Source organism: Engystomops pustulosus, chromosome 7 (genome assembly GCF_040894005.1).
Source record: "Engystomops pustulosus chromosome 7, aEngPut4.maternal, whole genome shotgun sequence".
In the NCBI taxonomy this organism is placed as follows: Eukaryota; Metazoa; Chordata; class Amphibia; order Anura; family Leptodactylidae; genus Engystomops; species Engystomops pustulosus.
Window position 1 is genome coordinate 45,543,234 of NC_092417.1, and position 144,179 is coordinate 45,687,412.

General features: G+C 41.5%; 1 protein-coding gene across 1 annotated transcript; it reads left to right on the top strand.

Moving 5' to 3' along the window:
• Window positions 1-18,307: 18,307 nt before the first annotated feature.
• TMEM260 (transmembrane protein 260) lies at window positions 18,308-68,762 on the top strand. Its single transcript, XM_072115748.1, has 17 exons — window positions 18,308-18,425; window positions 20,842-21,063; window positions 28,222-28,253; window positions 30,026-30,177; window positions 46,685-46,862; window positions 48,322-48,435; window positions 50,277-50,456; window positions 51,166-51,206; window positions 51,727-51,813; window positions 52,708-52,819; window positions 54,183-54,355; window positions 55,807-55,978; window positions 56,445-56,593; window positions 58,375-58,551; window positions 65,452-65,505; window positions 67,445-67,535; window positions 67,843-68,762. Exons 2-17 carry the CDS (start codon window positions 20,904-20,906, stop codon window positions 68,101-68,103), a joined length of 2,133 nt encoding a protein of 710 aa, XP_071971849.1. The 5' UTR covers window positions 18,308-18,425; window positions 20,842-20,903; the 3' UTR covers window positions 68,104-68,762.
• Window positions 68,763-144,179: the final 75,417 nt, after the last annotated feature.

Genomic DNA, 144,179 nt, shown 5'->3' on the forward strand with positions numbered 1-144,179 from the left:
ATCCATTTATCAAGCTCTGATAACAAAAAAAAAGATCCGATTTGGAGAATGCACCACATGTTCTAGAGAAAAAATCTTGGAATGTATTGAATTGTCTCCACAACAAAAACAAAATCCCACATTACCCTTGAAGGCCGTGTTCACACAACATTTGAAACCCAATTTAAACACAAGGAGAAGGTGTTACTCCCTATAACATAAGCGTTCACACCTAAACACACACATAAACATAGTTGCTTCCTGTCTTGCCGGTGCACTTAGTGGTAGCCATAAAGTCTACAAAAGGTACCAAAGACTTTTCAGAAGCTTTCAGTTCTGTAGTTTAAGAACCTTTAGAGGACTTACAAAGGTCCTGGTAGGGCTCTTGTACATATATGTGTAGAGAGCTGGCACACATGTATCAGGATTTCGGGGCTTGAGTTCCTTCTCGTTATTATCTTTCTAGGGGAGTGCAAAAATTGGGAGAGTCTTTTGGTTGACCATGGGCTCCTATAAGCCTTGGGCCCTGGGCTGTCGCCTATTTTATGATCTACTACTGCTGGGACAATGGGGCACATTTACTATAGGTCCGTTGGATGCATTTCCGTCGGGTTTCGCAAAATTTTCCGTTTTGCACCGAATTGCCCCGGGTTTTTGGCGCACACAATCAGATTTTGGCACATCGGCGCCAGCTTGCATGCGACACAAATCGGGGGCGTGGAAGTCGGACAAACCGCGGAATTAACTTTCAAAATTGTGTCACAAGATCAGCACTTACATGCACCAGGAATAAGAAGGTGAACTCCAGCGGACCTCAGCGGGGAAGCGACACATGCAGGAAATTGGACGCACAATCTTAGTGAATCGCAGGAGCTCCGTATCCTCGTCGGACATTCCCGATCGGCGGCGTCAACAGGACGGGTAAGTAAATGTGCCGCAATGTGTCCATATAATCTATTGGAGCATATGGTCATTATAGTGGGAACTTCCTATATTTATGACCACAATCATGCCACAATGGAGATTTAGAGTGGCTTCTGTAGGGTAAATATCTGGCCAGAAGTGACTGCCTCCCACAATCACAGTTTGCAGATCAGACCTGCAATGATCAAGTGATTACTATGAAGAAAAATGGCTGCTTTCCACAGATCATCTTATTTCCTGCCATGATCGGTACCTAAGTAATTGCTGCCTTATTTTCCTTTTACGCAGCCTTAAAGGGCTTTATAGTCAACTTTTAGTATTACAATTTACATTTCCTTCTTTAAACCAATTTCAAATATTCATTTTATGATCCTAAATTCCCTTTCATCGTATAATTAACCATGTATTCCCTCTTCCGTCTGCGGCAGGCTATGCTTCACTTAACGTTTAAATGATTCTGACATTATATTGTTCCATTTTTTTTTCCATTTCTTTTTGATCACTATTACATTTTACATAACAATCAATTTGACTATATAGAATATGTAAAGCCTGTCCCTTTTTAAGTCAAAGTACCTAAATGTATTTAAATGAATTAGTTACGTAAATGCGGTTGAAAAAATAAAAACCCTTCGTAAATTAGCTCTTTTTTGTATTATCCTTATCAATAAAGAAGCAAAAGTAAAGTTTAACTAAAGCTTAGAGCTAATTGAACAGTATTTTCTCAGTCGGAATCGGTTCTGGTACATTGTTTTTATTTATTTACTATAACTGTGTTCATTCAGGTTTGTAATGACACTGCTACGGGTGAACAGAGTTTGCTTTAAGTATTACTACCCCAATAAAGTCTCACAGGAGTAAATATGCGAAAAAGCATATTAAAAAGAGCACTTGACTAATGGCTGGGATTAGAAAACTCACTTTCTTTATGTTGTCAACCATATTTCTCATGAATTTACAGAAGTTAATTTGCCTTTTTTTAAGCAACCACTTAAAATGCATGCGCTCATTATAGCGTTTTCATCCTAAAAATAAATTCAAGTTGATTAAAAATTCATATTACAGAACAATGATCCCTGCAGAAAAAGGGAAATCTGTGTCTAAAAGTTTTAAAATAAAAAATAGAAATGACAATTATTATTGCTTCTTTACTTTGTAGTTTTAGTTCCTAGTTGCGCAGCTACTGGACTAACAGGCCTTCACTTGTTATAGACCTCAGAAGATTCCGTTGGAAAAGTGGAGGTACTTGGCTGAGGCATGGGGAAGAGAATGAAGGGGGGGGGGGGGACAAATAGTTAAAACAGGGAAGATTAACAGAATGTTAACATAATAGGGCTTATTTACTAAGGGTTGCGGATCAAACTTTTGTTGGACTGTTCACTGTTTTCGGGATTTGCACGGCTGTGAAAGGTATTTAACCCCTTAAGGACGGAGGGTTTTCCGGCTCATTTCTCGCTCTCCAACTTCAAAAATCCATAACTTTTTCATTTTTCCGTGTACAGACCTGTGTGAGGGCTTATTTTGTGCGTAACAAATTTTACTTTCCCGTAATGTTATTTATTTTAACATGCCGTGTACTGCGAAGCTGAAAAAAAATTCCAAATGTGGAAAAATTGAAAAAAAACCGCACGTGCGTCACGTTCTTGTGGGCTCAGTTTTTACGACTTTCACTCTTCGCTCCAAATAACATGCCTACTTTATTCTTTGGTTTGGTGCGATCGCGGTGATACCAAATTTATATAGGTTTTATTGTGTTTTAATACATTTTCAAAAATTAAACGAATGTGTACAAAAAAGAAAAAAAATTTTTTGCCATCTTCTGACGCTAATAACTTTTTCATACTTTGGCGCACGGAAATGTGTGAGGGGTCATTTTTTGCGAAATGAGGCGACGTTTTCATTGCTACCATTTTGAGGTCTATGCGACATTTTGATCATTTTTTATTTCATTTTTTATGTTATGTAAAAAGGTGTAAAAGTCGCATTTCGGACATTTGGGCGCCATTTCCCGCCTCGGAGGTCACCGCCGGCCGTAACCGTTTTTATATTTTGATAGATCGGGCATTTTGGGACGCGGCGATACCTAATATGTCTGTGATTTTTACTGTTTGTTATGTTTTATATCCGTTCTAGGGAAAGGGGGGTGATTTGAACTTTTAATATTTTATTAATTTTTTTTATTTTTTAAACTTTTTTTTTTCTTTTTTTTCACTATTTTTTAGACCATCTAGGGTACAATAACCCTAGATGATCAGATCGCTCCTACCATATACTGCAATACTACAGTATTGCAATATATGGCGTTTTTGCAGGTCTTACATTACAATGAGCCACTGGCTCATTGTAACGAACCTGCATAAACCATGTAGCCTCGTGTCAAGAGAAGACCCGAGGCTACCATGGTAACCGATCGCCGCCCCCCGATGACGTTCGGGGGCGTGGCGATCGAAAAAAAGATGGCGGCGCCCGCGCGCCGCCGTCTTTTAAACGCCGCCCGCGACTTTGCGGGCGGCGTTTAGAGGGTTAATAGCCGCGATCGGTGCAAGCACCGACCGCGGTTATTAGCGGTGGGGGTTTTGTGCAAAATGCAAAAACCCCCACCTCTGTATGAAGAGGACTCAGCCCGTGAGCCCTCTTCATACTTCCCTTATACCTCTGCGCCGTAGAGCTACGGCGCAGAGCGTTAAGGGGTTAACAGGGGTTTGCGCTGGGATTGTGTCGCACCAAATTGGATTTTGGTGGAGCTGCGCTGGCTTCCATGCGGCACAAATCGAGGGGGGCGTGCCGACGGACGATCCGAATAATTTGGGCTGAGCGTAGGATTTACCTTTCAAATTGTGTTGCAAGCCCAAGCACTTACATGCACCAGGAAGAAGAAGGTGAACTCTGTGGGACCTGAGTGGGAAAGCGACATGATATTGGGTGCATGATCTTAGTGAATCGCGGCAGAGTGCATTATTGTCCGGCAATGCACTTATAATGAATAAATGTGCCCCAATATTCTTACTCATAAGCATTTTATATGTAATTATAAAACACTTAGAATTATTTAATTTTACTATAAATAACATTCTTCGCGGGATATATATAAAAGAATGTTATAGAGCAGATGGAGCTGAACAGATGGCATATAGAGTCCTATCTGTAGGAAGCATAGAGCAGAGGAATTTGCGCAGATTGTACACAGTGGAGCACATTTACAAAGGGCTTTTTTTGCACTTTTGTCGGACCCTGCACGTTCTTCTAGGCTAAAAAAAGGGCTTGCACATGTTTTTAAGTGTCTGCGCTGTGATTGTGTCCAGGGCCGGATTATAAGGGGGGCTCCCGGGGCGCAGGACCCGGGGGCCCCACCGTTTTGCCCTTAAAGAGGCCCCCACCAAATGTGTGAGATCCAGGCAGTCGCATAGTTGTCCGAATTGCCCATAGTGCAGGTCCGGCGGCGGCTTCTCTAACAGCCGGTTCAGAGACTTTAGCCTATAGCACAAACTCTCGGGCTTTGACAAGATGTCGGCACCCTGCTGCTGGCGCCAGAGTGACATTATACATTGCGCCCCAAGAAGCAGTGCGCCACCATCTTGCCGTAGCCTGAGGGCAGTATCCTGACACCGCAAGGGAAGAGGTTGGTGCGCATCGAGGGAACGGGGTAAGGTGAGTACAATTTTATTATTTTACCTAGGGCTGTATATAGTTATCATAGGGGGTGGCTGTATATAGTTATAGGGGCCTGTATATAGTTATGGGGGGTGGCTATATATAGTTATAATAGGAGGGCAGTTTCTAGTTCTATGGGGCTGTATACTGCGGCTGTATATAGTGATTGCTGGGGTGGCTGTATATAGTGATTGGGGAAGGCTGTGTATGGTTATTGCTGGGGGCTTGTTTGCTGTTCCCTGTCTGGACTACATTCAATGGGGTAGAACAAGAGGGATAAAGTGCTCGTGAAACTGTATTTTATAATTAAATAAATAGTCTTTATTGAATTAGAACATATGATAAAACGTATAAGCATAAAAGGATGGCTACAGGAGAGACACAAGATTTGAACAGACCAGGTAACACAGTACACAGGAGATCAGTAATTCGTTGTAAAGGGCAATATGATAACATCAATGAAAGTATGCAACAACGATGTATAAACCCATCCAACTCACAATTGTTCCAGCCGAGCGGCACATATAAAATAACTTTGTAGTGTATATTAGGCATACGTAATGTACATTTGTGAGAAGGATAACCTGTGAACCATAGTTACCTGGCGTTTGAACCCCCAACGCGCATTTCAACCCGCCGGTCCTTCTTGAGAATTACAACAAATTACTGATCTCCTGTGTACTGTGTTACCTGGTCTGTTCAAATCTTGTGTCTCTCCTGTAGCCATCCTTTTATGCCTATACGTTTTATCAGATGATGTAATTCAATAAATTCATCCAGCCCTGATTGTGTCACACATGTCATACAAATTAAAGGGCATGCCATTGGTTTTTCAACTGATGTGGACCGAGCGCCGTATTAAACCTTCAAATTGTGTCGCACACCCTATGTTAAAGGTGTAACACAAAAAAAGATGGTAAACTCGGAAAAGTGCGGGGAAGCGCAGTTGGTAGAGGCTCCTATCTCTAATGCAGAGTGTTTGGGGTTTGAATCCCAGACTGGGCAAAAAACTATTTAATTAAATAAAGAGCTTGTGTCTGGGGAAGCCCTGGAGACCATATATGGACAGATGCTGATCTGAACCTGATGATGTGGTCCCTGCTCTCCCCTAACCCGACACATCTCTCAAAAGGATTCCCTGCCCAATGTCTGTTCTGGGGAACCCTAGGAGATGTGACCATATATGGATAGAGATCTGAACCTGATGACATGGTTCCTGCTCTCCGCTAACCCGACACATCTCTCAAAGATTCCCTGCCCGATGTCTGTAGAAGCCATTCTGTACTATTAGTTCAGGCTTTGAAAGTATTTACTTTGCGGGACCAGGAGGGAAAATCCGTGACAATTTACCAGTTGCCCGTGACGCAGGGCAGAGAAAAACGTGACTGTCCCGGCAAAACTGGGACGTTGGGAGCTATGCATAGAGGGGCTCATTTACTAAGGGTCGCGCTGCTCACTTTTATTGGACTGTACACCTTTTTCGGGGATTACACGGCTCGGACAGGTATTTAACAGAGATGTAACATGCAATTCATTTCAGCTTGGCTGGCCTCCATGCAACACAAATTGGGGGAGTGCCGTCAGATACGACTGATTTGGACTGAGGGTGGGATTTAACTTTTAAATTGTTGCAAGACAATGCACTTACATGCACCATGAAAAAGATAGTGAACTCTGTCGGACAGGAGCGGGGAAGCGACACATGCAGGATATCGGGCGCATGATCTTAGTGGATCGCCGCACACTGCATTAGATGCTGAGCAGATTGTACATAGTGTCCTATCTGCAGACAGCATGTTATAGAGCAGAACATGCTGAGCAGATTTTATATAGTGTCCTATCTGCAAACAGCATGTTGTAGCGCAGGAGGAGCTGAGCACATTGTACATGCTGTCCAACCCGCAGAAGGTATGATATAGAGCAAGAGGAGCTGAGCAGATTATACATAGTGTCCTACCTACAGACAGCATTTTATAAAGCAGGGGGAGGTGAGCAGTGGTTCCCTCTCTGCAGGAACATTGAGGGGCACTCATCAGGGCTTGTAAGTCAGTTTTTTGTCATAGAACAGAAGTTTCTGAGCATGTTATGCATATTGTCCTATCTGCAGGCACCAGAATAAAAGACATATAAAATAAAAGCTCTTCATCATTTGACTATTGTTTTTCCATGGTACATGGATCTTGCCCATTCTCCTGTGGTCCTATTGGGATACATATAGATTTCTGTGGAGTACTTTCTACAAAGGTCAGTCCCCGGGGGCTCCTAAGGATCTAATACAGACAACGCTTCCTAAAAAGCTTATAAGATTATTCATCTTTTACAATGGGAAAGTTCTCCCGTTCGACTTAAACCACCACATACTCCAAATTGTAAATCTTCCCCTCTACAAATTAGAGGTGGCCAAAATATACTGTCACCACCATGATCACAACTGTTTTACTAAATGCCTACATTCCCTATGAAGCAACAATAGTCAAGCATCTTATCTTTTGACCCCTTCTATGGTATCATAGGGACCTGGGTTCAAGTCCCAGGGTCAACCTCTGCAAAGAGTTTGTATGTTCTCTCCATGTTTGCGTGGGTTTCCTCCCACACTCCAAAACCTACTGGTAGGTTGATTAGATTGTGAGCCCCATTAGGGACAGGGACTGATTTGGTAAACTCTGTGCAGCGCTGCGTAATCTGTGTGCGGTATGTAAATAAAGGAATTATCATTATTATTATTAGTGATACAATACAGCCAGATTAAATGCAAATGTTGTCTGGCGCATTCCAGACATTCAGATCTCTAGCCATAGAGTCATTCTTACCCCTTCAACTGCTGCGCCTGCCAGGAATATGGGATCCTCTTTGGCCATTCGGTCAAATGAAGATACCTTTTGTGGTCCAAGGAGGCACTTTCAGCCAGATGCGGCACAGGAATCGAGAGCCAGAGTAGGGTAAGTACACACTGGGGTTTTTTGCCTGGAAAATTTCTGGAAAAACTTCTTTGAGGTAACTGGAATAAGATAAGAAGTGCTTTGTTCTTAATCATAAAATCCACAATATATCATAAATTGTATAAGTCAAGGACCTACATGAGTGGAAGTTGATCTTGTTTCATATGAAGGGCACATAAGACTTCATTTGTGTAGAAGGCATTAGGGCAAGTTACTGCCTCGCTTCTGGCTATAAAAACTACATGCACACTAGCTAAACATGCACCAGAACCTGTCTCAATGTTTTCTGATTTTGGTCTGGGAAGCCATCTCCCTCTTTATGCCACTAGAGTATGCTACAGTGTCACCAATCTACCCCTCTGCCTTGGTATAATTAACTTCTGGGGAAGGATCCTAATCCCAGACTCAAAAAGATCAAAGAATTTTAGGCTCTAAATATTTAAGGAAAATGCATTTAATCTAGTTCTAGACACAAGCCATTGTGTTCCAAATATAATAGTGCATGTTTCAATTAACCTGGTGCAGCTCTCCATAGCAAGAGTACAATATAAGTGATAAGGAAGTCAAAAGTTACCCAATAGCCTGTTTAATGTAATTACAACTTATTGCCTCGTTCATTCTCCTATGCATACTGATAGGACAAAACACTTCACATTCACTGCAGGTTAATGGAAAGTTCCCCAGATGTCATAGAAATACTGTAATGTGACAAATGGCAGCTATCATAATTAGTTTTGTGCTGCGCTCAGACAATGCTTCCAGGTTGAAAGACTCTCGGTTCTCTAAAGGGTTGTCTCGGGACAGAAATTGGTGCATATTGGTAGAAGAGGGCATAAAGAGGACTGACTTCTGTGACCTTTACAGATTGGAAAAAAAACTGCAGTGATCCTAGGAAAATAAAGGGACGCTTCCTCTCCATTGGTTCAGCTAGGTGTTTAGAAGAGGCTGAATAGTTGACTCCAGCCACTTTGACATTGGTCGAAAACTGCATAGAAGTATATCTGAGCAATGTGCCACCACTGTCTATCGGATGGAAAGCTATTTATATGTTGAAATCTTTTCTGTTGTCATATTATCAAATAGTTGCTTTAACCACATGTCATCAATATAAGATCAGAGGTTGATTCAAGACGAGGGATGAGTGAACCCATTGCAGTTCGTCGAAGACCTCCAAATTCTGTTCTGTTCCAAAGCCCCAGTAGTAACACCTGCAACTGGTGCTGCAAAGCTGCCGGTAGCATTTAAATGGCCCGTGCGGTACAGGTGTTGCCATTTTGCCAAGGATCATCGTTCCCTGTTAACATCACAAGGAATGACAACTCTCGGATAAATGCCACTGGTAGCTTTGCTGGCAGCATTGAGTTAACACCTGTGATCAGTTCCAGCACCGATTCCGGGTGCCAAATGGCAGGGGTGAGCCAAGCCTGAACTTCTGACTTAAAGGGCATCTACCACCATCTTAGTCTGAGGGGCTCCAGGCACCATAGGTGCATACAGTCTTTTAGCCTGGTGGTAGATGTCCTTTAAGTCCAGGTTTGGGATGGACCTGAACATTTCAGGATCGGGTCTGCCCATCACGGCTCAAGACCACTACCGGAAAGCTGATTTCAGCAGCCTCCAGATGCCGGAATAAAAATAGAAAACAAGGGCTAAATTCCAGCTCTGTCTTTGGAGTACGAGGGAGTCTACCAGTTTTCAGCATACAAAGCTGCAGACAGTGTTAGGTAGCAGCTCTGGAGAGCTGTGTAAGCATACCATTGTGTGTGTTATTAGTAGCAGCAGGACTGTAAAATATGCATTTATATTCCAGGATTGTAGCTGCACTTGGTGGACTGTAGCACTGTCCTCTATGAGATCTCCTCACTTTACAAACACAGCCCCCCCTCTGCTCTGAGTAGCAGGCTTCTGATTAGATATTATGGACGAGGGGAGGGGGTAGTGAGCAGTTTAAATGTAGGGATTTAAAAAACAGCAGCGTAAGGAGCATAACCAAGTTCTTCAAATCCAGTAGCAATCATAGGAAGATGAAAGCTGAGCTCTGATTGCTTGCCATGAGCAACTAGAACAATTTTGTTCTCAGACACTTCTGATAAATACCTGAAGAAGACACCCGCCTAATGATACACCTGCCACAATGGGGGTCATTTACTAAGGGCCGATTCGCGTTTTTCCGATGTGTTACCCGAATATTTCCGATTTGCGCCGATTTCCCCTGAATTGGCCCGGGATTTTGGCGCACGCGATCGGATTGTGGCGCATCAGCGCTGGCAATATAATTACGTTATAATTCGGGCCTGGCACACATTTTTACAAGGGCCCTGCAGCTTCAAGTTACACCACTGAGGTAAAATAAATAAAACCTAAAAACATGTATAAAATAAAATGTAAGGAAGCAAAACAGTCCATAATCACAGCTAAAACAAAACAAAGGGATTATTTTGCATTCCTCCTATACGTACCTGGCCTTAACACATACAGTCATAGAAATATCAAATGTGAAACCAGAGAATGACTGTGCAGTAATTAACATGCACCGTCTAATTAGGAAACATATGAGCGTAAACATCAGGCCATTAAGGCACAATTAGCCTACAGCTCTGTTGTTTTTCCCCTGGTCTACATTTTTCTGAATCCTGGGCATTAATGAGAGGGTTCCAGATCCTGCAATTGAGGATTTTTATTTCAACACGATTTTTTCCATTCTTAAGTACTTTCTGGTACCCGAGGCTGTTTTAGTCGATACAAAAGGCCTGTTGTAAACTGCCCATGTAGACTGATGAAGGAGCACAAAGATAGATGAGAAGTAGCAGGGGACCTGGGCACTATGAATAACTCCCCCATCTAGTTTATCTTACCCCCTTGTAGGTCATCCAACTTTACAGGCAAGGATACAACACTGAAAGCTTTACCCCTGGAGGCTGATGACCTCTTGATCTGAACACCTTCTTCCAGCTGTTAGGTTCTATTCACACTGCAGCGGTCTCCTCACTACAAGACAAAACCAGGAATGGAACAACCAGAGAGAAACAATAAAGGAAAGGTTAGCATCTATACTGGGGTTTTTTGGGGCATTTAGAGGTGAGAAATTCATTGATAATTCGGTATATATACCCTCTAGTCCTATAAAACACAAGTTTTTTTAATATAAACAGATCCCATCTTGCTTCCTTATTTTTTTAACAAAACTAACTAAGGCAGATAGGAAGATAAAGAAACCATCAAAAGTCCATTGATATCAGCACAGCAACAAAACAGCACAGCAATATATTTTCTTTTTATGATACACATACTGACCAACTCCAAAGAGGCCTAATCTAGCTACTTGCACACTGCATCTACAACACTTATGGAGTTTACTCTTGAGACCATTGTCTATTACAACTGGGAAAACCTATTAACTCAAGTATAAGACTAGAGTGGGAAATGCATTGGTCACAGCCTCAACCCAGTATAAAGCTGACCAGCCCCCCCCCCCCAGTATATAGTTGGCCATCCCTCTGCCCCCTTGTATATAGCCACCAGCCCATGCCCCCCAGTATATAGCTATTCAGCCTCTTTCTGCCTAATATATAGCCAGCTCATGCCCACCAGTATATAGCTAGCTCATGCCCCCAGTATATAGCCAGCCCGCCCATGCCCCCAGTATACAGCCTGTCCATGCCCCCTAGTATATATCCTGCCAGCCCCTTCCCCCTTATATATAGCCTTCCAGTCCCTGCCCCCTTATATATAGCCAACCCCTGCCCCCTATTATATAGCCAGTCAGCCCTTGCCCCCAGTATTTAGCCAGCCAGCCCACACCCCCAGTATATAGACAGCCAGCACTTGCCCCCAGTAGATAGCCAGTCTATGCCCCTAGTATACAGCCAGCCAGCCCATGCAATCTAGTATATAGCCAGCCATTCCATGCCTCCCAGTTCATAGCCAGCCTATGCCCCCTAGTATATAGCCAGCCAACCCATGTCCCCTAGTATATAGACAGCCCATGCCCTCTAGTATATGGCCAGCCAGCCCATGCCTCCCAGTATACAGCCATCCAGCCCATGCCCCCTAGTATACAGCCAGCCCATGCAATCTAGTATATAGCCAGCCATTCCATGCCTCCCAGTTCATAGCCAGCCCATGGCCCCTAGTATATAGCCAGCCAACCCATGTCCCCTAGTATATAGACAGCCCATGCCCTCTAGTATATGGCCAGCCAGCCCATGCCTCCCAGTATACAGCCATCCAGCCCATGCCCCCTAGTATATAGCCAGCTAGCCCATGTTCCCTAGTATATCATTGCTTGTCTCTTTTATGTCTTTTTATCCCCCTTTTATTTTTGTTCATTTATCCCTGATATTATTGTTGTCATAGTTTGTACTTCACTCTCTGTACCCTCTCTGCTGCTGTAACGCTGTGAATTTCCCCACTGTGGGACTAATAAAGGATTATCTTATCTTATCTTATCTTATATAGACAGCCCCCACCCCTAGTATATAGCCAGCAGCCCCTGCCCCCAGTATATAGCCAACCTGCTCATGCCCCCAGTATATAGTCAGCCGGCCCATGCCCCCCAGTATATAGCCAGCCCATGCCCCACAGTATATAGTAATCGGCGCAGAAACTATGACGCCAGCAAGCGGCTGACGTCATATTGTGTGCATCAGCAGAACGCAGGGAGCCAGAGCATCAGAAGAAAGAAGAGGATGAAAGGTGAGTACAGAGTTTATACAGGATCCAAGATGTGCCCAGAGCTATACACTGCCTCCTGGCTTGTGTGCCTGCCCTAGTAACTATTTGTGCCATTGCTCCTTATTTTAACAACCACTACAGCTTTGAACTATAGACTACCATGAATTTATAGACAATCATCTTGCCTATTTCATACATAAATTTGACTGGCAACTATTTAGAATATACTTATTTATGCAGACTCTTCTCATGTAAGGCTATTGCTACTGTTTTTCTCCTAGAAATCCTTTTTTTGTTTTCGTAATGCTTGAATCCTTTTGACTTTGCTATAATGTTCACCACTCGGCTTTAGGATGGATGGACAGGCTTCACTCTGTATTTTTGCAGCATTTACATAATGCATTTTGTGAATTTTCTTGGCTAGACGATCACTTTTGAGAAGTTGGATAATGTTGTTTTTCTTTTTCTCTTCATGGCTGCTCCTCATTTCGAACTAGTGACCTTCCACTTGGGAATCAACGTAAAAACATGGCGAGGTACTAGGGAATGTGAGAAGAGGTTTAAAATTGTGGCGTACAAGAAGAAAAAGGACCAAAACAACATAGGGGCACATTTACTAGTTTTGCCCTGAATTGGTTTTTGGCGCACACGATCGGATTGTGGCGCATCGGCCCCGGCTTGCATGGGACACTTGCAGACCTCAGCGGGGGAAGCGATACATGCAGGAAATTGGACGCACGATCTTAGTCCTCGTCGGACATTCCGGATCGGTGGCGTCAACGGGACGGGTAAGTAAATGTGCCTCATAAAGTCCGTATGACAATGAGGCTGTGAGTTTTCCATTCATTTCTATTGGTAAAGGTGATAAAGTGGCAGCAATGCTGTACCACCATCACTCAGGATTTCGATTGAATAGGTCAGAGCTGTTTAGTCAGTTGTTTTATTGTGATGGTTGATCGGTGAGGTAAATATATTAAGTAACTATATAATCTTTTATTACCATTGTGTATTGGTGATTAGAATTTTAGTGAACAAGGTGAGAAATTGTCTAAATCATTAACAGCCAGCAGCGACACAAATGTCTAAATGAACAGGTCGAAAGCTGCTAATTAGGCAGAAAAATTGATTTTGAACTAGGAAGTGAGGTCCTGTTCCTCCGGGATCTCCAGTCAGTTCTGTGCAGCTGGAAAAAACATTCCTCAGGGAAGTAATATTCCAGTAATAAGCAAGGACAGGAAAACAGCAGCAAACCACACCTGAGACAAAGGGACAGGTATGATGGATCCATTTGTAGCCTCACGGTGACTAATTCAGTAAAAAAAAAAAAAACTTGTGATGCGTCGTGTTCATATCTTTTGTTTTCAGGCTATTATATAAGAACAAGTTTAGAGAAATAACCTGTAGTACTAATGCAAAGATTTTAATGGGTCCTTGCAGTACTAGTACATGATTTGGGGTCTAGAAGAACTTTGGTGAGAAGAATATATTCCTGGATTCTGTGTATTATAATATATTAACTTTCTATTTAGAAAAAACATTAAATCAGAAACAATAAAAAAAATAAATTTTAATGGCGAAAACTACAGAGCTTCTAGTCATAAAGTGCCTATAGTGCGGCCTCTTTGAGATGTGTACACAGACTACCTTAAAAGGGGTTTCCCATGTAAGAAAATTCTCAAATTTCAATCCCCTGCTACAAGGCAAGAACATACTCTCCATAGTGTGGTGTGATTAATAAAATATGAGCTGCCTTTTCTAAGATACCAGAGCCTGTGTCTTGATTTTGCTCTCATCCTGATATATCAGCACCGGTGCCTTTTCTGATTTGGAATTCACTCTACAACTCTTATAAAGGGGTTTGGAGACCCTCACCTAAAAAATCTCTAACACTACCAACATAAATAGCTTAAAGCTTTTCTATTTCAAATAATTTACTAAATGTTCGTATTAATTCATACAGCAACTGTAATAGCCACGATGTTGACTACATAGATTGTACATTATGTCACATGAAATATGTGGGTGCAACAAGATAGTTAAGAAAACTACAGCATTTAGGAGATAGGGGTATGATATCAAAAGAAAATATGAACAACAAGAGTGATATCACATGTAGCTAAACATTTTAATGATGGACACAATAGCAACCCAAAAGGCCTCACAGCAAGAGGGACCTGGCGTAGAATTACAGATTCAGCAGCACAGTCCCAGTTTTTTGGCGCTATCCTTCCGTCCCAGGCGGTTAGGAGAATGTCCTCTGGTGTCCCAAATTGTCCAGTCTCCTGATCATGAGGCCACAATATGAGGAGGATGGAAGACAGGAGGCCACAATATGAACGGCAATGAGGACAGAAGGCCACAATATAAGGATGGAGGACAGGATGCCACAACATGAGGAGGATGGAGGACAGGGGCCACAATATGAGGGAGGATCGAGAACAGGAGGCCACAAAATTAGGTAGGGGGGAGGACAGGAGGCCACAATATAAGGATGGAGGACAGGAGACCACAACATGAGGAGGATGGAGGACAGGAGACCACAACATGAGAAGGATGGAGACCACCACACGAGGAGGATGGAGGACAGGAGGCCACCACAAGAGGAGGATGGAGGACAGGAGGCCGCCACATGAGGAGGGTGGAGGACAGGAGGCCGCCACATGAGGAGGGTGGAGGACAGGAGGCCGCCACATGAGGAGGGTGGAGGACAGGAGGCCGCCACATGAGGAGGGTGGAGGACAGGAGGCCGCCACATGAGGAGGGTGGAGGACAGGAGGCCGCCACATGAGGAGGGTGGAGGACAGGAGGCCGCCACATGAGGAGGGTGGAGGACAGGAGGCCGCCACATGAGGAGGGTGGAGGACAGGAGGCCGCCACATGAGGAGGGTGGAGGACAGGAGGCCGCCACATGAGGAGGGTGGAGGACAGGAGGCCGCCACATGAGGAGGATGGGGGACAGGAGGCCACCACATGAGGAGTATGGAGGACAGGAGGCCACCACATGAGGAGGATGGAGGACAGGAGGCCGCCACATGAGGAGGGTGGAGGACAGGAGGCCGCCACATGAGGAGGGTGGAGGACAGGAGGCCGCCACATGAGGAGGGTGGAGGACAGGAGGCCGCCACATGAGGAGGGTGGAGGACAGGAGGCCGCCACATGAGGAGGGTGGAGGACAGGAGGCCGCCACATGAGGAGGGTGGAGGACAGGAGGCCGCCACATGAGGAGGATGGGGGACAGGAGGCCGCCACATGAGGAGGATGGAGGATAGGAGGCCACCACATGAGGAGGATGGAGGACAGGAGGCCACCACATGAAGAGGATGGAGGACAGGAGACCACAACATGAAGAGGATGGAGGACAGGAGGCCACAACATGAAGAGGATGGAGGACAGGAGGCCACAACATGAAGGGGATGGAGGACAGGAGGCCACAACATGAAGAGGATAGAAGGTCACAATATGAGGGGGTGGAGGACAGGGGCCACAATATCAGAAGAATGGAGGACAGGGGCCACAATATGAGAGGGATGGAGCACAGGAGGTCACAATATCAGGGAGGATAGAGGACAGGAGGCCACAATATGAGGACGATGGAGAACAGGAGCCCACAAAACGAGGGAGGATGGAGGCCACAACTTGAGGAGGATAGAGGACAGGAGGCCACAATATGAGGGTGATGGAGCACAGGGGCTACACTAAGAGGGGAATGGAGGACAGGAGGTCACAATATGAGGGAGGATGGAGGACAGGAGGCCACAATTTGAGGAGGGTAGAGGACAGGAGGCCAAAATATGAGGGGGATGGAGGACAGGGGTCACAATATGAGAGGGATGGAGGACAGAAGGCCACTATATGAGAGGGGCAGAGGACAGGGGCCACAATATGAGAAAGATGGAGGACAGGGGAAAGGGCATCAATATTATATTATGCTTGCAGTGGGAAGTGCGCAGAGTTTAGGGAAAAAGGGCAGGGACTCTTTGCCCCTTTTTCTCTAGTCCAAAAATTGGGAGGTATGGAATTAATCCAGGTGCACGAGGCCGGAGCCTCTTCATATATCTTTGCAGGCTGAGGGGAAGCATTATGCGCCAACCCCTATGGGTGAAGACACACATGGCGTTTTTGGGCCGTTTTTGGGCCGTTTTTACTTCACCCATAGGGTGAAGACACACATGGCGTTTTTGGACCGTTTTTACTAAGTGCGTTTTCAGATCGTTAAAAACGCATGTGTTAAAAAACGCATCCGTTTTTTAAAAACGCATGCGTTTTCCAAAAACGCATGCGTTTTTTAGCGCATGCGTTTTTAACGATCTGAAAACGCACTTAGTAAAAACGGTCCAAAAACGCCATGTGTGTCTTCACCCTATGGGTGAAGGGTTGAATACTAATTACACATAAAGTGCTGGGATATTGTGACTGTTATCAAGATGGGCAGTATGCAGCATATGGTGAATGACATGCGTGGGATTTTATGCCACCTCTGCGCACTGCAGTATCAGGACTATAAATAATTAATGTTACTTCCTTTAATAAGCCAAATAACACCAAATTAGATGCCATTTTCCAAGTCAATAGCCTTCAACAACAGCACCCCCCCCCCCCCCTGCCATTATTTATATATACCCACATGTCAGGCTTAATTTTATACTTTGGTATACAGAGCTTTGGGAGGTGTTGTTTTTTTGCGACTTTTGAGGGATTTTCCTCCTCATTCATTACAATATGCTGATAGCACATTGTAATGAAAGGGTTAACACGAAGCAGCCTTGGGTATTCGGAAGACCCGAGGCTGCCATGGCAACGGATCGCCGCTCCCCATGACGTCAGGGGGAGCAACGAAATTTGACAATTTTGATGCCGCCGTAGGTGATCGGCGGGAAAACACCCGCAATCAGTGCTGGCAATATGCAGCAAAGACTCGGGAGCCCTCTCCATGCACGTAGTATTACGTCACATGTCGGTAAGGGGTTAAAGCATATGGTTCAGTAGCTAACAAATGTTGACATCAATTTAATTAGTCAAAACTTTCTTTAGCTGTTGCATTATGCTTTGAGCCGTATGCTTTAAACGCCACAGGTAAATGCGTTTGTTTTGCCTTTTTTTATTGTGTTTTTGCATCCTTGAAAAATGCTTCATATGTGCATATAGGCTTTTTCAATTGGTTTTTAGGTTAAAGTGTCTTAACTTGGAGTTTTCTTCCCTGCGTTTTTTGAGGTGTGTTTTAATGACATTTTTCAAAGTGGTTGCGTTTATGAAAACGCATGTGATTACATGCACAAACAGCAGAGAAAACTCACTGCACTTTTACAAATTCTGAGGCCGCGGTTACACGTACCGCTAGGCGTCCGTTCATAACGCGATGCTAGCGCACAGGGGGAGGTCCGCGGCCCAAACGCACATGCGTTTCCAGAGAAACGCATGCAATCGGCTTAACAATCGTATGCGTTTCCCTGGAAACGCATGTGCGTTCGGGTCGAGGACCTCCCCCTGTGCGCTAGCGTCGCGTTATGACGGACGCCTAGCGGTACGTGTAACCGCGGCCTGAAACACAGCTGCATGCACTTAACACACATCAAGCATTGCATTTTTAAGGCCGGCGCCACACATGTGCGTTCAGGCCGATGACCGCCCCCAGTGCGCTAGCGTCGCATTATGAACCTAGCGGTACATGTGACCGCGGCCTCTATGTGCACTATGATAATCTTTCCCTGGTCACGTGATGTCATACAGCCGTGCACCTGTGTGACCATGGATTTGTATCCATGAAAATTGTATAACTTCATTACACAAACAATAACATTTATCTTTACTTTTACGCAATTGTAGCACGTGATCCTGCTACCAAAATCAATTGTATATTGGTGCATGACAAAGAAACTATTATAAATGTATAAACCATCAAGCTGATATAATTTGTGGTATAGTATTCCCTGGACAGAAGTGGGACCCCAAAACCTTTAGAGGCACACAATTCTCTGTATAAAGGCACACATTAGTTTGTATGTTGATATATTAAGGGATATACTTAGGATTACATGTGAAAAAGAATATATTTCTTTTAAAAAAGTCACTTTCTTTTCAATACATTACAAAATATACAGCAACAGATGAATAGACACAAGTCTTGCAGCTTCTCCTCTGGCTGAATTTGATCCTTCTAGGACACCGTGGGAGGCGGAAGCAGCTGTCAGACACATGGAGAGGGGAGACGCTGCTCCCAGACAACAGGTCACATGACCGGCCCCGAGCCAGGCAGCTGCGGTAAGTGACCATTGCCGCACGTAACATGTATATAATGTGTATGGAGCCGCAGACTGCACTATAGGGGGCTGTACTGTACACTATATTCCTGCCTGTATATCACTGCTCTGCAGTCAGGGACTCATTACAGGATATGCTGGTGTAGAACTACAATTCCCAGCAAGCCTTGTCATCCACTGCCTATGAGACAGTGCTGGGAGTTGTAGTTGCTGATGCTGCTGTAGTGACTGCTTCATTATGGCAGCCATAGAAGTCAAGGTGCAGTCATGACCTCCGCTTCATTCATTCTCCATATAGTAACCCGTCATATACTGTACATTGCTACTGGCTGGTAATGGGGTGTGTGATCTCCATTATACTGGGGTGTTATAGTGACAGATCTGACCCCAGGTATGGAGAGACATCGCATCTAATCCACCTAGTAGGGTGCACTGATTGCACTATTATAGGAGCGGTGTACGACGCTTGCTGGGTTACGGATGTTGCCTCTCTCCATATTTTAGATACTTGGGTGATCTGAGCCACACATTATTCTGCCATCTCCTTTCCATCCCCTCCTCCTCTTCCATCATCTCAGCCAGGTGTGTCCCGACATGCATCTTCAAAAACACATCCGTTATTGTGATTTCGTATGATATTCACATCAGTGTGGTTTCACTTTCACCAAAAAAATTATGGTTTCCAAAAATTAGATGGCGAAACATTTATCAAACTTTTTTTTTCTTATTTTTTTTTAGCTTAATTGTGCTAAAATATATTGACTTTTATACCAGTTTTGCAAAGATCCCCGTGTCGAGTGTTACACTGCTGCATCTGATTTATCACAAGAATCCACTATGTTGCGAATTGCATTGAAAACTCACAATTTTTTGCTCCAATAACCTCAAATCCAGAGCAGGCGTAGGCAAGTGGTTGCTTAAAGAAAACCTGCCATTTAAATTAACCCATCCAAAATAAATACTTAATTGAAACTATGATTAAGAAGCATTGTCCTTATTTGTAAATGGTTCCTTTCCATTTCTGCAATGTTACAAAAATCAGTTTGTAAAGTTGTATGAAGCTCACCTGAGGTGAGTCCAATCACACTTATAGTAAATTTTACTTGCATTGCCCTGCCTCCTTGTTCCTGACTAACAGGTTTCACTGCTAGGACATGCTGCTGTGTGGAACATTTAGAGAGCTCTGTTACATAATTGGGCACTTTATGTCATGTGACCAGGGTGTTTTCATCTAAGGTCCTATTACATTTGCAATGTCTACCCCATGTATGTGTCTACCTCCATGGAGGATGGGGAGCAGTAGAAATCCATGGAAGCTGCTGTGATCTCATGTGATCAGATACATACACGGGGTAAGTGTTGTAGATGCAACTGGGTAAACGGATCTCAGATTACATCACCCTGGTCACATGACCATAAGTGTTGACTGCTGAGAAAAACATGGGTCATGGGGAGGAGTAGATAGGGGGGCGGCCAGGCAGGACACGCCCCCTCTGATGCCAGGGAATATAAGATAAAGTTAATTTTATGGGGATGTAAGAGAAACAATATTTAGCTAAAAGAAGGGTGTCAGTTAATTAATAGGGCTCCATAGGCACCTGTCACTAGCTGTATTTGTGAAAATGTGGTGACCGCTTCTCTTTTAACATTTAAGACTTTTTTGCAACTTTTCTGACAAAAGTCTCAAAAAACCAACAGACTTGCCTGCTTCATTTATCAACCAATAAGATAAATCGGGCAAACCCAAGCCTTACAATAAAATCCCCAAAACTAGACACACCTTTCTGAACTTAAAGGGTATCTACCACCAGGATAAAGGAATGTAAGCAAATGAGCCTGAGGGGCTTCAGGCTTCCTAGGTGTTATTGGAGCCTGGAGCCCCTCAGGCTCATCTGCATACAGTCCTTCAAGAGGAGCTGTCACCAATAAAAAATTAAGCAGCTCCTAGTGCTACAACAGATGTAGCAGTGTTACACTGCTAGCGTTATCGTAAACCTCCTATAACGCTGGCAGACACTACCGCGCTGTACAATAGAAACTCCGGACCACGCTCAAAGCGTTATCTCCTATAAAGCTAACAGACACTGCCACCCTGTACAATAGGAACGCTGGACCGCGCTCAAAGCGTTCTGGCATATTCATGAGGTAGAGGTCCGAGGCGCTGCCTCTTCTCAGGACCCACTCCATAGGCCGGTGGTGACTGCCAGGCGTCATGCGGCAGTCACCATCTTCCTGCATCAGTGACCACAATGCACCACTATGGACTGTGATGGAGAATAAGCCTCCCCTGCTTATTGTAGATCTGTAGGGTGAATATTAGGAGAACAATAAGGTTACAAATGGCTTTCTTGTACTACTAGCCGTCTAGTAATCCTATGCCATATAATAACACAGATCTTATTGTCATCCTCTTCTAGTGACATAAGTGGTATCGCCAGTTTCTGCCAATAACCGAGAAGTCTATAGATCACTTCTTACAATGGGGAAGACAAAGTCTGTGAAACCTTCAAGCAAAACCCATAGTGACCCTGGAAAACCAGAAGAACAGCACCTTGCCTCCTGGAGCCTCGTGGTGTTCACTTGTGTGTTTGCTGTATATGTAAAGACATTACATCCATCTGTACCAGGAGGAGATTCAGGTACAGTCAGCACGACGTGGGGGATGGGAGGGGGAGGCACGGAAAAATCTTTTCTTTTACTTAGAAGCGCTACAATTGCAAACAGCTTTGCATACTTTGCATACATTGTTGTTTTTATGTATATTTATTTAACAGGTTTGTAAAAAGCACAGGTTTTGTTGTAAGCAAATATTAGTATCAGATAATGATTAAAATATATAATAGATATATATACTGTCCAATCAGTTCTTCATCAAGAAAAATTGTTAAAACTATTAAACATGTAACCTGAATTGTAACGTTAAAAAAAGAAAAAAAAAAACATACACCTATATTTGATAAAAGTAGACACCTAAAACATTGAAGAGATGGCGCCTACTGATTTTCCTGTGATGTACATTTTGTGAAAAGCATAAAAATAGCCTTTGTGGCAAAAAATTTGAATTTGAGGGACGTCTACCAACAGGATGAAGGATGTAGGATGTAAATCAAGCACGCGTACATGCTGGTAGGATCGGCTCTTCTTTAACCCTTTCACGACCTGTGACATAATAGCACGTCACGGGTCGGCTGTGGGAGCATGGATGGGGATCACGGGCTGATCCCTCATCATAGCCGATAAGTCTTTGCTACATGTCGCAGCAAAGACTTACCTGTAACACCCGTGATTGGTGTTAGTACTGTACTGTATTATGGCAGTATATGGTAGTATCGGACAACCAAGGGTTAAAGTACCCTAGGGAATTTGAAAAATAGTAAAAGTAAAAAATAAAAAAAAGTTTAAAAAAATTATAATTTAAAAAAACCTAAAAATTCACCCCCCCTTTCTCTAGAACTGGTAAAATATAAATAAACAGTAAAAATCATAAACACATTAGGTATCGCCGCGTCCGAAAATGCCCGATATATCAAAATATAATAACGGTTTTTCACTGCTTTTAACCCTGTAACAGAAAATATCACCCAATTTGAAAATGGCACTTTTTTGCCATTTTGAAAAATATTAAAAAATCAATAAAAAGTGATCAGAAGGTCGTACAGTCCTAAAATACTAGCATTGATGTATGAAAACATTATAAAACCTATACAAATTTGTTATCCCGGTGATCGCAACGACCAAAAGAATAAAGTACAATAGACATGTCATTTGTGGCGTATAGTGAAATCCGTAAAATCCAAGCCTACAAGAAAAAGCCGCATATGCATTTTTTCACCAATTTCACTGCAATTGGAATTTTTTTCCTGTTTCCCAGTACATGGCAGGGAAGAATAAATACCATCACTATGAAGTGCAATTTGTAACACAGAAAACAAGTTGGCACCCGGCTTTATGGGTAAAAAAAAAAAGTTCTCGATTTTTGATTGTGGGGAGTGAAAAATAGAAATGAAAAAACAAAAAAGGGCCAGGTACTTAAAGGGTTAAGCTTCTTTTGCCCTTGTTATTAGGGGGGAAAAAAGACTGTCAAATTATGCTAATCAGCTTGAAGGGCTCCAGGCTCCATAAACACCTATAGAGCCTGGAGCCCCTCAGGATTTTGCATAATGAAAAAAAAAACAGGGCATAAGAATCTAAAACAAGAGCAGATCCTGCCAGAGGGGGCACACACCAGTATGTCAGTGTGCTCGGTTTACAATCCTTCATCTTGGTGGTAGATGTCCCTCAAAGAAATCTACGATCAAAATCAAGCATGATACACCAGGGGCACTTACTTATAGTTTCCGACATTGTGACTGTGGTAATCGTCTTATATTTGTTATGTGTGGCTTTTCTTTCTAAAACAAGCTTTTAACATTACACTAATGATCCAGAAGAGCCCTTGAGGGTGTTACCAGAGCTTCTCTGTGTTGTAGCTTTACAGGCTGTAACACTGTTACCTGCTTTCCCCCTGCCTCTTCCTGCTGTAATCTCACACCATGTGGTGGGGGGGGGGGTGCTCCCGCACAGTTTAGCCAGAGCACTTCTCATTAGCAAAATTTTAAAAGTTGATTTTTGTAGAAAGGGGGCCACGGATAACAGTCACGGTGCCTGGATCTATTCGTAAGTGCCACTGGTTTATCATGCTTGATGGTAGATTTCCTTTAAGGTACACAACAACCCTATTCCATATGTTGGGATGAGTGCTGTGCACTCGACGTCGTACAGCTGATGTGCTGGCTGGCACAGCTCAGTCCTATACATCTGGATGGAACTAAGCATCAGCATGGCCACAGGACTAGTAGATATGAAATCAGGGGCATAACTACAGCGATAGCAGCTAGCCGCTATGGGGCCCACAGTGTCAGGGGACCCCAGCATCTGTCCTGACATGGAGGATGTGCACTACTATATACATGTTAGGCTACATGCACACTGCTGTGAGCCCGCCGCACCGTAGCACGGCGGGCACACGGCAGCGCGGGGAGAGGAGGAGGAGGTGAGCACAGCCCCTCTCCATAGCGACATATGGCCGCGGCGCCGTAATACGGGAAAAGATAGGACAAAACGTCCTATCTTTTCCCGGGCTACGGAGTGGTACGGTGCCGCACGTGTGCTGCACCGTACCACTCCCGTAAGGCGCAGTGAGCCCATAGAAGTGTATGGGGGACGTATATCGGCCTCATATACGTCGGCCGTATATACGTCCCCCATACATGTGTGTGAATGCAGCCTTATACTGTACATTGTACAGCATACTACTGTAGGTACGGTGCCTTGCAAAAGTATTTTGCCCCCTTGAACTTTTCTACCTTTTGCCACATTTCAGGCTTCAAACATACAGATATAAAATTGTAAGTTTTTTGGTGAAGAAGTGGGACACAATTGTGAAGTGCGCTTGGGGTATCAGGTCTCTATCATTTTTGCCCATTCTTCCTTGGTGAACAGCAGTGTATGCAGTGTATGACTGATTGTTGTTTTATGGACGGACTCTCCTTCCTCAGCTGTAGATCTCTGCAGGTAATCCGGAGGGATCATGGGCCTCTTGGCTGCATCTCTGTCTTCTCGTTGTTTGAGATGAAAGTTTAGTCGGGTCTTGGTAGATTTGCAGTGGTCTAATACTCCTTGCATTTCAATATGACGCTTGCACAGCGCTCCCTGGGATGTTTAAAGTTTGAGAAATCTTTTTGTACCCAAATCCGGCTTTAAACTTCTCCACAAAGGTATCACGGACCTGCCTGGTGTGTTCCTGGGTCTTCATGATGCAGAACCCTGGGACTATCGCAGAGCAGGTGGATTAATACAGAGATTACACACAGGTGGATTATAGTTATTATCTTCAGTCGTTCAGGACAACAGGTGGGGGAGGTTCAATTAGTTCAGAACAATGTTTCATCCATCTTGTTTTATATACTCGTGACATCTTGTAGTCCGGCAGCACATCTGGAGATATTGTTTCTGGTGCTCCGTCTACAAAGAAATGTCTTAAAAACACAATGGTAGTTGTCTACCCATACGAACAAAGACCTTTGCCCAACATATTCCCTGATTGGTGGATGTGCTGGGAATCTGACCTCACCGATTTCAGATTGATCACCTATCCTGTAAACTGCCAATGTCATAAAATTGTGACATCACAAGGCTTATACTTCAAACAGCCGATCAGTAGGAGTGGACAATGTTGGACCCCCACCGATGTGATGTTTATCACCCATCTTAAAGGGGTTGGCCACTAATACAAAAGTAAATGGTTAAGTACAAGACCATATTGTACTTTCCCTAGTAAACTCTCCCTTCTGTTCATGTGACACCTAGGTCACCTGATGACCCACTGGCAGCAGGACTCAGGAATTCTGCTCCCCCCCCCCCATGAACACCAGTCCTATGTCAGTAGTGGGATGGGATGTCCTTGGTGCATGGCCCGGAAATACCCTTTGGGGCGTCACCAGAGCCCCTCCATCTTCAAAAGCTGTTGTCGCCCCCAGCACTTCCCCCTCTTCCTGCTGTATTCTCATGGCAGCAGCTCACAGTGGAAGAAGGGAAGTGCTGAGGGAGCAGGGAGGAGGGTCAGACTGTGTAACAATTTCTGACTCTTTAGCATACTTTAAAAGTTGATTTTAGAAGAAAGGAGGCCATGGAAAACTAATAAGAAGATTATCACAGTCCCGGTGCCTGGATCTATCAGTAAGTGTCCCTGGTTTATCATGATGGATTTTGATGGTAGATTTCCACCACTGTCCTATATCTTTCCATATGATTACTTATCTTCCTGTTGCGCAGTTTCTAAGGTTATATAATGTAAGGTGGTCAAGATCTGAATCTGAATCTCGCCTTCTACTTGAGTACATAACCCCACGTGCGTTCACAAAGCGTTGAACAATTGATTTGTGTCCTCGGTATCTGCCTTTTTGTGTTTAGATATTTCTAATGTATTTCTATAAGAACGAAATGTTCCTTTTCATAGACTGTAATAATGTTTAAATACAAAACAAAACAAAAAAATCCCTAAAATGATTTGATGTTTTATTCTGACTTATTCAGACTGATCTGGATTTTTTGTTGTTATGACGGGGTGGGGCGGTGGGGTTCGCTGGAAATCATTGTGGCTATAACAACAGCTTTCTTCTATTGAAAAAATATTACTGTATGTCAATATTCGCGGCGTACAAAAGAGCAGGCCACTTTTGTGTGTTTTCAGCGGTAATGATTAACATTACGTTTATTTAAATAATGCATAATTACCGTGAAGTAGAAAGACGTTACCTGGAAAGAGCCTTAGAGAAAATTGTCGCCGGTGGGGTATTGTTTACGTACATTAAGTCTAGAGTTTCTCCATCCACTTCCCAGGCTCACGGATAATTACTGCCTACAGCACTATACAGTCAACTTCACATCCTTTTCATTTACTGGTACTGGAACTGATTGCTAGCTCTTTGGGGCTACTGCCCACCCTGAACTCCCCCCACGCCCCCTTTTACCAAATTGTAATCAAATAAAAATAGGTTTTTGGCTGAAATGTGCTGAGAAGGGTCCCCCTTTCTTCTGGGGCTCTCGGACTCGTAGCAATCTAATTAAATAGCAATGTCTGTTATAATTGCCATTACATTATTCCGGGCTCTTTTCTGCTCCGCATATTGTTTACCGGCCCCCTACCCACTCCTACTACCTGCTGCTATTAATGTTTTATAAAGAGCAGGTGCTGGCAATAAGAAAATGACTTATTAGCAAGGAGACTAAGAGACTGCGTTGCGCGGTTTTATTCTCGTACATGAAATACAATATTCTCAGCGTTGAATTGGGAGTGGAATATTTGCATCGGCTAATTAACGAGAATCTTTTATTAGGTTCTGCTGAGTTATTCTGTTGCATTGTTTCTGATGTGTCTCTGTTTCAGGGAAAGTTTGGTGATAATTTGTGGGTATAGCAGAAGAACTAGGTGTGAAAATGAGACTTGGGAAAGAGAGGACCCTGTTGGTGGTAGGTAGAAACTGAACTTTTGGTCACGGGGTTATGGGAGACGGGGGCAAAAGGAAAAAAAAAAACAAGGGCGCAGACCCTAGTGTAGTATGATATAGGACACAAAAGTTGTGAAAGTCAAGATAGGTTTTGCTCTCACCTTGGGATGTATATGGAGGGTGGTCTTCCTAATACGATCCAGCCTACACTCCCAGTGTTCAGATAGCTTAGAGGGTCCCAGACATTGACTTATAAGAATCTCATTTACAGCCAGATCAGCTTTAAAGAACTTTTACAGAAGCTGAAACATATTGTTTGAATAAAGCAGTCCTTTGAGTGTCCTATACCCCAGCCTTGTGCGTCGGCATGATGAATGTCTCACCCCTCCAGCACCACTGGATACATCAAGAGGCTCCAGCCTCTAGATTTTACACCATGTACTATCGACCAATCAATGTAGCACGAAGGAAAATTTCTGAAAACTGGAGAAACTGAAAAGTAAAGCCAGGGCATGGCAACCAATCAGGTTTCAGATCTTGTTTCTCTCTCTATTGGTCACTCGTCAACCTTGTTGTTTGCATCCATCTAAATAAGGGTTTTCCTGATTGGTGAGGCAGGTCACATGCATGAACTCTGCAGGGGCTCCAAAACCTCTGCATAACCTCCACTCAAAATAACCAAAAATGCAGTACATAGTTCCCACATAGGTCACCCAGGTCCGCAAAAAGTAGTTTGATTGGTTTACACATTTTATATAATTAAAAGTTGCACTTTTTTCAGAATTTCAGTTGTGATCCCAAGGTTTTTTCTTGCGTTGCTTTTCTCAGTGTTGGAGAAGGGATGAAGCGGCCAGATATCTCATTCAATGGCCCCGTCTTCACACTTGACCATGAGACTTAGCTGATGTATTGAGGTAGACGTATAGCCGGTACTCCATGTCACAGAGAGGTGGGAGGAGGCTAGAATCAGGACAAATACAGAAGGAGCGATGCTTGGAAAGCAAGACTATAAAAATAAAAACTTGTACCACAACACCTAGGTATTATATACAGGCAGTCCCTGGGTTACATACAGGATAGGTTCTGTAGGTTTGTTCTCAAGTTGAGTTTGTATGCAAGTCGGAACTATATATGTTATAATTGTAACCCCAGATTGTCATAAGAACCAGGATTAGTTATAAAGCTTCATTACAGACACCTGTGACACTGTAACAGCTGTTTATTGGAGCCTAGGGCTAAAGTACAGTAAATTACCAATATCTAGGGGTCGGGTGTTCTTAAGTAGGGGACCACCTGTAATCAGAATTTCATCAAATGTGTTAAAATTCTCCCATAAACCGTAGCGTCTGGCGCTATCACTTCATATAATAATAATCTTTATCTATATAGCGCCATCAAATTCCGCAGCGCTTTACAAATCATACGTCAGATGATTCTCAGAATTCCTTATTCCCATCTTATTTTGAGTCATTCTAGATATCGTGGCAGTTCTTTGCCAAATTATCCACATTTACGGACAATCAGACGCCACATTAAAGGAATTCTAAATAGAATCAAAACGTTTGGTTGTTACCCTTCTATCGCTAGAGCAACGCAACACGCATTATGTTTATGAAATACACTTCTGTGTAAGTAAATCGAAAGTGGGAGGAATTTGTGAGAAAATTTCATGCTGCTAAATCTCCCTAGATTTATTTTTATCAAGTCAAATTAATGCAAAATCCCAGCGCAAGCCTTTGAATTTGGGAAACTTTGGAGGAGGGTCATTCCCTAATGGTAATTATTGGTTTTACATTTATTTTTTCACAGGGGAGCTGATCACAGCCGCCTATGAGCTCGGAGTAAGTATTAATTTTATTGTTTAATCAATGCTCTCATTAACAGTTTTAGGAATTAGGGAAGTTTAATTAAGCATGGAGTAAAGTAGATTAATTTATTTTCAAACCACAGTTTTACTAACTTATAAGTACAGTATGCGACAATTTACTTTAAGTTTTAAATCCAATTAAACAAAATTATAAAGCAAAGGCTTTTACTGTATATACAGTGGCATGGCTTATTATCAACCCAAAATTTGGATAAGCTGGGGAGAATGAAATAAATCGGGTTAACAGTTTTAATAAGTTTTATTATTTAATAAACTTAATTATGGTGTCATGATCCCTTTAGGTAAGACCGAAAGTCTGTTAGACTGGCACTAATCTGGAGGCCGTGTGGTCCGCTCATGTAGGAATCAATATAGATTTTGTAAAGGGACGACCCCTGGTCAAAAACGTTTCCGATTAAAATTGTGAAACATTGTATGTGGAAGTCTTTCTGTTGCAATTTATTAAAGAACTAGACCTAAATATTAATCATAAAATTAACAAAGGAATATAGATGACCTCCCCGTTTGCTGCACAGAGCTTGCCAAATCAGTCCCTGTCCCCAATGGGGCTCACAATCTAATCAACCTACCAGTATGTTTTGGAGTGTGGGAGGAAACCGGAGTAAACCCACGCAAACACGGAGAGAACATACAAACTCTTTGCAGATGTTGACCCTGGGACTTGAACCAGGGCTGCAAGGCTTTAATGCTAACCACTGAGCCACTGTGCTGCCCCACTAACACTAATAGTCTTGCAGAAATCCGGCAGGGGGTTAAAGGGATATTCCAGCCCAAAAGTAATAATGGTCTCTCCGTAGAATTGGCCATTACTATGATGCCAGTGGGGGGTGCAACAAACAATATCTTCATTGCTCAGCTGATACTCTGAACCAGCACTATCAATCAACTGTGTAACTGCAGTAAACTTACATAGCCACTACACAATGGACACAGTTGTCCGCTTCTCAGTCTATCCACTAGTGTAGAGGTCTTGCGGACTCGAGGTCTTGGCTGGTGGCTGTATGAGGGGAGGCAGGGTTTAACAAAAAGTTTGCCTTTCTATCCAGTTGACTTACAGGAAAACAAGGGTTAGGAGAATATGGCTGAGCTCCTAGTATTCATCTGCCAAGATAATTTCCCCAAAAAGTAGCCATGTTGTCCCTTTAGAAATAATATCTGTGTTTGGATACGACCACCCCCGTAACCCCGGCAGCAGTTGCCATAAATGTACTATTGAATCCGGCATGAGCACATGGATTCAGCGTTCTTTACCAAAGGACGACTGTGGGACATGCAATAATTCCTGGATATTTCATAAGCAAAAACTATTTATTTGGTTGTGCAATCCCTCCAGCAGAGGTGGTCGTATCCAAGGACAACAATCTTGTCTCAAAGGAACAGCATGGCTACATTTATGGGAAATTATTTTTATACAGGTACGTTTTTTAAATTATATCCAATTGAAGAAATGTCTGTATATGGTAGATTAATTAAATTAAATGTTAATGCCCAGATGATAATACCCCTTTAATTTAATGTTGTGAAGCTTTTGCCATTTCAAATGCTAGAATTGTGTATAGTTTTATTATGTTGCTCCATAAGAACAAGGCTTGCCATCATGTGGGTTGGTGCCTAGTAGGCATGAGCTTCACTTCACACAATTGGTGCACATATAAGACCTTCACAAACCACATGGGTACAAGTATGAGAGATTCTCATTGGTGTTTCTTCCTTTATGTTTTACAGGTTGCTCATCCTCCTGGATATCCCTTGTTTACGTTACTGGCCAAGCTGGTGATGGTCCTGCTGCCTGTAGGCTCCATTGCCTATCGAGTAAACCTTCTATGTAGCTTTTTTGGAGCAGCCTCTTCCTCGCTACTGTTTAGTACAACTGTCAGGTACCTGCTCTTTTTTTGTATTTTTAGCTTTCCATGTAAAAGGTGTACTATGCCAAATATATAATATTCAGAACATTAAGAAAGCTAGAGTGGTATCATAAGGACCACCTAGGACCTTAAAAGGAGTAGACTGTGTTGCATGCCAGTAATTTTTTATATTCCCTCTTCATCTCACCCGCACCTTTCTGTTTCTCTCCCATTTTTCTCTGTTGCCCCCTTTGATCATTCTGCTCTTAAATCTAGTTGCCCCCTACTTATATATCAATGCTCTCCCCCCCCCCCCCTCCCATCTCTGTAAATGAAAACCAGCGATCAGGCAATTTCCATTTTGCCACTATGTGTATTCTAGTTGCCAGGGCTATGAATTTGATGGGCTTTGTTTTCGACCTTCGCTGGCTTGTCTCCCAATAGGAGAACCACTGGGGTCAGTGGTGTTGTGGTACCTAATAGGTACCGGATACTGTAAAGTTGTTCCCTAGAGAGGTATAGGTCAATGCCACCATATATGGGACATATTGTCCGGGACGCTACAGCCCCAAAAACAGGTATTGGGCAGATGGGGATACATGTTAGCAAGACGGGTAGGCATATAGCAGGCCCTATGTAACAATCTCTGTCGGTGAAACCTGTTGGCTACCTTTTGCCAGGGTGGTGCAACAGTGTCTCCATCTCGACAAAGAGCAATGGCAGCCTATGACGGTCTACCACTGTTCCATAAAGCCTGACTTGATGTCCGGGGGAGAAGCATTAAAGATAGAATATAAGAGGGAGATCGTCCCCCTACCAAAAGGATTATTTATACAAACATTTTCAAAGGCTGCACGAGAGTCCAAAGATGCACCTCGAGGTACAGAGTGTACTAAATGTAACAATTCACTGACCCTAAAGACTTCACAGGGAGGAACCTCGTATTTTGCACTGATTGTATTGCTAGATAATAGAGCTAATATCAATTTTGATAAAAAATCGGAATCATGTTCCTCTGAATGGGCACTCTAATCAAATTAATTTGGTTAATCGCCCAGTCCAATTTCATGAATTTATGAAATAGTTTTATTTTTAAATAGATAATACCAGTCTTGTGTGATGGTCACATATGGCCTTGCAACTAAGCTCAAGGGGTTTATGACCCATGTACAAAAGCAATCTGGTTTTTGAGCTCATATAGCCACTTGGATAAAAGATAGAATGGTGGAATGAAAGGCTTTGATCTATGTGAACATAAATGCCAAAAAAAAATAACGTGTAAAAATCGTAATGTAATAATGCGATGTACATCATGGATGACAAACTGTGTCGGAATCTCTTAGTTTTTATTGAATGAACTGCCAAGATTTGTGCACATTTCTCGTTGTGTGTGTGAACAAACAGAGAACTTTGAAGGCGGCAGATACGTTAGTTTATCGCCACATTAGCCAATCTTACTAATTGGGTTTATAGCTTTGATGGCGCTTTTAGTTTAGTGCCAAGACAGCCTTGCGAGCCGCCACAACTGCCAGTTTTGCTGTCTCTGTGATGTGCACGGTTACTGACCCATGAAAAGTAGATCTTTCTGAACTTTTGTTTTAAACTTCGTCTGAACTTGACCACCCACTACAATAAGTATGTCTTCAGTTGACAGATTCCTACATGGTGCCAAAGCCTCGGGGTACTTTAGGGCACGGAGTAAATGAGAGATATTCTAATACAATTCTTAGAATAAAATTCTGCGTCTTCTTCAGAATTATCATCACACAGTTTTTTTTCTGATATTACACTAGGCCACGAAGGATGCAACGTAATGTGGTGTGACCTCCCTTATCTCTATATGGAAATGTTTATCTTGACAAACTGGTAAAAAAAAAAAAAACTGCTGCCAAAAAGATAAATAAAAATAAATAAATTACTGTCCAGGTCAGTAACGGTGGTGCAACAGCACCCTAGGAAGTCCCGTTTGTTGTGTTTGTGTCTACTTAACTAACTAACTAATCACTGGTCTCATTGTGTAATTTTCATTCATGTTATCTTTGAGGCCAGTGATTGGCTCTGCAGTCACGCGCACAATAAAGTTGACATCAATTTTGGGGGTCTATGGACTGGAGCACGGATGATGTAATTGGAGGACATGTGGAGTGGTGCCCTTGTATTTCTTTTTCTTCCTTTTACCACAAGTTTCCACTTGTGTTACAAGTTTATAACCTCATCAAGGTCAAACTTGGTCCGCAAATCAAGTGGATGGAGTAGGGGGAGGAGCTAAGTAGCTGCACCGCAGATCTGGGCAGGAATAGGTCCTACACTGTACTGTCAAGTAGCAGTAATATGGAAACGGCACGGTCTAAAGTTGGGTGCATATTCCATTTGGAAAAGCCTTCCTGAATTGTCTATTATCGTACATCATGCTATCTGGCTTCTTGTAAGTCAGACATTGATGAAGAGGGAGCTGCGCTAAGGTAGCACTATGGAGATAGGTTTTCTTATGTCATCAAAGTCATTAATATTCTATTGTGTGTGTTGTATTATCCATTTCTCTATATATGATGGCAGGTTATTGTAATTTCACTAAATGGCTTTATGTATCTTCTCTTATAATTGCCCTTCATTTATATTCCTCTCCATATATCTCAACATCCGTCTACATGAAAAAAAAAATATTAAAAAAAGGTATTTTATAAGCAAAATACAAGCCATAGAGAGCAAAATATAGTTTTGGTGGCGTTTGCTAAAACTACATAAGAAAATGTCAGCAACCCAGCTCTATAAATAAGGAAACCCTACTATGTGCACTTGCTGAGTTTTTTTTTTTTTATTATTATTTCTAATGCATACAGTAGACCTAAGGGGTATTTTAGGTACATACTTACATAGAGCAAATCCTAGTAAACAGATGCTATGAACAAATCTTATTGGAAGTGAATATCAAACCTGCTGATGTCAGCAGATGAAGGCACAAAAGTATTGGCTGGAAAAAAACCCCCAGAGAAATTGACAATGTGGGGCCATTATGTTAGGGATCATAACGTGCATTAGCCGAAATGTGGTTTTTATCTGTTTTAGGCATCTCCACTTTAAATAATCCCTGCACTAACCCCCCTTCCTTTACTATCACTGTACTTTGGTGGGTTCTCCATGACCACTCTCTAGTACATTAAATATACGGATTATCTTTCTAATGCAACAGTTCAGTCCTTGAGGTGGCCAAGAGAGACTCCGGTCTAAGGCTAAAACCACTTTGATAGAAATGTTACACTTAAATGTTTGTGGAAGCCCCCCCCCAAAAAAAAAAACTAGCGCCGGTAATGCTTACAGCGGTGAGCTGACGTCACGGACGGGATGAAATTCGCCATTGCATAGGACGTGATTTGAAATGTTTTTCCAGTGCAGTTTTTTTTTTTTTTTAATGGAAGTCTGTAGTAAAGGGGACGGCCACTACTTTGAGCACTATGTGTACTGGACCTATACAGATGATTGGGTCTGGAGGGTTGTTGGCCCCTCATTAGTCAGATATTTATGGGCAGATATCTTTTTTTGTGTAAAAACCTAATTCTACATGGTCTAAATACTAGTAAATCTCACTATTGTTTTTTGGTGTTTTTTTTATTAAAGGGTTATTCCCATTTCAGCAAATTAATGTTATTGTTTTTTATGATAAAAAATAATGCAGTTTTCCAATATACTTTCTGTCTCAATTCCTCATGGTTTTCTAGATCTCTGCTTGCTGTCACTCTGTAGAAAGCTTCTATGTTTCTTCCAGAGGACAGAAATCTGCCCATGGTCACACAGGTGCACGGCTCGTTATATCACAGAGAGTAATCAGAGCTGTGTGATATAACGAGCCGTGCACCTGTGTGATCATGGGCAGATTACTGTCCACTGGAAGTAAATATAGAAGCTTTCTACAGCAAGCAGAGATCTAGAAAACAGTGAGGAATTGATACAAAAGTTGTATAACTTTTCATTATTCAAACAATATCAATTACTCGTTTAAATGGCAATACCCCTTTAAGATGTACCTGCTTAGGAAGACTAGGTAGGCAAGACCCCTTTAACATGCAAATATTTACAGAAGAAAAAAAATGATTTCCTAAAATCATATTTAAATATTGTCATTTACTAAGTGGATATAATGTAAACGTCTTTGTAAATAAAGTCTTACACATGTTTGTAATGTTGCTATGTGATGGTATATATTATTATTTTATACGGGTCTCTGCTCAGACAGAAGAAGGAAAAGCTGCGTCATATTATCAGACTAAAATAATCCCAAATTGTATAGGACAATTGTCTTCCTCTGGATTTGGCCCTAGTGTATTCATGTTTGGGATTGTGAGGTCCCATTGGGACAAGGACTGATAAGACTTATTGGAATCTGTACAGCGCTGCAGAATATGCCGGTGCTATATACCATATGTAACGGGGAGTTAGTAGACTGTTCCAGGTAAGAGAAATTATCAGGCAAAAGAAATGCCCTTTGCAGAGTCAGTTTCAGTAACTTGCATGATGGGTTTGGTAACGCTGTAAATTGTTCTTTTTTTGGACATATCCCCCCCCCCCCTTCCTCCCACCAGCACCTTGTAAAAAGAAAACAATTTGAATCACATGATCCTGGGATTTTGTTAACCTTTCTCCGCTTTGATGTGGACATTTTTCAGACTTCCTAACCCTAGGCTGACCCGTATTTGAGAGGATTATGGTGCAAGATACAAACAATTTTTCTAATTCCTTTCTGCTGCCTCAAAGTAGGGCATAGATTATACGGGAATGCCTGCCACATCAGTGTGCTCTGTGCACTTTGTGTTGATTTTTTATTTTTTTATTTTTATTTTTTTTAATTTTTACATAACCGAAGGAACTGAAATGACTAGAGCTCTCGCTGTGATATATTGCACAGCCTGGACAGGAAGAATTTAAGTTTTACAATATACATCATGTACATGAGTAGTGACAATAAATAAGATTAAAATGCTTTATTTTTTTCTTTATTATTGTATATCAAATTTTTGTGAAATACTTTTCTGGATTTTTTTTAAATTATTTAATCAAAAAATATTATCATTAATTTGATTCAATGTATTTTTTATATTATTAACCTATGTTTATATTTCCAGCCCGAATAATTCTGCAGACTCCCAATTTTTTTTTATTGTATTCGATTTTTTTTCCCATTTTTTTTTTTTTTTTCCTGTAGCTTTTCATGTCCTCTGAAGCAATGCATGTAACCTGATCAGATAACCGGTGTTGTTAGAGACACATTCTTTGTCCGACCTGACTACAATTGATATCGCTTATGCCTCCTGCAGATTTAAATATGAAAAAAAAAAAAGAAATAGTTTAAGTATGCAGAATACAAATAATTGATGAAGTACATGTCCTTGGGGAACATCACAGTTCAAGTGGCAAATTTGTCTTGTCAAACAAAGAGAGCCCTTGGTAAAGAGCGGAGCCATCTCTATGGTAATAGTGCTAACAGCGCCCTATTGATTGAGTGGAAGAAGACATTATACAATGTCACTTGTCTTGTTACAATTTAATTTGTCTTGTGACCTGAACTCAACCTTCCGCAACCTTTCTACTGTGAACATCAATGTACCAGCAGGGCACGTTCACTGTAGATGGTACAGTCAAGGACTTAAAACAAAACTATGCCCAAAAATACTACATATAAAAAAGCAAAAAATAATTTATATGTATTATATTACATCAGAGTATAACTGTACCTTTTGATCTTTGGTCAGTTTTACATCTCTTGTGTGCTCATAAAATCCTGCATGATTCACACTGGAGAGACTGACAAATAATTTATTTTCTGTGTGTGTGTGTGGGGGGGGGGTGATATTTTTGTAATTTTTCTGATGCTCTAAAACAGTGCAATAGTATTGTAAATTGTCGTATATCATAATATATTTATTACCTAAGAAGAATGTGTATGACATCCCCTGTAGCTGCCCTGGAATTGATTTGTTTACTTTTTGGGTGGGTCATGCATTCTAAGTTTTCATTATGATGTCAAATATATACATTATGATATCAAATATAATTCATATTGTAGGATACAAGGCAGAAATGCATCCTTTTTGGGGATTCACACTATATATATCAAATTTATTGTGTTTATGATGTAATTTGGAAAAGAACGACTAAACCTTATATAAACATATACAGCCAGTCCTCGGGTTACATACAAGATAGGGTCTGTAGGTTTGTTCTTAAGTTGAATTTGGATGTAAGTCGGAACTGTATATTTTATAATTGTAACCCCAGCCAAAAATTTTTTTGGTCCCTGTGACATTTGGATTTTAAAAATGTTGGATTGTCACCAGAACCAGGATTAACAATAACACTTAATTGCAGACACTTTTGATAACTGTTTATTGTAGCCAGGGGATAAAGTACAGTAAATTAGCAACATCCGGAGTTCCGTTTTGTCACTAGGGGTTCGGTGTTATTAAGTAGGGGACAGCCTGTAATTCAGATTGTAGGATACAAGGCAGAAATGCATCCTTTTTTGGGATTCACACTATTTATATCAAATTTATTGTGCTTTAGATGTAATTTGCAAAAGAACAACTAAACCTTATGTAAACATATACATATATATATATATATATATATATATATATATATATATATATATATATTACATATACACAGTATATATAGTGTGTGTTTAAATAAAAAGACAAATTATATTACAAACTATATTCATGACTCAAGTTCAAGATTGTAAATATTAGTATTATACATCCTTACAAGTTGGTGTTTAACGGGCTTCTGTGTTTAAAAATATATACATGCACACTCAGGCATGCATATACACATGCACACTCAGGCATGCATATACACATGCACACTCAGGCATGCATATACACATGCACACTCAGGCATGCATATACACATGCACACTCAGGCATGCATATACACATGCACACTCAGGCATGCATATACACATGCACACTCAGGCATGCATATACACATGCACACTCAGGCATGCATATACACATGCACACTCAGGCATGCATATACACATGCACACTCAGGCATGCATATACACATGCACACTCAGGCATGCATATACACATGCACACTCAGGCATGCATATACACATGCACACTCAGGCATGCATATACACATGCACACTCAGGCATGCATATACACATGCACACACGCGTATATATATTACTGTACTTAACAAGTGTTTTAAGACACATTTTTAATGTAGAAATTTGAATTATTAACAGTGGAAATAATATTTCGTTTCTGAAGTCACAGTATTATTGCAAATGATAATTTTACTCTTTCCTTACACTTTTTTTTTGTTTAGTAATACTGACAACGCAGGTAGATTTTTAAATTTATTAAATGACTACAAATAATATTTCAATTCTAGACAATCTGTCTATTAAAATGAAATATTATGCCATTGACCGAGAAAACTCTTAATACAATAAGACTCTTCTATACGTTATTTTTCAAAAATCTAATTTTTTCTTCCCTGTAACTAATTAATCTTTTTTTTTTATTCCCCTCCTATATTAAAGCTACATCCAAACTGTTTTTGGTAAGGTTAATTTCCATAATATTCTAAAGTAAGACTCCTGATAGCACTTCAGTTTGATGAATTTTGGGGGGAAAGAAAGCCACATGGTACACAAACTCCTTAGAAATATGGAGAGTCTTCTGACAGCTAGTCAGCGTTAAAATTAGTTCAAGAAAATGTTAATAACGCGCCGCCTGGCCTAATCCCTTTGATATCACCAGGTATCCTCCTGCTCACGGGTTAATTGCTTTAAAAAGCAAAGGCAATATTCTGAACGGTGGGCCGCTTCACCTTTTCACAGCTGTTACCATTGAGTGACAACTAAATCCCATGTGTAAGATGAGGAAGAGCTCAATCTCCAGTTGGGAGAAAATTTATGTAAACCGCAATCCCTTCAGAATGTGCGGAAGTCATAGACTTTCTTGATTTACTCTGCTTTTTCCGAAAAGCTCTATTGTTCCCTTCCCTAAGTCCCATCAACCCTTTGTAGCGGAATATCACAGTGGCTGCAGATAGCTAAAATATATAAATGCTATCATGGCTGCGATTAATGGCAGTGCTTATGAGTCAAGTCTGATAACGGCGCAGCTCTCCACTCAATTTCAGATACTGCTAATGGAATCTGTCTTCTCCAATTGTAATATGAGAAGGCCTAATTTGCTATGGAGCTTGGAGCTGTCATCAGTAGGGGATTGTGGGGTCAGCTGGGAGCTGCCAGGTTTTTGCCCCGCAGCTTGTATCTTTCTCTTTGAATAGCACAGCCCCCTGCCTGCCAGTTAGCTGATAGGCCGCCATGGGGTTTATGCCACTTCATACAATAGGACAGGGCTGCACAGGCTGACTTTATAATTGTGAAGTGATCTCATATTTCCACAGCCACTGTGCTGCATAATTTCTAATAAGTGGTTTTAAGAAATGTCAGATTATGAAAAGTTTCCTCAATTACAAAAACTTATAAAACATTTAAATTGCTAAATCTGTTCCCTGCAGAGTTTTTTGCTGCTGGAGCTGCACATTATTTATCGTGGTAATGGAGATAAATGCATACATTTGTGAAAAGGGTTTCTTTTTTTTTTTTTTTTCTTTTTTTTTTCTTCCCCCCTAATTACTAATATACAAATAAAATGAGACCTCGAGGCTAGCACGGAATTTGCTACGCCGGTACCGTTCTAGTAAATCCGGTATAGGAGGGTAGGAAATTTTTTTTTATTGCAGTTTTCAATTTGGTAACGCTTAAGTGAACATTTCAATTAAATCATTCAGACGAATAACAATAAGATAGTAGGGAGTATTCTACAGATACTGTGTCCACAAGGCATGTACAGTACCTGCTTGTCAGCGGAGGATTGCTATTGTGTAAGCTAGAAAATCCAAGTAACACCTCGTGTCTGGACTGCAAAGAGTCTGCAGGGTTGGACTAGTCCAGGAGAGGACCAGATTGATCTGTGGGATGGGGTTCTGACACAGTTACGGACAAAGGGGCCAGTAGAATACAAGCCCATTTGGAGGAGTCTTCAGTGCCAGTTGCTTGGCCAAAAGGGACTTTCTTTTAAATTGACTTTCTGAGTTAAGGATATTGGTAAATATTTATAGAATAGGTTCTCAATAAAAATTTCATGACATTTTTTATAAAAATGTATTATATGTTTAATGTTTGTATTAGATGCTACTTTATTATCCTCCCTTATTTTTTTAGTATGTGTTGTGAACTGTATTATATGTTCTTGTATCAAAAACAAATGTTAAAGAGAACCTGTCATCCGCAATTGACCTCATAAACCACTTCCAGAATATTGTCAAGCAGCTAGTTATTGTTTCTTTATTTCCCAAAGAGGTGGCATCCTCCAGAAAATAAACTTTGAAGTGAGATGTAAATAAGTTGTGTATAAGTCAAGAAGGAGGAGAGATTAACACTGAAGTCAAGTTGGGGATCTTTTAAAGACTCCTCCTCTTTGATTGAAAAACATGCATTGGACTTCAGCAGATCTGGTTAGTGATGTCCCTTGATGCAGGACAGTGAATGGGGGCTTTCTGAGTAAGAGAGAGCTTGACTTCAGTGTTAAAATCTCTGCCTCCGTGACTCTATACATTTCATTTAAATCTCACTTCAAAGTAGATTTTCTGGATGATGCCACCATGCTGGGTCATGAGAGAAACATGATCTGGAAGGTGTTCGGCTGCTTGACAACATACTGGTAGTGGTTTATTAGGTCAATTTCTGTTTAAAAAAAAATAGGTTCTCAATACTGGGCCTGTAAGGGTGTAACCCCTGACAACCCCACCATAAACCTGTTTTTGATATCTGATTCCCTATCCATATATTTATTGATGGCCTATCCATATGATAGGCCATAAAAATGATCATGGTTCCCCACATATACCAGCCTCTTCCGGTACCAGAAGCGAAATGAAGAATGACGTTGGAAGAACAGTTTCATTCTCTGCTTGTCTACTACAGTACGTTTCTAATTCATGTCTGTGGTAGTTAAGCTGCTGTAACTCAGATTAGCCACCACAAAGAGAGGGAAGCTGTTCTTCTGGCTCGGGGTTGCTTCTTGCACTGCCGGCAGCTGGAATTAGCTAACGTAAGGGGACTGTGTGTTGGATCCCATCAACCTTATGATAAGGACCTATACTAGGGTAGATCCTTAATATACATAATTCATAAGTGGGATAAATGACAGAAATATTACATATGGTGAGATATTTTGTCCTACACACTTAAATAATTGCTTAGAAAGTTGGTCAATTGCTGAAGTATTAGTTTGTAGGCGGCACCTTGGGCCTCATTAAAGTGGGGATAAAGATATCCAACTTCAACTTGCAGTACTGTAATGTGGAATGTGTTCCATAAGTCTAATATTTTATAAGTCTTTTTTACCACCCCCCCCCCCTTTAAGTTCAGGTACATACCACACGACCCGGACATATTGGTGACCGTGCAGCTAATCGAGCAAAGTGACACCCCTAGCTACTAGCCATGGCTGTAATTGGTCAGGGCGCCACCACGTGGGAAGCACCCCAACCCTGGGGCAGTACTTAAAGTTCAGATCCAAGTAAAAGATAAAGGGTTGCACTTACCAAAGTGATGTGCAGAAAGCTTTATTAAGAAGATGCTGTACAGGAACAGTGCAGGGCCTGAAGACGGGCCATTTTGCTCTTACTAGTGCAATCCCAAGCCGTTAAAGTTCAGATCCAGTCATCTCTAATGGCCTGAATGAACCCTGGTAAACGGCCTTACAGCTTGAGTTAAATTTTAGGGGCTCACAAGGTTTGCACTGAGTTTTGGACTGTGAATTGTTCTATAACACTATGAATTTACACTATGAAGCCGCTCATGAAAGAAAGGTCTTGTCCTGCTATGGAGATGCCGGTCCAGATTTGATTTATTACATAGTACATTAAGGAAAAGGCAGGACTCCCTGCTTGGCTGTCTGTTTTGAATTGGGGTTCATTCTTCTACCATTATGCACCTACCCGAATCTGGGCTTATTACACAGTAACACAAGGGTACAAATTCTTTGGGAGCATTGTCCAGTACACAGATGGGTGTTGAGTAGCAAAGCTGATGGTTTAGAACATTATCGTGGCTTTGTCTTGTGATTTGGTATTGATGTTGAAGGTTATTGATCCATTGTCCTCTTACTAAAAAAAAAAGTATTATTGTTTTTAATTTCCTGTTATCTACAACATTGTTTGTCCCTTGTAAGAACACATGGGGTTTTCTATGAGCCTTAAAACACATTAGCCATTCCTCACACACGTGTATGGAAGGGCTTTTTATTTTACATTAAATGGCTTAGATTATCAAGGACAAACCTACTTGAAATCTCTCTATGACTGATAACCTTATTGTATACTCTAGCTAATAGCCACGGCTTTGTTTCCCAGTCCTGTGCGTCGCACATGGGTCGCCATAGAAAGTGCAGGTTGGCAAGGGACCAAGTCTGAGACCTATAAGTACTAATAGCTGTGCCCTCAAGAGGAGTCATAGTGCCACATTAAGCATCGAGTGGAGCACTATAGGAGAAATTAACCTCACTCACTCCACGCCTTTCAGACAGGCACAATAGAAGTGGTAAAGGGAATAACATCAGGAGATCCATAACTATTATTGCCGTGGAGGGCTGGGCACTTTGTATTTAATAAATCCCTGCTAAAATGTGATATACAAATGCATGCATTAACATTTTTTTTCCCATTTTCGACTCTAAATGCCAACATTGTATTCCGACTTTCATTAATTTGTGAAATTTTTGGTTTTACGCAATTAGAGGTATTATGTTAGAGTTGATTGAACTTTGTTAAAAGAATTGTATTATTGTAAGAACTCGGCGGATATAGATAAGCAGTATATTCATTTGTGTTATCTGCTGTAGATTCCAACTCAATGATTTCAAATCATATTGGGGATTGTGTTGAACCCGTGAAATTCCAAGGATCCCTTCTGTAAGGGGTTATTTACAGGCAGTCCCCGGGTTACGTACAAGATAGGTTCCGTAGGTTTGTTCTTGACTTGAATTTGTAAGTAAGTCGGAACTGTATACTTTATAATTGTAACCCCAGTCAAATTATTTTTGGTCTCTGTGACAATTGGATTTTAAAAATGTTGGGTTGTCATTAGAACCAGGATTAACAATAAAGCTTCATTACAGACACCTGTGATAACTGTTATAGCTGATTATTGTAGCCTAAGAAAAAAGTACAGTAACTTACCAAAATCCAGAGGTCCATTTGTAACTACGGGTCATCTGTAAGTCAGGTTTTCTTAAAGGGGTATTCCCATCTGGGGATTTACATTTAATTAAATCCATTTGCCATATGTAAACATTTCTTCAATTGGATGTTAATTAAAAAAAATGTTCCTGTGTGAAGATAATTTCTCATAAATGTAGTCATGTTGTCCCTTAGAAACCAGATAGCTTCCTCGGATACGACCACGTCACACTTTGGAAGCGGTGGCCAGACATGCGCTATAGAGTCCTGCCGGACCACCAGGATTCAGCAATCATTACCACAGGACGGCTTTGCGACATGCAGTAACTCCCGGACATTTTATATACAATAACCTTTTGTTTCTTTGTGCACTCACTCCATCAGAGGTGGCCGTATCCGAGGAAGCCATCTCGTTTCTAAGGGGCAACATGACTACATTTATGAGAAATTATCTTCACACAGGAACATTTTTTTAATAACAACTAATTGAAGAAATGTTTATATATGGTAAATTAATGAAACTGAATGTGAGTGCCCAGACGAGAATACCCCTGTAAGTAGGGGAACGCCTATATTTGATAATTCTGACAAATGCTTTCTTCTAGCTTGGGTCTGTAGATTTATACCAGTCTGCCCTCATTACAATAAAATTTGCAATAATGTTCCATTTCTGTCACAAAGGAGACCCCTGAACAGTTGGCAGGGTACACCATGAAGGGGACACTAGCAGTACTAATTGGATAGTTATAGTATGTAGCTATACTCCACCCAGTTGCCAATTTATAGCTAAGATTTTTTGAGGACTTGGTAAATTTTCTCCCAGAAATGTTAAATTATGGGAAATGCAGGTATTTGTCGGAAAGAATCAACCTGGGGGTCTGTTTTATTAAGTATATTGTAAGCTGAAGTTTTTGGAAGCAGTATTGCGATAAAACCACAGAATTGGTCCAGCTCTATGCTGATATTTTTCATGAGGTAGTTGAACTATGAAGACTTGTCTTAAGAGCAAACTCAAAATATAATGGATGCGTTACAGATAGGAGGAAAACCTGGTTCCTGCCGAGCTGAGTTGTATGGCTATTGTCCACAGTGTTGACACTGTTAGGAGAGGAAGCCTTGATAGACATCTGTCATAAAGCAGAGCAGATGGCTTCATTTATTGAATAGTTGGTCTACTTTTCTGTTCTTGTTGGCCTCTTTTACTATTGGTACAGCAGTACTGTTCATTATCAACAAAGGTATCAATGAAGTTAAAGGAAAAAATACAGCAATAACAGCTATGTGCTGCACACCTCTCGTGGAGCTACAGGCAGTCAAGGGTTGATCCAGTAAACCCAAATTGTAAAACATAGAAAATAAGTTCTGCTGAGCAACGCCCTAGAAGAAGCCGTATAGGGCGAAACCCAGGGTCGGGCGAGAACGTGTAGCTTGGGTCCAGATTGGAGTTTTATATGAGCATTTTTATAGCTCTTTTGTGAGTATGTTTTTAATCTAAATAAATCCTGAGTGTAAACTGTACTATGCTATCTGCGGGTGAATTTCTTCCAGCGATCTACCGCAACATATGTTGCATACGGAGGAGGTCACAGGAAAAACGCAGGAGTGTTGGTCTGAATAGCGGTATATTCTTATCGGAGGATTCAGGAATTGTGCTGGAGGAGAGTGAACTGCTCTATTTTGTGAGTGACATTTGGAAGAAGGACACACGGAAACAAGAGAATCGGGAGCTCCAGTCAGAACAATATGAACATATGAACAATACACTGTTCACTCTGGCGAGTCACTGCTATATAAAGACAAGCAGAACCTCTTTACCAAGTTGATCACAGATTTATAAAATCTGTTGAAGGTTCGCTCCTGAGACGTGTAGATGTAGATGTGTACTGCATCTTATCCTTGTTTCTGCATTTTATATGTATTGTGCCATTTTGGATGAATAAACCTGGACAACGGAACATGTGAGTGCCAATCAACTTCTTCGCATCCTTTTCCTTATCCATGAGATTGGAAGACCTTTCCCTGGATTGAGCACCTGGCGGTGAGCGGACCTGGCTTTCATTTGTTTTTCCATTGTTTGAATTAATTCAATGTAGCAGCACAGTGACGAGGCTCCACTATTTTCCTTCTTGATCCACTGTTCCATGCAACACTGTCCCCCTAGGAGGAACCGGAAGTAGTACTGCAGTGCTACAAAATTTCTCAAGGCTTACACAGGTGGTTATGCATTCAGCTTAATTACCCCAGGTGAGAGCACATAGAAAATTTATTTGAACCAACGGGTGTTTGCCCTCTTGTGTCTTCTTTGTCCTTTTTTCCCCCCTCTCCTTAGTCTACCATGCCATGAAGAACAAGAAATATCAAAACCATATTCTTATGCTTTATGCGAGAGTCAAACAAGTTTTACAAGAGTTCCTCAAAAACTGGACATGAGCTCACCACACTTTGGGGGGAGATTTATCAAGTTGTTTGTGTCAGAAATCTGGAGTAAAAAACTGCCTGAGATGCCTCCTCGCCCCACATTTGTTAAGTGTTTTACACCATTTTTGGGCACTTTTCTGACTTTTATAAAAAGTGGTGTGACCTGTGGAAAGGGGCGTGGTCTTGCTACAAAAAGTCAGTGGGGTGCATTTACTTAAAACGGTAATGCTGCACGATGTGCAGTTTCCCTGTGTATAGTGCAGAGGTTACCAGATTCAGGATTTCCGGCGCTTGTTCTTCATGAATCTGCCGCTCCAACTTTTTATTGGTGCACCTTTAACATGGGGCATGCAACACATTATTGTTGGATTGTGCAAAAGTGGCGCACTGTCCAACTGTGCACCAGAACGCCATTTCGATGTCTTGTGAAGAATAGTGCAGCCGTGCCACAAAAGGGCCATGTGGCACGGACACTTCTTAAATACCTGTGCAAACAATTTGCACTGAAAAGTCCAACTTAGTAAACTTAGTAAATGTGCCCCAGTGTGCCAAAAAATGAGTAAATGTCACACATTGAACTATATGAACTAATAAATACGGAAATACTGATAAATCTGGGGCAGAATAAGACTGGTCTAGTCATACACTGAACTGGTGTTATGTGCGACCTGTTGGTAAATTTCCCCTGTTGTCTGGGCAGAGAAACAGGCGGAGCCACAGTAAACCCTTTGGATTTGCCAACTTTCACCATACAATGAAAGCTCACCATGTATTAGGCACACACTCTACTGGGTGTAGGTGTTTTGAAGACTGGTTTTTATGGTTGATTTCTGAGATTCTCTATACATTCCTGCTCTTACTAAACAGGAGTCTGTATTTGACCATTGAGAATCTCTCCCTGACCAGGTCCACATTGCAGTTGACTATCTTTAAGATGTTCTGGTTGTCATGTCATCATCAGCAAGTCCTTCGGCCACGGGAGCAACAGTGATCTTGCTTCCTACCCAAAAGATTGTAGCAGGGGAAGATGTAACACAAGGCGCAGTAAGAGAAAATAAATGTCCCTCTGTTGGGTCCCACTTGGGAAGAAGAAGGGCAAAGAGTTGGTCTAGACAAGCTCATAAGATTTTGTGTCTACATTCTAAAACCCAATAAGACGTCATATGAGATGCATAACTTCCCATTGTGCGAGTGAGCTGTAAGGTTACGACTAGTAAGTGGTATCCTGAGAGAAAAGAGCCTTTTTACACTCAAAAGAAAGTGGATTTCACACCATAGTTTTTTTTCTTCTATATAAATAGGTTTCTTTTATAGTCAGTTGGTTATAAAAGTACTACCACTCCAGTGAGGAACCTGGCAGTGGTAGTTCAACAAGGACTTGAAACCCACAGGCAGCATACCCCCATTGTGTAACATACTATCAGGAAACAGGGGACAGCTGTAGGACAAAGGCAGCCATTCAGTGATCTCCCTTTCTTCCATGTGACATTGAATCTGCCTGTTCCCGTACACTAGGATCCATTGTTCTCCTCCTATTTATTTTAACATTACAGGCTTGTTACTCGCTGCGGCCGCTGTTTTCATTCAATCTGGCAATGGTCTTGAAAGCTTAGAACTTTCTATTCTAGCTTAAGGCGCATGCCATGTGTACCAGGACATGAAACAGTTGCTCTCACTTACCGTTGTTGTGTATTTTTTTCTTTTTCTAATTAATATTGTCATGAATTGGTTTGTGGGAATATTACATAGCGAACTTGATAGCTCTCGGTAGCGAGAGCCGGTTGTAGCTATAATATAAAATGCATAACAAACAGTTCTATTTTGTAGCAAAAGGAGATTTCCTGTTATCTGTGTTTGCAGGCTTTCTGGCTCGTATTCGGCAGGAATCCTTGCTGCAGGGTTATATTCATTTTCACGTCTAACATGGCAGTGGTCCATTGCAGCAGAGGTTTTCAGCCTGAACAATCTGTTTGTGGTGATGCTGATGGGTCTTACAGTGGAGTTTCACAAGGCGAAAACTGACAGCAAGAGATCAAAGGTAATTTTGTCTGGTTGGGTACATGCAGTTGGGGCAATGCCAAGTGAAATGGGGCATTTTCTGTCTCAATAACATATTTGTTCATTTATTTATAGGATCTTAATTGAATTTGATCATTTAGTTGCAATGTATAAAGAGTATTTTCCCTTTGAATTAAACAAGCCACTGTACTAGAAAGTCTTGGAAAGCTATGTGACATCCTCAGTAGTAGCAGTGGTGGTTACAGTGCTCTCCTTTAACTCCTACAAAGGTTTAAGGTCTGAAGCAGGTGAGGAAGCCCCCCCCCCCCTAATGTCCCCGCCTATTAGATGACTGCAGTAGATAGCAATGATGCATACGATGAATAATTAGAGGGATAGTAGGAAATACAAGGTCAGCAGACCAAGTACCAAGTCAAACCAAGAGAGTACAACAAAGACAAAATCGTTGAGTAGTCATAGGTGCAAACCAAGGTCACTTCCATTGGGCAACGCGATACAGAATCAGTAGGCAAGGAATAGTCAATAAAGAAAGCAGAAGCTTGCCAACTCAAATCCAGGTCAGGCAGATGAAACGCACACGTAGGTAGACCAAATCTGTGGCAGAGAAATCCAGCGACACAGAAGCTTTATAGCTGGCTATTGAGATGATTGAGAGGCAGCTGAGCAAACCCACTGAAGATTTTAACCCTCTTATTCCTCTCAGACCATCTTTACAAACACTTGTCAAATGGATTTGCCTTTAAACCCTGTCAGATGCAGCCAAAGCCTCTGACAAGCTCCTACACTTTTTATTGCTATCATACTACTAGCAGTTGGATGTGAGCTGGGAAGGAGAAATGTTGTTCACTTCTTGCCATGGATTCTGCAATAAAATAGTGCAAAACCCATAGTGGTTAACCAAAATTGGATCAATCCCATTGAATTTCACTTCTAATGCGTGGCAGGTTTTTCCTCAAAATGTGATGCAAGAACATAAACGAAGGGTTTACCTACACAAATCTAAAAGTAACATCCATAACAGTTCCATCCTATGTGGACCTCCCTTCTGGGGAATAGGAATCTTATTAGGCTGCCCATTGTTTGTTAAAATATACTGAACTCAATTTTTGGTGAACATGGAACACCAAACAACCTGTTATATGGAGAGAAAAAATGGTCAAGGCAATAATCTTCCAGTTTTTTTTATTAATAGTCGATAGTTTCAAAGAGTTGTAGACTTGTGCTTTTTATTAAACATCCACCTTTATTGGCCCCATGAGATCTTCACCATGGATTTCCTGCTATGTGATCCCACCAGAATAATCCCCCTCCTCCTCACATTCATACATTCTCAAGACCTCTGACAGTCTGGATGGGGTTAATAAGGTGTAGTGCAGTATTCATAGTCCTGCTTACCTTTTATTAAGGTGACTTTTTAGAAAGAAATAATACTTTTTAATGTTTTGTATACTAATTTATCATCTCAATTTTTTTTATAGATTTCTCTCTATGGTGCATTTTGTTGTGGACTTAGTTTGTGTAATCAGCACACCATTGTACTATATGTAGTATGCATTGTCATATGGGTTTTAGGACATCAGATCATGTACAAGGTTGGTATGCATTTATTTATGTACACACTGGAACGGGTGCAGAGGAGAGCAACCAAGATTATTAGGGGAATGATTAGCCTTATATACAATGAACCCCAAGTTTCTTCATTTGCCCCCCCCCCCCCCCCCATTCCCCTAATATTAGTTGCTCTCTTCTAGACCTGTTACAGCTCTACTATGTCCTTTTTATACACTGGTACTCAAAATTGTACACAATATTCCATGTGTGGTCTGACCAGGGATTTGTATAAGGACACAACTATGTCCTTATCATAAGAATCTATTCCTCTCTTAATACATCCTATAATTGTATTTGTGTTATTAGCAGTTGCCTGTTTCTGGTCATTAAAATTAAGTTTAACATCGACCAATACCCCCAAGTCCTTTTCTTATGAAACTACCAAGTAATCACTAGAACATAATTGTACTTTTTCCATGGCCTGAGTACATTCATTTACAATTTACATCCACATTAAACTTCATTAACCATTTCTCCGACCAATCGTCCAGTTTCCACAAATCCCTCTGTAATGTTATACTATCCTCCTCTGTATTAATTACTTTACAGAACTTGGTATCATCTGTAAATATTGAAACTTATCTGTGTAAACCCTCTATAACAGTGATGGCGAACCTTTTAGATACAGAGTGCCCAAACTACAACCAAAACCCACTTTCATGTTGCAAAGTGCTAACACGACTATTTAAGCAGTAACTTATTCACCTCTGCTGTATCACAAATTTCAATCATATTGGCGTCCTGAGGACACCAATACAATAGAAAGCAGGAGACATCTGGATTGTAGCTTCCCCCTAGGGTCCCCTGAAGAGGAAGAATCAGGGGACCCAAAGCAGGAGCTCCAATGACAATCCATCTCTGCCCACACCTTCTTGCTCCTCCTGTAGTCCTGGCAGCGCTGAGCGCTGAGCTCGGCACGTCCTGGGCTATCTTGGACTGCAGGAGGAAGCCTTGAGTCCTATCTGGTAAATTCTGTGCTGGGTGCCCAAAGAAAGGGCTCCGAGTGCCACCTCTGGCACCCGTGCCATAGGTTCGCCACCGCTGCTCTATAAGGTTATTAATGAAATAACAGCAGTATAAAGAAGTTCTGTTTATATAATGCATAAAACATTAGTGGTATAATACATTTGATAGGAGTCGTATCATACACAGCATGGTTTTGACTTACGATAACTGATTTAAATAACTGTAGTAATAAGTGAGATGTGAATTGAACTTGAACCATTAGTTTTTCTGTATGTGTCCTAAAGGAACATTTGTCAGTGTTTCTCTTTTGAATTGTTTGTTCTCTATTTCAATACCATTTTTTATGGAACCCAAGTTCTTGTTGAAAGAATGTCTTCACATGAGGTAGTCTGTGGGATTATTTCATGTGTAAATGATCTTGCTGTTATTACCGTAGCTCTTCATATGCCTGTTGATGGACACCCTTTTCTAAATTGTGTCCTAAGTTTGTTGATGAGTGTAGGATATTCTGGAAAATACACTTATAAGCCTCCTTCTTAGACTTTCCGAGTGGGTTATCTCAGCCTTGCAGGTCCTACCTATGGATATCAGGACAGTGATTCCAGCACAGGCAATGCAGGTTATGATACTCAGGAGTCCGGGCTAATAATATTGGCTTCACTTACATTCTCACTCTGCCATGCAAAAGAGATCAGTTCGAAGCAATTTCTAAATAATCCCTGAAGTCAGGAGATTTGACAGCATTCCCAGAGACTTGTTACAAATTGGGAAATCGTCTATGTGTAAAATAGTATTTGATGTTTTCCAGCCTCTTGTAAAAGTTGGTTGGCTGTAACACTCCATGTTTTCTGTGCAGGAATTGTCCTTGAGTTATTTGCTGAAGTTAGGGCTCTACTTCGCCACGGGGCTCTTACCTTATTCTTACCTAATTGTTTCCTCGTACTTCAATCAAGCCCGATGGACCTGGGGAGACCAAACGACTGTTCAAGGGCTCCTGACTCATTTACTTCGAGAGGAGTATGGGACATTCAGTCTGGTAAAACGCTCCCTCTTGTTTCCCCTCCTTTTGAAGTTCAGTAGAACTTTAGACGCAATATTTTCAGAAATTCCTTTCATTCTCTTTTTCAAGTGGTTAATCTGTTATTTAGCAGAATACAGTGGCTGGAATTAAATCCCGACCTCTGATTAATGTTGGTTAAAGGTCAGTTCCAGAAGTGCCTCTCTTTATTCCTATTTTCATATATTACTCTAATGGCCAAAAAAAAAAAAAAAGTAATGAAGATGATTTAGAATAATGTTATTGGGGGACATTTATTAGAAGTGTCTGAGGTAAAACTGTTCTGGTTGTCCATGGAAACCAATCAGAGCTCAGCTTTAATTTTATAAACATCTGTGGGAAATTGAAAAACAAGCCCTGATTGGTTGCCATGGGCAGAGTTCGGCACTCAGACTCTTTTCATAAATCTCTACCATTGGATGGAATTTCAGCAGATTGACAGAACTTTTGAGAGACTTCCAGTGGTATGTGTTGTATAAAAACTTCTCACTTGCATTCTCACTTTTAAAAGTTGATAAAAAAGCTAAAATAACCATAAACTGACAATGAGTACTTCCCGCTACTTAAACTACTACAGGGTTTTGTGGGTTGTTTTTCATTCTGATTATCGATTCCTACTTATTCTTGTCCCAAATTATTGAATAATCTTAATACATTTATATAGATTTTTTTTTTCTTGTACCACTAGGCAAAATCGGAAGCAGGATCCAGTATGGGAGAAATTCTGATGTAAGAACTTGACTTTATATAATTGTATATTCTATGGGTATTGTGAACAATACAAATGTCTCAGAATACTAGCAAGTATTGTACAGCAGCAGTTGTCTGTGCCTCTGACCTGACATTCTTCTAATCTGGCGGCCAAAAATATGTGTATGGGCCGGGTGATGTAAACACAGCTTCTTCTCCTATAGTAAAGTGAATTGGAGCCAGCTCAGCAAATGGACTTGGTGTCAGGTGGGGCCATTTATGGATATTCCTAGAGTACCCCTTTAAAGTACATGCGCTGCTCATGGTACAATATTGTGGATGATGGAAGTTATTATGAATGAGCAAACAGGAGAAGTTCAACTTCCAACTCACAAAACAGAAGTTTTACGGAAAAACTCAGGGTCAATAGAAAAATGCCAATGCCTAGCTAGAGTGGTTCGAAGCGCGTTATTTTGATGTATCGTATGATTGGTTTTAACTTATTTTTCCATTTCTATAACTTGAATTTATTTACATCTGATTTTATTTTATCTTGTAGGTTCCAGATAAACCTCATGTATATAGAAATCACGCCAGTGGCTCTGGGTCTAGCTCTTTTATGCTTGTACTTATGTTATACCAACAGGTACATATTCACAATTTGCTTTTACAGCTTGAAGGGGTTATCCGGGTTTTAAAAATAACTGAGGCCCGGGCTGGGGAGGGCTAGTTAAACATAACAAACATCTACTTACCTCGTCCAGCGCCGCCGATGTCCCGCTCCGTGGCCGGTCTTCTCTGGGCGCCGGTTTCATTACAAGGGTGCACAGGGAGCTTCTGGCCGGCTGGAAGCTCCTATCCGATACCATCTCTCAGCGCTTACAACGCTGAGAGATAGGGACGGATAGGAGGAGCCGGCCACATGTTTATTATGTTTATTATATTTATTATGTTTATTATGTTTAAATAGCCCTCCCCAGCCCAGCCAAAAGAAATTTTTAAAACCCGGATAATCCCTTTTAATACTGTATGTATTTACCTATGTAAGTTTTTAATGGTATTAGAAGTCTATTTTACAGGGAACCTGTCAGTAGGTTGAGGGCACATGCAGCTAGGGTTTAGGGTCGCAAACCTTTTCACCTTTCCTGCGTCCCTGGTGTCTTTTGATCAAATGGATCTGCTCCAGTGAGCTGCTGCTGCTGGCTGAAAAACCCTCAAAAACCCCCAAAATGGCTGTAGACCAACCTTTTAGAGACACTGAGTGCCCACTTATTTTTCACAAAGTGCCAACACAGCAATATAAGCAGTAACTTGTTTCTCCCTGCTCTGTTACAGCTCTCAGTCGTATCTGTGTCCTGTGGACACAAATACAGTAAAAAGGAGAAGAAAATGTAGCTTCTATCCATGTCCCCCGAAACAGGAAAAATCTCTGAAATATTTGAAATTGTAGTGGGTTGTCCTGCATAGTCTACAATGTGTTCGTTCTCTTCAAAACTGATGCTGTTTTGTAATGCATTTTGTTTTTTATTTTCTATTTCAGAGATTCCAACCTTTCCATAGTTTTGCTGTTTACCACAATGCTTCTTGGCTATTCGTTATTTTTCTCCTGGAGAGCAAATTTAGACATTACCAAGCCTTTATTCTTGGGCGTGGTAAGTACTCATCTTAGTGGCTTTAGTTTGACATTTGATATGTAAAATGTGATCTATAAATGGGGTTTCCAAGCTACAGATATAAAGGACCTATCCTAAGAGTAGATCTTTAATTTCCTATTTGTTGGGGTCCATCTTTTGGCATCGGTCAGCTGTTATCTGTAGCTAATAAAGAGTAAATGGAACAGGAGCAGACATCCATGCTCTCTGTGTAGTGGTTGAACCTAGTCACTGCAGCTTAGCTGATCTTCAGCAGCCAGGGTGGCAATATACAGAGAACGGATGGATCTGCTCCCTAGTTCAATTTCTTTTATAAACAGCTCATTTGTGGGAGTGCTGGGTGTTGGTCCCACACTAATTTGGTTTTGAGGACCTATTCTGTGCCTAAGCCTAGTAAACCTTTCAAATTATGAGATAAATATTTATTTAGACACACTTCTGCCCCTTTAACCATTGCTCTGATGCCAGGACAGGCTTGACATGGTCATGACACACAAGGGGGCTTATTTACTAAGGCTCCACGGATCACACTTTCATCTGATTTTTTCGAAATTTTCGGGATATGTGCCGCTGTGACAGGTATTTAACTGGGGATTTTGTCGCACATGATAAGATTATGGCGCAGCTGTGCTGGCTTTCATGGGACAGAAATCGGGCAACGGTCGATCCGACTGATTCGGACTGAGGAAGGGATTTAACATTCAAATTGTCTCGCAAAACAATGCCCTTAAATACACTGGGAAGAAGAAGGTGAACTCTGTCGGACCTGAGCGGGGAAGCGACACCTGCAGGATATCGGGTGCACGAACTTAGTGAATCGCGGCACAGTGCATTCCGGTCAGACAATGCACTTTCTTGGAACGTGACAGGACGGGTAAGTAAATGTGCCCCAATATGTTCTATCCAACCCTGGATGGATTCATTTTCATAAGAGATGTCAAGATTTCATTGGTTGATCAACCACTCAGCTACTGGGTGGAGCAGCGGCCTACTTTAGCCAGTGATTGGCTGAGCTGCTTCGTTCAATGTTTTCTGTGGTTTTGGGAGACATCCAAGAAGTCCAGTAGGTGGGAACCTGGGAGCATTGGGAACAGAGCGGGGAGCGGAGCGGTAAGTTAGGGATTTTTTTTATTTTAACTAGATTTTATTAGGTCAGAAGATCAAGTTTGGAAAACGACATCCATTTCTGTTGCCAATTAAAAAGTTGTAAATTTATTATTTCCACTTTATTATTTGTTCATTTTTGTGCAAAAAGGTGGAGTTACGCTCTGAGTTGTAGAAAAGTTGAAGAAATGCTTCTACTAGGGAACTGTTTACTGCATGTAAATCCTTTGCCACGCTGAACTGTCATTTTATCCCATAGGTGGAGCGGTTTTGGATGCAGAGTAATATTGTGGTATGTACTCTGGGGGGACATGGCCTGTCTCTAGCGATGCACAGTATCAGATCAAAAATGGCAAACAAAGACTTCACAATCTACATTGAATGGATTTTCACGGTGGCGCTTGTTGCACACCAGATTCATGCTAACTACAGGTAGATCTATTTTTGAAATTCCAAAACAAAAAATTCCAATAGTCCACTTTCAGCAAATAATTGATATTTTGTGTGTGCAATGAAAATCAATACGAGTTTCCAATATACTTTCTGTATCAATTCCTCAGTGTTCTAGATCTCTACTTGCTGTCATTCTATAGGAAGCTCCATTGTTTTCTTCCAGTGGATAGAAACTTGTCCCTGGTCATGTGATGTCATACAGGTGCACGACTTGTTATACCACAGAGAGTAATCAGAGCTATGTGATTATATAACAAGCTGTGCACCTGTCTGACGTCACATGACCAGAGACCAGTTTTTATCCAAGGCAATAAATAATGAAGCCTTATGGTGAAGGGCGGCAAGCAGAGATTTTTAACGCTTCAAGGACCACGTCATCTTTGTGTTTCCATTTTTCACTCCAGTCTTATTTTTCAATGTGCAGAGCTGTACCTAACAAATTGCACTTCCTAGTTGCTTCATTTTATTTTCCATGCAGTTACTGGGAAGTTGAAAACAAAATCCAAATGTGAGGAAATTGTAGAAAAACTGCATTTTGGCCAATTTCTTGTGGACACAGTTTTCACTGCTTGCTCCAAATTACATCTCTAATTTATTCCTTGGGTCACTATAATCACGGGGATAATAAATTTATATAGGTTTTATAATATTTAATAGATTTTTTTTTTTTTTAAATATAAACCTATTGTACAAAAAAAAAAAATTCTTCATTTTGCCCTATCCTTACACCAACTTTTTCATAGTTTGGTGTACGGAGCTGTGTAAGATTTTTACAGGACATGATGACATTTTCATTGCTAATATGTGTTTGCAAAATGGCACTTTGGAAATTTGGGTGCTATTTCCCCACTGGCACACTGTTATAGATCCTGCTGAATGAGAGGTCTTGGAGACTCCAGGCTGTCATGGGAATGGATCGTTGCTCGCTGATGACATCACCGGGAGAGAGCGACGACCAGAAATAGCGGCACCTCTGGCATCTACCTGCAGCAGGCGGCACCGATCACAGGTGCGGTGGGCGTTTGTAGCCAACACCCACTATTTTTGAAAAGGGCTCAGCCCATGAGCCCTCTTCATACATCCAAAACAGCATTATGATGTACATGGACATGCAAAAGGTTAAAACTGTGAGGAATTGATACAGAAAGTATATTGGAAAATTGTAGAATTTATCATTACACAAACAATATCAATAATTTTATAGAACATGGACAACCCCTTTAAGATGGCATCTACGAGACTTGGTTCAGACTGGGTCAATAGATTTGTACTTCAGGAGTTTATACAGAACCACTCAGAAGGAATTCAGGTCAGTGGTACATGATCCTGGTGTCTTCTTCTGCTCCAGTTTTATTGACACACAGATTCAGACTAAAACAATTCATCTCCATCTGTTGTTAGATGTTACCTCTTTCACTTTCTATTTGTAGTGTTTGTGATCAAAGCAGCAACTATGCAGTAGACAAGTTTGCAAAAAATATTTTGTCCTCGATGCCCCAGAATGCTATCATTTTATTGAGAGGTGATCTGCCGGGAAATTCATTGCGTTATCTACATTATTGTGAGGGACTCCGTCCTGATCTTTCCTTAGTGGATCAAGAGGTGAGTTGAGGATCCAATATGGGCAATGGTAATGGACTTGCTATCAAATCATGACCTCAGTTTATTAGAAGCTTTGGACTATATAAAACTTTGTAAGACTTCTTTTGTTTTAATGGCGTTGTCTGATCTTATTGGTGACTTGCTATCAACATTTAGCTTGGTGATTGGCTGCAGAGGTCACATGTATGAATAGTTCGAAAAGAATGGGACAACCAGAAAAAAACATTAAAGAATATGACATCGGCGATTACATCCTGTGATATCATCAAAGAATTTCCTTCCTAAATGGATAGCCATGGTTGTTCAGTCTTTTGCTTTTTGGAGATAACATTGGAGAACATGGGACCATTTCTTCTACGATCCGTTATTGTTACATTTGGATTACACACATTACACACATGTGTTATGCCATTCAGTTTGTGGTAGTTATTACTTACTTGTACTTGTTATGACTTGTCTTGTGCAGATGATGACATATGAGTGGTATCTACCAAAGACTGCAAAACACTTGTCCGGAGTCCATTTTCCTGGCACTAAGTGGAATCCTGTGGCAACAAAACTTCCAGATGGAACGGTCACCTTTAACCTTCAGCATTTTCTCAAAGTAAATGAAAAGTAAGGGTTAAGTGTCCTGTGAGGGGGGGGGGGGGGGTATTTATGATAAATCTATTATAAGCATTTATTTTCTTGTGTTCTGCTCGTCTACACATCTTGTGTCGGGGATTTCTATGCGAGGTATAAATCTTTACAAATAATATCTACCACTTATAATCTCATCGCTGATTAAGAAGAATAGGGGAAGAGGACAATTACAGGCGGTCCCCTACTTAAGGACACCCGGCTTACAGACAACCTCCAGTTACAAATGGACCTCTGGATGTTGGTAATTTACTGTACTTTAGCCTTAGGCTACAATAAACAGCTATAACAGTTATCACAGGTGTCTGTAATGAAGCTTTATTATTAATCCTGGTTCTTATGTCAACCCAACATTTTAAAAAATTAATTGTCACAGACACCAAAAAGAATTTGGCTGGGGTTACAATGATAAAATATACAATTTTGACTTACATACAAATTCAACTTACGAACACACCTACAGAACCTATCTTGTACGTAACCCGGGGACTGCCTGTAGTCTGTATCATTTGTAATCTTTGAACCTTCCGCAATATCATCTAATATATAAAGCTGAGTGTATGTGTGTGTGTCCGCTAAAGCAGTCAGCACCGTCGTGTATACAGTCACATCCGCTCTCTGTGACTCAGGGACTGTCATAAACTCGGTTTTGAGGCAAAATTTTCATCCCGCACTCCCGCAACGTATACAGGAGCCATTGTCTGCTGCTGCTGCTGCTGCTGTGGCAGTTGGAAGCTGAGCCGTGATTGGTTGCTGTTCTGCCACAGGTTATTAATATGAGCTCTGAGCTGTGATTGGTTACTATAGGCAATGAGAGGCAGACAGGCTGTGACTGACTGACAGGGACTGACTGACAGTGGCAGATAAAATATTTTTAAGGGCGGCACGGTGGCTGAGTGTGTAGCACTTCTGCCTTGCAGCACTGGGGTCCTGGGTTCGAATCCCACCCAGGTCAACATCTGCAAAGAGTTTGTATGTTCTCTCCGTGTTTGCGTGGGTTTCCTCCGGGTACTCCGGTTTCCTCCCACACTTCAAAACGTACTGTTAGGTTGTTTAGATTGTGAGCCCCATGGGGACAGGGACCAATTTGATATGCTTGTGCAGCGCTGCGTAATCTGTGTGCGCTATATAAATAAAGAATTATTATTATTATTATTATTATTATTTCTATTAAGCTAAGAGCAGTTATTTACTATCCCAGGCAACGCTAGGAGCTAGGAGCAGTGTTCAGTTTTCCTACAGCACTCCCACTGGTCAGATGAATTATTGCATTTTTCCTGTTAAATCCAGTGGGGTTCTCCATGCAGCAAAGACATTCCAGGTCCTCCATAATAACAGACACTCTTTCCAGCTATGGATATAAGAGGAAGATCCTTCATTAGGGCCTCCATTGTAAATCTGGTCAATTATAATGTACAAAATAGTGCAGCTCGTCCCATTATTGGCAATGGTGTTCATTATATGAAGAATATGGCACTCTGTATATTAGGCAAGAAAGTTTCGATATTATTTTCTTATGTAGCTTTGAGGTGAGCAAGGTCATAGATGGCTATTAGCTGCTCATCCCTGGCCTCCGAAATTCCATGCAAACATATTAAAATAATTTGGATAATTTTAGGAATTGTCACTTTGTACCATGGAAAACGGTGAGCTATTAAAATATACATTTATCAGCTAAAAAAGCTATTCTGTAGCCCTGAAAAATTGTTCTTTTATTACATATAATCTTGCGTTTCTGTGTTGTTTCCCTTTTTCAGTAAGGAAACATTTGTGTGCATTGGACTGAATGAAGGCGATCCAACCTGGAAGAAAACCCACTCGCTGTGGCCATGGGGATGCTGCGAGAAGCTGGTCTCAAAAAATGCAATATTCAATGCTGAAGAATGGATAACACTGACCAGCAATCTTTATAACTGGACAGAGCCATATGGAAAGTATGTGCAGTACAGTGTATTGCCTATTTATCAGTTTACAGACCGTAAACCGGTGTTGTTAGGTTTTTACCCTTTTTCATCTTATAATAGTGCCCTATTCAGGTTATATGATGATTTAGCAAGATTATGCTGTAAAAAGTTAGGATGCAAACCTAAATATATTTTGATTGGTGGGAATACTTATATACTCATGTATAAGCTGAGTTTTTCAGCATAAAAAATTATAAACCAGTGTATAAAAAAATGAACTTAAATACTCACCTTCCGATGCCCTGCATGGCTCCTCTTCACTCGCTCTGCTTGCGGCGCACACTGTGACTTCAGCAGCGGCAACACCGCTGTGTCATAGGTTGTGCCACGGGCGGAGCACATGGACGTGTCTCTGCCCACTCTGTTACGAGTAAAGAGGAGAAGGAAGAGGATCTGCAGGGAGCATCAGAAGGTGAGTGTGTAAGTTCATTTTTTTTATACACTGCAGGGGATTTCATTACTAGGGGGGCTGCATTGGGCATTGCATTACTGGGGGGCTGCTGCAGAGCATTTCATTACTTGGGGGGGGGGGCTGCATGGGGCATCTCATTACAAGGGGGTCTGCAGCACACATTTCATTACTAGGGGGTTGCTGCAGGGCCTTTCATTACTGGAGGAGGCTGCATGGGGTATTTCATTACTGAGGGAGGCTGCATGGGGTATTTCATTACTGAGGGAGGCTGCATGTGGTATTTCATTACTGGAGGAGGCTGCATGTTGTATTTCATTACTGGAGGAGGCTGCATGTGGTATTTCATTACTGGAGGAGGCTGCATGGGGTATTTCCCCATCACCACGACGGCACCAACCAGAGAGAGGGATCCGCCCCCAGGGACAGGAAACCTGAGCATAAAAAACACGCCCTTCCTATCCTGCCTCAGTGGTTTCCTGTCCCTGGCGGGAACCTGAGTGTGTAGAGAACTATTACCTAGTACCTGTCAGACAACAGGTACTAGGGTTTTGAACCCAGCCAGTGAGCTGGAGATCGTCCAGATCTGGAGTGATCCAAAGCCTAGCCCCAGAAACAGCATGATGTGGGGACTAGAGTGCGCCTGTTCGGGGTTCCTGCTGCACGCTGCTGACCCCAGAGTGGGAGCCCAGCCGTGTCCGACATCTTTAGAAGCAGGATTCGGAGTTTACATGGTGTGACAACTCTCCAGACACACCTCACATGGTGAATGGCGCTAACAGGATGGGACTTCTGGCGTCCCGTACAGAACACGCCTCCAGTTGGATTGGTTTGTGTCTGTTGGATTATCCATTTGAGGGGCTAACGGAACCTGACAAGGAGCTCACCGTATCCCCACAGACCCGGCAGAACCTCTGTACCTATATGAGAGTTCTGGGTGGTAAGTCTACTTTTCTTCTATTACACTCATGATATGTAGTGTGTAATATGAATTCTGGTTAACCTATGGAAAGGCTACCAGCCATTCTAAACTAAACGTGCTTGCTTTTGTGAGGGGGCTGCATCTATGCAGCTTTAAAATCTGCAAGTCCCAGAATGGGAAGATGGTCTGTAATCCTGGTTAGTAGCTCAGGTCACAGCTTTTGATTAATTACTCTTGCAGGCTGAGTTAATTATCTAACGACTTGCAGGTTAGCCTCTCCTCCTAGGTGGAGAGTTGTGCAGGACTGAGACCCCTCACAGAGCACATGGTTATTTTTCAGTTATCTTGGAAGGTCTGATGAACCACATGCTGCTTTTATAAAGCATGGCCTGGACTAAAAGTGAGTTCCCATCAACATTGATCATTTGGAAACTCAAGATTACAAGATGTAGTAAAACATTTATTATATGGGCTATGCCTGCAAAACTTGTTAGGTTTTAAACAACTCAGAGTTGGCATATTGCAGTTTGTTAACAGATGTGCAGTTTCCTAACCTAATTCAAACTGCTCTCTCCAACCTTGTACATCTACATACAATAGGATATAAAAGGTTTATTCATATAACACATTGTGGTTGCGGGACCATTAACACATTAACATTTGACTATGTATTCGCTGAGAAAGTGGACTTTGAGTGTCCGTACACTGAAAGATGGGAATCCATCACTAAAGGCAGGCTCATGGAGCCTGACTAGGAGTCACCCCCCCCCCCCAACAACCTCAGACCAGGGAGGCCAAGATAGGGAAATGGTAATATGATTAATACCATAATCTTTGCTATCAGCAATTGTATCACATGAGGTATAGAGTATATTGTTAATTATGCCTCAATCCTTGCTGGAAATAGTTTCACAGATGCAGGGTAATGTGAATTATGATATATCCCTTGCTGTGAATAGTTCCACAGATACAGAGTAATGTGAATGATGCTATGTTCCTTGCTGTTAAGTGGTTCCACAAATACCCAAGGTAATGTGAATAATTGCATAATCCTTGCTGTGAATAGTTTCCACAGATACACAAAATAATGTGAATGATCCAGGCTGTGAGCGGTGGTTCCACAAATACCCAAGGTAATGTGAACTATTACATAATCCAGGCTATGGATAGTTTCCACAGATACACAAAGTAAGGTGAATGATCCAGGCTGTGAGCGGTGGTTCCACAAATACCCAAGGCAATGTGAATAATTACATAATCCTTGCGGTGAATAGTTCCACAGATACAGAGTAATGTGAATGATGCTATACTCCTTGCTGAGAGCAGTGGTTCCACAAATACCCAAGGCAATGTGAATAATTACATAATCCTTGCTGTGAATAGTTTCCACAGATACACAAAGTAATGTGAATGATCCAGGCTGTGAGCGGTGGTTCCACAAATACCCAAGGTAATGTGAACTATTACATAATCCAGGCTGTGAACAGTTTTCCACAGATACACAAGGTAATGTGAATGATAACATAAAACTGTCTGTGGGGGGTGGCTCCACAAGTACCCACAAGATAATGGGAAGTATGCCAAAAAACCTTGATAGAAGAAGTAGTTTCACAGGTTAGCGAGTAATGTGAACGATGCCAGAGTCCTTGCTGGAAGCAGCTGGTCCCCAGGTAAGCAGGTAATGTGAATGGTTCCGGAATCCTTGCTCCGAGCGGTTGCTCTACAGGGGAGCAAGAGATGATGAATTGGGGTAGGATATGCTCCTTGCATTGTGTTTTGCTGGTACAGCAGACTCCCAATATCCATGTGTACCCAGACTTGGGGAGTTTTTCCCAAGGGGATATGATTCCCCTGATGGTTGTCTGCTTATTAGTATAAGCCCAACAGTCTGCTTCCTTTCAAGGTCACAAAAATAGAGCAAGTCAGTGTCTCTTTTCATGTCCTGCAGATTTAAGTATATTTTGCAGATTCTAAACTAGTGGAGCCTGACAGGCTGTCAGCGCATCCTCTCAGACCTGGAAAAACATTCGAAAGTCCAGTAGCACCAAAACAATAACAAAAAGCTTTGTTGGTGAAAACCTCAGTACTGGTCTTGACACACCAGGCAGATATACTAGACTGCATTCCAAACTCAAAAAAAAAAAAAAAAAAAAAGAAAAAAAAAAATTTTTTTGAAATGGATGGGTGCTTTATTTACCCAAGTGTAACAATGTGATAAATCCAACATTCCACATATATGAACAACTTCAATTAAGCATGTGATCATACCAGGTGCATTTTACAACCAAATTGTACAAATCCGCCATTAATAACTTGTAGTGAACAACATTCATCTGTTTCAAATATATTCATGTGAAATAACAATCATTTACTTTTATGACTTAGAACTCCAAGGGAGATAAAAAATATTGTTACTATGATATTACTATGTGTGCAGGTGCACAAGTCCTTATGATGTCAGGGAGCCATTCACCTGTCACAAGGGTGGCAAACCTATGGCATAGGTGCCAGAGGCAGCCTTTTCTGTGGGCACCCAGACCATCACCACAGAATAAAGTTCACATGACAGATCTCAGAGTCAGCCTGCAGAATCTTCTTACAATGATAGATGAATTTGCCCTCTTCCTTTCAACCGGGTTGGTGTCCTTGGGAGGCTGAAGGAATGAAATTTGTCAATTAACAAAGAGAAATACATTACTGCTTGGGTTGCTGCGCTGGAGTTTTGCAATAGATAAGTCGCTTTTGGTTGAGGTTTGGGCACTGAGGCTATAAAGGGTTCGCCATCACTGACCTATCATATACCCACATAATACTAAACCACCTCTTTCCTTCAGCCCAAGCCGCGTCAATTTTTGCCACACGCGCAGATCCTGAATAGTCATCTGGAACAATGGAAGCGATGGCCCTGATGTTTCCATTCATGTCCAGTCATTCCTCTGTGTTGCATATAGGGAGGTTATCTTCCATTGGGGCAAAGCTGTCCCTTCTTATAGCAAGGTTTAAAATGGATATAGTATAAACCAGTTTTTATCTACTGTTTACCAGGTCTTAGTTTAGTTTTTAAGACCTCTACAACTTGTTTTTCTGCAAGTAAGGTACAGGCTGTAATTTTCACTAGACAGTCTAGGGGTCAGTCCTCTGGAATCTAAACAAGCTGCTGTCAGGATTCTAAAAGAGGTTCTTATAGTTATTATATGTACTGTCTTCTTAAGGTGTAGGAACCTAGGTAGAAGGTACAGTTTTTCAGAGAATCTGGAGTCGGTCGAAAAGTCATTCTCAAAGTTCTGAAGATTATAACAATCGGGGAACAAACAAGGAGTAAATTGTCAGAGGATCATACAGTGTAAAGGAATATGCTCTGTAACACATTCCTTAGGAACATCCTAAATAAATAGAGGACTGGCAGAGCTTTTGTCCGTCATGCAAATCTCAGATTGATTTGGAACATTCTAATATTCTCTAGTATCATTTTTTTCTCTTAAAAAAAAAAAAAAAAAAAACCCTTCAGTTTTTTCTGGTTAGTAAGTTGACATGAAATCCAGAGGCAATTGGGTCATAAAGTCTCCACATTAGGTCCCACAGTAGGATGTCCCTACTCGCAAAGGTTGACCTAATCTGGTGGCTTCGGTAGTATTTTCGATCTGACCTCCACTATCTATTATTGGTCATACAGAATATTTCTTATGTCCCTTGGCACCAATTCAAAATCTGAAGGGGAAGAAGGTTTTCATAACCTAGAGGCCAGGGGTTCGGGTTATAATATATCCTAAGAGTATGTGTATTGCGTAAAGGCAAATAATCAGTTTACTCGGTGGTCTAGACCTCTATAAAGAGTAGAATTTGACCTATGTAGTCTCAAAAAATTATCAGTGCCCTTTCTACCCGAGCACTTGCCACATCTTGGGTATAATTTAGACATGCATCCTGGGACCGGATCTGTCAGGCAGCATGCGGGTTTACCCCCCACACTTTCTTTAAACACTATCGGTTAAATGTGGTGGGTACTCTTGAACTCTTTACCAGAGAAAATCGCTCTCCTCTGTTATCCCTCCCTAAATATTTCTCTCTGAAAATCTCTCTGGTTGGTGCCGTCGTGGTGATGGGGAAAACAGTAGTTACTTACCGGTAATGATGTTTCCTCGAACCACGACGGCACCAGGTATATTCCCACCCGGGTGTTTTTTCCTACCTTTTTTATTTGTGGTAGTCCATGGGTAGAGTTAATATAATTAAATATAAATAATAATAATTTTGGGCATCAGAATTATGCTTACATGGAAATGTTTTTTCTGATGTACTAATAAGGTTCTTCCAAGTCTCTGTAACCACTGAGGCAGGATAGGAAGGGCGTGTTTTTTATGCTCAGGTTTCCTGTCCCTGGGGGCGGATCCCTCTCTCTGGTTGGTGCCGTCGTGGTTCGAGGAAACATCATTACCGGTAAGTAACTACTGTTTTCATTACTGAGGGAGGCTGCATGGGGTATTTCATTACTGGAGGAGGCTGCATGTGGTATTTCATTACTGGAGGAGGCTGCATGGGGTATTTCATTACTGGAGGAGGCTGCATGTGGTATTTCATTACTGGAGGAGGCTGCATGGGGTATTTCATTACTGGAGGAGGCTGCATGGGGTATTTCATTACTGGAGGAGGCTGCATGGGGTATTTCATTACTGGTGGAGGCTGCATGGGGTATTTCTTTACTGGAGGAGGCTGCATGGGGTATTTCTTTACTGGAGGAGGCTGCATGGGGTATTTCTTACTGGAGGAGGCTGCATGGGGTATTTCATTACTGAGGGAGGCTGCATGGGGTATTTCATTACTGAGGGAGGCTGCATGGGGTATTTCATTACTGAGGGAGGCTGAATGGGGTATTTCATTACTGAGGGAGGCTGCATGGGGTATTTCATTACTGAGGGAGGCTGCATGGGGTATTTCATTACTGAGGGAGGCTGCATGGGGCATTTCATTACTGAGGGAGGCTGCATGGGGTATTTCATTACTGAGGGAGGCTGCATGGGGTATTTCATTACTGAGGGAGGCTGCATGGGGTATTTCATTACTGAGGGAGGCTGCATGGGGTATTTCATTACTGAGGGAGGCTGCATGGGGTATTTCATTACTGAGGGAGGCTGCATGGGGCATTTCATTACTGAGGGAGGCTGCATGGGGTATTTCATTACTGAGGGAGGCTGCATGGGGCATTTCATTACTGAGGGAGGCTGCATGGGGTATTTCATTACTGAGGGAGGCTGCATGGGGTATTTCATTACTGAGGGAGGCTGTTGGGCATTTTAATACTGAGGTGAGGCTGCATGGGGAATTTCATTACTGGGGGAGGCTGGAATTTTGGTTGGTGCTCCAGTCTATCTAAACTAAGAAATGGAGCTAAAAACCTTGATTAAAACATTAATACCAATATTTGTTGGTTACGAACTGGAAGGTATTATCACTTCTGTATCAGACTACACTGGTTATGTTTGTATTCTGTGTATATGATCATAAAATAAATAATATATATTTCAAATTCTATTTCTAATAGGTTTGACCTTTCCTCATGGGAAGCAATAGCAAATGAAGAAATGTGGGAATCAAGGTATGTTTTATCAGGTTTTTATAGTCATACTGTGGTAGACAACAATATTTTGTAATGTCTATCAGGCACTTTCTCTGTGGTTGGCAGCTTTACTTCAATTTTTTTGTATTTGTTGAGGGCAGGATATTTGGTAATTTACCAATATCCAGCTATTAAAGTTATGCACTGCTTTCTTAAAATGTAAAGTAAATCCCTGGAAGAGGTCACACAAGACTCATGCAGATAAATTTGCATTATACCTTTTTCTCCTTTGTCAATCCCTTCAATGCTGCAGGGTTGGCCTCAATGGAAGGTCATGTGACTGGGACCCAGTATTACTGTACAGACCACTGTTGCTGCGGTCATATAACCAGCCATCCCTACAACCTAGCGGGGCACTTTTTGTACAATCAGCACTTCAAAGCCTTCAATAGCACTTCAGCACTTCAATAGCCTAGTAACTGCCCTGTCTGGTGTCTTTGCCAGGATACTGTGACAGGGGGCCAATACAATCAGTCCTTTCTCACATGGCTGTAATGCCCTGGTGTCCAGTGACATCATTGATGATGTCACTGGGATTCTCGGAGCAGGGAGCTTAAAGGGATATCCCAATTTCCGCAAATTAATGTAGTTGTTTGTATTATAAAAAGTTATGCAATTTTCCAATTTACTTTCTATATCAATTCCTCACTTTTTTAAATCTCTGCTTGCTGTCCTTCTATAGAAAGCTTCTGCCAGTTAACAGAAATCTGACCATGGCCACATAAGTGCAGGGCTTGTTATATCACACAGCTCTGATTGCTCTATGTGATATAACGAGCCGTGCACCTGTCTGATCAGGGTCCTATTTCTGTCCACTAGAAGTAAACATAGAAGCTTTGTATAGAAGAACAGCAAGCAGAGATCTAGAAAACCAAGAGGAATTGATACAGAAAATAATTTGGAAAATTGTATAAATGTTTATCAAAAACCATTAATATTAATTTGCTGAAATGAGAACACCCCTTTAATAGACATACAGAGGCCGTGCCATGTGCATCTTCTATGCATTTCTGTATATAAAAGAGGGACCAGTTATATGATGTGATCGCTGCTAACTGAACTGATCCCCCAGTTAAAAATGTAAAAAATTTTAAAATTATAATACAGGCGGTCCCTTACTTAAGGACACCCGACTTACAGACAACCGTTAGTTAAAGACAGACCCATGTACCCACTGTGACTTCTGGTGAAGCTCTCTGGTGCTCTACTATAGTCCCAGACTGCAATGATCAGCTCTAAGGTGTCTGTAATGAAGCTTTATTGATAATCCTTGGTCCAATTACAGCTAAACATTTTGAAACTCCAATTGTCACTGGGGCTAAAAGGAATTTTGTCTGGATCTACCATTATAAAATATACAGTTTCGACTTGCATACAAATTTAAGAACCAACCTATGGAACCTATCTTGTATGTAACCCGGGGACTGCCTGTAAATTCAAAATTAAATAAGGGCCTGCGGTCTGTGGCAACAACCATCTAATACCATTTCAAACTCCTACGAGTATCTGTACTACTGATGATATTAGGCTCCTTTTTGGCCAAGATCAATCTACCTTCCAGGAACTTATGATAATCATGAATATTAAGGTCCTGGAAAGTAGATTGAGATCAATAGACATCTCTGGCTATTTTGTAGGAAGGAATGGCTGCTGTTGAGATACAAGACATTTCTAAACCATGGGCTTCACTTTACATATCAGCAAAGCGGTGCAGAACATTTAATAGATGTATATTGGTAAATAACCAAATATCCTACACACACACACACACACACACACACACACACACACACACACACACACACACACACACACACACACACACACTCTTACTGTGCTGTTTCAATGGGTCAACTCTTGTGACATCTAGATTATATATAAATTCCTACAAGTAAGACTTTTTACCATTCTATTTCAGAGTGAGGACAGCTTTCTTTATATTCGACCTTGCTGAGTCTCCACAGTTGTCTCCGTCTGTCAAAAATCAGCTATACCTCTATTCTTACCAGGTATTGTGTTAGCATCTTGATGAATTGTTCTGTTGCTGTTTTAAAGCATTACACATTTCCCATCCAATGACCTCCAGAGTGAGGGACACTGTTTATATCTACTCTGGATATTAGAGTATAATCCCAAAAAGGCTACACCCCAAACTACCCCCATCATTTCTTTTTCCTGGAAAACCACTTTAATATAGAAATTCCATGTGTTGGTGTAGGCATAGTGTTGGGGTAGCATTGCTATTGCCTTCTTTGTAACCCTCTGATAGTAAAACTGAAATCTAATCCATCCACTGTGATTTGTCTTATTTTACAGCTATATAAAAATGCAATTGGCAAACATGAAAATCACCCCATAAACTGGCACAAAAACTACGCCATTGCATGTGAACGTATGTTGCGCCAATTTAAAGCAGACGTTGATCCGGAAGTGCTTCTTAAAGACGCAATCAAACACTTCTCTGCTTATGCCCACAAGGCTACGGATGACGGGCAGATAGAGGCCATATGGCAAGCGGTTGACTACTTCAAAGGCGAACTCCAGCGACTCAAGAAACTAAAGGGCAATGTCAGATGAAATATGTAATGTCTTCTTTATATGTTATAGCTTTTTCCTAAACAATAAGGGGAACTTTTACCTTAAAGGGGTTCTTCAGTGACAACAAGTTAGCCCCTATCCACAGGGTAGGGGCTAACTTGATGATTGGTGGGTGACTCAGTGATGGGACCTCCATGGATCATGAGAACTGGGGTCCATTGTACCCGAGATGAAGACACCGGCGGCTATTGCTGAGTACGACGTTAGCACCATAGAGATAAATAGAGCAGCCGACGCATGCACAACTAGCCGCTCAGATCATCTCAGGGTACAACAGGGACACAATGGACCCACGTTCTCATGATCCCATCATGGAAATCCTCACTAGTCAGAAAGTTAGCCTGCATCCTGTGGATAGGGGCTAACTTTCGGTCACTGGAGAACCCCTTTAAGCACACAGATGGCAGATATATTTTGGGGTTTACTTCTTGTAATTAGGCTTTGACCTATTGAGTCGCTGAGAATGATGGTATGGACCAGCCTGAGCTGATGAACAGTTATTGTGCTGTACGTCTCTGCTTTTACTCCGTACTTCTCCCCTCCAGTGTCTTTTCAGCATTGATCATTTTTATTAAGGGATTGTAAAAATAGGTTTAAAAAAAAAATACCTGTATTTTGAGTACTTATGCAGATAAGCCTGAGCGGCGCTGGTTATGGGGTGGGGGGGCTATTTATTTAGTTTTTTTTCTCATTTTATACATCATTTTGGATTTTTCTAAGTTTAGTTTTCAACTACAAGTGAAGAGTGCTAAAAAAATGATCATATTTCACAGAATCCCGACCATGGGCATTGATGAGTTCAGGAAGTTGCATTATTGCTCCATTCATTTTGCAGATGAGCTTTAAGCCAGGGAAATGACCGATCCACAGGAGAAATCACATTTACAAATCGTAAAATTGTAACCACACATTGAGCAACATTTTAAGATACTGTTCACTTTTCTTTTTATAATGGGAGCCATAATGTTCTTCCTACCAGAAACAAGCGACGTCTGATGGAGCCCAATGACTTCTGTAAGAGGGTCCATCACTTCCTGCCAAGATCTCTTTTGTCTTTTTGAAAAACAGCTCTGCATGCAGCCCTTAATTCCAGAATGTCTACATCTACAATGTCGACTAACATACACATAGAAATTCACGTCGATATTAAAATATTAATATTTACAGTTTTTGTAAAAAAATGTATCGGACTTAAAACAGTTGACCCCGTCTATACTCTTATCTAAGCACCCACAATGCACAGCTGTCTGGTAAGGAAGGCCATATATTCAATACGGTCTTAAAACTTCATGTAACTCAAGAACTGATAAAAATATTCAGAATATTTTATGTCGATTCGGTCAATATGACAAGGAAAATGGTCCCGCCCAGTGTCAATGTATTTATAGATATTCAGGAGGAATATTAGAGAATCAGTACAACATTGTTACATAGTAAGCACAATACAGAATAGTTTTTTTTACAAGGAGTGTAAGTATTTCTTAAAGCTGACATTTTTACAAGTAATGGTAAGTTGCCTTTAAAGGGGACCTGTCAGCAGAAATTGACCTAATAAACCACTACAAGGATGTTGTGGAGCAGGATAGCCACCTTCCAGATCATGTTTCTTTCATGGTCCAGTGTGGTGGCATCATCCAGAAAACCAGCAATGAAGTGAGATGTAAACTGGTAGTATAAAGTCACAGAGGTGGAAAGTTTAACACTGAAGTCAAGCTCCAGCCACCTCAGATAATCCCGTCACCGTGATTGACAGCCCTGCGTCCAGTAACAAGCTCTACTGAAATATGGTGCCTCATGTCCATCATAATGGTGGGGTGTTCTGAGATGCCTACAGCTTGCCACCGCACTGGATCACGAAAGAAACATGATCTGCAAGGTTTTTACTGTTAGTGGTTTATTGGGTCAGTTTCCACTGACAGGTTCCCTTTAAGCAAATCTAACATTCTCTTAATTCTAATTTTGACGCATTTGATGAATCCTCATAATTGTTCTAAATAATGTTATGATCATTAAGTATACCCTAAAGCATTTGTCAGGTTAAAGGAAATCTGCCATTTGTTTTCATGCATTGTGAACCAAACATGCTTTGAGAATGCTGTAGCTGCACTGATGCTGAAACATATCTTGTTTAATTACTGAGTTAAGTGGTTTTGCTGAAAAACTATTATAACAGTTAGGACCCTGGAAAAGCTGGGTGCTGCTGGCTGTCTACATAAACTCATTACACACGGAGCTTCCTGAACTGTCCAGGCAGGACTATTCAACCTGAACTGAATGACTTCTACACAGCAGATGGGGGCGGTGCAGCGATTGATTACTTCTGCCTGTCAGGCACAACACAGTAATTGTATCATTCTCTGAACAGTGCAGACTTAATGTAAGAGGAGAAGCGCTCAGACGGGCACAGGAGTGCCAGAGCCTCATTATCATAATTTTATAATAGTTTTTTCAGCAAAACCACTCACCTCAGAGATTAAACAAGATATATTTCTGCATCAGTGTAGCTACAGCATTCTCAAGGTGTGCTTGGCACATAATGGATTAAATCAAATGGCAGATTTCCTTTCAGCTTCTCTCAGGTGCTGGTAGCCCCAGCAGTTAGCCGTATTTTGGGGCTGAACGTGCAACAAGTGTTCTATTGCTCTGCAGTGCCGCCACAGGGGAAATGAAGTATTACACAGATCCTTTAAATACAGGTCCTCCAAAGATGTTTTTTTGTCTTTTCTGGTTATCTGTAACAACACCTTTATTATAGATATATTGGCATTAACCATTGCTTTCACAAATGTGTTGAAGTTCTGTATGGGGAACCTCATCTGTTTTATTAAAAAAATTATCAATCGATTTTATCAATTTTCTAAACCAAAAACTGTTCTTTATAAGTATAAAAATCACAGTTTTCCCTTCAACCTGAAAAGGATGATTGAAGACCAAATAATTTTCAGAACAATAATCACATGATATGATACTTTTTAATTTTTTATAAATGTATGAACTTATTACACTGGGAGATTGGCCAAGTTGAGAGAATTGCTCAAACACTGCACCAGCGATGATACTTTAACTCACACACTTTAGTAGAGATGAGTGGACCCAAACTTTGGGTTCAGGTGCGCCCTGCGCAACCCGGACATATTGGCGGATTGGCTGCTGAATAGCCATGGGAACACTTCTGGCCAATCAAAGCCACGGCTAGTTGCTAGGGGCGTTAACATGCCGGTTTGGCTGTTCAGCAGCTAATCCAGTAATATGTCTGGGTCACGTGGGGCGCCACTGAACCCGAACGGGAAGTTCTGGACCGCTTATCTCTAGCTGTTAGTTATCATGAAGCTCTGAGCACTGTTCTTGTAAATCATAGTTTATTCCAATTTTTTGGTGGGGGTTGTCCTATCACCAAAATCTGTATGTAAATATGTATGTTAAGTGTGGGCTAAAGAAAGAAAAAAAAGTCTCTCCTCCTACCCCATTCCCTTTTTCAGAAGCGGTTTTAATTTCCATTGAGATAGACTTCAGCTTTTCAGTGGAAATGTTATTTGTTGATTATTGTTATTATTATTATATTTAAACAATGTTATAATTTGCACTTTTTCATATATGTTCTTTCGTTTTGTAAGGATCAGGGAAACCACAAGTAAAACATTTTTTCCTGTAAGAAAATGGTGCTACAAAAACAATGTACATACAGGAATTTTTTTTTTATATGTTTTTCAAAAAATATATATTAAAAATGTTTGGTTTATTGTCTGTTGACAAGATCATTCTTCTTAATTGAACGGTGTCTTGGTCTGCTGATCAAAGTCATGTTATCATTGCCTTTGCCTTGTATAAAAAAATCCAAATTTTTTTTGTTTGCTCATTATGGCTGTAGAAAATTTGTTGCCAAGTAAACTGTATCTTATATATATTTTTTTTTTTTCTTAATCACTTTCATATTTCTACTTGCGTCTACTTGTCCTCCTGTTGATAGTCCTAATAATTAGCAAGCTCCTGCTGCCTCCGTGTAAGAGTAGACTTCTGAGGCTCCTTTATACATGAATGTCGGTTTCAGGCATCTTTTATATGTATTGCTAAAGAGACCGTACAAGAGAAAATGCAAATAATTGTTCTTTATTTTATTATGACAGTTAATTAATAGCAACCTGTTTTAATGAATAAAGTCACTCCGAGTCCTTCAGCATTTCCTAAGTAGAAGGCAGAATCTGTAGGGATTCTTATTCTCCCAATTGTATAGCTTGTAGACTCCAAGCACTGTATAGACCCCTGTATAGAAATGCTCGCTAATGAAGAGGGAGGGCTAGAAGCTTGTCTGCATTCATAGATCACTAGTGAGTCATTCGGCAAGAAAGGCCCCCTTACTAGGCATAGTCACAGTTCCGTGGCATTGTACTAGAAAAAAAGCCCGATCAAAGGTCTCCTGTGGAGCTTGCATGGTTCCCTTTCATACTACGACCATAATTAAAACCACTAATTCTCTTTTAAAATGCTGCAGGATGCCATGTAGGCATCTGTCTGGAGTGTCCTTTGTGATGTCATAAGCTGTTAAGGACCAGTGCCGAGGGCTTTTGAGCGAAATGCCAGTCATGAAGGTGATTCAAGACAAGGGTGCGTCTAAAGGCTTGACAAGGCTTTGACTGCACAATTCGATCTGAATTTGCCCCTTGTCAGCTGCCAGTAAATAAATCTCAAAGGGGAGAAAGCTGAAGTTTCATTACCTGATCCACAGTCTTTTGTGAGTTTTGGCATCACACAGGGGAAGCTCTTGCTTTGCCTTTCTCTAAATTTGAAGATGACCAATGGAGCCTGCAGAGTCTGGACAGGGTTCAGAGCCGAACCTTTTGATGAGTGTCAATAGTTGTAACAGTTCAGCTGTTCCGAAGACAAATAAATGGAGGAGCTCATTAATTCCCCTTTTGGCTTTTGCCCTTTTATCACAGAATTATTAGGCTCCTGATCATCCTGAAGGGGAAAAAAAATGGATAGAAGTTGTTCAGCGCTAATTGGCAAAGAGCTGCATTGAAAGGCTGTGGACATGAAAGTAACTTCCCCGCAGGGGAGGAAGAAGAAAATATGGTTCCTCTTAAAACAAAAGATAGGATGGTCAGATGCGGTGTCCGTATTTTTTTATTTTATTTTAGTAACCATTTATGAACAGGACGTGCATTAAATATATATCCCCCTCCGGCACACTAAATGATATAGGGGGGGGGGGGGAATCTTAGTTGGAAAACGGAGGTTCCCGCTGACAGGTTGTTGTGTATTTTATCACGGCAGCTGAGAACCAGCTGCTACCTTAGCACAGAGACCATTGTAAATTTAATTATTTCCTGCCCTTTTATTTAGGGGCTGTTTAAAGGTAATCACGTGATCCAAAGACTTAGTATAAATACTACGCAATGGCATAAACAGACAGCGCCACAAGGGGGGTCAATGATTTTCATCTTGAGCTAGAAGGGAGACGTACGCATTAGCTTTACCTGCATCTCTTTACCCAAAATGTCACATTAAATATTGCAAAATGATGAGTAGCTGGTGCAGACAGAGAGAGCGCAGAGGGACCCTGTGCAAGAACAGTATCATAGATATTTACTAGACCAGTCAACCTAACAGATTGTAAGGAACTTATTGACAGTGAACCCCCATATGCTATGTTCACTCCTAATGTATATAGAAGCAGCCACTATGGAAGTTATTACTGGAGTTATATAACATAGACTACTTATCTATGCAGCACAATGATAAAGGGTACGTATTTCTACATTATTAGAAAATCTTGTAAGCATCTCTATGGTAGCGGGAATGGGCAGCCATGTTGTTTACTATCATTTTTTATTTCATTAACACAATCCCGTCAGCTGGTGCGGGGCTCATTAGAGCTGGCGGTAAAGTGATCGCCAGTTGTGTAAAGGTTAACCAACTCCACATGGGGTTGTTTCCCCCTTGTAATTGGTGTAATTGCCCCAGTTACAGTAGAAAACTTGATAAAAAATCTGAATAGGGGCGACCAGGACGGACACTTATGCACTATTGGAAGGAATATGGACACCATAGATTACCTCACTGAGATCTCCCACTCTTGAGAAAGCTCCAACATTATCCCCATAACAGTCCTTTTAAGGTGAAGGGGGACCTTCCCCACCTTTTAATTACAACTGATCTCTATAATTACTAGAGCAATATCAATGTTATGCATGGAACCCCTCTCCCTTGTTTTTTCATCTTTCTTTCCCCTTTGTTCTACTGTTTACTATGACACTGTATTTACCTATGTATCCAACAAAACTGACTTATAATATTCCCCCGAGGAGTCTCTGTTCAGCCTGTTCGATTATAAGGCACTTTCTTGTTTCACATTGAATAAAACTTTGTTGAAACTTAAAAAAAAAACAAAAACAGACAAATGTCATCCAGGGGTCTCTTATGACCTCATGGGTCACATATAAAGTACAAAATATGATGTATAAATAAGTATATAAAGATACAATTTTATTGGAAAATAAATACAGGCAGTCCCCTACTTAAGAACACCCAACTTACAGACGACCCCTAGTTACAAACGGACCTCTGGATTTTGGTAATTTATTGTACTTTAGCGCTAGGCTACAATAATCAGCTATAACAGTTATCACAGGTGTCTGTAATGAAGCTTTACTGTTAATCCTGGTTCTTATGACAATCCAACATTTTTAAAATCCAATTCAAAAAAATTTTGGCTGGGGTTACAATTGTAAAATATACAGTTCCAACTTAAATACACACTCAACTTAAGAACAAATCTGCAGAACCTATCTTGTACGTAACCCGGGGCCTGTATGTAAAATACTTTGTCATATTATGTATCAAAACGACCATCACAAAATAGGGAATTCTATTATGAATGGGCATTTTGATCTTCTAAAAAAAAAAGTACTATACATCACGAAAAAGGCTTTTTTTCCTCAAAACCTTTTTAGGGCTCATCATTAAGGGGCTAAGGATTTTAGAGTAATACAACAAATAACAAGCGTACTTCTATGGTAGGGGAGGGACGTAACTAGACAAGTATCACAAACTGTTCATAGCGATCAACAATTATGCCAGCTGAGGGGACAGCACAGGAGGAGATGTAAGAGAAGGATGAGATTTGAAGGGGGGATCCCATAAACTCTCCTCTTCCCCAATTGATGTGGGGGGGGGCATTTAGCTGACATGTAAAGGACAGAACATGAGCTACGTTTACTAGGACCATTGCAGGACCTGCAGTGGGAGTGCCAATGATATCCAGTCAAGGGTGCGGCATCTAAAAGCTGCAGAACTTCTGGGCCACATCAACTGATGGCTCCTGTGTACGACATATGAGCTCTAAGATGTCAAGACCAGGTTTTACCCATATAGCAGCCATGGTCTATTTAGTGTTTAGAAATAGGGAGACCAATCGCTGAGCAGTAGATGGGATATTGCCCCTTTATCTGTCCAATTATGCCTCCCAGAGATTATGCCCTGGAACAGAGTGAATGAAATTATAGGTTGTTAGCCATTGATGTCTCTAGGGCAGTGATGGCGAACCTTTTAGAGACAGAGCACCCAAACTACAAGCAAAACCCACTTATATGTCGCAAAGTGGCAACATGACAATTTAAGCAGTAACTGATTGATCCCTGCTGTATCACTGGTTTCAATCGTATTGGCATCCTGAGGACACCAATACAATAGAAAGAAGATGGAGAAATTTGGATTGTAACCTCCTAAAGAAGAATCAGGGGAACCAGAGCAGGAGCTCCAACGATAATCCACATTTTTTTTGCTCCTCCTGTAGTCCTGGCAGCCAAGGATGTTGCTTTAAAGGGGTTGTCCACTTTCAGCAAATATTTGATTTGTGTAAGGAAAAGTTATAAGATTTTCCAATATACTTTGTGTATCAGTTCCTCTGGGTTTTCTAGATCTCTGCTTGCTGTCCTGCTATAAAAGCTTCTATTTTTACTTCCATTGGACAGAAATCTGTCCATGTGATGTGCTGGAGGTGCAGATGCACGAGCCATTAGTATCACACAACTCCTATTACTCTCTGTGATAGTAACGGCTTGTGCACCTCCATCACATCACTTGGACAGATTTCTATCCACTGAAGGTAAACAAAGAAGCTTCCTATAGATTAACAGCAAGCAGAGATCTAGAGAACTGTGAGGAACTGATACAAAAAGTATATTGGAAAATTGTATAACTTTTCCTTACACAAACCATATCAAATATTTGCTGAAAGTGGACAGCCTGATATGCCTATGGACCTTCACTTTCATGCCAATCTTTTTCCTATTTTTCTCCGAACATTGTCATGAGAGTGAATGCGAAGAATTTGAATTCCTAACAATCTGAGTAAAAGGGCATTCTATATCTAAGTACTGTACTAGCGAATAGTCAAAAGACTCAGGTCTACCTCGGTTAGGCTTGTGTCACAAAACCATAAACAAGCTGCATCTGTGTGTCTAAAATGTTTCCTAAAAATGGTGCAGGCTAACACAGGCGAAAAGTGCTTTGTTCTCAAATTTCTTGACTCCTCTTAAAGGAAATCAACCATTGGAATTCTACAAATAAGCCATAAGGGTTCTGGGGGTGATACCCCATCTTTTTCTGCTCCTTTACACTTCCCCCCGCCCTCTGACCGGTTGCAATCTGTAATCACACAGTAGGAGGGGGAATGTGCTCCTGCACAGTGTAACAACCAGTGATGCTACAGCACGGAGGTGATCAGGTAATGCCCACCAGAGCCATTCTTGCTCATTAGCATAATTGTCAAAGTTGATTATAGAAGGAAGGAGGAATGGATAACAATTATAGGAAGATTACCACAGTCATGGTGTCAGGATCTATAAGTAAGTGTCCCTGGTTTATCATGATGGATTTTGATGGTAGATTTTCTTTCATCCCTTCTGGATAAATTAGTTTCTCTCTGGTTAGATTTTTGAGGAAGGAAGAGGGGGGAGTGAGCTACAGCAGCTTAGGTCTCATCCCTGCAGATCTGGGTAAACTGATGCTGGATTTCTGACTGAAGTCCCAGTTAGTGTCTGCTCATCACTAATAGCCAGCAACAGTGCTATTCCCCATGTACACCGCGGAAGAACGTGTGAGGGACGGATACTGGGCGACCAGATACCAGACCCATGGAAGCCTGTGATACCCGGCCACGGTAGGGTGGCCACACACGTGTGTCATCTACTGTAACGTCCATGGCATGCTCTATCTTTTCCTGTAGGTACTCAGGACACTGTGCCTCACTATGGAGAGGGGAGGGGTGAACAGCGCTCACCCCTCCTCTCTCCAGTGCAAGGCTGGATGCTCACCGGACTATCGAAAACCCAAACTCTTGTAGCAACACTAACTATTATTTCCTGGGGCTGTTATTCAGTCAGGTCAAGTAAGATATTAGTTTCAATAAAACACTTAAAGTGTGGCAATAACAATATAACAGCCATTTATCAATACAGAACAATTTGACATAATTTCTTATAATCCAGAAAATAATCCAGCAGAAAAATTAGAAAATAAATGATGGTAAAATGTCATCCTTTATGGTCTGAATAATTATCCAATGCAAAGGTTTTGACCACCAAGAAGTGAGCCATAGATAAGGTATTAAGTTGGTCTTACCACCAACATATTGAAGGACTTGTCAGCGCTTAAATAATCTTTTCTCAAAGCCAATGAACTAATCAGACCCATTAGCCCATAGGGACTAATTACCAAAAATTGCCTTCCTACTAAACCTAAGCACAGAGGCAGAAAAATACATGAGCTGGAAGGTGTTCATTTCTACTGGTGTCTTAAAGCGACACTGGTGCAATTGATCTGTGGTCCGAAATTTATTTTTTTTTCGGCGCTTGAGTGGGCCCCTCCAGCACCTGGGTAAGCCGGGTGCTGGTTCCGGGCCTTGTTGCAGTAGCCAGGAAACTGGCAGGGAGGAGGGGATTCATGTGCCTTCTCTACCTGAAAACTGGCAGAGAAAGCATAATGAACCTTCCCCAATGGATCCATGGTCTGTTGTATGCGCTTTGCTTGTCATGGGTATTTGAAGTCTGCTCACACGACAATGACCAGGAAAAGGACCTGCACTGAGTTTCATGACTCGGACAATTGGCTCACATGAGGCCTTGTATATCAGCTGTGGGGAATTGCTCTGGTAGATGCTTTGTAGCAGTGCAGGAAGCAGGGACACATGACAATGTTAAAGTCCAAAAATCAAGTGTTTATACACACTTCCTTGTCAAAACACAAATTCAACCTTGGCTTAGGCACATACAAAATACAAAATAAACCCTGCCTGGCTGGGCACTGCCTAATACAATAGCAGGACCTAACTATACATGTACCTGGCTGCCAGGCACACGCTCTTGGCCAGCAGAATATCAGGAGGCACTAAGTTACCTTTGCTGTGTGAACACGGTCCAGCCTTCAGATCTCCAGGTAGTGCCTATGGCCTGCAGTCTAAATCAGGCTCTAACAAGGTCTGTGCCCTGCACCTGTGGGCTATACAGAAACCCAGGACCGAAGCGCGGATGGAGTAGGAGTCCCACTAACAGCCTACCCCTACTCCATAATAAGCAGGCCCAGTACGGACATTACAAAGGTGTCTATGCTAGCTAGGCCAACATAGACCAAATAGACTTCTCCTGCCTTAAAGGGGTATTCCAGGAATCAGCATAATTCATATACAAGTAGGCACTCAAAATATAAGCTAATGTGTAATTAGTTGTTATTTAAAATTTTGCTCCCCTTAGCAGAAAATGCTGATGACATAGACTGTAATGAAGAATTAAAATGCTACTGGCCCTCTAATCAGTCCGTTAATTTCCTCCGCGCGGTCCGTTGCAAGACAGAAGATGGCTGCTGGTCACATGTCCACATCACATGTCCTGTACCTGCCTTGGCAGGGTCATGTGATCACCACTATGTTTGGCTGTAGTCGGTTGGTTTCAGTGCATTCAGTATGGCCAGTGTTTTGGTGATGGCAGTTACACATCATTACTATGGTAACGGAGCAAGAAAGTCTGTTACATCTTCACTGGGAGCAGAGCATAAGAGGGAGGAGGAGTTACTGAGAACTAAAGGATCATGGAACATGTAGTTTCCAGTGGCGGCCATCTTAGTGATAACTCCACCTACTTTAGAAAGGTTATAAATTTTGTAAATCATAAAATCAAATTATTTAAGCTCCGTTTTGTTACTAATGACATTGAGTATTGTTGTATTTATTTATTTATTTATTTATATCATCATGGGTTTTTGTGTCAGACGTTCATATTCCCGGAATACCCCTTTAACACTTGGGTTACTGCAGACAAATCCAGGGCTTTTACCAAGTAGTTTTTATCTGCCTGTAGGACAGATAGCGGTTCTCCCTCACAACACCTCTCACTTTCTCACACAGCACATGGAAATGAATTTTGTCCTTGTGCTGTGCTAGCCATCGACACAAGGGTTAAGGGTAAAGAAGAAGAACCATAGACAAATACGAAAGGGTTCAGAGACGCCTGAATATTTAGGCCTTGAATTGTTGAGGATACTATTGGGATCAGGTAAGACTGGTCGGGCTGTCTGATGTCTATGCACACCAAGGGTGCTGCCCCATCTTGCTAGGTTTTACGAGACAGGGGAGCATAACTATTTACATTGTTGATGGGGACAGTGGGTCATCTTTTTTTTTTCCATGGATTTATTTTTCTAGAATTGTTTAATGAGTCGGTAGAATAGAAATTGAGGAGCCCTTGTGGAAATGATGATCTCACGATGAGCTCTAAACCTCAATGTTCCTTAACTAACCCCACTTGTAGCAAAATGTGTAACCTGATGTTTACATTGAAAATCTTAATAAAGAGCAAGATCTCCCCTGATATTTCTGCGAACAATAATCACGTTAAGTACATCTTAATGAAATCCCCAGAGGCCGTGTACCTTGCAGAAAGTGCCTGCTGCTCCTGCCAACACCTGTGACCCTCGTGAGGCCTGAGCCTTTTCACAAGTGAGTAATTTCCCTCATTGTATCCGGCCTCCGAGTCTGACACGTTTCATTACCAGTTGTCTGAATTAAAAACATGATAAAAATGTTTGTGTTTTTTCTTTCTTGTCTTAAAATTTTTGCTGTCCAGTATAGATCGGAATATTCTCTTCCTATTGAGCGTTGTTCATACCACGGAGGAATTCATTAGCATCTGTGCAGTAAAACACATTTAAAGTGGTATTATGCTAAGTAATTACTCCTACAGGATGAAAAATTAAAAATTCTTGCACAGCATGGAATTATTCTTGGCAAGCGCCGAGTTTGGTAGCAGATTTTCAATAGGACCACTTAACAAGTATGCATGGCAAGGAAACCATTACCAAAGGCAAATCCTCAGAGCAATATATACTTTTTGGCTGAATGAAATATTAAACCTGCTACAACAATTTTCATGCTTCGCATTCCTAAAGCAGATGTAGTTCACCCATGCCAGCATTTCCTTGGAAATAATCTGCCTTGCTTTGTGTGCTCTACCCAGCAGAGGGCATTGCAGATAGTTTGGTGCAGCGTGCTGGGGCCTTAGGAGACGCTGATAAGGTTGATTTGTAAAAATATGTAGCCGCATGCATGAGCTGTGATGTGATTTTGGAAATGTGGCCCTGAATTTGGGTTCAAGATTTGCACTTTTTTTTTTATCTAACAAAGCACAGGAGAGTTCAAACATTTGGACACGTTCCCTGCTTAGAAATGCAGTCTTGTGTCTGTGTAATTGGTAGGAGCATAATGACTTTTATTAATGATTTTCTTACATTTATGATATATATGCAGATTCTTTTTTTTTAGATTGATATGTAATATAAAAATATAGTGACATAAAGGAATTTTATTGTTTTTTATTTTTGGAATTTTTTTTCTAGTATTCTTAGGACTATTTTTCTAGTTTATAGATTTTGAATTTCTATGAGCATTGTTATATTTCTTTTTAGGATTTTTAATGTACAGTCCAATTCACCATGGACTCTGTAAATAAAATGGCAACGGATGACTCGTTTGTAAATCAGCATTATTATTATAGACCATTATGGACCATTGTACAAACTCTTACGCACCTTGGGGGTCATTTATTTTATTTTTTTCTGTTGGTGTTTATGCTATGTAATGGCTGTTTGGCGCCTATCTTGGAATGTTGTGCCTCAATTCGCTGTGTAACTATTGTGTGTTGTTGCAGCCTTTTTGTCATTACATTTCGCCTTTTAACAGATGTTTGCGCCTTATTTAACATTGGATTGCACCTATATGGGTGCAAATAATTGCACAATAACACGGCAGTCCTGACCATGCTTAGGAAAGGCAATGGTATGAGCTGCACAAAAAAATGCACCTTTATTAAAATTTTTGCCTAATAAGGCTAAAAAAAACCTACATTTGACAAAGAGCCAAAACGACAAAGGCAAACGAGGTGCAAAAAATAGACTCACAAAAGGCGCAAAAATAGCTCAGAGAAGGGGGAAATAATATAAATTACCCCCCTTGTGCCCCCCCTTCGCAGTCATAGGGCCCTCACTCCTATTGTTACATCTGACTATGTTATGTTATTACCTTGTACTTGTTTACTTATTTTTACTTGTATACTATATTATCTTATTTTACTTGTTTTTACTTTTTATTCTTTTAACTTGTATGCTACCAGTATGTTATTTTATTTTCCTTTTTTCCTTTTTGTTACTTGTATGCTATGTTATTATCTTAGTTTACTTGTTTATTTCTTTTTACTTGTATACTACGTTATTATATTATTTTACTCGTTTACTTTTTGTTACTTGTATACTACGGTATGTTATTATCTTATTTAACTTGTATAATTGCCCCCCTGATTTGCGGAATATGATGGGACTTTATAAATAAAGATTTATTATTATTACTCCTCTATTATAACATAAGAAGAAAAGAGGGGATACGTACAAGGGACTGAAAATGTATAACAAGGTATTTTATTGAAAAATTCTGACACATATATACAGGACAAAAATCATGGAATTAAAAACACTTAAAAAGAGACACTTTATGGTGTATCTAACTACCAAGGGGCTATTAGCCCTATGGTCCCTCCCACGTCAAGGCTGGTATATGGAAATGAATGAAAAAACTATACAAAATGACACCAGGCATGAACAACAAACAAAAATACAGAGTATGGTGGGGTCAAGTGACCCAAAATAGCCCGAGTATGCCCAATGCTGTAAGTGTAACACAGAGCTGCCTGTGTAGCGGAACAATGCCGCTGAGTGGTGCGGTAGAAGGGGAATACCTATCCGTGGGAACGGATGAGTTCCAATGCTGCAGGCAGGCCTGGTCAGACGGGGAGGGATGCGGAGCAGACCCCACGCGTATCGTCACCCGACTGGTGACTTCCTCAGGGGTAAGTGTTGTATGGGTAGTCTAGGTCCTGTTATATACCCAGTGTGCAAAGCCCAGCCTCCTCATCATAAGAAATTAAGGAATATGATAGGTTTAAAGAGCACTCACCAGTGGAGTCAAAGTGGGCTGAAGGCGGGAGTCGGCGTGTACCGCAGTGCACCACGCATGCGCAAAAGTGAACCGATCATGTGGGTGGTCACATGAACAGAAAGAATCACGTGAACGGAAGAAGTCACGTGATCGGAATCGGCCACCAAGATGTATTTAAAGAATACCACATATAATTACAGTGATCGTGAATAACTTACAAAAAATAAAAAATAAAAAGTAAGAAACATGATGCCAGATAAGTATCTTGATATATTGGATGGAATATAAATAAAACTCAATTGGTTGTATACCGGCGCGTCCCCAGATATTAAACAAAAAGGACTCTGGGTGCAAAATACGTTAGTATTTATACAATCCCAGGAACGTGGATCCACGTAGCTAAAGAATCAGACCTTTAAAAAGAAAAATGTGACGTCTGTGAACATAGTGATAGTCAAAGAAACTAAGAGAAGATATACCAAAGTACCTGGATAGTACTTATTTGGTGTATATTCAAAACTATACACATAGATTAGTAAAAAGAGAATGGGTTGAACCCAAATTCATGCTGTCATAACAAGTAAACTTTAAGGAGACCAAGTTCATTGCAAATAATGACAGGCTCACTAGGCAGTGCGGCGTGGCTGCCAATCCGGCGATTATACTATTGTTGAGAAATGTAAAGTAAGACAAATATTGACAGCATGCCGAGTGTTATTTAAAAAAGCCAAAACTCGAGTGATTGTGAATTGTGAAAATGCCATGGGGGTGCACTGTCCAGGATACTCTATGCCGACTCCCTATGGCCTGCAACAGAGACTATACACCGGGTAAGTGCAGAAATGGGCTAAATAATGTAATGAAAGATGGATAGACGTATGGGAATCACACTGGGAAAGTAAATGAGTGGGCCAATAAGTTAAGGCCCTTGCAGACGCACGATGGTCACATGCAAACACATCCAGGTCGCAATCGACAGGAGTGCCCAAAACAGGGGACTGGTGGTGCTTAGAATACGGCAACGATTATATCCAGAGCCTCCTCTAGTCAAGCACTAGATTGGAGGAAAAAAAAAAAATATATATATATATAGGAGATGCTACTACAACAAAGTATCCAAGTCACTACTAAATTGACACAAAAATACAAAAGCAGATATACAAATCAAATATGGAAATCACAAATGTCACCCATGACCTCCCAATTTGGATGGCTTGAAAGGTTTAGTCCATGCATCGAACCGATGTGGAGAGAGGAACCAAAATGGGTTCGTGGGATACGTGGACAACAGGGCTTGTAGCCTTATCTCAGTAGTGCCCGCTCACAGTGTTGTTTTCATTTACTCCTCTATTATAGTTATTGTTGTAATGGGAAATAATATCAGGCTTTTTTTCAGTATTACAAAAAAAAAATCACAACTCACATTCCAGTGATGTAGATGTCAGAGTTGTAAAAGTTGCTGTTTAACCCAGAACCCGGTACCTGAAGGGGTCCCAGGATCTTTCTATGATATTGGAAAATTTCAGTATTAAATAGGGGGCCTCATATATACATATAAAAACATTATAGTCATTTATGGAATTCCTACGACTCAAGTGTCAGATATTGTATAGAATTGTAAGGTCCCTTTTACTCATACAGTAGTAATTTTGTACACATTGGGACCTATTTATACTATGTCACCGGAGACTCCTGTATTCTGTCAGGTCACCAGCTATATATGTCCCTGCTCTCTCTGCTTTTCTAAGAATGAACACATCTATAATTCCTATGTGGTAATGCCGACTGTGACCCCATTTCACCCTGTATGGTTAGGAGTGCCCCACTGCAGTGCGCAATGTTAATTTCCAAAAATGACCACAGCCCCCGTCCCTGCCTCAGCTGTGGTGCAGTTCTCAGGCGTCCCCTCCACACCTGCTCCGCTCTTGTTGATTAGGCTGGAGACAAGTGTGTAATTTTATCCCCGCTGTATATTGATATATTGTATATAGCTATTGATTACTAACACTCGCAAGAGAAGAATTTTCCGTTCTCTTCCCTCATCCAATAAGGAACATTTCACAGCAAAAATTAGCATTGTCTCTTCTTCGCTTTACCTGTTTGGATGGAAGAAATAGCTTTTTTTCCCCTCTGCTTTTCAATTTACTGAACAGGATGATGTTTTTGTTTCTTTTTTTAATCCATTTGCATGGCCACTTTAATCCTCCTGCCTCTGGTTTTATAATGTAGGTCAAGGGCGTCGTTGTATATGCTCACAATATGATGCGTTCTGGAATACAACACAAAGAGACGTGATGTATGTTATCATGTATATATTACATTATTAATATTCACAATATATTTAATGTGTTTACTCAGAAAAACCTCTGCTTATGTACAGCAGCAGGAAAATATCAAAACAGATTCACCATTCGGTAGACCGGGAAAATATTCAAAGTTTTCCAGGAAGGGATAAGGAAAACCTCACCCTTTTAGCTACCTTGTATGGCAGCCTCCTAGACATCAAGCATGACCTCCAGGAAGCCTTATGACATGATGTTGGATTAAAACCAAACCAGTAAATCTATTCCAGAAGGAACAGACTCCCAACTGTAGACAGCGCTGTTTCGACCTGGTTGGGTCTCTTCAATGAGAACTCTTACTTCCCAACCCTAGTCAAAGCCTCTCACACAGCCAAACCAGTTCCCTACTCTGTACTGAGGAGACCCAACCAGGTTGAAACAGTGCTGTCTACAGTTGGGAATCTGTTCCTTCTGGAACAGATATACTGGTTTGGTTTTAATCCCGCATTATGTCAGAAGGCCTCTTGAATGTCATGCTTGATGTCAAGGGAGCTGCCTTACAAGTTAGCTACTGCAGCACGGGTGCAGGGCCGATTCCCCGGCTCCGGGGAATTGGCCCTTCACCCGCGCTGCAGTATCTACTCACTTGATAAAGGAGTCATATTAGACTCCGAAACGCGCTGTGTTCCAGCGATATTGAATAAAAATACCCTTTTATCGCTTTACGTGTATATGTGACCAATCCGTGTGCGCCGATTTGTGACAAGTACCTACCCCGCTCTACCAATTACACCTCTAGACCGGTTTGGCAACCATGTCTCGACGACCCTTGTCCACAGGCAGCACCAGGGGACACTGACAGCCGGCCTTCTACACCTACATTAGAGTTGTGCCTAAAATAGCATAACCAAATCAGGTGAGCCTCTTTCAATTTGTCCTAACCATCACCATAGGTTACGACTTTACTACTCTATGAGCGCTTTTTGGTCTTTCCTTGTCTGCCTTTCTATATTACAAGGTAGCTAAAAGAGGTGTGGTTTTCCTTATCCCATCCTAGAAAATGTTCCCAGAATCCCCTAGTGGAGCATCCATGGCTATAAATCTCCACACGCCTACAAGCGGCCTTAATTAGCAGTCTCCATAAGGAGAATTTTTACTTCCCAACCCCATTCAGTAGACCAAAATTCTTCATAGGTCGATGCAGTTCTTCCTTCTGTGTATCACAATACAATGCTGACTTCTGGCCTCTCTGCATCACTTTTAGTTGTATTATGGCTAAGCTTTGCCAAAGTGCAAGATTCTGACATTCTTCATGTACTGTGTCAGATGGGGGAGCTTGTTGTCTTACTACCGGTAGTCTGTTTTTTTTCTGAAAATTTGACAAAGTGGGACAACCTCAGACAATTCTAAATTATTGGTAACTATATAGCCAATGGGAACACTTTTTATATGTTATTATTTGTGCATCTCACACACACGTATCACTCAAGTAGAGCCTTGCTCAGGTCAACAAAACTTTTATTTTCCCAATGTTTTTCTTGTTGACTGCAGGGTTTTTTCTTCAAAGCATTAAACAAACATTAGTTTTCTAGACATAAGTCCTGCCAGTGCCTAAAAAAGATGTACACACTGGTCACACTGTTATTCGTGTATCTCTCCCATCTGAACCTCTCATTGTGACCCTGAATTTGGCAGGGGGCTTGCCATTTCCTTGCCAACTATAAATTCCAGCCAATTGGCAGTCCTCGCTAACATATCTGACTGCTTCTCCTAATAAACCTGCTGCATCAGCAACACAAACTGCTCCCGAGATGACTTCTTGAAAGGAAATTAAAGCCAATCTATATTCTTCAAAAAGCCCCTAAAACTTGCTGGGACTTGTAGTTGTACACTAAGTGTTGAGCTCAACCATTCTAAGGCATCACATGGAGCCTGTATACACGACAATGAATCATCTCCTACGGCATACGTTCGATGTGTGTGTTAGATTTCTTGCTGGTATGTTGCCCAAGTTAATTGGAAATTTGGTAAATCTGCTAAAACATTTAGAGGTTTCAATTTTTTTCCTGTTCTGCAAGTAACACAAGTGCAGGTTTATCGTGCGTCTTTCAACAAGTTTAATTTAATTTGTAGATTAGTATTGGAAGTTGCATTTCCACTCTGTTGCATACTGGCCATTATGGATACAAAGCGACCATTGTCTGAAGCTCTCAGGCTCAGTTGCTGGGGTTTAAATCTCTAGCACCTGACATTGCGGCAGTAAAGTCCATAGATTTGGGCTTTTGTTAGGTGTTTTAGATAATGTTTATTGAGATTTATCTATCATCTATGTATCTGTCTAACCATTGTCATATCAGAAGTTAATAATGTGGAAGGTTTAGGAAGACCCACTGTATAACCATGGTGTCACCAGTTACTTCACTCCACTGAAAACAAGGGAACTACATCAAATGTAAAGGAACAATTCTGGGGAGTAACCAGTCTGTGCAGAAATTCTCAGGCAATACAAGAAAAGTTTATGCGTTTTGGCTGGAACGCCATCCTTAGTCATCCATTGTGTTACATTATGTGTTCCGTCCGAAACGAATCAACTTTTCTTGTATTGCCTGTGTACACATCCTGCTTTTAAACTAATGGGATAAAGGTTTTTGAAGATTTTAATCAGTCAGGCTGGCGGATAAGCTTTTGGACCAACCTGGAATGGACCAGTGTTTACTACCCTCCCTCCGTATGTGGACCTTATATGCAACTCCTTCCATGATGTTTCCAAGAACATGGCGAGCTTTATCCCTGTTTTTCTCTATTTTTGGATACTAGTTTTCAGTCTGTTTTGTTCCAGACATTGATGGTTCCAATGGATTCTGCTATACTATTTTAAAAATGCTACTGAATGATTTCAGTAGTTTATATAAGTTTAGTTCACATTACCTGGTTCCCTGCCATCTTTATGTGTGAGTCCCGTGGAGGGGGCAGCTGCAGCTTGTGTGTGCCTGTACCAGTCTCCTCTTCTCCACACTCATGCAGCTCCTTCTCCCTCCCCACTTACTGTCATGTGCATTGAACAGGAGGGGATAGTAGGGAAGAATGAATGAGGAGACATGGACTCCCCCAGGACTCACTACACACTGCTGGCAAGGATGCAGGTAATGCAAATTAAATGTATATAAACTAGTGAAATGATTCAGAATGATGTAAAAGGCATTTTTGAAATCAGCATCGCATAGGCTATTATAACCTGTCACCAGCTAAAAATTACATTCCCGGTCACAGGTCCCCTTTACCTGGGGTGCAAGTTGAGTAATAATAATATTCTACTGTCCTGACTGTATTTAACTTTGATCCATTTACTTTAAATTGTAGACCCTCTTCACCCTTCGTCCTCCTTACAGCCCACTTACCAGTGATATCTCTGTTTCTTTCATCTTGTCCTCGTGTTGAGTATTAAACCATAAAGTTTGAATAGAAGTATAGACACAATAGCCTGGGAAAAGTTGGGTTAGTACCAAGAACCATCGCCTTGGACGAAGAAAGGTTTGAGGGTGATTATAAACCTTTCTTAGATGTTCTGACCATTTGACCCAAAGTTGAGTTAAAAACTATTGAAGTCACTACATTTATTACAGAGATCTGGGAAACTGGCCCTGTCCTTTATCTAATATATTTGTATACATGTCTTCTAAATTTCTGCTGCATGTGATCATATCCTTTATCTTCATGCATGTTAAGAGCATCTGCCCTTTGAGCGTAATACTAGTTGTATGGAAACCAGTGGGATTATTAGGTATCTGCTGTGTACACAATTCCATAACATATAAGTGCAGGTTAACCAAATTCTTTCAACTTATATTACTATGGTGCATGGATATGGACTATGAATGTTGATATCACCACTTCATATCAGGGAACACCTAGAGCTGCCATTACATGAGAACTGGTTGAATATGAAAGGATGAAAGAGCCATAAAAAAGAAGAGGTTACTAGGGATTGGCGGTCTGAATTGTTGGATATGTGCACCTTAAAAAGCAAAGCTTAGCATTGCTTGGACTTTGTGGATGCCAGTACATCCAGTAGATGCAGATGGAGGCCACACAGTGGATGGAGGACAGAGGTAAGTGCCTGCACCCATTGTTTGCCAGCATAAAATCAAGGAAGACTTTTAATTAAAGCTTAAAACCACAGAAAAAGTAATATTTGGATCGTAATGATGGTTCTTTCTGAAGCTGGTCATCTACTGAAGATCTTCCAGTGCTAATACACAATGCCTGGCCACTTCTATGGTCTGATCTCTCATGTTCACCTTCTTGACTTAATCTTATACGCCAGGGGTCTCAAGCTCAGGTTTGGTAAATCAAAATCATTTCATGTTGATAGCATTCCTTTTCAAACTGATTAGCAGTGCCATCTTTAATCTTATGCCACCTGTAAATGACCCCCTTAGTGGCCCACTTCTCTCTATTACCCCTTAATAGTTACTCACCACTTTACATACCCTCCTTACAGTTTCCCCTCTTATTGGTACCCTGAGTTTTACCCCCTCTTTATAATGTTCCTTTTCATTTATGTCATTTCTTAATGATCGCCTTAATAGTGATCCAGTACTCTTAAAGGCCAATCAGGTAGGGTATGAAATGTGCTTTCTAGAATTTCTTCTTTTATGCGAAATCTCTCCCATTTACCTATAAAAGACCTTCTCCAAAGTCATGTGAAAATGAGCCTGAGATGAGTCAAATTTAGTGGTAACAGGGGAATGGTCACTTAAAGGGAACCTACCACCACGATTCTACCTATAAAGGTAGAACGGGTGGTAGGTGGATGAATGGGACGTGAGGATAGCCCTTTTTTGGGCTAATCCTCACGTCCCGGCTATACTTTGGTAAACTTTAATAAGTCTGTATGTAAATTTTTTTAAGCGGCTACTGGGGCGTGGAGTAGCCGGACACGAGGCTAGAAGTCGTGGCTATTCCACGCCCCAGTAGCCTTGTCCCTCCGCCTACCATGTAATCTTTGGCGCGCAGCTCCTCGTAGCTGCGTGCCCTCGTCTGAGTACCCGGCGTTCTGCACATGCGCAGTAGCGCCAGCCTCGGAGCTATGGCCGCGTAACCATAGGCAGCTACGATTACATGGTAGGCGGAGGAACTAGGCTACTGGGGCATGGAGTAGCCGCGACTTCTAGCCTCGTGTCCGACTACTCCACACCCCAGTAGCCGCTTAAAAAAATTTACATACAGACTTATTAAAGTTTACCAAAGTATAGTCAGGACGTGAGGATTAGCCCAAAAAAGGGCTATCCTCACGTCCCATTCATCCACCTACCACCCGTTCTACCTTTATAGGTAGAATCGTGGTGGTAGGTCCCCTTTAAGATGCCCCTATCTCCTGTTGTATAGTACCTAAAATATGTTATGATAGGAATCTCATCTTTCAGGCTTGTGGCTATGTTGGCTACAGAACCAGAGATACAGGAAGCTAAAGATCCAGATCCTGAGTATTTCTATAACTGCCTATATTTATATTTCTGTAGCTGATGGGATCTGAAAATGAGACTTTTATCTTTAATATGACACCAAAAGCATGTTTCTATGTATCATAAAAATATAAATTGGGGGGTCTTAAGTGACATTAGTCCTGCGGTCTCTAAAGTTGACTCATCTCAGGAAAAATATGATTCTTCTTTGTTCACTTTCACATGACTTTGGAGGAAATTTTTTTTTATAGGAAAACAGGTGAGATTTTGCATAAAAGAGGGAATTCTAGAAAGACATTTCATACCCAACCTGAGGGGGCTAGCAGTTTAATGCGGTAAAATCTGGTAATTGAGGCCCTTTAAAAGACGGCCTTAATAGTGCCATCTTTTTTGGTTTCAGTGGCACCGTTCAGTTGTGCCCCCTTTATGTGTCCACGATGACGCATTTCAGAAAGACATAAACATTTAAACGTATACATTTTTTCAATTCAGCGATCCCCTGAATTATCACAGCTGTGTGCTCTTCTCTGAGTCACCCTGAGTAATGGACACAGCGCTGACTTCGCACATACACATGAGGTGGCCTCATGAACAAGAGGTGGCCGTGATTTGGCGTCAAAATTTGTGGTCAGATCAGGGCCCCCCATTGAGGTCTATGGCAACCGGTTACAGTGCTTTGAGTGCAAAGTGTCTCACCGCAGCATGAACTGGTGGCCGCTTGGCTTTCTGCAGAGGTGGGAGAACTCACCCCTCTTCCTTCCTCTACTCCTCTAATTCCGGCTTGGGTAAGCACACGTTTGCGTGCAAGAGGCCTAACACTTTTCCCACTGTAGAAATTGAGGCACAGGACACAGATGACAGCTTTATGGACCACATGTGACCAGGGGTCGGAGTCCGAGACCCCTATTCTCAGACATTGTAACCAATCAGTACCATATCATTTCGATCTTGTCTGCTATGAGAGGCCAAATTACTGAGTAATTGCAGCAGAGGGCAACATGTGCATGAAGCACAATGTAGAATATTGGCTTATATTTCTTATTTAATGAAAATTGACTGGGGGAACAATCTGTGTAATCTACAACTGTAACTGGAAAATTAATTGATGACCTCTTAGTGGTATGAGCAATTAACACATAATTACAAGGAAGCATGACCTCAAACAGATAGAATCAATATGCAGCGCTGAACTGATTTTCTGTCGAATGTCCTTGTGGCCTGAAATGAGCTATTTCTCTGAAGCTCCACGGCTCTGGCAGCGCTGCTGGATGGTTCCCCGCCGAGACGCACGTTTAATTTATATTTATGTTATTCATTACCTTTTTATCACAATAATGTGATCTTTTCAAGTTTGTCTTTTTCAAGCCTCGGCATAAATCATTTACTCTTAGTGTAAATAAATAAATAACCTGTAATAAGAGTAAGCAATACCTCCGCGGCGACACACGGGAAACTTAGCCCTATTGTGAAACACATCATCCCTTAACCCTTACACTACACGGCAGTGAGATCCTAAATGGATCAACCTTTGAGGGAACTTGAAAACAGATTCTCTAGTTGATACCTCCCTGCATCTAGACTCTTATCTTCAGGGATTATTATCATGTATCACATAAAATCTGTGATTTACACGCACTTGAGTTTCAGGTGTGTATCGGTAATGAGCCAACACTACCACCCAGTAGTGGATTATAATGCAGGCAGTTGTTTGAGCTGTAGCCTGGGGCCCAAGCCTTCTAGGGGGCCCATGGCCACCCCAACCAACCACCAAAATGTATATTTAGAAGGACCTTTACCACTGAAATCTTGTACATCTGAGCCACATGTACACAAAGTCCTCCAAGGGTCCGGATACCACGAATTGAAAGCAGGCAGAAGGGGCACAACCTCTATTCCACACAAAGCTTGATTCTAGTACCATATGTAGGAAGTGAATTACAGACTAGTAACGTGTTTGCATGGGTTTCCTCCACATCCTCCGGTTTCCTCCCACACTCCAAAACATACTGGTAGAATGATTAGATTGTGAGCCCGTTTGGGGACAGGGACCGATTTGGGAAGTTCTGTGCAATCTGTGTGCACTATATAAATGAAGAATTATTATTATTAGAGGCTTTAATATTCATACAGCCCAGGGCCCATGGCAGTCTTCATCTGCCCCTGTCACCATCACTAAGTGGAGTCAAGATAAAATTCATCAATCTTTTACGGAAGATCAACTTGAAAATGATGTATATATGGTGATAATGTTGGGTCTTCTGCACATGACACAGCTGTATAGCATCTTGTTCTGAATAACACAATATTAAAGCTATAAAATATATTCCCTAAGTACAGACTAATATTGTTTTTGGACACATTTTATCCAATAGGAATCTACAAATTCGGCTGAGCTTAACTCTAAATCTTGACAAAAACCAATGGGGGAGATTCATTATGGCTTCTCTGTCAGTTTTCTGGGGGAACACCACATGAATATCCCTGTCCCTACCAGTTTTCTGGCTTCTGTGACCTGCACACCACTTTGGGCGTGTCATGGTGTCTAGATTGGGAGGGGTGGAGGGCAGGCACCGGCGGAGGCTATAGCAAAAAACTATAGCCAGTTCCGATCTGGTGTACAAGTCAGAATTGGCGAAGTTTGCACCCGTATGAACTAGGAGGCCGTAGCCTCTTAGTGGATACGAGCACATGAATACCAGCGGGGGGTATTTTAAGACTGACGTTCAAAAAGCTGGAACTTTTTGTTGGAACTGTGTCCAAAGGTTCACTCCACCAATAAACTTTCAAAGTAGTGAAGGTTAAAAGTAGGAGTATGTTAACACCAACAACGCAGATGTTCTTTAGGATTTCAGCGCAGTCCTGTATCCTGATAGGTGTCTAGATGAAATAAAAGGTGTATATAGTGCAGCTAATCCCAAAACTTGTTCAGGGTAAATATTTTTTTTTTAAATCTACTCACAAATGCAATAAAATGTCAGGCCTGCAATAAAATCAGCAAGTCCATCCACTAAAGTGATTTTCATTTGTGTAGATTATATACATATATGGACATGTCTAAACCCTATCAATAAAGGTTATATTTTACAATGATAGTTAGAGATGCAAAATCTTCTCTCTACTGCAGTTTATGTTGCTGATTCTTCTTTCTTATCATCTCTTTTTTTCATATATTCTGGCTGTATCTATAGTCGTTTCTTTCCTGGAAGACAATCTCCATGAACTGTCCCTTGCCGAGCACTGGAATCTGTGACGGGCGGGATGATTCTGGAGGATAACAGGGTGTAGTGACAGTAGGACAGAGAGCCTTGGCACTAGTCTACGACAGTCTGCAGCAAGTAGGATGTCTGGGACTGGACTAGAAGCTTTTGTGCCAGCTAGGGTAAATAGAAAATCCATCCAAGATATGGAACAAACTATTTAGGGTGGTATGGTTGGTCATATGAGTCCCTAAATGTTCACAATTATTAAAGATAAATTCATTTAAAAATTGGACCAAAAAAATCTCTAATTCAGTTCAACATAAAATGTTTAGTCTAAAACCGCATGTAAGGGTCTATTACGTGAATTATATGGTCACAATTGATGAAGAAGAGAGCATATATTAATTTTAAAATACCCTACTCAGGAATTCTGGGTAATTATAAGGCCACATGCACATGAACTTGTGCCAAAATCGGGCCGTGTTTGCATTCCGTTTTCAGCCAGGTGGAGAAGGTGGTGAGGGGTGATATGGGCAGTAAAAGGACCAGCCTTATCTATTACAGTGCTTGATCATGGTGCATTGAGACATGGTGTGCTCACCACACCAACACAAGGTGTAATAGAAGTTATTGGTTGCCGTGATCTGGCGCCAATTTGTGCGGCTGCAAAAATGTTTGTGTGCATGTAGCCTAAGAGACTCTGATATCAAGTACCCTCATCTATTAGCCAGAGTGAATATAAATTACATGAAGGCATCTACTACTTTGGAGGACTCCATACATTACATGAATTGGTGATCAGTTTCAATGCTGTGTAATATTTGATCTCTCCTATGGGGAGCTATGGGATATTTGAGCATATGCCCAAGGTTCAACCACAGATTGCAATTAATTTATCCCTCATTTTATCATTAAATGGCCATTCCAACAATCGTTTTTCCCAAACCCATTCAACAAGTTTAAGGAACTATTATCCTTCGAAAACTAGAACTAGAATGTGAAATGGATCTTTGTAGGATAATATAGAATTCAAATTGATTGACACATGACGTCCTTGCGGAACCATTTTTAATATTTATTACAAATCTGGTCCAATAGACGTTGTTTTTTTGGTACATGAAATAGATCCCATGTTGACCAAGGTGTTCAGTTCCATCCAATTACTTTTATTCCTTTTTAGATGAGAGAATAAGACATAAGCAAAAGACAGATGGCAAAAAGTAAATCTGGTTTTTGGCAAAACACACATGAAATTATGTCATGAGGGAGGGCCTGATTGGCATCGGGATCTGAAAAAAATTAGGAATGATCTGTGTTTTAGATGAAAGTTCTATAATTTTTCTTGTACCTTTTCAAAAACACTTTCTTATCTTGAATACTAGAAGAAAATGTTATGCTGTGGCGCTTTCCTTTCCGTATGAACACTTGACCAAAAACCATAATGGCACTCCAAGGGTAAAATAGCCAAATCATAGAAATTGAAGGGGTATTACTACCTTATAATGTTATAGGGTATGACTGATGTGGGGCAAACATGTAAGACCTCTATTGATTATAGGGACCTTGATAGCGGACTACACAATGGTGCTCCCAGCTGTGAAGGGGACAGTAAGGTAGCTCAATTAAAGTGTATTGTAGTTGTACTTTTGATGTCAAAGACATTATGTAGCCCTAGACCTATGATTTTTTTTTTAAACCCAGACAAAAATGATGATTGTTACCATCAGCAGAACAGTAGGAGCTATATAATGTATATTAAAGGACATCTACCACCAGGATGAAGGATTGTAAACCAAGCACACTGACATACTGGTGTGGCCCCCTGTGGCAGAATCCACTTTTCTTCGAGCCTCTTATGTCCTTGTTTTTAAAAATTATGCAAATAGACCTAAGGAACCTGGAGCCTCTCAGGCTCATTTGCATAATTTTAAAATCCTTGTTTACAATCCATCATCCTGGTGGTAGATGTCCTTTAACTTCAACCTCTCTTCTAGTGGTTCCATATATTTGATTCCCTTCCTCCTCCTGGTTTCTTCTTTCGTTCCAGTCCTTAATATTGCATTTATACTCCACCAGGTTTTCTTGGTGATCAAAAATAAGAAAACCTATTGTAAGTTGTATGAAAATACTGCTCTAGTGTAGAGGGGTTGTTAACTTTCAGCAAATTATTATATACATATATTGGTGTAATGAAAAGTTATACAATTTTCCAATATACTTTCTGTATCAATTCCTCACAGTTTTTTAGCTCTCTGCCTACTGTCATTCTATAGGAAGCTTCATTGTGTACTTCCTGTGGATAACAACTAGTCCCTGGTCATGTGATGTCATGTGACGCACAGCTTGTTATATTACAGAGAGTAATCATAGCTGTGACATAACGAGCCGTGCACCTGTGTGACATCACATGACCAGGACTGTTTTTTATCCACAGGAAGTAAACAATGGAGCTTCCTGTTGAAGTACGGCAAGCAGAGATCTAAAAAACTGTGAGGAATTGATATAGAAATGATATTGGAAAATAGTTTAACTTTCAATTTAATTAACAATATCAATTCAAAATAAGTTTGTGTGCGGCTCACCTTCTCAAAAGTCATGGATTTCTGGATACTCTGGGAATACAATCTTCAGGTGGATCCAGCACGTCCGGAGTGCAGTCGCGTTACCTGCTAGGACTGCAGGTGTGGTACAAAAGCTTGATCAAAGAGGAAAAACCACTGCACTTGCTTGAAAAACTTTGATCTTTATTTAATTCAGAATTAAAAACATGGTAGATCAGAAAACATACCGCCTACGCGTTTTGATCTGTTTAAGCTCTTAGTCATGGATTGAAAGGAAACAGCTACCAATCACAATGATGTTTTCTGATCTACCATGTTTTTAATTCTGAATTAAATAAAGACCAAAGTTTTTCAAGGGTTTTCCTCTTTGATCAAACAATATCAATATTATTTGCGCAACCCCTTACAATATAGTTATGTTACAAGCTAGTGTTATCATTAGACACGTACCCCTTATGCGACAAGCAACACAGGGAGCTTAAATTATGGTTGTGAACAAAAGAAACAGCAAAAAAAAAAAAAACATTTGGAAAAACATTTCTCCGCTGTTGTTTTTGAACAAGGATGTTAAATGTTGAGTTATATTTTTGGACTTCACACGACCTGACTCCGTCTTTTTTGGGTAACTTTAAATAGGAGAAAATAAAATGTCAGGCAACATGGATCCATTTTTATTTAACTGATACTTATCACAAAGCAATTTGGGGCCTTTTTTAAATGTAAAGCTAATCCTTAAGCTGATATGTCAGTGTCAAAAGTGATGGGATTTCAAGACTCTCATTATGGCAATGTATTGTTACTTCCAAAAGCCTCCATGTTAATATGTAGAACCGGCACTGAAGTAGACACATTTATTGTAAGGGATACATCCTTGGCCTCCGGATCAAACTCTTCCTTGCTCGCTGGTTAATTTATTTTTTTTCAGTTTGGGAATGTCACATTCAACATGCTTGATTATGCTTTTGTTGTTTCATCCGCACCCGCTCCAAGAATAATCTTATAGCGCATGTCCTATAGTGTTGATTTCTCATTACTTTTTGATCTTCATTACGTCTTCTCCGTTTTGGGCTCATAAAAAAAAAAATACTTGGCGAATCACTAGCTGTTATCTTATCCTAACTAATGCATTTGACCGCAATTAAAATGCCCAGCGGGAGCCAACAAAAAATCCTTTTGTGGATTTTCCTTTTCAGTAGAAGGGTCGTAACCTGGAATGTGTTATACGTGCTTTTTCATTTTTTGTCTGTTTGGTTATTACTATCGCTGTCTTGTTTGGTCATTTCTATGTGAGCGCCCTAAAAAATCTCTTCAAGGAACGGTAAGAAATTGTAAGAAATTGGGTTATGGCTATTTTAAAGTGTGAATCTCCTCTTTGTAAACCTGGTTCACATGGTCAGGATGACCTGGCTGAATGGAGGCGCAGTCTGTAGACAATAGTCCATAGGCTTTAAGGGGGTGGCCACTTTACCTCATGTTTTTTGTAATTTGTGTGTAAGTGTGGGGGGTAGGATATTGAATAATTTACCAATATACATCAATTAATAGTTCTCCTCTGCTTTCTTGATATGTAAAGTGAAGCCTCCTGTCTTTTACCTCATGAGCCAAACATTCCCGTCCATAAAATGGCGGCAGATGGAGGGTCATGTGATCTCTATCTGTCCATGAGTCCTGCCTGGAACATGATTTTATATTTATGAATAATATCCTAAGACATCTATACTACATCTCTTCTCTTCTCCATCAGGGCTCTTTTTTCCCACCATAGACTTTTCAGCCCCCTCCACCAATAATTATGGATTAGGGTCCTATTATGGATGAAGTCCTATCATCTGATCAAAGGGAATGTGTCATACGTGTGATAATGGATTAGGTTAAACATATTTTAAAGACTTTTTTTTTCATTTTTTTCCCAATAATAGTATGAGCCTTCCTTTCTGTAAAATTTTCTGTTTACTTTACAACAGACATCTCATTGATCAGTTATGAGTTCCACCAATCACAAAAGGCCACTTATCTCCTCCTCCCTACACAGTGATACCTTCAGATGTCACACAGCATCTTTTCAAAGACAACCTATCGATGTTAATGAACCTGCCCAGCCCATTGCTGTCTATGTTCTATGTGGCTGCTGTAAACCATCTCTAAATATTGTAAACAGTAGCTCAGGCAAGATGGCTGCCCTCATAATCGCCTAGAGAGGAGAAGCAAAAAAGTTTTTGGAGCTATGTGTGGGTGCGCTAATAACCAAGATGGAGAAGAAGAATATACAGATCTAGACTGAGAGTAAAAGTATAAAAAAAAATACTTTTACTCTCAATCTAGATCTGTATATACTTTTGCTCTCAGTCTAGATCTGTATATTCTTCTTCTCCATCTTGGTTATTAGCGCACCCACACATAGCTCCAAAAACCTTTTTGCGTCTCCTCTCTACACACTTGGATATCGGTCATTGGAGCAAGTCGGAGCTGCTGGAGTAACCAACATAGGAGTTCCGCAAAAGGGTGGATATCACCCCCATCTGGTTTTCTTACTGCACCCGTACAAGTGGCTATTAGGTGAGCACCTATCAATACTTACCTGACGGAAAAACTACCTTGACGTTATCACGCGAGACGCCATCCTCTTTTGTTGTCTTTTTGCTCTCCACTTTCATCTCATAATCGTCTACACATAATAGAATAAAAATCAAAAAATAATAACAGGTATAATCTGATTTTAATTACTGTATATACTCGAGTATAAGCCGACCCGAGTATAAGCCGAAACCCCTAATTTCAACACCAAAAACTGGGAAAACCTATTGACTCGAGTATAAGCCGAGGGTGGAAAATGCATTGGTTACAGCCTCCCAGTATATAGTCTGCCAGCCCCTGTAGCATACAGCCTGCCCAGCCCCTGTAGCACACAGCCTGCCCAGCCCCTGTAGCACACAGCCTGCCCAGCCCCTGTAGCACACAGCCTGCCCAGCCCCTGTAGTAGGAAAAAAAATAACACTGTACTCATTTTTCCAACGTCCCCCATAGGTCCTCTTCTGTCTCAGACAGAAGAGAACCTACAGGTGATGTCAGAAAGGTGAGTTTTGACTTTATTTTTAGTTGACTCGAGTATAAGCCGAATTAGGGTTTTTGAGCACAAATTTTGTGTTGAAAAACTAGGCTTATACTCGAGTATATAAGGTATTTAAGTCCAGCTGGAATCCTGTAACATAAATGCATGTTTCACAGTCCTGCTGCTACTAAAGCAAAGCATATACAAAGGTATGGTTACACGGGTCTCCAATACAATAACTTACATATTTTCTGCAGCTTTGTTTGGTCCAAACTGCCAGTAGACTCCCTGTAATAAAATAAACGGAGTAGATGGACTGCTATAGGAGGTGTTGGGCTCCATACGTCCTAGTTGATCACAGTGTAGAAACCATTTACAGTGTTTATTACAGATGCTTCCTTCCGACAATAACTTAAGAAGCAATGCAGCAGATGATGTTTGGTTGTCCAAACTAGACACCACATCCAGGGCTGGTTTTAGACAAAGTGGGTCCCTGGGCAAAACTAAAAATGAGGTCACAAAATAAAACTATTTATGAAGAGTCACAGTCTGTCAGAGGCTCCTTTAGTCCTGCACAATGATAACACTTTGTAGTTACACACAGTAGTAGGTAAGTATCTGTAATATGGGACTGTAGGAGAATGTTATAGGAGATAGACAGATGAGAGGGAGATGGATGATAGAAGATACATATGAAAGATTAAATAGATTTATGGATAGATGATAGAATTATAGATTAGGAAATATATGAGAGATAAATAGAGTAGTAGAGAGATAGAAATTCGATTGATGGATAGATAATAGATAGGAGATAGAAAATATATTTATAAATAGATAGGCAATAAGTTAGATAGATAAATGGTTAGATAGACAGCAGATAGATGATAGATATATAGACAGGAGATAGATGATAGATATATAGACAGGAGATAGATGATAGATATATAGACAGGAGATAGATGATAGATATATAGACAGGAGATAGATGATAGATATATAGACAGGAGATAGATGATAGATATATAGACAGCAGATAGATGATAGATATATATAGACAGGAGATAGATGATAGATATATAGACAGGAGATAGATGATAGATATATAGACAGGAGATAGATGATAGATATATAGACAGGAGATAGATGATAGATATATAGACAGGAGATAGATGATAGATATATAGACAGGAGATAGATGATAGATATATAGACAGGAGATAGATGATAGATATATAGACAGGAGATAGATGATAGATATATAGACAGCAGATAGATGATAGATATATAGACAGGAGATAGATGATAGATATATAGACAGGAGATAGATGATAAGCATCTTCACCCAGGCATTTAACCAAGGGGTATTAAAGGAGCAATATATCCTCTGCCCACAAAAGTCCACATGCAGGAGGCCCCTTTGAGACGGGGGCCCTGGGCAAATGCCCAGTTTGCCTCCCCTAACGCCGGCCCTGGCCACATATTAAGACCCAGATTCAACATCTACTTCAGATTGTGGACAATTCAGTGTTCATCTCATGTCCCAAAGTTTTGAAAATGACAGTTTTTGTCCTTGTCATTCCCAAATCTCGGGCTTATAAGCCTTCCTTAAACATTGCAGATCTCCATCTTTACCATACACGGCATCAGATGCCTCGATTATTAGCTGGGATTCCAAATAAACATTTGTAAAAATTCATTTCAAAAGATGTTAACACCAGCAAAACCCATGTGGCCCAGAGGGATTATACAAATTTCCATGTCAAATATTTGAAGCAAAGCACTTATAGGGAAACTGTGTTTTTTAATGTTTTGATGCCTTTGATTTCCATAAACTAGATTACTTTCTGAAATGACTTTCACACAGAGAAGTGTTCTTATTGCATTCCAGTCAGTGAGCGAGTTGGAGTGTGATGTGAATGAAATAAGTCTGGCGTATGCATTGTCTTTTGTTGCATATATTCATTTATTTTAGGTTTTTTTTCCCCCTAAGAAAGGCCATGTCAAGTTTACATTCGGAAATATCTCATACGCCGGGTTCCCGAGCCTTACAATATGGCTGAATGGCAGTTTTGTTTGTAACCTAATGAGAAAGCGTTCTCTGCCTTTGTACGTGTTTAATAATGCTTTTATCTCTCAGCTCTTAAGAAGAGATTTTGTTGGCATGCAGCTGTTTTTCAATATGAATGATTTCTTACACAGAGACGTTTTCTATATGTACTGCCAAAATTACACAAAAAAAACATTTGATCCAAGAAAACATTGTCCTAATTACTTCCAGCATCTTAAATTCAAGCACGCCCAATTTGTTCTTAATACCACTTGAATTTCTTTTAGACCTGATTTAACTCCTAATTGAATACACAGTTCTTCCATTTGTTTCGCAAGCAACTTCCGTGTTTTCCGATATAACCTAGGAGGCTGTGATAACACCTGGCCCCATGTGAAAGCAAACAAGCGTCTCAAAGGTGTTGTACAGGCAGTACCTTAGAGGGTTGTGCTGCCTTGGGATTACTTACAATTACTGGCATGAACAAGCTCAAGTACAGCTTAGTACAGCGAATTGCTATGCCTCCGAATTTCATGTGATGCTACATGCACACAAACGTTGTTTTCATCCCTGTGCACCCCTTATTTCATTCTACATGGACACCTTTATTTCAATGTGGCTATACACATGACTCTGTTTTTCGCAGATCTGTGTGGAAGCTGCAGAAAACTCAGAGCCGGTCCCATTTCAGCTTATGTTTGCAGTTCAGGCCTTACCATAGAAGTCTATGGGAACACCAAAAATATGTTGCAGCCATAATGCAGTTTTGACGCGACCGGCCACATCAATTAAGGAATTGGGACGACGATTCATAATGAAATTATCAGTGACAGTTAACATGAAACTGTTACTTAGTTTCAAAAAACTAAGTTAAAAAATGTATAAAGTTCAGTACAACATCACCCAAACATACGGCTAATGTCAGTAAATATTAAAGGGGTTTTACATGAATAGGAAAAATCCCCAGGTGGTAGGGCTAAGAAGAAAAATAACACATACCGTATATACTGGAGCATAAGCCGGCCGGAGTATAAGCCGAGACCCTTAATTTTAACACAAAAAAATGGAAAAACCTATTCACTCGAGTATAAGCCAAGGGTGGGAAATGCATTGGTCACAGCCTCCCCAGTATATAGCCAGCAAGCCCCCTGTAGTATGTAGCCAGCCAGCCAGCCAAGCCCCAGTAGTATACAGCCAGCCAAGCCCCTGTAGTATACATCCTGCCAGCTCCCAGTAGTATACAGCCAGCCAGCCCCCAGTAATATACAGCCTGCCAGCCCCCTGTAGTATACAGCCAGCCCCCATGTGGTACACAGCCAGTTCCCTGTAGTATACAGCCAGCCAGTCCACAGTAGTATACAGCCAGCCCCCTGTAGTATACAGCCAGCTAGCCCCCAGTAGTATATAGCCAGCCACCCCCCGGTAGTATACAGCCAGCCAGCCCCCAGCAGTATACAGCCAGCCAGCCCCCAGTAGTATACACCCTGACAGCCCCCTGTAATATATAGCCTGCCGGCCCTTTGTTGCATATAGCCTGCCAGCCCTCTATAGTATATAAGCTGCCAGCCTCCTGTAGTATGCAGCCAGCCCCCAATAGTTGTTTTACCTGCCAGCCTTTAAAAAACATAAACTCAGTACTCACCATTCCGATGGGCCAGGCAGCTCTGCTTCCATCTTCATGTTCACGGCAGGTCCGCGACGGAGATGTCACTGTCCTGGCGCTGGCCTGAAGAAAGAAGAGGCGCTGCCCCAGGAGCTGTTGTGGACCTTCCGCGAACATGAAGATGGAAGCGGAGCTGCCTGGACCATCAGAATGGTGAGCACGGAGTTGATTTTTTTTTATACACCTGAGTATAAGCCGAGTGGGGAATTTTCAGCACAAAAATTATGCTGAAAAACGCAGCTTATACTCGAATATATACTTACCCAGCTCCTGATTCTCACAACACCAATGTGCCCCGAGAACCGTCCAGAAGTTCCAGGGGGTTATCCAATGAGTGGCCTCCTTGGACACAGAACATCACTTCTTCTTTTCTAGGGGAGTTCCCTTCCTGTTTTGTCTCCTGTTCCAACAAAGCCTCTCATTGGATGAAGCATTTCCCGTGATCCCCTGGGAGTGGGAACCAGAAGACAGAGAGGGGTAACTAGGTGTTCCTTTTTTTTCCCTACCTTTTCAGGTCCCCTTAAGAGGAAAAGTATTCCTGGAAGTAAATATATAACCGCAAGGAACCCTGACCACAACATCATGGTGTCTATCTTTCATTACACATAGAGAAAGAAGTATATCTTTGGATATCACTTATTTTTTACGAAGGAAGATCCCTTCCTGTTTTGTATCCTGGTCGAAGGAAGCCTCTCATTGGATGAAGCATGTCCCTGGGAGTGGGAACCGGGAAACAGAGAGGGGTAACATCTGCAAAGAGTTTGTATGTTCTCTCCGTGTTTGTGTGGGTTTCCTCTGGGTCCTCCAGTTTCCTCCCACACTCCAAAACACACTGCTAGCTTGATTAGATGGTGAGCCCAATGGGGACAGGGACTGATTTGGCAAGCTCTGCGCAGCGCTGCGTAATCTGTGTATGCTATATAAATAAAGGAATTATTATTATTATGTTCATTTTTTTTTCTACCTATAAGCGTTAAGAAGAAAAAGGATTCCTGGAAGTGATTAAATAAAACCATAGAACTCTGACTTCAACATCATGGTTGAAGTAGCGAAAGAAGGATTTGAGCAAGCCTTCGTACACAGTAGATCTGTGGTTAGTTCACTAAGATGTTTGGAACAACCTCCCTGCAGAGTTCCTTCAAAAACTGTGTTCCTACAAAGGCTGGTCATAGCAAATATTCATATGCAATTTAATAATTGATAAAAAAAATAAAACTATTAACACTTCTTTTATACTTCTTTTACTGTACATTGGTATATATATATATATATATATATATATATATATATATATATATATGGAAATGGAAGGAAGCAATGTTGCAACCTTTTAAAATTTACAGACCATCTACTACAACAGCTGTAGAAGTTTACACAGTAATTTTAGTTCTGGTTAAGTGCACTTTATCTGCTATTACCATTATTTCATGAGGAACATATCCACAGGGCTCCAATGTACCCACATTCATAATTATAGGACTGGATCATAAAAAAAATATCAAATATATGTATATATATTCCGCAGAAGATTACAATAGACACATATGCAATTTTTTCCATTACAACCAGCAACAAATTAAGGGGTTATTAAAGCAGAATACTTCCCATAATTACCTAATGAGAAAATAATGGAAAGGCTCCGGTCTAATAATATATATGTGTTCTCTGCAGCAGCGCAATCATCCCGCAGCAGCGAAATACTCACCAGCCAGAAAGTACTTGTGCATTAATAGGTGGAGTTCCCTTATATTCAGGTAATGAAAAGGCAAAAAAAAAAAAACATTTAACTCCCCTTTAGAAAATCGTTCCTAAATGTAGGAAGCTAAAACCAGTGATTGAGTAAGGTCTAATTTAGGCTGAAATATGGTCATAAAAGTGAAACATAGAAGCGAGTTTTAAGAAGTGCCCCCATGTTCAATAATTATAACTAGGTTCCGAGTGGATCTGCATAATACCACATCTTAATATACAGTTACCTGCCAGGATTATACGTTCGCACACTTCTAAATGGAAGAAATGGATTTTAAGATGACTGTGCCTGTTCCCATGGTGTAATTTCCCTGTAAATGGCTGCTCTAGGTAGGACATTGATAATGTGTTAAAGGGATGTTGTGCAGAGAGGAAAAGAAAGTGACTTTTGTGTTTATCTAACTTTGACAAGGATGTGGCATTTTAGAAAAAACAACTGCTTTCTATAGCACATACTTATAAGGGCTCTTTCACATTGGCGATGTTTTCATTCACATCCGTGGTTCAGTGATTTCCACGGACACCTCACAAAGCCATTGATTTCTATGGGTGTTTTCACGTTGACTTGTATTTTCGCTGATCCGCTGTCCGTGGGAAAAATTATGAAACGTCCAATTTTTTGGATCCCGGAAGGCAATAGTAGTCTATGGGTCCGCAGAAAAAACTGATAAAAAGTCTGTTGTTTTTTCACTGATGAGGCTGCAAAACCAGGTGTGATGTTATCAAAGGATTGTTACACCTTCAGGGTTTTTTTACAGTTGCAAAGACAAAACGGAAGCATATCTAAGACGAAACGCAAAAGATGCGCAGCGGAAGCTGACCACCAACACTATTGCGTATTGCCAGGATCCTGCAGCCATCACGCTACATCAAGGTGAAGGAACTACCCACATTCTATGATCTAGAATTACATCAAGGTGCGGGAAAGGGGTTAATGGGACCCTGTCACCACATTTTCACAAATACCATTTGTGACTGGTTCCCATAGAGCCCTTTTAACGGACATCCTTCTTTTAGCTTAAAATTGTTTCCCTTACATACCCATAAATAAACTTTATGTTATCCTACCTGGCATCAGAGGGGGGTTGTCCCTCTCAACTGTCTCAACTCTCATGTCCAATGCATCTTCTCAGCATGTCATCTGACCAGGGTTATGTCATCTAAGGTCCATTACCCATTGCAACATCTACCCCATGTATGTATCTGATCACATGAAATCACAGCAGCCTCCATGGACATTTACTCTTCCCCATGCCTCCATGGAGTCATGCTGTGATTTCATGTGATCAAATACATACATAGGGTGGGTGTTACAAAACTTACTGAATAAAGGACCTGGGATTAAATCACCTTGGTCACATGACATGAATTGCCCAATGATGTAACAGAGATCACTCTCAATCATTAATATAGCAGTATGTCATAGCAGTGAGATCTGTCAATCAGGAACAGGAAGGCAGGGCAATGCAAGTAAAATTAGTGTAAGTGGACTCAAATCAAGTCATTTGCATATAAATTTGCAAATTGATTATTCCCCATTCCAGCCATGGAAATTAACTATTCCATAGATAATCGACAAATCACTTGGACCTGCAGTGCTCTTCAATAACATATGAAGAAGGTAGAAATGAAGGTAGCACTCATTGAAGTTCAAGTCCTTAAACTTTTATTTCAGTGTGATAGATATAGGTTGCAGGTTTACAGAAGCACAACAAGGGACCTTCACTTTGTGTCTGCCGTCTAACCTATGTCTATAATGTTAATATAAAAGTTTAAGGACCTGTGCTTTGATGAGTGCCACCTTCATGTCTGTCACCCTTTGATTTTGTCTGGATCCACACTCTACAGTGGTCTTAAGCCCACCCTAAGAGGTCCAGATTTTGACCAACTAGATGGTGATAGTGCCTGTATGTTTTTCTTTTCTATACTGCATGGCTCGTCAATCACTCAGTTCTCAGCACTGGCATAACATTTTAGCAGAGCCTCCATGGGGATGGCTTTGTTGGTGTGGTAGATTGAGGTCTGAAGTCTCCATTTTTACTTTTCTTGGGGTCTGAAGTCTGTGGTCATATTTTTTTTTATTTGGGGTCTGAAGTATGGTATACCCACTATGTTTGCCATTAAAATCCATTTGGTATAATTTCTCAAAATTTTCTGCATCAAATTCCCTGGACTATAAGGGGGTTTTATGTTACCCATTTAAAAGAATCAGCTTCAGCTAAGCTAAAAGTTGCTATAATGAGCTTCACCAAGTTCACCAGTATCATGTAGTAACTTGTCTTTCACTAGAAGGTAATACATCCCAACCATCTTTATCAGCCAGTGTTGTAAAGGGTTAAAATAATACATGAAGAGATCATTTTCCTTGGGGCTTCAAGATTCACTTTGCTGTAAAAGTGGAATAATGGGCTTGAGAATAGTGAGAAAGTGATAAATGGGGAAAAGAAAAAAAAAGAAACAGTTCAAACACTTTGTTATATTATGGAGATTAGTGCAATTGCATCGGGTCAATACATCACAGGAATAAGAGAGGCGTTGATTCAGGGGCTTAGGGGATTTTGTGTTTGTTGTTGGAGAATCACAAATGAATGAGTTCCCGGTTGGGAGTCCTCTGATCCTCTCTCAATCTCTGTCGTATCGGATACCTTTAGATACTCCTTTAAATGCAAGATCTGGTATGGAAAGAAAGAAGACGTTGTACTCAGTGTTTAGGAAACCGTGTCATTGGCATTAGATTGTTTAACATCAATGGGAAATAACATGGCCTGGAAGAAAGTACAAATAAAAATGTAAGAAACAACATTATATACATATGCATTTTTTTTTAATTGTTATTATTGTTATTAGTAGTAATAATAAGAATAATAGTAGAAGTAATAGTACCAGTAATATTTGTGTTCAAGTTAATTTAATAACCATCTAATTATTGTGTAATTATAATTATCTCATTTATCTGGAAGATAAATATTGATTGGACAGCCGTGGATGAAACCACCATGCTAGTTGCCTCATTTGAGATCACTATGATATCCAAACTTGTTCACTACTTTTGAATAAAGTTCCACGGTTCTCCTATCCACTACTGCAGGGGAACGGAACCTATGGCTTGGGAGCCAGATGTGGCTCTTCTGATGGCTGCATCTGGCTCGCAGGCAAATTATTGATAAATAGCGATCGGCACTGTGTGCAGCGATGATCACTGGATGCAGGCAGGAATGTCACCACTGCCTACATCCTTTGTGTGACCCAGACATCATCACCACGCCATTGGTTAGGTGACAGACGCCATTGTTTAAGAAACATTGGCAGTGGGGTCTGGCTCATAGAGAAGAGGGTAGGAGTGAGGAGAAGCCTCTGAAGGGAGAGCAGGTAGGTGAGTATTCCCTTTTTTTTTTGCTGTGACTACCTATCTACTGGGGGCATGTATGGGCTGGTACTACCTATCTACTGGGAGGCAAGTGCTATGACTACCTATCTACTGCTGGGGCCTGGTGGTATGTGATGGGGCTACTTGTTTACTGAGAGGTATTTGCTGTGGCAACCTATCTACTGGGAGAATGTGCTATGAATACCTATCTACCTCGAGCATGTACTATGGCTACCTATTTATTGTGGAGCATGTGCTGTGGCTACCTATCTATTGGGGACATGTGCTGTGACTGCCTATCCACTGGGGGGCCATGTGCTGTGGCTACCTATCTGCTGAGGGCATGTTCCTAGGCTACCTATCTACTGGGGGCTGTGTGCTGTGGCTACCTATCTACTGGAGAAAATGTGGCCATGGCTACCTATCTAGTGGGGGCCATGTGCATATTGTATGGCTATCACAAAATTACATTTTAAAATATGTGGTTCCAGACCCCTGCACTATTGCTTGAGAGCTTCAGCCATTTCTAAGTAAAAGATCACTCTACCACCATAAGCCACATGATCTGATCTATTTAAAGGGGTATACCATCACATCCCATTCCTGACCCTGATACATACCAAAATTTCCATGAGAACCTACCATTTTTAGGTGACTTTATAACCAATCATTTGGAACTAGGGTTTGTTTCTTATTGATGGTATTTCCAGAGTGTACAATGACTACTATTTTTTATTAAAACTTGAATAGATGAGGTTCTTTTTAGATGGCGAGACCTGTAGAGATGTATGTACATTTCCTTGGTAGGAACCTATTCAGACAGTGCAGTATAGAGGATTTTGATGGGGGTTTTTTTCTTGTGCTCAAATGGAGGAAAACTTAAAGAACAAATACATAATTGTGTGTACAAAAAACAACAAGAGCAAGACTAAAGATGACCTGAACTTCTAGGAACTGATATATGAAGCAGGTAGCTCAGGTTGTATATTGCTATAGTTGTTGCTTTGAACAATAGTGTTAGAAACTATAGGGGGAGATTTATCAGAAGGGTCTGAGGTAAAACTATTCTAGTTGCCCATGGAAACCAATCTGAGATCAGCTTTGATATTATAAACAGCTGTGGGAAAATGAAAGTTGAGTTCTGATTGGTTGTCATGGACAGCTAGAGCAGTTCTGCTCTCTTACACTTCTGATAAATCCCCCTCATAGTATGTTTCCAGGATTGGGCTATTGAGTATAAGCAGATCTTACACAATGGTCACCTTGTGCTGCTTGTCTGACAATGGTGATGTAGCCTACAGGTATCAGAAAGAGGTTTGCATCATAACTGTTCAGTATTTTTCAGTATTGCATTGAGGCCTGGACATCAATCAGCAGCATAACCTAAGAAAACCCAAATACTGTAAAAGGGACACCATCTACCAGTTACATTATAGTATTGAATTCCTTTTCTGTCATAGGGTCCTTTCAACCTCATCCAGGACCAGCTCTAGTGTGACTACTGCGACTTCTGCATCTCTGTAGCTTTGCCCCTGTTATTAGGGTTTAATAGATTAATATCAGGGTTTCCCCTCTTCAATAGGGTTGCTTCTGCCCACCCCTCTAGTATCAGACATATAAACACCCAAACACATGACATGGTCTTCTATTAGATCCACCAAGACCTAGATTAAAATTCCGTTCTCATCAGTATTGATATCTACCACAGGTCTACAATATCATATTTTTGGGGGGACATCTCCCACAGAACAGCAGTCTGTGTCATGATTCATTTTCCGCTTGCTAAAAACAGCTGATCTGTGGGGTGCCAGGCCCCATAAAATTGATATTGAGGACTTATCCAATATTTTTAAAGGGAATCTACCATCAAAATTAATCATGATAAACCAGGGGCACTTACTCATAGATCTAGTTACCATGGCTGTAGTAATCTTCTTATATTTGTTATCAATGGCCTCCTTCCTTCTAAATTCAACTACTAAAATTATGCTAATGAACCTCAAAGGGCTCCTGGAGGTGTTGCCAGAGCCCTTTCCTGCTGTAGCTTCACAGGTTGCTACACTGTGCAGTGGCATTTCCCCCTCCCACTCTGTGGTAAAAATTCTGCTGCTGCTGTGAGATTACATCAGGCAGCGGGAGGGGGCAGCCATCTGTGTCATGATTCATTTTCCGCATGCTAACAGCTGATCTGTGGGGTGCCAGGCCCCATAAAATTGATATTGAGGACTAATCCAATAGTTTTAAAGGAAATCTACCAATAAAATTCAACATAGATCCAGATCCATGACTGTGGTAATCTTCTTATTTTTGTTATCAATGGACCCCTTTTGGTTCATTAGCATAATTTTAAAAGTTGCTTTTAGAAGGAAGGAGGCCATGGATAGAAAAATAGAAGAAGATTACCACAGTCACAGTGCCTGGATCTATGAGTAAGTGTCACTGGTTTATCATGATGACATTTCATGGTAGATTTCCGTTAAGAAACCACTTTAAGCTCCTTCCACCCTTACACTATTTTGCTGCAAATCTCCACCAAGTCTTCAGATTCTCCTTACAAGTTCTGAACCGCCCCCCAGCTTCAGACACTTCTGGAGTTAGTTGAATATATGCCAATTTAATCTTAATGTCAATTCATTTCCCAGAAGTTAGATGAAGGATTGGATCTTTAAAAGTTGTTTAATATTTACCTGCGAGTGCGGGGCTAATATGATGTGCTCCGATTGGGTATAAGCCAGATGCTCCTTAAGTAGAAGAAACGCTTAACCCCAGCTCCAAATTAAACTCCCAATATTAAGTTTTAATCAGTGGGAATGATTTCTATGTTTTATATTATGTTGGTTAAATAAGTCTAAGTGACAATGCATTTAAATGCAGCTTTAATTTCCACCCAAGTAAAGGTTTCATGGATTCTTGATATTTTCCTAAATGTATTTGTAATTCTCTTTAAAAAAAAATATTAGATATTAATAATATGATAGTGCTGAGCAACGAAGCAGAGCCATTGCCCTTTATTATAATGTCACAGGATTGTTAATATTGATTGTAAGCAAAGGGTTAAACATGCAATTTTTTTTTTTACAAAAACTATTATAATTAGGTATATTATTAGTATTCTGCTCATTTTGATTACAAACTGCAGGAATCTGATCCATACTATCAATTCTGGTTTTCCTGTTATTATTGATTTATTGTTTATGTTGTTTTATGTAAAATTTTACATTTTTCAGTAAAATCACTGTTAGAAAATACACATGAGTTTTTTCTGATGTTTAATTCATAGATGGTATTTGTTGCAACTTCATACTGGAGGGGGTTGGAGTCTTTTCAATCCCATAAGAAGACACCAGTGATATAAAGGGCACATGGTAGGTAAAGATCCTGTAATAAATATCACATTGGGTTCTAGGAACTTCAAGTTACATTAAGTTAAAATGTGAAAGAAGGATAAAAGGGCTTTTCTGTATTAGATTAACATGATTTCACTAAAGGTTTTTTACCACCCATCTAGGAAGGGGCGGAGCGCCAGGTGGGGCAGGTGGGGGGACATTCTACCCCCAACTAGGTATATTGTAACCAATAATAACTGCATCTTTAAGATGTCACTACTGATGCTTCAGAGAGCACCATACAGTAATGTGTGTGGGGGGGGGCAAATATTAGGTAATTTACTAATATACATCTATTAATAGTTCTGCTCCGCTTTCTTGATATGTAAAATGAAGCCTTCTGTATTATACCCCGTTAGCCAGACACTCCTGTCCATAAAATGGCCCCTAATGGAGAATCATGTGATCTCTAACTGTCCATGATCAATCACCCTGCCAGGTCCGTGTGATCTTAAATTCATGAATACTATGATAAGGTCCTGGCAAGGTCCTTGGTCATGGACAGTTAGAGATCAAATATTCTTCTATCTGCAGCCATTTTATGGACAGGAATTTTGGGGGGCAGGTGCTGGCTATATACTATGGGGCAGGGTCCGGCAGGCTATATACATCGGAGGCGGTGACCAATGCATTTCCCTCCCCCAGCTTATACTCGAGTCAATAGGTTTTCCCAAGTTTTTATGGTAAAATTAGGGGCCTCGGCTTATACTTGGGTCGGCTTATACTCGAGTATATACGGTAACTAATATCCTGCTCCCCCCCCCCCCACCACCACTTACACACACATTACACAAAACATGCAGTAAAGTGGCTAACCTCTCTTCTTCTGGGAGGTCACATTATTTACGTAATTTAGTTATGCAGGCAGTAAAACTGTATATATATCAGGATGTGTATGTAAATTAATTATGAGGGTGTGTGTTAATTCCTAATGGGTGGACCACGAATACGTGAAATAATTAGGGGGCACTCTACATATAAAAAGTGTATTTGGGGGCATTGTAAAAATGCATATTTATTGGGGCAGACACTATATAAATATTAGATGTTTAATTCATTTGGATACTGTATATATCTATGTACAGGAGTAGCACTGTAAGATTCTTGCTGGCGTAATCCATTGTGTTTTATCTGTCAATCTGGACAGTGGTTTATGTCTTCTTCTGTTGTTTGATTTGCACCACACACATCACTCTGCAGCTCTGCTGCGGTTCGTTAATGGTTAACCTGTTGTGACTGACACAGCTCCGCTCCCATCACTGTTTCATATATAAAATCTGTTCACAGTTTGTTCACTGCTTGCTATATTCTCTGTTGTAGAAAGCTCTTGGTATCTTGACAATGTATTTTTCTGATTTATGTATACTGGTGTTCAAATATTTAGCCTGTATTCAGACTACCCTTCTGCTTTGAGATTGTGTACTGCCCTTGTCCCCTTTGTTTAGATTCAGCTCTTGTGATTATCCTTTTGTGTTTGTTTGTCTTGTCTTTATCTCTGTGTTTTGCACTTTAGAACAAAGAGGGAAAGTCTTCAAGATGTCTACCCACCACCTAGGGTGGGATGGGAAATAGGCAGGAACAGCTGGGAAGTGGGTCTAGCATTATGGCCCACTATTACCTCCACCGTTTCCAGAGCCTGCATTACAGGCACCATTTTTTTAAATTTAAATGTAAAGTCATATTCTTCTAATCCTGTAACAATGTACTGGAAGCAACATATATGATTGCTAAAGAACATGTAGGTGTTAGTTGTGGTTCAGCCCAAAAAATGGCTTCAGTCATGGGAATAGGCAATGTTCCAAGATAATGTGGGATGGAAGTTATTAAAATCTACACAACAATTATGATCTTTCCTAAATTGCATTGTTTATGTGGCTTTTATGTGAATGTAACACAGGAGTTTAGAGGACAAGACTCAGCATGTAATCACTTATTACATTGTACTAATCACATAATTGCACGGTCAGTTACAAGGTAATTGTGGAATTATTTTTTCATTAAAATGTATCCATCTCTGTAATTATTCATGATCATATGCAAATCAGGCAACAACTAAATTTAACTCTATCTAAACCTGATCCCCTAGTTGGACTCAGTAGACATTGAAGGGGTATTTCCATTGTATATTGTTATGACATACCAATCTAACATAATCAATGGGAGGTCAACATACAACAGAGGAACCGATATAGATGATCCATTTACTGTATCACCGGAAGTCCACAGAAGACCATAGAGAAAAGTGAGTTCAAGTTGTAAACATTTATCAGAATCCCGGGATTAATAGAGTAATAGTTAGTACCATCTCCAAGCATCAACTACAACTGTGCATTTGATAATACTGATTGCACAACTAAGAGGCCTAATAGACATGAACTTAATGTACACGGACCTATCTCCACTGTACGAAATCTGCTAAAATCAAGTTTAATACTGTTATGGATGTAACATCAAAAGTTTACTAAAGAAATTTATATAGTTAACAGTTGAGGAACTTACAACACCACTAGTGGACAACAACTATAGATACCTCAGAAGGTATACTTACAGTGGTAAAATCCCATTAGTGCCTACAATTCGGTAAAAATGTATCAGTAAAGATATTTTTTAGGAAAGTTCAACAACCAACACCGAATGATACCCCCTTTCTGCCTCCACAATAAATATTTGTCTTGTGTAGGTCTATTAAGGTCCCTGCAACAAGTCTGCCTGTATCAAGCTATCAGGAGTGCTTTTAAGGTAAGCGGTGGAGTCGAGGGCTGACAGCATCTTGGTTCACCATATTATTCAAGCACTTATTATTATTATATTCAACTAAATCTGCCTCCTAGGACAGCAGAACGCCACCCAGATCCCGGGACTGTCACACTGGTAAGTCTGTGAGCACAGGAAGGAGAAGTGCGGTCATGACAGGCTGGGATGGGAGGGGTAAGAAAATGGGGCTAGAATGTCAGGATGGGGAGGAGAATGCAGTTTGAGGTAATTTTGAACCGGTGGGAGGAGTCTCAGTGGGGTTTATATAGGCGTGCAGGCAGGACACGCCATCTGTTGGCAGGAGTACACTAAGGGGTCATGGCGGCATGTGGTGGTGAGTTCTGGCAACAGCCAGTAGGTACTTATGAGGAAATGGTGGCAAAATGGTTATAAGTAAAATGGTGGTTTGAATATTGAATACATAATTTTGGCTTCTTCAAGGGGTGTGTCTTGGGAAGCAAGCCTTTACGGTGATCGGGGCACATTTACTGAGGGTCCGAATGCCACATTTTCGTCGGGTTTCACAATTATTTCCATTTTGCGCTGAATTGCCCCGGGTTTATGGCGCACACGTTCGGATTGTGTCGCATTGGCGCCGGCTTGCATACGACACAAATCGGGGGGCGTGGACAACCCGACTGATTCGGACAAACCACGGAATTTAAAAAGCAAATTGGGGGTCATTTACTAAGGGCCACGATTCGCGTTTTCCTGACGTGTTACCCGAATATTTCCGATTTGCGTTGATTTCCCCTGAATTGCCCCGGGATTTTGGCACACGCAATCGGATTGTGGCGCATCAGCGCTGGCATGCACGCGACGGAAATGGGGGCGTGGCCGAACGGAAACCCGACGGATTCGGAAAAACCGCCGCATTTTTTTTAAAAAATGTGTCGCGGAGCGTGCACTTACCTTCACTAGGAATAGGCCGGTGAGCTTGAGTGCGTTCCGATGCTCTTCAGCGCAGCAGCGCCACCTGGTGGACGTCGGAGCAACTGCATTAATGAATTCCGGCCGGACCCGAATCCACCGCAGAGAACGAGCCGCTGGATCGCGAATGGACCGGGTAAGTAAATCTGCCCCATTGTGTCGCAAAATCAGCACTCACATGCACCGGGAAGAAGAAGGTGAACTCTGGCGGACCTCAGCGGGGGAAGCGACAGATGCAGGAAATTGGACGCACGATCTTAGTGAATCGCGGCAGACCCGAATCCTCATCTGACAACGCACGGCGGGGATTGCGACGGAACGGGTAAGTAAATTTGTCCCATATAGTCTCCAATGGTTGGTTGGTATCATATCATCACTCAGCCTGGAGGTTGGCGGCTGGTGGATTAAAAGGATGTGGTTTTGCATGCTGTGTGAGTATTTAAGGGTAACTTGGGGAGAACTTAGCTTTGATGGTTTTGGTTTTTTGCACTGCCACAAAGTTTAGGTTGGTTGGTTTGGAATTGACTGTTATTTATGTTGTTGCTTATACATTTTTTTGTTTTACAGACTTTACTTCACAATTTTAATCAATCAAACAAAACCTGTGTCAGTGGTGTTTATTTTAGTCCAGGGATTAGTCAGGCATTAGCCCATTTATCCAGACTCAGCCATAGCCTGGTCATGAGCGTAGGGATCTGATGCAGGTATGAAAGAAGACATCAAACACACATTAGCACCACTCTCTGTCCCTTGTCACTAAGCTTTAGCCTTGATGTCCCAAGTTTTACTAAGAAACTCTTATTGTCAGCTAATCAATTACATAAATGTAAGAAATATGGTAAATGTGCTAAAATGGCCGGCCGGCATTCACTTTATGTATTGTACTATAATTAGAGATGAGCGAACATGCTCGTCCGAGCTTGATGCTCGGTCGAGCATTAGGGTACTCGAAACTGCTCGTTGCTCGGACGAATACTTCGCCCGCTCGAGAAAATGGCAGCTCCCGCCGTTTTGCTTTTTGGCGGCCAGAAACAGAGCCAATCACAAGCCAGGAGACTCTGCACTCCACCCAGCATGACGTGGTACCCTTACACGTCGATAGCAGTGGTTGGCTGGCCAGATCAGGTGACCCTGGGATAGACTAGCCGCTGCCCGCGCTGCTCGGATCATTCTGTGTCTGGATGCCGCTAGGGAGAGAGCTGCTGCTGGTCAGGGAAAGCGTTAGGGTGTTCTATTAGCTTACTGTTAGGCAGGAGTGATTCTCAAAGAACCCAACAGCCCTTCTTAGGGCTACAATAACGTTATACTTTTTTTATTTTAATTTGCATCTAGTACCATTTTGTGAGGAATTAGCAGGGGGACTTGCTACCGTTGTGTTTAGCTCTTAGTGGCACACATATCCATAGCAAAGACCGAAGTGGGAAAATTTAGTAGGGGTTGGATTTCAATTAGGCACTAACTCAGTGTCATCTCATCTGGCATAGTAGTGTGCTTTGATACTTGGCTAGAAAATAGCCATAGGAGAATACAAAGAGCTTACTTACGCCTACAGTAGCGTTCTATATATTTGATTTCTGGTTGATCTGCTGGTGGCTGTACTTTCTGCAGTGCATGTACTAGGCAATTCTGAGCAATTTGTAGTGAGACTTGCGACCGCTGTGTTCTGCGCTTAGTGACGCACATATCCATAGCAAAGACCGAAGTGGGAAAATTTAGTAGGGGTTGGATTTCAATTAGGCACTAACTCAGTGTCATCTCATCTGGCATAGTAGTGTGCTTTGATACTTGGCTAGAAAATAGCCATAGGAGAATACAAAGAGCTTACTTACGCCTACAGTAGCGTTCTATATATTTGATTTCTGGTTGATCTGCTGGTGGCTGTACTTTCTGCAGTGCATGTACTAGGCAATTCTGAGCAATTTGTAGTGAGACTTGCGACCGCTGTGTTCTGCGCTTAGTGACGCACATATCCATAGCAAAGACCGAAGTGGGAAAATTTAGTAGGGGTTGGATTTCAATTAGGCACTAACTCAGTGTCATCTCATCTGGCATAGTAGTGTGCTTTGATACTTGGCTAGAAAATAGCCATAGGAGAATACAAAGAGCTTACTTACGCCTACAGTAGCATTCTATATATTTGATTTCTGGTTGATCTGCTGGTGGCTGTACTTTCTGCAGTGCATGTACTAGCCAATTCTGAGCAATTTGTAGTGAGACTTGCGACCGCTGTGTTCTGCGCTTAGTGACGCACATATCCATAGCAAAGACCGAAGTGGGAAAATTTAGTAGAGGTTGGATTTCAATTAGGCACTAACTCAGTGTCATCTCATCTGGCATAGTAGTGTGCTTTGATACTTGGCTAGAAAATAGCCATAGCAATAGGATAGCATTGTTTGGTTTTAAAAACTCAAAAAAAAACAAAAAACACAAAAAAAAACAAAAAACACAAAAAAAAACAAAAAAAAGTTAAAAAAAAAATAAAGTTATAACTCTCATTTTAAAAATGTTTAACCCGAGGGCTAGGGGTAGAGGACGAGGGCGGGGACGTGGGCGTCCAACTACTGCAGGGGTCAGAGGCCGTGGTCCTGGGCGGGGTGAGACACCACCTGCTGATGAGGGAGCAGGGGAACGCCGCAGAGCTACACTCCCTAGGTTCATGTCTGAAGTTACTGCGACTCGTGGTAGAGCACTGTTGAGGCCAGAACAGTGCGAACAGGTGATGTCGTGGATTGCTGACAATGCTTCGAGCAATTTTTCCACCACCAGTCAGTCTTCCACGCAGTCCACCCATGTCACCGAAATCACCACTCCTCCAGCTCCTGCACCTCAGCCTCCTCCCCCCCAGTCTGCCCCCTCCCAGGAAAATTTGGCATTTGAACCGGCATACTCTGAGGAACTGTTTTCTGGACCCTTCCCACAGTCACAAACCACTTGTCCGGTTGCTGCTGAGCAATTTTCCGATGCCCAGGTTTTCCACCAGTCACAGTCTGTGGGTGATGATGACCTTCTTGACGTAGTGGAAGTGTGTAAAGAGGTGTCCGACGATGAGGAGACACGGTTGTCAGACAGTGGGGAAGTTGTTGTCAGGGCAGGAAGTCCGAGGGGGGAGCAGACTGAGGGCTCGGAGGATGATGAGGTGACAGACCCAAGCTGGGTTGAGAGGCCGGGTGAACACAGTGCTTCTGAGACGGAGGAGAGTCCTCGACCAGAACAGGTTGGAAGAGGCAGTGGTGGGGCCAGACGGAGAGGCAGGGCCAGAGCTGGTGCATCAGCGCCAAATGTGTCAACTAGTGAAGCTCCCGTGGCGAGGGCTCTTGCGGCGAGGGCTAGATCTTCAGAAGTCTGGAGGTTCTTTAAGGAAACACCGGATGACCGACGGACTGTGGTGTGCAACATTTGCCAAACCAGGCTCAGCAGGGGTTCCACCACTACTAGCTTAACTACCACCAGTATGCGCAGGCATATGAATGCTAAACACCCCACTCAGTGGCAACAAGCCCGTTCACCTCCGGCCGTGCACACCACTGCTTCTTCCCCTGTGTCAGCTGCTAGTCAGCCCCCTGCCCAGGACCCTGCCACAAAAACCCCATCGTCGCCTCCACGATCCTCCACAGCATCCACCAGCGTTCAGCTCTCCATACCCCAGACGCTGGAGCGGAATCGCAAATATAGTGCAACCCACCCGCACGCCCAAGCCCTTAATGTGCACATCTCCAGATTGCTTAGCCTGGAGATGCTGCCCTATAGGCTAGTAGAGACCGAGGCCTTTCGCAACCTCATGGCGGCGGCCGCCCCTCGGTATTCGGTCCCCAGCCGCCACTACTTTTCCCGATGTGCCGTCCCAGCCCTGCACCAGCACGTGTCAGACAACATCATCCGTGCCCTGACCAACGCCGTTTCTGACAAGGTCCACCTGACCACGGACACGTGGACGAGTGCTGCCGGGCAGGGCCACTATATATCGCTGACGGCACATTGGGTTAACTTGGTGGAGGCTGGGACCGAGTCTGACCCTGGGGCTGCTCATATACTGCCGACGCCGAGGATTGCGGGGCCTACCTCGGTCCAGGTGTTTCAGGCCTACTATGCCTCCTCCTCCTCCCACCCCTCCTCCACCTCCTCCTCCGAACTACCATCCGTGGGCACGGCGCCATCAGTCGGTAGCTCTAGGCACAGCAGCAGTGCCGTCGCTAAGCGACAGCAGGCGGTGCTCAAACTGCTGAGCCTAGGCGACAAAAGGCACACCGCCCAAGAGCTATTACAGGGCATCACGGCGCAGACTGATCTGTGGCTGGCACCGCTGAACCTCAAGCCGGGAATGGTTGTGTGTGACAACGGCCGTAACCTGGTGGCGGCTCTGCAACTCGGCAGACTGACACATGTGCCATGCCTGGCCCATGTGTTAAATCTGATAGTTCAGCGTTTCCTCAAGACATACCCCAATCTGTCTGATTTGCTCACGAAGGTGCGCCGCATCTGTGCGCATTTCAGGAAGTCCAGCCCAGATGCTGCCACTCTCAGGGCAGCGCAGCGCCGCCTCCAACTGCCCGCTCACCGACTGTTGTGCGACGTGCCCACGAGGTGGAATTCAACACTGACCATGTTATCCAGAGTTTACCAGCAGCGCAGAGCGATTGTAGACTGCCAGATGTCAACTTCCACCAGAACTGGTAGTCAGGTCAGTCAGCTTCCTCAAGTCTACAATGAGGAGTGGACGTGGATGTCTGATATCTGTCAGGTGCTGAGTAACTTTGAGGAGTCAACACAGATGGTCAGTGGCGATGCCGCCATCATCAGCCTCACCATCCCGCTGCTTGGCCTGTTGAAAAACTCTCTGGTCAGCATGAAGTCGGAAGCTTTGCGCTCGTCACAAGAGACAGGGGAAGAATATTCCCTTGTTGATAGCCAAAGCACCCTCAGGTCTGTTTCTCAGCGCATATCGGAGGAGGTGGAGGTGGAGGAGGATGAGGAGGAAGAGGAGGAGAATGTTGGCGAGACACAAGAGGGGACCATTGTTGAGTCCTTCACTGTTCAGCGTGTATGGGCAGAAGAAGAGGAGTTGGAGGAGTTGGAGGAGGAGGAAATGGACAGTCAGGCCAGTGAGGGGAGTGAATTCTTACGCGTTGGTACTCTGGCGCATATGGCAGATTTCATGCTAGGCTGCCTATCCCGTGACCCTCGCGTTCAAAGAATTTATTCCAGCACCGATTACTGGGTGTTCACTCTCCTGGACCCACGGTACAAGCAAAATCTTTCCACTCTCATCCCTGCAGAGGAAAGGAGTGTGAGAATGCATGAATACCAGCAGGCCCTGGTGCACAAGCTGAAACAGTATTTCCCTTCTGACAGCGCTAGCGGCAGAGTGCGTAGTTCTGCGGGACAAGTAGCGAGGGAGAGTAGGCGAGCAGGCAGCTTGTCCAGCACTGGCAAGGGTACGCTTTACAAGGCTTTTGCCAGCTTTATGTCACCCCAGCAAGACACTGTCACCTGTCCCCAGTCTCGGCAGAGTAGGGCTGATCTTTACAGAAAGATGGTGAGGGAGTACGTAGCTGACCATACCATCGTCCTAAATGATCACACAGCTCCCTACAACTACTGGGTTTCAAAGCTGGACATGTGGCACGAACTGGCGCTGTACGCCTTGGAGGTTCTTGCCTGCCCTGCCGCTAGCGTCTTGTCCGAGCGGGTTTTCAGTGCAGCTGGTGGCATCATCACCGATAAGCGTACACGCCTGTCGACTGACAGCGCTGACAGGCTGACGCTTATTAAAATGAATAAAGGCTGGATTTCTCAGAATTTCCAATCTCCACCAGGTGAAGGAAGCTCAACCTGAATAATTGATCCACTCCTCCTCCTCCTCATTTTCCTCCTTCTCCTCCTCTTTGTACAGTAAAGCAGAGGAAAATGGCTATTTTTTGACAGGGCCCACTGGCTCTTGCTATAGTACTTCATGCATTTAATTTTTCTGGAGGGCCACCTACCCGGTCCTCTGTTTGAAACAATTTTTGTGAGTGCCACATACAGGCACTCAATCTATTCCATTTTTCTGGAGGGCCACCTACCCGGTCCTCTGTTTTAAAAAATGTTTGGGACTGCCACATACAGGCACTCAATCTATTCCATTTTACTGGAGGGCCACCTACCTGCTCCTCTGGTTTGAAAAATGTTTGGGACTGCCACATACAGGCACTCAATCTATTCCATTTTACTGCAGGGCCACCTACCTGCTCCTCTGGTTTGAAACATTTTTGGGACTGCCACATACAGGCACTCAATCTATTCCATTTTACTGGAGGGCCACCTACCTGCTCCTCTGGTTTGAAAAATGTTTGGGACTGCCACATACAGGCACTCAATCTATTCCATTTTACTGGAGGGCCACCTACCTGCTCCTCTGGTTTGAAAAATGTTTGGGACTGCCACATACAGGCACTCAATCTATTCCATTTTACTGGAGGGCCACCTACCTGCTCCTCTGGTTTGAAAAATTTTTGGGACTGCCACATACAGGCACTCAATCTATTCCATTTTACTGGAGGGCCACCTACCTGCTCCTCTGGTTTGAAACATTTTTGGGACTGCCACATACAGGCACTCAATCTATTCCATTTTACTGGAGGGCCACCTACCTGCTCCTCTGGTTTGAAAAATGTTTGGGACTGCCACATACAGGCACTCAATCTATTCCATTTTACTGCAGGGCCACCTACCTGCTCCTCTGGTTTGAAACATTTTTGGGACTGCCACATACAGGCACTCAATCTATTCCATTTTACTGGAGGGCCACCTACCTGCTCCTCTGGTTTGAAAAATGTTTGGGACTGCCACATACAGGCACTCAATCTATTCCATTTTACTGGAGGGCCACCTACCTGCTCCTCTGGTTTGAAAAATTTTTGGGACTGCCACATACAGGCACTCAATCTATTCCATTTTACTGCAGGGCCACCTACCTGCTCCTCTGGTTTGAAACATTTTTGGGACTGCCACATACAGGCACTCAATCTATTCCATTTTACTGGAGGGCCACCTACCTGCTCCTCTGGTTTGAAAAATGTTTGGGACTGCCACATACAGGCACTCAATCTATTCCATTTTACTGCAGGGCCACCTACCTGCTCCTCTGGTTTGAAACATTTTTGGGACTGCCACATACAGGCACTCAATCTATTCCATTTTACTGGAGGGCCACCTACCTGCTCCTCTGGTTTGAAAAATGTTTGGGACTGCCACATACAGGCACTCAATCTATTCCATTTTACTGGAGGGCCACCTACCTGCTCCTCTGGTTTGAAAAATTTTTGGGACTGCCACATACAGGCACTCAATCTATTCCATTTTACTGCAGGGCCACCTACCTGCTCCTCTGGTTTGAAACATTTTTGGGACTGCCACATACAGGCACTCAATCTATTCCATTTTACTGGAGGGCCACCTACCTGCTCCTCTGGTTTGAAAAATGTTTGGGACTGCCACATACAGGCACTCAATCTATTCCATTTTACTGCAGGGCCACCTACCTGCTCCTCTGGTTTGAAACATTTTTGGGACTGCCACATACAGGCACTCAATCTATTCCATTTTACTGGAGGGCCACCTACCTGCTCCTCTGGTTTGAAAAATGTTTGGGACTGCCACATACAGGCACTCAATCTATTCCATTTTACTGGAGGGCCACCTACCTGCTCCTCTGGTTTGAAAAATGTTTGGGACTGCCACATACAGGCACTCAATCTATTCCATTTTACTGGAGGGCCACCTAGCTGCTCCTCTGGTTTGAAAAATTTTTGGGACTGCCACATACAGGCACTCAATCTATTCCATTTTACTGCAGGGCCACCTACCTGCTCCTCTGGTTTGAAACATTTTTGGGACTGCCACATACAGGCACTCAATCTATTCCATTTTACTGGAGGGCCACCTACCTGCTCCTCTGGTTTGAAAAATGTTTGGGACTGCCACATACAGGCACTATCCAAATTAAATTGTCTCCATAGCAGCCTCCACACGTTGTCTCCATTGCTACCTCCAAAAGTCGTCCATATAGCTGCCTCCATACATCGTCCCTTTATCAAACGAGGTGTGTCAGGCAGAAATTTGGGTTGTTTTCATGGATTCCACATCAAAGTTGTTAACTTTGTCGCCACCCTGCTGTGTTATCCACAAAATATACTGGCAAACTTTTACCATTTAGGGATATTATTTCAGCGCTTCTTGCGCATCTGTTTACATTCCCCTCACCCGGCATATCCTAAACTTATAAGAACGCTACTACACTTGATCTTATACAAAAGGTTCTTAGAAGTGCTGTTTGGGGAGTAGCCTAGAGACAGGGGCTTGGATTGGCGAAAGCTCGCCTGGCAGCGGAGCGCCAGCTCCATGCGCATCATGCGCTTCTTGCGCATCTGTTTACATTCCCCTCACCCGCCATATCCCAAACTTATAAGAACGCTACTACACTTGATCTTATACAAAAGGTTCTTAGAAGTGCTGTTTGGGGAGTAGCCTATAGACAGGGGCTTGGATTGGCGAAAGCTCGCCTGGCAGCGGAGCGCCAGCTCCATGCCAAGATCCAACTAACATAGTTTTAACTGCAGCACCTTTAATCTACTACTAGTTCACTGCCTCCATACATGGTCCCCTTATCAAACGAGCTGTGTCAGGCAGAATTTTGGGTTGTTTTCATGGCTTCCATGTTAACTTTGTCGCCACCCTGCTGTGTAATCCACAAAATATACTGGCAAACTTTTATCATGTACCGATATTATTTGAGCGCTTCTTGCTCACCTCCTTTGGTTCCTCTCTGCCACCCATTGGTTTGAAGCCTGAGTCCATTTAGGGTATGTCGCCATGACACTCTCTAGCCTGCTGCCGCTGCCTCTGCATGCCGTCCCCTATAGTGTCAGGGTCAATTATTGGATGTTTTAGATGCTATCTAGCTTCATTCTGTCACTCTGTCATGGCCATGCTGTTGCCCATAATTTTGGCATAATGGTGCGATTAGGCAGCCTCAGAGGCATCCATGCATGCTGCCCCTGCTGTTTCCTGTCCATTTCCGTGGTGTTTCCATCCTTTTCTGAGGTTCCCAGGTGTTTGGCCAAGCTTCCCTGTGCAGAGCCTTGGTCCCCTTGAAAAATGCTCGAGTCTCCCATTGACTTCAATGGGGTTCGTTATTCGAGACGAGCACTCAAGCATCGGGAAAAGTTCGTCTCGAATAACGAGTACCCGAGCATTTTAGTGTTCGCTCATCTCTAACTATAATCCATTGATTCAGTGTGGGAATGGCCTCGGTGGAAATCAAAATAATTTTATTTGCGCAAAACTGAGAAGATTTCTCAAGCTTGACCATTGTTGGCAAGCACCGTGGACAGAAACACCTGCATCTGTTCTGGTCTGAATTTCCGGGCCTTGGTTACTATGAGAACAGGGCGCACGAGCAAATATACGCAAGATTATGAACTGCAAACATTTGTTTATTTGTTGATGCTGCAGAAAAAAGTCAATGTAACTGGTTTAAAGAGCCCCTTACAGGCTACATAATGTGCGTCAGGCTTCAACGCTCCACTGAAAACGAAACGCGGTCCACTCTCGCTGCGGGATGTGTCACAATATCTGTCAATCAGCTGCCACTTCTCAGTCAGCTAAAAGGAGAATTATCAAAGGAAAAATCTGAGAATGCTCACTGCAAACGTTATCTCCGCAAAGTTACATTTGATTTGACATGAAAGTGTTTACTTTACGGAGAGGCAAATACACTACTTCATCAGAGAGCCTAAGCTGCTGCCATCCCCTCTGATCACACATTCCTACAAGCCCACAAACATTGGAGCTGACCTGCTCCGATGCCCTCTGCTTTCAATACCAACACACAGCGAACAGCTGGAGTCACCAAAACTGAATCTGCTTTCTAAATCTTAAATCTACAAGCACTTGTTGGAGAACACAAAGTCGGGGTCTTTTAAAAACATTGATCAGTGACCTAGCACCTTCCATTCTGGCTTATTATGGGGCTGACCTGAAAATTGTGTCTTAGCTCCAGATGTCCCAGGAGTTCCTTCTAAACAACCCCCCAGACTGCAAGCTCCAAGAAACCATTGGAGTCTCTCAGATGCATCTGAGATTGGGAGCCACTGGAATGATCAGTGGGGGTAGGTTGCTTCTTAGGGCACAAGGAAGCATGAAGTGCTTGATCGAGCTTTAAGTCCTCAAGCTCTGCAGTGCCATGGTTCCAGTGGTCCCCCATTATCCTGTTTATTACTGCTATTATCCTGTTTTTCTATACTGGGCTTGGCCAAAAAGGTCATAGCACATACTGACAAGAATGCTACATCTCATTGTTCCTTTCTCACCCTCGGGTAAGTCAGTTTACCGAAAACTGATTACACTAAACCATATTCCAACTTAAAAGGAACATCCCAAGCACTACAGTCGCTCTCCTCTGCTTTTCAGTAATGGATCCATGATAGATTTTGGAGCCATTATTTAAGAACATTGGAGAGCAATGTATTTCCAAAGAGACACTTTCAATTGAACCCATGACATGTCAAAATTTAGTCTGAGCATTGACATAGGTATATTTTACCTGCTTTACAGGTCACCTATGTGATGTGGTCAACACTTTTGAGAGGTCCAAACTCAATATGAAATTGTAATTTTGGAAAAACTATTCAAAAGGGTGATTAATAGTACCTTTTAAATCCCACAACCATCCCATTATGGTTCCATTGTATCCTGCCTGTCTATGTCTACTGAAGTGCAGCAAATAGAAGAAAGTGCAGAAATAAAAGAAATACAATTTCATCAATTGCAGACAATTGCTAATTAAGAATTCTATTCTTGTGTTACATAGGTAAGTTTGACTTTCATCACCACTAATGATCATTAAAATGAAAGGGATTAAAATATGGGCATTTTGGTGGCTGCACAGGGCCCCTGGCATTTAGGGGGCCTGTGGCCATCCAAACCACCCACCAAGTTTGTGATTGCCCTATAGAGATAATAAAGAGAGGGAATTCTAGCCACAAAATCCTAAGACTGCTCTCACACAGCTATATGATTGCCCACCCATAGCACAGGTGCTGGAGAGGAAGAGCGCTCCTCACCTCTCCCCTCTCCATAGCGAGTCACGGCACCCGGTCGTGAATACAGGAAAGGATAGAGCATTCCGGGCGCCATTGACGTCTATGGGGACCTATACCCACCCGCACAATGGCTACATGAAAGCAGCCTAACACATATATTCCAGCTCTAAACACACATGTAAGCGGGACTCCTCCAAAAGGTACTTAAACTGGAGAACTAAAAGCCAACAGATGGGACCTGTTCCTTAACCAAGAAGCTTGGTTTTGGTACCATTTGTTGAAATCAACTGTCAAACCATTAAAAATTTTGATTTGTGGGGTGTGCACAATTTTCATACAGCCCAAGACCCATAGCAGTCTAAATCTGCCCCTGGGGGGAGTAGTGTCCATCCAGTGGCTGTTAGCTGTTCTGCTTGGTGAATGTCCTATAAGTTGAAACCCTACTAAAATTTTCAATAATGCGTTTACAAACTGTTGGGAAATTCCTTTAAGTGTATAAATGTATTCATCCTCAGAGCATCGGGGAAAAAACGTTTTTAAAATATTTATTTTTGGAGATCAATATTTTAATAATCACAGCAAAACAGAGCACAGTGCATGGATATGGAATATCAGTATCCGCAGCCTGGTCTCATATGCAGATCCACCCTGGCTGCTGCCTCCCCGGCTCCGGGAACCTTTGCAGCATGTATTTTTTAATTAAATAAACCTCATCTAGTCTAGATTTCTGGTCAGTGGTACGAACCCCCTGCAGATGGGCCTGAAGGATTAACAGAAAATCCTTCTGGATCTAGCTCCAACAGATGGACAGCAAGTGCCTGATAAATATTAGGACAAGGTCTGCTTCCTAAAGATAGACAGGATACAGTACACCCTGCAAATTGCATTTTAAAGAGTTCACATTTTCCATAAAAAAAATCGCTAATAATAAATAAAATCTAGAAGAATGTATTGATTTCAGCTTTAAGCTCTTTGGGGCATGTTCAGTCTCATATATACAGACATTCGTGTAAGATTATTATATTTGAGAAATGGCATCTAATTTTAATCATCATCATCATAATAATACTATTAGATGAAATAGTATGGGGGGGGGTAGGATATTAGGTAATTTACCAATATACATCTATTAATAGTTCTGCTCCGCTTTCCTGATATGTAAAGTGAAGCCTCCTGTTTTTAACCTCATCAGCCAGACATTCCTGACCATATAATGGTCACGGATGGAGGGTCATGTGATTTCTAACTGTCCATGGACAATTGCCCTGCCAGGCCAGGGCGATTGTTCATGGACAGAGGGGTGGGATTTTGGAGCAGCTCGCTGTAGAGAGTACTTTGAGAAGGTTCCACCTTCGGGGCACTCTTTACCCAAGGTCTTTTCTCTGAATAAGCACTGTCAGCGGTTTTGAAGATTCAAAGCTGCTGGCAGACCCCATTTAAAAAATGTTTCTTACAAGAACAACCCTAGTCCATACAAGCTTCTAGTGCATTGCATATCTGTGTCATAGTTATACATGATCATTTGCTCTGCAGTCTCTTTAGGCAATATACAGAGCTGCTGAGCACCATGCAGTATGGTAATCACAGAGAATGGCGGTTCCTCCAGATTCTAACACACAATTGAGTGAAAAATAAAAGACTCATGTTCTGCAGCCTCGAAACTTGACTCATTTCAGGCAAAATATGCTCTTTTTTTAATGACTTTGAGGGGATTTGAGGCAAGATTTTACAATGAAGAGGGAATTCTAGAAAGGACATATTATACCCTACCTGAGGGGCTAGTAGTTTTATTGTGTAAAATCTTTAATATCCACTAATAAGGCTTATGATTTTGTGTAGAGTGCCAAGGTGCCTAATTTCTTTGCTTTTGCTAATACTAGTAGACATGATTAGTAGACCCCTGTCAGAAAGGTTCCATCATCCCGGGCCCCTGTGCAATGTGGACCCCATAGCGGCTGCTAACTAACTAATTAATTAACAGGACCTGAGAAACCCTGCAAGATGACAGGAAGAACTTACTTTGTCTGGCAGCTGCTGGATGCTGAACTGGAGAGATAACAAAAAGTCAGAGATAGACCTCTATTCACACAAATGCTCAGAGGGACAAACAACAGATACAGACAGACAAGCCGAGTTGGACAGAACAGAAACAAAACCAAGATGGCAGCGAAGGCACAGAATTGAATCACTAGAGAGAAGTTGAGTAAACGTAGCAGAGGTCGGATACACAGAGTAACAAGTAATATCACAAGATCAAAGGGTTAAAAGGAGATTTGTAAAACCGTCAAGATGTAGTGGAACTGGGCAGGTATATAAAGTTCCTGGACGACACTCATAGCAGCTGACTGGATTGGCCATCTATTACTCTAGTAACCCTTGCTAGACAGGGTAGAGCTGCAGAGAGTACGGGTGGCTGAATCAATCCAAACACAGCAGCAACCTTAGCCATAGTTCACACACAGAAGAAAACACAGAAGAGAATCAACACCTCCTAAGCCGCCTTCTGAAAACAGAAGACGATGTTGGCACGAATGTTAGACATATTTCGAGTAATTTCCCTCCAATATATGTAGATGTGACCTGACCTTTTCCTACCATTACCCAGTCTTACATCCATTAGATTGCAGCACCTACAATACATGCTTACTTTGCTTACCTTCTCAGCTTTAACCTGCCTTTGGCCAGTATAATATTGGAGAATAGGAGTCTTTCTAAGCAATAATCCAGCTGAACGCTCTTCTAATGGCCATTTAACAACATGTCAAATCCTGCTGTCATCAGAGATTGACAGATCATCCTGCAGTGACTTATTAAACACCTCGGTAAATCAATCATGTAGAATAACACCAAATATTGCAAGGACGTTTTGCTTTTTTTCCCAGGGAACAGGAAATAATAAGCCCTTAGAGTTCAGCCTCGCCTCCAGTCTTCAATGACTATGTATCTTGAAGACAATGAAGCGTTTCCATCCTTCACCCTTCTCTATAGGCGTATAATGTGTGCCACTTACCTCCCACTTCATTCCCAGTTGCTATTACTGGTGTCGCCGGCCGCCACCTTTTCTCACACTATCTCACCATTATGTGAGTGTATTTCACACCCAGTATACCACTTGCTGGTTATTAGTGATTCCATAGCATGTGAAGACTCATGCCTTAAAAGTGGCATTAGGTCATCCCTGCAAACAAGGGGAAAAAAATCACCAGCTCCTGGCAACACAATGAGACGAGAATGAAAAGACAACCTAATGAGTCTCACCTCTGAACCGCTGAATCACAAAGCGCTAAGTCTTCACTTCATTCAAGTAACCAGCATAAAAGGTGACATTTATGAAAAGCGGAGGCTGGGGCACAGGGAGAATGTTGGTATCTAGGACACTCAAGAAGATATTTGCATCTGATATTCATATGCTTATTAAAATAAGAGGAAATGATTCAATTTTGTCAAGAGACGATATTGGCAATAAATCCAATTTATAATTATGGTAGTTACAAAGCAAAGCAAGGTTAGAGCTTATGGTAAAAAAAGAAAAAAAATCAAGGATTGTAAACCAAGCACACTTACATGCTGGTGTGTGCCCGCTCTGCCAGGATCCGCTCTTTTCTTAGCTTCTTATAACTTTGTTTTTACCAAAAATAGGCTTTAAAAATGAAGTTGGCCCTGTGCTCAATTAACAGCTATGGAGCACGGCGCCCCTTCATGTTCATTTGCAATATTTTTATAGCCCTTGACACCTTACCGACATATGACGTAGTATTACATCACATGCTGGCTGCAGGGGTCAGCCCGTGAGCCCTCTCCATGCAAGGTGGGCGTTTACTGCATATTGCAGCAAACACCCACCGGTAACACTCACTGTCAGTGCTGGCAAAGCAATTGAATTTGCTCTAGAAGCAGCTTCCTGGACAAGAAGTCCTCAGTTATGGAAAGGGTTATCCAGTGGCGTAACTTGAAGCTGATGGGCCCCAGTGCAAAGTCTGTGCCAGGGCCCCGACTATAATGTATGATTTAAAGTACTAATCTTCTCATATTGTCGACCGCACCCTCTGGACCCCCTCAAGTTAAGCCCCTGGGGTTATCCTTAAACATGAGAGATTGAGGCCAATGATTCTAAAAGAAATTCAGCATGAAATTCATGAGACTATATTGAGACTATATTTAACTTAAAATACCAGGATCGGCAAATGTACCTTAGTTTATGGAAATAGAGTAACAAGAAATTTTTTATGGAATTCAGAGTTAGGTTGGTTATGCTGATGTTTGTAGTGATTTGACTACAGTTTATAAATAAATGTAAGTTTTTGATCATCAAAAAATAAGACATCCCCTAAAATTAAGGCCTAGTGTGTATTTAGGAGAAAATATTAATATAAGACACTGGGGCATATTTACTTAACCGGTCCATTCGCGATCCAGCGGTGCGTTCTCTGCGGTGGATCCGGGTCTTCCAGCGATTCACTAAGGCAGTTCCTCTGACATCCACCAGGTGTCGCTGCTGCGCTGAAGTCCGCCGAGGTCCGCCAGAGACACATTTTTTTAAAAAATGCGGCGGTTTCTCAGAATCCGTCGGGTTTTCGTATGGCCACACACCCCCATTTCCGTCGCGTGCATGCCGGCGCCGATGCACCACAATCCAATCGCGTGCGCCGAAATCCCGGGGCAATACAGGGAAGATCGTTGCAAAACGGAAAAATTTGGTTAACCCGTCGCGAAACCGCAAATCGGGCCCTTAGTAAATGACCCCCACTGTCTTACTTTCAAGGAAACAGGGTATTAAAGGAGTAATGCAAAGCCCAATGCAGATAAAATGTGCTCCGCTACCTCTGCATTATTCAGATATGGATTTAGACATCTTTTTATTTCTTTTATTAAAGAATATCTGTAATAATATGTTTCCCCCATGTGGAGGTTCTTCCTCAGCTCTGAAAAATCCCTAGTTGTCTAGAACATCCAAAGAATAGCTTTATGGTTCTTGGTGCCAGATGAGAACTATTTCATTATTACAATACAAGAAAGTCCAGTAAGTTTTTGAAAAAGTGGAAAGAATCTATTGTTTTATAGATTTGATAACCCCCCCTATCTTGAGATTATAGTTATTCTACTTATTCTTCAGCTCTAGAAGTCCATATTGGCAGATAATATAGCCATAGATTTGTGACTCAGACGCTGTATTGAACCTTGCTCTGTAATGAGGTTCTGTATAGGATAACTGGTCAATGCAGTCAATAACCTAATGACCGTCTAATCTGCCTCTTAACCGCGGCTTCATGAGATGTAATGTCACCTGCTCACTACTACATTGGCCAAAGCATTATTCGAGTATGACTATGTGATTAGAGTATATGATTCATATCATAGAGACCTGTACTTTATTTTATGATCCGGTAATATTGTTTTATATTTATTTATCTAATGTGTAGAAGGATGAATCACAACATAAATTATCTGTAGTCTCTCTGGTTATAGATCTGTGATGTAATGACCGATGGAAAGTTCTTCAGCCGGAAAGTGGCTGTACATGGCGTCAGAAATGCTGTACTTTTAGCATCACCATCTCAAGTAACATTAGCCTTATATGTACTAACTTTCTTAAATAAATAAAACATTTACCACTTTAGACCTCATGTGAGTTCCCATCTGATCCATGACTTACCTCCTTGATATAGCCTATATTACATGACATCACCACCTCCCTGTATAACATGACATCATTACCCCAGTGTTCCTGTATTATATGACATCACCACCCTAGTGTCCCTGTATTACATGACATAATTACCCCAGTGTCCCTGTATTACATGACATAATTACCCCAGTGTCTCTCTATTACATGACATAATTACCCCAGCGTGCCTGTATCACATGACATCACTACCTGGGTGTTCCTGTATGACATCACCTCCCAGCAGTGATATATTTAATGACATTCCTGGAACTAAAGTTCAATAATTTACCAGTATCCAGAGAACTTCACCAGAGGTCACAGTGGACAGAGAGCAGAGGCGTAACTAGGAGGGGCTTGGCCCCATAGCAGATTTCTGCATGCCCCCCCCCCCCCCTTCCTTCTCCTTAAAAAATATACATATTTGTTTATATACTCATATAAACACATATAGGCCCACATTTACTAATAGTGCAACGGGCAATACATTTATAAAGACTGGATATCAGTCTTCATGAATGTGGCACATGCTGTACGTGCCCGAAATGCAGGAACTGTGCACACCAGATGTGGCAGCCGGCGTGAGTATGCACCCCTTTCTATGCATGGGATTGTGTCGCAGTGTGCGTAGTGCAGCCACAACACAATACTAGCGCAAACACTTCATAAATACATGTGCAACCAGTTTACTAAGGGCCATGCGCCAGTTTTCTGTCAGACTTTGCACATTCTTTATAGAGGAAACTGCTTGCACAGGTATTTAAGAAGACACATTTGTGGCGCACGTGACCCTTTTGTGAAGCAGCTGCACTTGCCTCCATGCAACACAAATTAGGGGACGTTCCGGTGCTCAGTCGGACGTGCGCCAGATTTAACATGCAAAGTCTGTCGCACCCCCTATGTTAAAGGTGTACCACAAAAAAGTTGTTGAACTCTGTCGGGCCTATGCAGGGAAGTGACACATTCATGATTTCTGGCGCACGTTCTTCATGAATCTTGCGCACCAAGAATTATACACTGGCAGAGAACTTTTCGTGCAGTTTCCTACATTCTTAGTAAATGTTCCCCATAGTGTATATACATCAAATACTGTACCAATTACTGTACATGCCCTCCTTGAAAATTGACTGAACGAGTGGAGGGTGTAGCATACTGAGAATAGGTATGGCACCTGAACCCAATTTTCCCTGGACCATCTATTATAAAAGAAGAAAAGCCCATAGCATTGTGGATTTCATATGTACATGGCAGAGCCGCGCGGTAATTCCAATTCTAGAAGCATACTGGCAAGCAAATGGCGTACATGTTTACAATATACGCCCCGATGCCCTTTAGCATGGTGCTCACAATATTGCTGTTGGCCCATGAACCTGATTTGTAAATGACAGTAATATTCGGGCGGGTGATATCATTTCAGCAGGTAATTGCTCTGCTTTTAGTGCAGTCTTTGGTGGCAATGCTCCTGAGTAAATCACTGAAGGTGGATTTTTCGGCAAGAGGCGGCTATAACAGAGACTGCAGTCTAAGGTCAGAATTATTATTATGTAGAGATTAAACTGTACAATGTAATTATGGATTCCGTGGCTCCCGCTACATTTATTAATTTCGAAGTACAAACTGGCTGCAGCTAAACAAACAGGAATGATTAATTTGAGGAGACATCTAGGTAACAGATTGTGATCAAAGAGGGATCTGATCCTGTTAGATTGAAATGTGTTGTTTTTATGCTGCATAGAGGACATTGAGCAGCATGCTTCATCTTTATCAATGCTTTCCTCTGAAGGAAGGAAAAACCTTGCAGATATTAATCAGCGCTGAGGCAACGCCACTCAATAATTACCCACTGTCTCATCTTAATCCCGGAACTAAGCCCCTGCCCAATCCATCTGGGACCGTTTTCCCTCTGTTGCACAAAGCAAGAATACACATATATATGAATTGCCTCTGCACGGGTCTGTCTGCACAGTGCCCACCGCTATATTGTGTCAGAGTAGAAAGGCTCTGTGCTGTTCTATCTGTCATTTTGCATATTTACACAATGGGATGTATTGATATCAATGGCCATTTCAGCAAAAAAAAAAAACTAATTTCTAAGCAGGCTTTGTTTTTTACAGTTTTTACTGTGGAGTCAACACTATTATTTAAGCCAGAATAATTATGAAAACACCAAATCTATACATATTTTTTTATTTCTTAATATCTTTAACCCCCTTTCGCTAATGCATTCTTTTGAGTTTCCATTTTTCTCTCCCTACCTTTAAAAATCCCAAATTTTTGTATTTTTCTGAGCACAGAGATGTATTAGTGCTTCCTAGTATTTAATATCTCATGCAATGTACAGGGCGGCTGAGAAAAATTCCAAACGCAGTACCATGACAAAAAAAACACATTAACACCATTTTCTTGTAAGCGCAGTATTTATTGTTTCATTCTTCCTCATTATCCTTTGAGATAGTATTCATAGAGATGCCAAATTTATATTAACAAAATATTGATTGTGCAATGTTGCCAGATTCATTTAAATTGATGCAACATGTGCATGACATCATTAGCGAGCGCTGATCCTCCCCAAAATTGCACCAGTTCAAATTCCATGGCTTTGCTTGTGCCTTTTAAACAGTTAATATACAACATACCCACAGATCGTGGGTATTACTGGAAGGGGGGTTAAGCAAGACCGGAACCAAAAACAGGTATCAGGTCGGGTCCAGGGGGACGAAATACAGCAAAGTTCGGTACAAATATGAACTTTGCCGTTCTCAAAAAAATCACCATTGTTTAGGTGCAGTGTTTGACCAGGCTAACATCATTGTTCACTGTGAGCCCTCTCCTTACAACCTTGACATATTCATGTATATATTATTAATTGTGAATGCAGGGGTTATGGGGAAAAGGTTCTCTGGTTTTGTTTTGCTACTTTCTCCTGCAGTGAGAAGTAATTCTGTACACAGCGGATAAATAAGGAGAGGAGGCTAAAGAGTAACTCTTTACATAACCAGATCATATTTTCCTGGATAATTCAGCTCTGTGAAGAGATAACACTAGTGATTGTCTGTAAGCAAATAAATCAGCTGTCTGTGGAGTAAAGGAGAGCTGATTTATACACTGCTAAAAGCCGAAACAGAAGGAAAAAAACAGGACAACAAAGTATTTTTCTTTAATACTGTATGTAAGAATTTTACTATTATCATCTACACTATTGATGTATGCAATTTGTCTAAAAAAAATTCCCTTACTCTATAAATAAAAATGAAAAGTCCAAATATAGATCATTTTAATGCATTGTAAAAGGGTAATGATCAGATACTAGTAAGGTCTGGGTGTGCACAGCCACTAACTTTGGGCCTTTGTGTCTTGTGTTAAAACGTAATAACTATTAAGCCATTAACTTACAACGTATCTTCCTATATGTCGTAATAGCAATTGTTACTTCCCTCTGGAGAAGAGCTTACTTACGTAGGATGGTAGCCTAGAACGTTAACACCTAATTGTAATACATCTACTCAAACTTGAGGTGAGGCCGCTCTTCAAATTTTTGTCATTAGAATTTTTTGAGAATTCGGTCACACAAAAGGCTTTAATTCAAACTTAGTAGCCAGATCTCTTTTGTCTCCAAAGCAACTGGTTCCAACAGTCAGGAAATAGCCAAGCTTAAGGACCAAGGGTGGACATCTGGTGGCCATTGTCTGTCTGATGACAAATCGAGTGTTGTGGCATCATTGTCAGTCCACCCCAACATCTAAGCTAGCCTGCATTACAATTACATCTCCAGAATGTTGATCCATAACTTTAAAATACTAATGGGAGAATTACTAGCTAAATGTAATCATAACACTACTCTCATTTCACTGGCCTTCAGCCAGATTTATTAATTGAACACTAATGATTAAACAATGTTTGCAAAAACAAAGGTCAATATAAGAAACATTGTAAAATAATCAGGCAAAAATGCTTCTTTCCCCTCTTAGTTGGCTTTTTTCTCCTCCAGAGCAGGAGCAAAATAATCATGAAAGGACAAAGGTAAAGCCAGAGGCTGCTGCAGCTATATAGTAAGTTTCTATTCGTGCATCCAATCCAGCAAATTGCAGCCCCTAACCAATAGCCAAAGCTGTTATCTGCCAATCCGTCAATATATCACACAGGATGGACCCAAACCCCGGACCTGAACTTAAACTTCAGGTCCGCTCTACTCTAGTCTCAACCTAACAGCCCTGACTTTCCAATCGACAGATATTTATCTGTGTCTGCTTATTATATGACACGGCATGGGCCTCTTCATAAATTAGGCGCACGGCCTTGCTACAATTGATTGGATTAGAGTCATAAAAGTCGTAAATGTTAGTAAATCCAAAACAAGTTTTGGACTTGTTTGATTTATCTTAGTGGGGGATATATTTGGCATTTGAGTTTGATCATTTTTGAGATTTTATTTTAAGTTTCACAAAAGTTGCTTACATCTGCTTTGGACTGGAGTTTTTCATGCATCCATCTGGATTTTAAAGATATATTGGGGCTCATTTACTAAGGGTCGCGTGGTCGCATTTCCGTCAGTTTTTCCATTGTTTTGGAGGATTGCGTCGCTGGGACATGGAATTAGAAGGGGATTGTGTCACAGGCGATCGGATTTTGGCGCATCGGCGCCGGCTTTCATGCGAAAGAAATTGGGGGGGGGGGCGTCGGACGATCCGACTGATTTGGACTGAGCGCGGCATTTAACTTTAAAATTGTGTCGCAAGCCATGCACTAACATGCACCGGGAAGAAGAAAGTGAACTCTGGCGGACCTGAGCGGGGAAGCGACACATGCAGGATATCGGGCGCACAATGAAAGTGAATCGCGGCACAGTGCATACTCGTCGGACACTCCGGAGTGGGGAAAAAAAGGACTTTTGCTAAAAAAGTCACAAATTTTGGTGCAAATATTCAAAAGTCACAAAAAGAAAAACAAAATGAAATTCTTAAGATAAATGAACCCCCTTGGGTGCAATAGCACTGCAGCACCACCACAGGAGAAATGAAGTATTACACAGTTTTCATTGAAATCAGAATAACGGCGAGTCTTCCAAAGCAAGAGAAACTCTTTGTAGCTGCTCTCCTAATTTAGATAAGGGCTGTGAATAAGGCAACTGTCTATGTATCATACGTTGGCGTATCATGTGCCAGTGTATGACTCAAACCCTGCCCCCTGGCACCCACCAGATCTATCAGGAGGATCTGACCTCATGATAGGTGTCCAGCAGCTAGCGTGGGCACATATGTTGGCCACTTGGTGTACTACTGTGTTTTAGCCTGCGTCCCAATCTGGCACCAATGGACTGCAATGCCTAACACAGCATCCTCCCCGAATAGCCCGTGTAGAGAGCAGAATAGGCAAAATTCTAGGGTCTGCCCCAGGAATTGCAAATAAATCACGGCTTGCACACCTGATAAATGCCCCCCATAATTTTTAACAAAAAATGGGAAAATGGATTTTCTAGAACAGATTATTGCTTGACATATACAGAATGTTCTTGACCACAATATCATTACCATATTCTTAATTTTCTTCATCAGCAGCATCATGTATTGACACTCATTGTACGAAGAATTTTATCTCATACAAATGAGAGTCTTATGATAAGCTTTTAATTGTATCAATAAAATGGAAGGTGAAAAGTTGAGAAATGTGAGGAATTTCTTAATTAGCTTTGATACATCTCTGCTGATTAAGATAAACGAAGCAGAACATTAAATCTTATGATCTAAGACAAGGAACAACGTGCATTTAAATCAATTGCTTTCTCTTCCTTAGTCTTCGAGTTATTCCTTACTTTCAAAAATACAAATTACTGTCATTTATTACGTTTATAGGTTTTTATATCTTTATATTTTTTTGTAATTTATTTTACAGAGATAATTGCAAAGGCGATTGTAGTTTAGAGAAAATAGAAACTACATTGTAGTGAATCAGGGATTTAGATCAACTCACTGAATTGTCATCCCTATTAAAAGAAATCTAACTACCACTCTGCATTTAGGCGCAACATCACTGTTAAAGTGCTCATACACTTCAGATAGTCCAAACATTTTCTGATATCTTCTGACTCATATACATGAATATTAGTGGATAAGCAATTGTGGTGGTGGTTTATCCACATGTCTAATGAATTTAATAAACTACAATCCAAAAATCCCTGTCCATAAAACATAGTCCACAACATGTGGTTTGGCCAATCAGTCCCCATGCACATGGCTGTATAGTAAGGCAAGATGATGAGTAGTTATGAGTCACTATTACAGAGCATCCCTTGAGAAGTGTGTACCCCTACTATATCATCATTCTTGTCTACTACCACCACTATGTCATCGATCTCTTCTATTACCCCTATTATATCATCATTCTCTTCTACTACCCCTACTATGCCACCATTTTCCTCAACTACCTCTACTATGTCATCATTCACCTTTACTACTGCTACTACGTCATCATTCTCTTCTACAACCCCTACTATGTCATCATTTTCCTCTACTACTCCTACAATATCATCATTCTCCTCTACTACCACTGCTGTGTCATCATTTTTATCTACTACCCATACTATATCACCATTCTCCTTTACTACACCTACTATGTCATCATTCTCCTTGTCTATCCCTATTACATCATCATTCTCTTCTACTTCCTTTCAATATTATAATTGTCCTCTACTACCCCAATATGTCCTCATTTTCCTCTACTACCCATATTATGTTATCATTCTCTTCTACTACCCTACTATGTCATAATTCTCCTCTGCTACCCCTACTATGTCATCATTCTCCTGTACTACCCATACTATATCACCATTCTCCTCTACTACCGCTCCTATGTCATCATTCTCCTAGGCTACCACTACTGTGTCATCGTTCTCTTCTACTTCCCCTACTATATGATCATTCTACTCTACTACCCTACTATGTAATCATTCTCCTCTACTACCCTAGTATGTCTTCATTCTCCTCTACTACCCCTACTATATCATCATTCTCCTCGACTACCCCTATTATGTCATCATTCTCTTCTACTACCCTACTATGTCATCATTCAACTCTACTACCCTGCTATGTCATAATTCTCCTCTGCTACCCCTACTATGTCATCATTCTCCTCTACTACCCCTACTATGCCATCATTCTCCTCTACTACCCATACTATATCACCATTCTCCTCTACTACCCTACTATGTCATCATTCTCCTGTACTACCCCACTATGTCATCATTCTCCTCTACTATCGCTCCTATGTCATCATTCTCCTCTACTACCCTACTGTGTCATCGTTCTCTTCTACTTCCCCTACTATATGATCATTCTACTCTACTACCCTACTATGTAATCATTCTCCTCTACTACCCCTACTACTACTGTGCCATCATTCTCTTCTACTTCCCCTTCTATGTAACCATTTTCTTCTTCTACCTCTACTATGTCATCATTCTCCTCAAATACATCAAAATGCACATCAAATGGGGCAAGCAAGGTTCCAGAACACAGTGTGAGAGGGAAGTTTTCCCTGCATAGTGTAACAGCCTGTGAAGCTACAGAATGGATGTGCTTTAGTAACACCCCCAGAGTCTTTCTGGCTCATTAGCATAGTTTTTAAAGTTGCTTTGAAGGAGGCCATGGATAAAAAATATAAGAAGATCACCACAGTCACAGTGACTGGATCTGAGTAAATGTCCCTGGTTTATCATACTTGAAATTAATGGAAGATTTCCTTTCAGTGTTCTCTAGAATTTATTGTATATTGTAAACTATCATGCAATGTTCTCTTGTTATTTATATTTCTATGTTATTGAGTGATTTTCTATTATCGCTGGATTGTACCAGAAATGGAACATATGAGAAACATTGAGACTTGTAAAAAATTATTGTCACTTCCATCCATGGCTTCTAGAACCTACTGCAAAATTCACTCAACATTTGGGAAGGGTTAATGAACATGTGATATCCCTAATATAGCATCCGTGAAAATCTATGGGTTTTTTTACTGTTCTTCTTTGTATCTGTATTCTACAGATATTTAATTATTTTCTTATCTTGGGAGATGTCCTAGGGAAATGTCAGACTACTGCACAGGTTGCGGTCATTGAGATGCTTAACAACTCTGAAAACAATAGGACTATGGTTCTGTACAGGGTCTGCAGTTTTTGTATCAGAGTATTTTTTGACAAAAATGTGTTGGATAATTTAGCGATGCAATGGGTAAACATCATAAGCTCCCAGGACAAGATGAAGAAGAGGTCTTAGAGATATGGGCTGCAAGCGGGTGAAGTGGTCATTAATGGAAGTGTGGTGGGAGATGATCCTAAGAGCTAGGATCATACAGGAGAGGACTTAGAGAACAGATTAGTAATGTGAGGAAGTACTCATAGAGGGCTCTATGGATAAGAGAGGGGATATTAAAGGACTACTCCACTCTAATTCCCATCATCGGCTACACCTTTGCAGTCAAATAAAAGGTTGTGTCAATTGTTTTCTAAACTTGGTTTTTATTTAACATGAAGTCATATTCTTAAAGAGAACCCGTCATGCAAAATAACCCCCCTAAACTAAATATATTTTCATAAACTGCCATTAGAGAGCATTGCCTCTATCCCTTCATTGTCCCTCTACATGCCTGTAACCCTAAGCAATGAGGTCCTAAAGCTGTATGCAAATGACCTGTGAAATGTCCAATGAAGCATTAGCATATTCAAGCTGTCCACCATATTCATGAGTGGGAGGCACAGCCACACCCCCAGTGCTTGACTGACAGCCTGTATAATGATGTGACGAAGGCTCACTTTGAGCCGAAACGTACGTCGGGGACGCGGACCCTCCCGGTCAGTGGCAAAGACACCTCACATCTCCCATCATCGGGTAAGAGCTGATAGCAGTTAAATTCTTTCCTTCCTATAGCCATAGGTTGTTTTACCCAGGCACAGGAATATACCCTCCACATACCGTATGTCTCAGAGTGGTCGGGACAACACCACCACTCTGCCTATAGAAATTAAGAAATTTCGCAGCTCAATTGCCAATGTGTTGGCGCTTTTTGTTCAGTCTCTTACCCGATAAGAGTTACCTTTTTACAACTTTGCCCTGTCCGGGTCGGCCCGGTTTTCTCTTTCTGTATCCCACCACTTGTATTTTTAATGCATTTTAACTTTGAGCATTGTTGTCACAAATAAAGATTTTGTTATCGTTTAACTTGCATCTCTTTAGTCGATCCTTCTCTTTCCTCTCAGATGAGAGGTACTTGTTGTTTTCAATATGTTTATTGTGGATCAACACTGACTAAATGTGGTACATTTAGGGTGACCGAATACACAGCCATATATTAGGCCTCGGTTTTAATTTAGGGGTATGGTACTCAACCTCCCCATCACCCAATTTCCTGTATCCACCTGTTTATCTAATGATGTGAGGCTGTATAATGATGTGCTTCCTGGTGCTGGCGCCCCCTGCAGCCTGTGTGTGCATGTGTGTGTGTACAGGAGAGATACAGCAGCTCTAGGCAGCCATGTTACAGCAGAACATGTCAGATTCATGTGTAGCTGATGTCTGTGTCGCTCACCTGTATATTAGGAGGATGCAGCACACACACTAGCCACGCTTTACTATACATTACACACAGACATGAGCAGGGGGAGGAGAGGGGGGGGGGTAACAGGGGTGACATCACTGCCTCTAACCATGTGACCAGCCTCATTTACATAATAAAGAATAGATGATTTTACAATGATTAATGTATGAAATAACTAGATAAAGGCTGGGATCCTTGTGAGCTGCTCCAACAGGTAGTAGTGACAGGACAAGTGACACAGACCTGATGACAGGTGTCCTTTAAGGTGTATCCAGAGCAGCAATCTGAATTCTGCTTGCACGTCCATTATTATTATATTGTATGTGGTTGACTCACACTGTGAAATTTGGAATTAGGCACCTCTGCCAAAGATCTCTCAGATTTTATAGTCCTGATATTCTGGGCTGTCATTCAGAAAAGTACAGTATATGTTGTGAATGGGACAAACGGTAATGTGAAATTTGCATCTTGGGTACTTTCCACAATTTGAGAGTTCCTAAGGCATTTGCTATGATCCACCCTCCATATATAGAAGGAATGCTTGATTGTGATGAAGGGTACCTTATTTTGAATATTTTAAGTATGCATTTATATGGCCATTGTTTTGCATGTGCCAGAAATTGAGTAGGAAAAAAAAGTACAAAGTTTAGCTTCAAATTTCAAAAGCTGCATGTAAAATCCTAAATGTGTAGATGCACCCTAATAGATTGAGGGCCCTTTAAGGGAAATCTATTTTATCTACAGTATCAGTTAAAAGTACCAGTTGATTTCAATGGGCACCTAAACCAACATCCATGTATCCATGTGGCAAGTTGAGTCTCTTGCCTCAGGCAGCACCATCTACAGTAGGATAATACACCAGATTTACTAAGAGTGTGCACCACTTTTAAATAATGTGGCACAAAGAACACATTATCAAGACAAACTTCACAGACACATTGCACCAGTTTCCAAATATCTGGCTTGCACAGGTATTTAAGACGTGTGTACACTTGGATTGTGGCACACGCAACCCTTTTGTGGCGCAGCTGAGACGTGCCGTTGGACAGTCCGACTGATTCCGACTGAGCGCTGTATTTAACTTTTCCTTTGAGTTGCACGCCCTATGTTAAAGATGCACCACAAAAAAGATGGTGAACTCTGTCGGATCTGAGCGGGGAAGCGACACATGCAGGATATCGGGCGCACGATCTTAGTAAATCGCTCCACAGTGCATTATCGTCGAACTTAGTGAACTCCGGTGACCCTGTAAGTAAATGTGCCCCATTGTGTTTCACGTTCATTCCGAATGCTTTGGCACTGAACATGTGCCATTCTGACACTTATTTCTCCGCAATAAGAGGTTCCCAGATGTAAATCAACAAAATAGAGAAAACAGGTTCAGCTCACCACTTCCTTGTGCCTATGATATAAGCAGCCAAAATGTTAGCGAAGAGTCCAGCATTCAGGCAAAGTGTGAAAATTAAAATCCACTTTATTAGAAACAAAAGTTTTCTAAATTTCTAAATTCTGCGGTTTGTCCGAATCAGTCGGGTTGTCCTGTGTCCACGCCCCCCGATTTGTGTCACATGCAAGCCGGCGCCGATGCAACACAATCTGATTGCGTGCTCCAAAAACCCAGGGCAATTCAGCGCAAAGTGGAAATAATTGCGAAACCCGAGGAAAATGCGGCGTTCGGACCCTTAGTAAATGTGCCCCATCATCCACACTTGAAACCCAAGTACATAGGACAGGCAAGATTTTCTTCCTTTCTATACTATTCAGCATTCCAAGAAAGTTTGGTAACTTTGCCTAAGCAGTTATAATGTTCATCTTACATGGCCGTCAATATTCCCACAAACTGAATATAATAAAAATAATGGATGCATTGGTGAAATAAACTCTATTTATCATGTACATAGAATTTACCCACTTATCCTTATAGGGTAAATGATTTCATTATGCCGCTTCTAATTTAGCCGTTCACCCACTTTACACAAAGCAATCAATGTCACTTTGTACGGGTAATTGCTATATGTAACAGGTCCTTGACTTGTATGGAAATAGCTTGGCCCAGATGATAAAATCCTGATATGTTAATGTTGCTCTGTGTAAACTGTCACCCGTCACATGGACAGTATCTCATTAGGGTGTAGGACAGTTTATTTAACGACACTGGTAAAATGAGGTGTCTACATGTCCCTTGTCTCATCGCGGCTCGCCCTCCTCATTGTGGCAGATGGAACAAACAGCCTGTCGTTCAGTTGATTCACTGATGTGGAAACAAGACTCAACTATTGGATTTTAAGTGACTCGAACAGTAGACAATGGCACTCATGGCAAATGAGGTTGCTGACTCACAATAAAAGCTAACACAACTTTCTTTTGTCATGCGCTCCGTTAAGTGGTTCTTAATGGTCATGTAACCTTTAGTCTGCTGGCAGCAAAGCAGCTGATGTGTCAAGACTGAAGCATTCATCGTGTTCTTCTACTACTTTAACTCTCAAAAAAATAACATAATTGATGCTGAAATGGAAAAAACAATAAAAGAAATGTAAATTTTGATGGAATTTTTAATGGCACGTCTGATGGGCATTCTGGTATTTCATGCAGGCACAACAATGTACCCAACTGTCAGGCTGTAACGGCCCTACTGGAGGTGGCACCACACCTCCGTCTTTATGGTACAGACTCACTTACCGGACACATCCCAGGGTTCAGACATGAATGTCCCAAAAAATTTATTTGCTACTGTGAAATCAAAACTATTGTTTCCAAATATGTGGATGTTGGTGGTGGGGGGGATATTTTGATGCTGA

What these genes read in the sequence shown, in the direction of transcription:
- TMEM260 (XM_072115748.1), top strand. Translation starts at nt 20,904, where the DNA reads ATGGGGAAGACAAAGTCTGTGAAACCTTCAAGCAAAACCCATAGTGAC. An exon ending in CAGCCGCCTATGAGCTCGGA is followed by an intron (nt 28,254 to 30,025) that starts GTAAGTATTAAT and finishes TATGTTTTACAG; the next exon opens with GTTGCTCATCCTCCTGGATA. An exon ending in AGCCTTTATTCTTGGGCGTG is followed by an intron (nt 52,820 to 54,182) that starts GTAAGTACTCAT and finishes TTTATCCCATAG; the next exon opens with GTGGAGCGGTTTTGGATGCA.